Source organism: Neovison vison, chromosome 12, assembly GCF_020171115.1.
Source record: "Neovison vison isolate M4711 chromosome 12, ASM_NN_V1, whole genome shotgun sequence".
NCBI lineage: Eukaryota > Metazoa > Chordata > Mammalia > Carnivora > Mustelidae > Neogale > Neogale vison.
Genome location: NC_058102.1, coordinates 142,244,671 through 142,388,849, shown reverse-complemented (window position 1 = coordinate 142,388,849; position 144,179 = coordinate 142,244,671).

Genomic DNA, 144,179 nt, shown 5'->3' with positions numbered 1-144,179 from the left:
ACGTACCCCCACAGTTACCACAGAAAATGAGGTAAACAGCATGAGGAGGGCCAGAGGCACAGCTCCATCCTAAACAAACCACCACAGTCAACACCACACTGACAGCCCTCCTGATCTATGTTCCTCCAGGAGGAGAAGAGAGCCCACTGTGGACAGCCAGACCCCCCGGCATTGCAGGATGCTTTTGGGGAGTCCCACTAAGGTCTGCCTCCCAGGGATCACCCATCAGCAAGGCTAAATGACCAGCAATCACTTCTTTCTTTCTTTCTTTTTTTTTTTTTTAAGATTTTATTTAATTATTTGAGAGAGAGAGAGCACGAGTGGGGTTGAGGTATGGGGAGAAGCAGAGGAGAAGGACAAGCAGACTCCCCACTGAGCAGGGAGCCCAATCCAGGGCTCAATCCCAGGACCCTAAGATCATGACTTGAGCTGAAGGCAGACACTTAACCCACTGAGCCGCCCAAGTGCCCCCACTTCCTTCTATGCATGTATAAGTATATAGATACATACACGTTACTGCAGGAAAAAAGAAACATATCTTAGACAGCCTCTGCTTGTGTTCAAATTATAAGAAAATAAGATGCTAACAAACAAAGGACGAAGGATGAGAAGAAAATCGAACCGATTAAAAAATGACAATTTTGGATGCATGCTTTTGGGTGAGAAGCAGAGGGTTTTTAAGTATTATGACTGAAAATACAACAACAGAGCCGAAATCTGCTCCAGAGGTGGGGAGCAGCAGAGCAGAAGAATCACAATCTATCAGGGGCCCCGAAAGCTCGTCAACAGCTCTCAGAAACTGCGAAGGAAGGGAGAAGAGACTCCTCAGTGAGCGAGCACACCAGCCGCGTAGGGGAGAGAAGAAGGCAACACTCGAGCCTCAGCACAGTTTCCCACAGGAAAAATGGAGCAGGAATAAAATTGCTCATGCAAAAAATACTTGATATGCACCACAAAAGAACCTTCCTCAAAGTGAGAAATGGGGCATCAACTGAATTTGGGCTTCTGAAGAGTTCACTGTGAAATAGAACTATAAAAACAAACTCTTCACTTAGAGAGAGTCTGACAACAATTTTATATCTTGAGGATTAAGAAAGAAAACCCAGAAAAACAGCTAGTAGAAACAACTCTGAACCCTCTTAGTTTACTCGTCACGTTCAAAACTCCCTTGCTGGTGTCAACATCAGCTTTCGACCAGCCTTTATTCCTGTAGCATTTGCCTTCTAGAGCACAGCACTCTTCCGTCTCAGGACCCCTGGTCCTTCCTGTTTCTTGCCCCTTCCTGTTTCCTGCCCCTTCCTTTCCCTTCCTTTCCCTGCCCTTCCCTTCCCTTCCCTGCCCTGCCCTGCCCTCTTCACCACCTTCCTCTTCGCTCATCTCCTCTCTCTGTTTCTGTCTCTCTGTCTCCTCTCCCTCTTCCCCCTTCTCATCATAAAACATCTTGCAGCTGGCCTGGCAATGGTCAGACTCTCCTATTGGAGAAAATAAGCCATTCAAGAGAATTCTCTTCAGGGTGTGGTGAAAGGGGAAGGACTAAAGAGACAATAAAATATCCTGAAGACTACCATATTAATGAATTTTATCCCTATCATGCTTATCAATTCAATTCTACAAACATTGGTGTGCCAATTACATAAATACATACATATAAAAATACAAAAATTCATCCAGTCATTTTTTCGACAGCAATTTGTAACGACGTTATGACATGCCGATCCTGCTGAGGGTCCAAAGTGGAGCAAAACAGACAAGCCCATTGACCTCAAGGAGTCACACCACACAGACGTCATTACAGTGTAACTAGAAAGTTAGGTTGATTCTTTATGAAATAAGGGATCTCTGAGTACCTACTGGGGACACCCTTTTACCTCTAAACCAGTTAGATCTTTTCTAGAGCTGCACTTGGTCCAGAAAAGGAGAGCTATTCAGGAGTTTTGCATAAAATAAGGGGGAGTTGAAGAGGATCCACTAAAGAAGGGGGCCAGGGTTGACTTGCTGGTTGTGGCCTCCGGGACAAGGTGTCGTCAGCTCCTTGGGAGGCTCAGTCAGTATTCAACTCTGATGGGTCAGCATCTCCTAAAGAAGCTGTGTACCTAGAGGTCAGCATTTTGAGCACCTGGGAAAGATTGAGAAAGAGAGTGGAAACAAAATCTAGACTTCCCTGAGGTTTTTCTGGGCTTCTCAGTGGCGATTTCATTGTTTTATTGGTTTAGTACTTCATCTTTTTTTTTTTTTTTAAAGATTTTATTTATTTATTTGCCAGAGACAGAGGGAGAGAGAGCGTGAGCGAGCACAGGCAGACAAAGAGGCAGGCAGAGGCAGAGGGAGAAGCAGGCTCCCCGCTGAGCAAGGAGCCCAATGTGGGACTCGATCCCAGGACCCTGGGATCATGACCTGAGCCGAAGGCAGCTGCTTAACCAACTGAGCCACCCAGGCGTCCCAATTGGTTTAGTACTTTATCTTGAAGTAATTATGGATTCACAGTAATTTACAAAATAGTACAAGGATCCCCTGTACCCTTCGCCACCTTCCCCCAAAGCTGACATCTTGCACTTACATAACTAGACCATGACACAGAAGCAGAAGACTGGCCTTGATAGAGTCCACAGACTTCATTCAAATTTCAAGAAGACATAGGTCCTTGTGTATATGTGTGTGTGTGTGTGTGCGTGTGTGCGTGTGTGTGTGTTCCCATGCAATGTTATCATATGAACAGATTCTTGTAACCACCACCACAATCAAGATACAGAAGAGTTCAATCACCACAAACCTCCCCACAACCCTGTTCCCCATCTCTAACCCCTGGCAAGCTCATGTGTTCCTTAGCTGTACGATTTCGCCATTTTGAGAATATCCTATAATGGAATCATTGGCTTTTGAACTCAGTATCATTTCCTTGCGATTCATCCAATTTGTTGTGTGTATCAAGTGCATTTCTAAAGCATATATTAAATGCTGGGAATAGTGTCATCAACGCACACTGTTAGAGGCATCACTGTAATTAGATACGGGAGAGTGGGCTACAGTCAATGAGTCTCAACAGACCAGGATAATTGACCATTACAGGTAACCAATAGCTTCTGCTTTCCTGAGACAAAAGCGTTTTTCCAGAACCAACAAGTAGACAAATACTTCACTGAAAGGGCATGGTGTTCTTTAAAATGTCCAGACCAAAACAGTTTTCCCCCAAGTCTCTTATGTAGAGTTTAGGAGATTCAACTCAGTACTCATCGGGGTTTGGGGGTCAATTTAACAAAGTTTGGCTCAGAAGCAAGCTTCCTTCTATGTAGCCCACTGCTTAATGGAGATGGAGCAGCCCCCATTTGGAAAATCACAGAAATCACCAGCTTTCAGATTTCATGGCTTCATGTGTGGTCATGACTTTTTGATCATCAGAGGTCTGGTGCCTGTGGCTCACCTTTCATACTAAGAGAGAATCTCTGCTCTTGGGTAATCATATGAGTGTTAAATCTCCCACTGCTGTTTAACCCCCGTCAAAAACATGGTTGAGATCGATGCTTTTGAGAGGCTGTCGAAGGAACCAGTCGGCATCCACCACAGATAATGCATGCCACGCAGAACATTAGAATGCAAACAGCTTAGTTTATTTTAATTCAGCCCTCATAGAAATGCTTTCCCTGAACCAAGACTTGTGACCATGCTCTTGGCTTTCATCAAGAGTTAGTATAAAAAATGCCTTCACAGGGTGTATTTACTTATTATTGTTAGATAAGGTTTGACATTCCCTTACTTAAGTAATTCATACTCCTTGAAGACAATTTGGCAAATACAGAAAACCAAAAAGAAAAAAAAGAGGTTGGAGAGCTCCATTCCCCAAACGGAGTGGGCTCGTTCCTGTTCTTCCTTTCTGTGTTCTATGAGATTATTTTTCGAATGTTATGTCAAGATAATAAACATTATTTGCAAAGTATATTTTTCTAGAAAAATAGTTCTGATGACATTTTTTATGTTATTTATGTCCTTAGTATAAGAATCTGCACAACATCCTCACAGAATATAAAATGAGGGGAAAGATGGTCTCTTCGGACAAGTCAGAGTGGTTTCTTTGATCAAAGCAAACCATGTGTAGTATTTCTCTTCTTTCTCTTGTACTCAGATAGATGGATTTACTGTAGTGTGTTTAACCAATACTCAGTTGCTAAATGTGTAAATTATTTCTAAGGTTTGGCTAGTTTAAGTCTTGTTAGGATAAGCAGCTTTGCATGTAAGTGTCATGGTATCTATCCACAAATATTGCCCTAAGATCAATTCCCATAAATAGAATCAGCAAGCAAAAAGCACGAAACAATTCTAAGTCTTTGCATATTTCTGTATTTGAAATATTGAATCTGCCCCTTGACCAGTGGGAGGATATGAAAATATTTAGGAGGAAAGGCAAAGAGGAAATAGGATGGGCTCCCAATTCCATGGTTTATCACGTATACACCATACCTAAGATCTAAATAATCCTGACGAGGAAAACCTGATAGAATTACAAAAGGATTGTACTGGGTTACACAGAAGGCCTAGCACTGCGTAATGTCAAACATGAGAGGATGAACCCTGATCGGGGACTCCTGTACTAAAGGACCGGTATCAGGCGGACAGAGTTTTGCAGAAAAATGCAAAAGGCATCAACACCCACAAAAGCAGTTTACAAATCTGATTCGTTTGGGAAGCAGAGCAAGGGTAAGATAGGCTTTTTCTTTGCAAATATCATAAAATACTTAAATGCAACAGGGAAAAAGCACATTACTCATGTCTCTTCTTTCTGTTTTTCCAGTATGGCCATCAAAAGGGTGAGGATACTGCAAGCGGTATTTCAGATAAGCTTTTGTCTTTAAGCTCAGCTACTCTTTCCTAGAATAGTAGAAAAACTCAGAGATGGGAATGAATGAATACCATCACCAGCCTTTTGAGTAACAACGTACACAGCAGACACACTGGAGTTCTTGAAAGGGATCTGTTTCAAATAAATATTCAAAGAAGGTGGGGAGACAGTGTGGAAATCAAACTGTAGACATGGAACCTTGCTATGGCTCCAGGGAAAATATTCAGGTGGATCATGAAAAAAGATGATTCTGGAACATTCTTTACCAAAACAAGTCATGGCTAAGATCATAAGGAATGGGTCAGACTCCCAGAAACACCCCACGTGGCACATCAGCATACATCAGGTAGTTTCCCTTCTGAGCCCACACCTGACGCGCATGATGTAAGTTGGAAAAATGTTTTTCCTTTTGGCAGAAGCATTCCACCATTGCCGTCCCGGTTGGACCTTAGCCCCCACTGACCACTTTGGGCCAGATGCCCTTGCTCTGAGCTGAGACTCAGTAACGCTGACCCCGAATGGGGTGGCATCCTGGAATAAGGCCTGTGGAGTCAGACAGGCTTGGATTAACTCCAGATCCATCCTAGTTTCCTGACCTCCCAGAGACATCCTCTGTGCTATAAAATGGTTATAAGAATATCTTCTTCACCTTTCTTGTTGGAGAAAAAAAGGAGCTGGTCCCCTAAGGGGAAAAGCTCCCATAAAAAAAAAAATTATTTCAATGTAAGGAAAACTTTCTCCAGAAAGAATCAGCTTAGAAACACAGAATGGGCTGCACCCCAAGCTGAGCCCCTGTCATGGTCTGGTTGAGACCGACAAGGCTACAGACCCCTCTTGTCTGAACGTCTTTTCTCTTCCGTGGGTTGACCTAACTCTTGAGAGTGTAGGAAAACATGACTTGCACTTTTTTTTTTTAAAGATTTTATTTATTTACTTGACAGAGAGAGATCACAAGCATGCAGAGAAGCAGGCAGAAAGAGAGAGGAGGAAGCAGGCTCCATGCCAAGCAGAGAGCCCTGGGATCATGACCCGAGCCGAAGGCAGAGGCTTTAACCCACTGAGCCACCCAGGCGCCCCACATGACTTACACTTTTAAAAGGTGTATGAACATGGGGGGCTGATGTGACCAATGGCTGGATTACAGGAGAAACCCCAGAAAAAAAGGGGAAAGTTAAAAACAAGCCAACCGCTGACTCGGACACCACCAGCAAGCTTGCCCTGGGCCACATTTTGCTATAAATACATGGAATTCCTTAAGGGTTGCATTGATGAAAGATACTTTACAATCACCAGCAGGGAAGCGAAGTGATTTGAACATTCGAGTCACCTGTGCTCATTGTGTTGTATCACGTGTCTCTACGAGCAGCACATTTTATTAGTTTTTCACAGGGAATTCGTTTAACTTTGTTTGCTCTTTCATGCAGTCTCAAAACATTTCAAACACCTTACTTTAAATAACAAATATTTTTAAGGGGCTATAGAGCTGAAAATCTCAATCTAGAAACTGCTTGTTATTGAAGAAATATTCTGGGCAGGAATTACTTGTAAAAAGTGACTGTGGGGACGCCTGGGTGGCTCAGTTGGTTAAGCAGCTGCCTTCGGCTCAGGTCATGATCCCAGCGTCCTGGGATCGAGTCCCACATCGGGCTCCTTGCTCGACAGGGAGCCTGCTTCTCCCTCTGCCTCTGCCTGCCTCTCTGTCTGCCTGTGCTTGCTCTCTCTCCCTCTCTCTCTGACAAATAAATAAATAAAATCTTAAAAAAAAAAAAAAAGTGACTGTGTGTGGAAAAGTGGGTAACTAATTCACTAAGTGAATTAGCAGTCCCTGAAACCTAGCTATGCTATAGTTTTGCACATCAGTTTTCCTCGAGGTGTATAAAGCTAACGGTAAGTAAGCTAAATTCTAAACATCTAAAAACTCTTTAACGTGCTTTAGCTTACGTTTTGCGCAGCTGAGAGTTTGGGAAAGTAGGTCCCTTTGACAGAACAGAAGCACGTACACAATTACGAAATCCTGAAAGCGTGAACTTGGCCAAGTTTAATGGGGTCCCATTTTTCTTACTTTCATAAATGAAGAAATCAGGTCAGATGAGCTAATCAATTTGAACAACCTTTGTCGTTTAATAAGCTTTTTTAAAATTTTAGACTACTTCTTGATTTACCATAAAAGTTGCACAGCTAATACAGAGAGTTTCCTCTCCCCTCTCCCCATTTCCTCCATTGTTAACATCTTCCACCACTAGGGCACAGTTGCCACAACGCAGAAGCCAATGGTAGCACACCACTATTAATTAACTTCTACACTTTTCTCTGGATTTTACCAGTTTCTCCTCAGTGCCATTTCTCTGCTCCAGAATCCCATCCATGGCATCCCATTTCATTTAGTTGCCATGTGTCCTTTGTCCCCTCAGTCAGTGCTATGTTTTCAGACTTCCCATGTTTCCAGCGACCTTGGCAATTTTGAGCAGTACTGGCCAAGTGTTTTGTAGAATATCCTTCCATTTGGATTTGTCTAATGTTTTCCTTATGATTCAACTGAGGTTATGGGTTTGAGGAGGAAGACCACAGTGGTGAAGTACCATTCTCATCACATCACATCAAGGATATGACATATTACGATGACTTATCACTGATAGGTTTGACCTTAGTCACCCGGCCCTGGTGGTGTTTTCAGTTTCTTTCACTGTAAGGTTACTTTCCTCTCATCCATACTCTGCTTTTTGGGAGCAAGTCAACTAGAGTAGCCCACTCTCAAGTAGGAGAGGAGGAGGGATTCCAGTTCCCGTCCTTTAGGGAGGAATATCTACATAAATTATTGGAAACTCTGTGAGGATTTGTCTCTCCTCTTCTTTTTTAGTAATATATTCATATAAACATGGATTCGTGGATTTTGAAATTTTTTTGGCCGCTTTAAAATGCGTGTCCTAGTATCTTATTGTTGTTTTACACTAAAAAAAAAAAAAAAAAAAAAAAAAAATTACTTGCCCACAATCACATTGTAAGCCTAGAAATACTGATGTGTTGTAGCATACACCCCAAACAATGGCCATTTCCACGCCTGCTCCCAGTCCCATCTAGATCCCAGGTGAGTATGAATAACTTAAAGGAGAGACTTCTGTTTTATCTTGAGGTCCCTGTGCAAGTCTGAGTACAATATACAATATAGCTTGTACAATATACATTGTATACATTGGAAACCACTTAGCCCTACAGATTCACAGCAAGGGCTGCTGAGACGGGAACCTAGGGCTTCATGCCAGTTTGTGAAAGTGTTTATGATTCATTCCAGACTTCCTCTTTACACCAGCTCAGTGGGCCAGCAGATACGTACTATTGGTCTTTGGTTTAAAAGATCTGCAAAACAAAGATAGTTAAGCCCAATGCAGATTACCCAAGGAAGGTCTCACAGGGAGAAGGAAGGAGGGGAGAAGTCTTAAAATATAAGCCACACTGGAAATGTCACAGTAGAACTACCAGGGTCAACCTTATATATACCTTATATGATAAGGTTCCTATATGATAAATCATTTTCATAATCCCATAAACATACATAGGTTGGTTCCTATGAAGGTATATTAATCTAGCTTGGGCTGCCTTGGGGCACTCAGCCCATCCATATACCCTCATCTAAGCCTAATTGCTTCCCAGAACCACACCTCCAAACACCATCACATTGGGGGTTAGGTTTGCAACATGTGAATCTGGGAGAGGGGGACACAAACAGTCAACAAGGTAGCATACTTTTCCAGATGAAACAACATCAAGAGGGGACGGATGACACCCTCGAAACCAGAACTTTTCAAACTCTGGGTGCCCTGCGTGATATTTTGTTACACATGTGACAGAAATGTGTCAAGTTCCCAGGCGATGCTGCTGCTGCTGGTCCATGGCCCCCACTTTGAGAACCACTGCTGTAAATTGTGGGAATCATTAAAGGCACAGATAATGATTTAACCCCATTATCCTGATCTAGGTCATCAGAACCTTTCTTTACTTGAAACTCAACCATAGGGAGTCATCATGGACTTTCCTTCTGGCAATCAAACAAGAAGTTTATGACTTTCAGTTACCAACGATCTGAGGCATATGTGACTGGGAAATGATTCAAGTGGGGGAAGGGAGATGACACTAAGGGGATTTTTCTAACCTCCCCTTTCCAAAGTTAGGTCCTTTCCACTTAAAGATATTTGACATACACGTGTAACTAAGAAGACAAAGAAGGTATCACGGCTTGGAATGTCAACACCCCATGACAAGACCTACCCAAGTCGCTGTGTGTCTGCACTCCACTGGGAAGTCACCGCTGCAGACTACATCTTCTACGCATAACATCAGATGTCAGACAAAGTGATTGGAAAGGTGTTTCTAGCCAGAACGTTCTGTGTCCCATTCCTTCATTTATTCAGCAGCTGTTTGTTTCTGAGCCAGGCTCTGTGCCAGGCAGGGGAATGAAGCTGGGGACAAGAGCCCCTGGAGTACGTTAATTAGGGGAAACACAGCATGCGCATTGAGTCAGGAAAATGGGGTTTCCCCTTACCATGACTGCAGCATAACTAGCCTCCCGTGTCCTTTTCGAATCCCTTTTCCCTGCAACAAAATCACATTACAACCACCTTCCAACCCCCGTGTCTGCCCATTTCCATCACTGCAAACATGAGGCCTGACCACCAATGGGAGCAGGACCATGACCATACACTGTTCTCTTTCCCCAAAATATAAAAATGAGAGTGATCTCTTTCATATCCTAACGGAATCAAACGTTCTATTGCCATTTTCCTATCTAAAATGCTTCTCTTTTTTTCCTGAAAGAGTCCACCATCATTGGAAAAGTGAGCCACAGCAGCCTAGAGCAATCTATTAATACTGTAGCCCCAAATCCAGAAATGTCATTTGTACCAAACTGTATTAAGAACAGTGCGTGGTTTTCACAACCCGGTGGATGATGACGCTTGCCTTATGAGCCCCAGACCTCAACACTCATCATTCATCATTTGTAAAGCCTCCAGAACAACTGAAAACGCTCGGCTTTTACTTAGACCATTGATGAGTTATATACTATTATGAGTTTTGTTATTTATGTTATTTATGGTGGTCTGTGTATTTTATACTGCCTCCTACACAAAGTCTACCTTCTCCTCTGTAGGAACAGCATTGCACACTTCTGATTCAAAGTTCAAATCAAAGTTTAATTTTTATTGACAGTGGAACTCAAGGAGGATTGTAGGCACTTACGAAGTACCCCTCACTTAAAACAAGATATTCAGCCAAATTCAGCCAAATAACTGTCTCAGAAGGAAATATTTTTCTTTTCTGATATTCTCTACCACTGGTCTGTTTGGTAGTGGATGTTGTTTTGTATCATGTACCTGTGAAGGATGCCCATGAAAATAATATTAAAATATAAAATATAAAAATAACATTATATCTGTTCTCATCCTCAGGAAATGGAGTCCTGTAGAGTCAAGGAAATTCAGATAATGTGTTCATCATTATTATCATTTGCTTTTGGGTTTTTTTTTTAACTTCTTTAAAATTCTTAAATATCACAAAAGTAGGGAAAAAATGGCAGCAACGAATAAAATGAAGTTTAAAACAAAACAAAACAAAACAAAACAAAAATATATATATATATAAAATAAAGTGGTTCACTCCTCTCCCTCCTCAAATTCCATCTCCAGAGTGGTGTTAACTGTTTACCCAATGTCCTTCCAGACGCCCTTCCACGCGCGGCGCTGCTCGTGTGAACACGGAGGCCACGTCCTCCCTCTACTCCCTCCCTTCCTGCCTCCTTGCCTTCCCATCTTTCTTCCCCCCTCCCTCCTCTCTTCCCCCCCTTCAATCTTATGTTTCTTTCCTTCTCTTTCATCATTTTCAACATAATTGGGACATATCATGTGCCACTTATTATGAAACTTCCTGATTTTTTACTTAAAAGAAAACCTCCTTTTCAGTCAATACTGCCCTTTCAAGCAGGTACACTCTACCCTAAAGTAAAAACACTGTCATTTAATCAACCTGTCAACTATCAATGAACATGTGTGTTCACTTTGTTCTCCCTTTCTTTTCTTTATCTTTCTTTTTTGGAGGGGAGAGGGCTATCGCAACAATTTTGTTGCAGTAAATTCCTTAGTGTATATTGCTATATAAGCTAGATCTCCAAATGAGATTTTGATTATTATTTTGAAAAAAGGAGGATACCTTTAGAATTCTGGTAGGAGAGGACAGACCTAGCATCTTTGTGTTAGACTATCTCTAGATTGGAGACAAGGGTGCACTCTGTGTTAATATGCATATGGTGGCTATTATTTGAGCAGCAGGATATCTACAGTACGATATAATGAGACCCTTCAAGGATTTTACTATGTTATTATCATTATTACTTGCCTCTTGAAACCTAACCTTATCATATTTTTATATTAGGGGTAAATGTGAGGTGGGCAGTGATAAAATCAATTTAGTAATAACTGTAGTTATTAATGGTAACTATTATTCATTGTTCATTATAATCACTCATGATTTTATTATTCAGATAAATCCAATATCATGCAGATTTTAGTGCTGTGCATATTATGTGGAGATTAAAAAAATGGGTCTCTTAAATTCCAGGTGGCAAGGTGCCCTGGTTTCTGAATTGTCAGTGAATTCTGAGAGGCGGTCTGGTCTGTTCCATTACGGTGACTTGTCCCAAGCAAGCCTGGAAAGGGAAGTTGTGTCACTAAGAAGATCTGGAAAACTCAGTCTTATTTACAACATATGTCTAACATCCATGCTTATTTCCTTTTTGCTGTGTAATGATCTGTGAATTTTAAAATTTATGTAGTGAATCGGGGTTTGTAAATCAGATGCTATCCTGAAATCAGCAGTTATGGGCAAGTATGCCTTGAGTACTTTTGTAAAGAAAACTTTGGAACATGAATGCCCATTTATAAAACGGCATGTTTTAAGAATATGGCGTGTCTTTCAAATCACATCGCTTAGCGGATTACAAACACAGTTGGAAATTTTAAACCTGCTTAAGCGAGAAGCCACATCCCTGGTAAGAAGAGAACGTATCTCTTCGCTGAGAACGGACTCTTACCTCCTCCCATTTGCCAAGTAAGCAGATGCACAAGCTCAATGGCGATTGGCCCTCCCAGTAGCCCCTCAACAGGGCTTTCTGGTCTACTGATTTCCCCTCCATGTGCGTTCAGAACAGATGAACTGTGGAAGGGGCTGTCCTAACTGAGCTCCCGGCAAGATTAAAGAGCCGAGGTCTCACGCAGGCCAAAACACTCAGCGAAAATGGAGGCAGGGACTGTCCCTCTGGTCCAGACGCTCTTCTGCTCTGATTCTTATCAGAATTGCAAATGGCTCCGTTGGCACAGCTGAGTGTGTTTAATGATGGGGTGAAATCCTGGAGTTCAAACAGTGCACAGAAAAAATTTGTATTTTCCTGGGATTGTACTGCTTGCGACAGGCCCCACATGATGGGATTTGGTAATTGTCAGTATTGTCAAAATGCCATTTCTGTCTGCTTTTACCAATACTAGTGCATCTATGCAATTTGTCATATGAGCTATCAAACAGTGCTTCAGTGGAAGTGGAAAAACCAACAAAAGCACATCCGCACTCTTTGTATCCACATCTCCATCACCCGTTATTAAATTAATTATTAAAGCTCCGTTTAGAGTAGGTTTCTCCGGGTGGATTCCTTCTTTTATCATCTGGCAACCGTCACCTGGGGCTTCTTTAACTCTTTGCTGGTTAAACATTTCTAGCTCCCTTACGAGAGAAAATACATACCAATGAGATAAGATAAAGAAAAACAGAATAAAAGAAGCAAAAATAAAATCTAAGTGATGTCTGATACCTGACACAGAAGAAATGTTTGACTAGTTGCCTTAAAATACATGGTGTAAATATGCAATGGTCCCTGGCTTCACCAGCACAAATAAAATATGAAGGCCCGTTAAAAATAGTACTGATTTATTCTCTCTCTCTACCAGGCAAAATTCCTCCATGGCTAAATTACTGGTTGCTATTGAAAAAGCTCTCCTCTCTTAATGCAATTTAGCCCATTCAATAACACTTATTCAACAAAAATTCCTTTAAAGGAGAACTTACCAGAAAGGCAATATTGCATATTACCTTGGAAAATGGGTTGTGAAATCACATTATTTGAGTCAAAACTATATTCTTTCTTCTTTCTTTTTCACTTGGGGAGACAAGGTACATAAACCTCTCCTTTTTCTCCTCTGTGAACTGGAGATGGGAACTGCATCTCTCTGTAGGGTCGAGGTAAAGATTAAATACCCTAATATAGGGTGCCTGGGTGGCTCAGTGGGTTAAGCCATTGCCTTCGGCTCAGGTCATGATCTCAGGGTCCTGGGATCAAGTCCTGCATTGGGCTCCCTGATCAGCAAGGAGCCTGCTTCCTTCTTTCTCTCTCTCTGCCTGCCTCTTTGCCTACTTGTGATCTCTCTTTGTCAAATAAATAAATAAAATCTTTAAAAAAAATACCCTAATATAGGTAGAGTGCCCAGAACGATGCCTTACACATAGAGGATATTCAATAAATCTTGGCCAATATTATTACAAGCCAGAAACAGGACAAGGTGCTGGCAGGGGTCAAGGCAGGATAGTTTGTGAATTCTCAATTGTTAAGAAAACCTGAATTAAGAGTAAAAATATGATAAACACATGACTAGTAATGAGACAGAATGTGTTGGGTCAGAATAGAAGAGCAAAATTCTATGTCAGGGTATTATCCAAAGATGGCGGCCATGATCCTCTTGCCTTCCCACAATGAGACTTAAGCTTAAAATGTTCAGCAAGGGTGGTTTTGATTAACTGCATGGGAGAGATTGTGACTTTCAGCATGTTGGTTGGAAGATGATTTCAGATTTTTGCTTTCTTCAGCTAAAGGAGTTAAAGTAGTTAGGAACTGAGCATTATAAGTCAATGAAAAGAATCCTCCCACATTTCTAAGGATGTAAACTTGGAAAGATGGATCCATGAGCAATGGATCCCTTGCTTTCGATAACAGAGAAAAGATAAAAGGTCCATCAAATGGCTGAGCCATTGGTCTTTCTGTGTTCTTCTGCCTGAGGAATGCCCTCAGACCCACTGCCCTCATCACACCTCTCAGAAGGACATGTGGCTCAGACACCCCAAAGCTGGGTAAGCTGTCACTCGTCACCTATCAACCAGCCATATCCATTTTGGAAATTGTATCCACTGAGAGAACAGGCCACCAAGGGACTCAGGTCGCAGGAAAAGGGGTGGCGCTTCCTGCTTCCTTCTCTGGATGTGGCTCCAAGTTCACAGGCTTCTGTGTGGCCTGCTGGCTCCATTTCTTTTAGTCTTCAAACTCTGGAATTAGGAAGGGGGAGCAAAATGAGTTGTTCCAAGAGGACTCTGAGATGCCAAGGTCACACTGACATATTGTTTGTAGTAGACTCCAGAAATCTCTACAATCCTAGTTGGCAGGTAAAATTCACTGGGTGGGAAATGGATGTAGGAAAGGATGTCACACTGTCCAATACACGGATTGCCTCTTCTTTTTTTAATTTTTTTTTTTAAGTAAGCTTTATGCCCAAGGTGGGGACTCATCACCCCAATATCAAGAGTCACATGCCCCATGACTAAGCCTACCAGGAGCCTCTGACTTCCTCTACTGAGTTACAGACCACCTGTGAAGAATTAGCCTATCCCTCCTCCAAGATCCTGATATAATTATGCATCCTTTGATCACAGGACAGGTTTTCCGATTCTCTGGCTTTATCATTAATGATTCTTCCTCTGGGAAGGTTCTAAGCTGGAAAAAAAATGTCCCGTACAATACTTTGTGTACACACACACACACACACACACCCATGGGACCTCATAACCCAGTTCATTTCTTCATCAGGAATCTGTGACACCTTCCACCAGGAATGACCAGGGGAATGTCCCTGGCCTGTTTCTCTCCTCTAGGCTGACCACTCCCCTCCTCACCTTCATCCTACCTGCCCGACGGGCTCAGGGCCAGGGCATACGTAAATGGTCACTTCATGTGTTTGGGCTGTTAAATAGATACTTTCCAGTTTCTCTGATAACTGTTATTCAGTTGTTTTAAGTACAGAGTTACGTTTAACTGTGATTTCACCGCAAAAACAAATTTGCCAATGTAATGACATCCGCACACCCTTCCCCTTCCCCAGATCTTCCCATGAGTTCCCTGCTCACTTGGCTTGCAGCTGAGAGGTTGTGGGGCTGCTTGGCTTCAATACCTTCATAAGCATGTTCCTATAATCAATCTCTCTCTTGTCTCCGTCTGTCCCTCTGTCTCTCCATCTATGTATATATATATTGGCTTTATTTCTCTGGAGAGCACTAAGTAACACACCACTCAAATGTCACTTCCTTTATGAAACAGAAATTCACTCTCCTCCCCCTCAGTTCCACGAAGGTCTTCACAGCACTTGCCAACACCTGACCTTGTTTAATTGTTGCTTCTCTCTCTCTCCCGGAGAACATATCCTCAGACAAAGCATTGCTGATTGGTACCATATTTTCTAATCTGAGCATATGCTCAGGGACCCTCAGGTTAGCTGAACTTACATTTTGACCTACAATGAGCTAGTATTTCCTGGAGAAAGATGTTCAGAATACTGGTTTCTGTGACCTAAATATGTCTGGAAAAATCCCTCACAGAATAAACGCTTCCCGAACACAGACTCCCTTTCCAGGGTGATACGCCCAGCATTGACAGTTACGTCTTGGTGTGCAGTAGGCGCTCACTAAATATTGGTTGAATGAATACATCTAGGAAAGCTTTTCATCCTTGTGTATCTCCCTATTAAAGGTCTTAAAATTCAATAAAAGAGACTTGCTTCACTGTGTTCAATTCGGTCTCCACCTGTTGTTTCTAGGGAACCTGCTTTGGGAAGCCCTTCTAGAAGAGGATCTTCCCCTCTGACTCCCAAGCAGGAAGGAAAACTTCGCCCATTCAAAGGTTCAGATGGAGGAGGAGCCGATCGCAGCACTGTTGAGAGTGGGCTTTGTTTCCTGTCTTAACGATGTTGAAAAGCACGGATCAGGGTATGAGGAGGCACTCAGGGATTTTTCCTGGACAGCAAACAGTTCTTACAAAACAACAATTTGATGAGCTCAGTGCAAATGAATCAGAAACATATGGATTCAATTTCCCTTGAAGCGCACATGGTTTTAACAATTAAACACCGCAGCGATTAGTCGGGAAAAGAATACACAACAGGGATTTGACAGAGTCCAAACATTTGAAAACACGTCTGACGTCTTCTGTGAGCCCCAGATGGGGTCATTCCCACAAAACACACCTGCTATGGACACAACATCCTTTTCCAACCGCAACCTGTCGGGGACGTGAGCAGTGACCCTCCCCGCAGCAGTGGGGAGGAGAAATGGCTTTTTTCTTTAAAGATGATGGGTTGGGGTAGAATTATGATTTTGTTTGTTTGTTTTGTTTTTTTGTTATACTTGCTTATCCATGAGACTGGTAAGGTCCAGGAACAGACTGCATATATGAGTTTGTGTGTGTGTGTGTGTGTGTGTGTTCTATGGGAATACTCTCCAAGGAACTCAAATCTCTCCAAAGACATTATCTCATTCATTTGTATTATTTGCCCCCAAGAGACAGCTGTGATTGTTCTGTTTCTACCTATAGGGACGGAACCTGAAGAAGGGTGTGGCCAAAACCACAGAGTCAGTTCATGGACCGCCAGACGAGAGCCAAGCTCTCCAGCCCACAGCCTGCCGATTTCTGTCCCCAGAACCACCTGCCCTAGATTAATAAGGCCATGTACAGCATTACTATATATTAACTTAAAATTAGGTTTCCTAAGGGGAATTCTGGCTTTGTCCGATGAAGCTATAGCTGCGAGCGACTGGGGAGGGGAATGCAATTAATTCCTCCCTCATGAGCGAAATCATTCCATAAACTACCTCAGCACCCCCGGAGCCAGATACAAGACACGGAATTACATGTCCCCGAAGCCGAGCCTTCCATCAGCAGCTCGGAGCCAAAATGAAAACCCAAAAGGCCCTATTATGGTGCATCACTGTCTTCCCTGAATGGGTGTGGGGGTTTCCTAGTCGGCTCTGACAGGCCCCCTCCCACTGAATTTCAAAAGTAGGGCAAATATGTTCTTTTTGCACTAAGAAGGATTTGTCCATGGGATCTCGTATGTCGAAATTTTCTGTATCAGATTCATCTTTCTCAAATACTTCTTCCCTGCAGGATTTCCCAGTGTTTATTTAGGAAAAGATTTTAAGGCTTGAGAAAAATTCACAGGTGAAAACTACACCCCTGTAGTTTTCAGTTCTGGGTGAACATTAAACCCCTGGGATGGGCTTTCATGAAAACACACACACACACACACACACACACACACACCCCAAGAGGCTCCATAGTGCCTGCTTTGAGAAGGAGCCCAGAAACCTGCAGTTTCTTCAAGGTCTCAGGGGACACCCGTGGGCATCCGAGAGCAAGTACCCGGATCCCACCTTGTTGCCCAGAAGGGGAAGCGGCTTTGCCAAAATCATAGTCATTGCCCTTTGTGGTTCCATGGAGCCCCTTCATTCCAAAAATGGATTCGTTTGGGCACTTGTTTTAAAATATCCCTGGGATCTGTTTCCATCAGATAGCTTAAGACATACGCGTATGGAAGTTACTCCCAGGAAGGAGGAAGTTTATGGTCACAGATCCCTAAACACAGAAGGGTCAGCACACCACAGGCTCCCTCACCTCCCACCCCAACCCCTGGGAAGCACCAGAGCCAGCCTAGAGGCAGAGGGAGTGGGGGGAGGGCATGGGCAAATGCCTTTATGTCAGAGGAAGGACTGGGCGAGGCTAAGTTAAGAAGACAAGAGGGTTTAGGATTGGATCATTTGAGTAATTGCCACAGGCTCTGGGGTATAGGTAGGGGTGGCCTGACTTACTCAGGGCCTGCATTTAGGGCAGAAGAATTGTGTCCTCAGCTGTAGCAGCCTGAGGAAAGGGGACAGGTAGGGGTTTAGACCTGCATTCCTTGGTTTGCATATCAAACATACCCTCCCAGAGACAAGTCAGCCGCCCTCCAGGAGCTGGCAAGACGAGGGAGGGGCAGTCCCTCCCCAGTCCCCAGAGCCCCGAGATGCTAAAGCATCCTAAAATACAGAAAAAATTCTAAAACATAACGAACACAGCACGACACTAGCCATCAGACTGGAGAAACGCAAATCAGGAGGATGAAAGACTGATAACAAGGGTTTGAAATGACTGTGTGTTTTCAGTGTACACACGGTTCTCAGATCGTCATTTCTCTTTTTACCTTCCTGAAAAATCGGTTAAGTCCATAATAATATCATCCTTCCTAGAGACAGACATCAAGGCTGACAGAGGGAAGGTGACACTGTTTCCTGGCCACGGAGATAGGATAGGAGAGCGCTGGTCTGTCCTCGAAGAGCTGCAGTGCCCAGAAGCTGGGGGTCGGGGTCCCCCAGGCTGGCCGGTGAAGCCAGCCAGCGCTAGGATCTGCCGGCAGACAGCAGTGGGCACTCCGCTGTCCAGAGCCAGAGAACATGCCCCAGTGTTATGGGTCAGGGGTGTGTTTTCTTCTTGGAGTTTATCACCTACACAATACCGATGGGCCAGCCCCAGAGAACGTTGTGGGTTTTGACAGACAAGACGGGGTGCTTCCGCAGCAGACAAGCAAGGGGTCACGGCATTGCCCATGATGTGTGTGCACTTGGACGGGGACAGATGTATCTGCAGCTCTGGGTCCTTTCTTACCGTCCTTCTGTAGCTATAAGGACATCAACCAATCATTGAGTCAGAGGCCCCTTTACCCGGCTCCTCCGGCAGTGAATCAAGTCAGAAAGTGATTCCACCTCCTTCTCAAGGTGCAAGGGAAAGGAAGAAAAACGGTTTCTTTAGATTGCATCCTCGCCGCAGGGCCGTTTGTCTGTCTCCGCAGAGTCTGCATCAGTCCCGTCTGGACCACTCGCTGAAGAATGCCCGGTGCGGGTGGAAGCCGGTGGGTGTCCCTGCTCTCTGCGCGGCCCCTGTCCTCGAGGCAGTGGCAGGTCTCTGTGGGGGCGTCACGGGCAGGAGGCATCAAGCTCTCTGGGCTCCCGAGCTTCCGAGGGCTACTTTCTCATCAGCTGCTGGTTCCGTTTAAATAACTGTTGACAGGGGGTGGATTCCGGGAGATCCGGTTGGGGTCCTCACGAAACGATTAATGCACAAACACACGCAAACTTCGCTCAGCACGTCGGTGCAATTAAATCTGAGACGTGCACATCACGAGTGTTACCTGGATGCGCCAAACTCAGTGGTTTGGATTGGCTGCGTGCTTGATTCCACAGATGTGGGGGGATGACTTAGGGGTGGGGAAGGACCCTTGTGTGTGTCTGTTTCTCCAGCTGGAGAGTTGTAGACGTTGTGTCTTTTGTGGGGTTCGCTCATCTTTGTCCCAAAACAAATTCCTTTTCATGTTGTGAAGCCAGTCATGAAAGTGCTAAACACCACCAGACACTTGACTGCAAACCAGTGCTACCCACAGAAGAGACGTCTTTTGATTCGCTAATGGCTTCCTTCCTGTCAATGAAAGTCTTACCAGGCAGTGTTCTGCTGTAGAGACCGAGCTGCCTTTTGAGCAAGCACAGAACAATTTCAGGGACGGGCCTGAGGACTTTTCTATTTCTGCTGACGCTCATTGAGAAGGGGAAAAGTGTGCAGACACTTTGGGGAATCCCATATCCCTTAGGGTGTCTCTTCCTTATGAATAGATTTCGGATCAGAAAGAATAGGATGCTGACCCACCCAGCCCAGACACATCCGTAGAGCTCGAACAGGGGGCCCCTGGGTGGCTCAGTGGGTTAAGTAAGCCTCTGCCTTCGGCTCAGCTCATGATCCCAGAGTCCTAGGATTGCTCCGCATAGGGCTCTCTGCTCATCAGGGAGCCTGCTTCCTCCTCTCTCTCTCCACCTGCCTTGCCTCTCTGCCTACTTGTGATCTCTGTCAAACAAACAAATAAATAAATAAATAAAATCTTAAAAAAGAAAAAAAAAAAGCTCGACGGATTTGTTGAATCACGGTCACTAAGGAGCTTTGCCTGTCTCTCTCTGTGGACGGGGGCAGGGTTCTCTCTATGCCGCATTCCAACTGCCCCACTCCTTCCCGCATGGCCCGCTCTGCCCCAGGACTCTGCTCCTCATCTATGTTCAAGCTGATTCCAGATTTTGCATTTCTTTGGACGTCATATGACTCCTTTTTCTTTCCGCTCACTGTTTTCCCGTCATGCATGCATCAGAGAATACATATGGCTTGTAATGAATGCCGTAAGCAATCTTTGACTGCCAACGGCCCCCTTTTCCTCTATGAATGGAAAAGAACACCCATTATCTCCTGTACCACTTGTCCCTTTCAGCCTAGTGGAGAAAAAAAAATCAAACAAACAAACATGGGATTCCAAGTTCGTCCTTTCTGGGAAACATTCACAGGTCGTAAACAGGGGACAAAAATCTATGTTAGATTTTTCTAGAACCATTACAGCTAAGTAAAGAAGAAAAACCCATGGAACCCTTGCACACTTTGGTGTGACTGCAGAATGACACAGCCACTGTGAAAAACAATATGGAATTTTCCCAAAACATTAAAAATATTACCCTATGAGCCAGCCTTTCCACTTCTAGGTATTCATCTAAAATGATTGAAATCAAGGTCTCAAAGAGATGCCAACACTCCTGTGTTCATTCGACCTTCAAAAAGAAGGAAATTCTGTAATATGCCACAACACGGATGGACCTTGAGGATATTATGCTAAGCAAAATAAGCCAGTCACGGAAAGACCTATAGTACATGACTCCACAGTCTATGAAGTCTCTAAAATAGTCACACTCACAGAATTACAGCGGGAGCTGGTGGTTGCCAGGGACAGGGACGGGGAGGAGGGAGATGTCAGGAGTTACCCTCAAGGGGTGTGAAGTCCTACAAGGTGAAGAGGCTCTAGAGAGCCACTGTTCAAGCTTGTACCCGTAGTAAACATGAACGGACCCGTACACATGTGTTAAAGGGGTCCATATCATGGGAAGGGCTCTTTTCACAATAAAATAAAACAAGAAAAACATGAACTCTAAACTGCCCTTAATCTTTTATCCATTCGCTCCTGTTGACTCCAGCCCACCACCCCTCCACAGGATTCTCACAAAGTCCTGTTTCCCTGATCTTATTAAATATTGAAAAGCATGATGGTTCTCAGATGGGGACAAGGCTTGGAAGTCAAGACACACAACATTCTCCTCCTGCTTTTGCCACCCAGAGTTAAACACTTGAGTATTACTTGTCTCAGATTCTCTCCATGGGAAGCATTCGCCCCAAGGCAGTCTTGCTGAGGCAGCTAAGGAGCTAGAAGTCTCTGTGAGGAGAAAGCCAACAGCCAATGGAAGACCTTCCGCTCCCAGGGCCGCACAGCCATTTCCAATCATCAGACACACATTGCCTATTTCTCGAAACACTTTGAGATGTGCGTGCCATTGTGTTTTCACATCATGTTTGTAGAATGTGATGTTTATCCATTAGCGTTTCTGTCAGTCTGTTGTAAAATGACAGGCTTGTGTTAATTTCCTCTGAAAATTTCAGGAGCCTCTGAGATGGGTACTAAGTCATTTAGAACTGCGACGGTCTCCGCCAAGGCCTTATTAAGAGCTATTATTGGACCTAGAGTTTATTGCACATGAAAGACCTTCAATGTGGGACATTTGTAAGCCTTGCCTATTACCGATTAATACTTCATCACCATTGTTCTGGTGATACTGCCAAAATAGAAGTTGGTCCAAAGCTACTTGCAATTTTAACAGGCTTCGGAGGAATTCTGAGCAAAGCGCGGTGATGCAACAGGAGTTGCTCCAGGGTCCTGTGGCTCCTTCTAGGGCAGGAATCAGTGTGCACAGCAGGCTCTCACCACTGACATTTCCAACTGCCTTCTCCAAACTCAGCCATTCCTTAAAGGAAGCCTCGTTACCGTCGAAAGCTCTTGTGCTCCACGTAACCGCTGAGGCTAAGGCTTATTTGTGGATATCTTTATTCTTTCTTCCTTTAACATTCTAAGCTAGCAACGTTAGGCTTTGCTGCTTCTCTTTTGGTCTTGCGCTTTGATTCATTCAACAAATAATCACTGAGTACTTTCTCTGTGCCAGATGCTAAACTTGGCTCTGGGGATACTGTTGAACCGTCTAGAACTCATTTGTGAATTGCCCTTGGCAATAATTCCTTTGAAAAGGAATTTATTACAATACTAGCAGAATTCATCATACCCGACACCATTGCAGCAGAGCTAATCATTATTAATGAAATACTAGCATTTCTATATTATTCATTTTGTTCATTCGTTATAAACACAATTCACAATATCATCTTTCCTGGATAAAATACTTGTAGAAGTCCAGTGGCTGAACTGTTCAAAGGATGTATAGATGTCTATAACATGCCATATCTTTTGGGAGACGTCAGAAAATTGTGTCAAACGTCTGTCCCTGAAAGTTGCTGATAATTTTTCCAAAAGACTTCCATTTCTTTTCAGCAAACTGCTTTCTTTTGAACAGGAGGAAAAAAACCAAACCCATATTTGAATCAGATGGAATGAGAGACATGTACAGTAGATGAATAATTCCCAGCTTCATAGCGGGGCACAGTTTTGAGTTCTAGCTCTTACGGGTTGCTGTTGCATTTGGATTACAGCTTACTGACTGGGTGTACCTAAAACATTCACATGATTTGCTCTCATGCCCGATTATCTTTCTCTTTCTTCTACATTCCCTGTTCTTCATCATCATCATATCTCACATTGTTCTAGTAACCTGTGATCTTTGCTCAAATATTTTATTAGCATTTCCTCTGTAATTTCTCAGGGTTCGTGTACCAGCTGGGTTTTGCACATCTGAAATCCTGGTCACTTGCACGGAGACCTGCAGGCATCCTGTAAAAGTCACTACGAACCGGTCATCGGTTCATATCAGCGATCTGCAAGAAATGTGGTGGGATTTTCATATTCTCCCTGGATGTTTGCCATCACTGGACATGTGAAATTATATAACCACATGAAAATGGTACCTAGCTCGACCTGAGGGAAACATATATCACTGTTTTATAGGAAAAGATATTGTAAACCCATAATTGTGTCCAAGGAAGTGACATATAGAATACTAACGGGATTAGCACTTTCTGGTAAATGCATCATTTCTGGAATTGCAGAATATATTAGTTAAATGAAGTATTCTTTGCTCAAGATACAAAGAGAAGGAGAGAAGGAAGCCTGGTGAGGTGGAGAAGGGTGGGCTCTGGAGACAGATGGGTGTAGATATAAATTTGTATTGTTTCTTCCTGGCATTAACACTTGACTCACTCAACTTTAACTTCTTTACCTGTAAAATGAAAGTAACAATAAAACAAATATCAAAAGATATCACGTGAGTGCTGAGTGCTGGTTTCTTTCTTTTTCTTCCTCTGAAGGGGAAAAGAAACCCCAATGTGGGTGTAAACCATTCACCACTTGACGTGAGAAGACAGGAAACATTTCAAGTCCCAAACCTGAGACTGATAGATCAGGGGATGGAGATTATTAAATTTTCTTGTTCAGAGCAAACACAATTAACATGATTAGTTTGGATTTTTTTCATGCCAGACTCATTTCCTAGTCCTAAAATAATGTGCAAATCACTGGCAAGTTGTTTCATGTTCATGCTTAATAAAGAGGAAAAAAATCTTTTTCTTATACTTAAATGCGTATTTAGTTCCGTTTGGGTCATTTCCTTTGAATCAAATGCAAATGAGGGAGGGTCGCAGCCATTTTATAATCTTCCTTTAATCAAATCACTTCAAAGCATCAGCCCACTGGGCGACGGGTGGCATAAATCATATTAACTCAATGCTGTGTTTCATTAAAGGATTTGGTACTTTTATGAACCAGACTATCTGGGTCAACGCCATGGAAACTTCGATCAAATTGCATGTCTTAAGGTTTCAGTGACCTGGAGATCATTGGACGGGATGAAGATGAAGTGTCTACTTCCATCATTCTGGCCTCATGAATACACAGTTACTTTTTGAGAGTCCAGGTGTGTGCGGAACGAGCAGTTGGGTCCTCGCCCCGGAACGCTGGGGAGAAATCCAGATCTCATCACTGTGCTGAACACGTAAGAATCTCACAATTCCTTTTCCCCCCACACTTGAAATACTTCAGTGATTTCTCTATTTGCCTGTTTCCACAATAATCCAAAAAAAATCCAACTTTACGAAGTTGGCAGTAAAAAAAAAAAAAATCCACTGAACAATATTGCCTAAATATTCCTTTTTACTTAATACTGCTTACCATGGGAGATTTGTCTTTAATTTTTTATTCCTATAAGATTTATAAACTGTGACAACCCAAGCCTGGAAAATTTTTTTGTATTTCTATACTTCAGGCACTTCTGTATAATATCTAAATATTTATATTTCCTTTTTCAATGGCAGACCCAAGATATTCATGAGAACACAGAAATGGTCAAGAGAAGACTCTTTGCCTCCTGAAGAAGGAAAATGAGCAAAGCTGGGGAAAAAGATTAGGCACAAAGTTTCCAAAGGTTTCAAGCATGCAGGTGATTATTACCCCAGATGGAAGACTTTCCACCGGGATTTGCAGTTTATAATCATACCAGGTGGTTCTTTCTCTTCTTTCTTGCTATTGGTGGTTTGGAAACAATGGATCTCTTTCCTTTGTCAGTCTCCACTCTTGATTTTCTCATAAAATGTATTCAATTATAAACCACAGAGCTGTAGAATAAGATATTTTAGGCTACTTAAAAAGCCGTTAGGCTGGGGTGCCTAGGTGGCTCAGTGGGTTAAGCCACTGCCTTCGGCTCAGGTCATGATCCCAGGGTCCTGGGATCGAGCCCCACGTCGGGCTCTCTGCTCAGTGGGGAGCCTGCTTCCTCCTCTCTCTCTGCCTGCCTCTCTGCCTACTTGTGATTTCTCTGTCAAAAAAAAAAAAAAAAAAAAAAAGCCGTTAGGTCAACTCTTAATTCCGTAATGGGAAAATGGAAGCCTTGAATGGGGAGAAGACTCGCCTAGGATGCCAGGCCAGAGCTGCATAGAAAGCTTGAAGAGAGGAGCGCCCGGGTGGCTCAGTGGGTTAAGCCTCTGCCTTCAGCTCAAGTCATGATCTCAGGGTCCTGGAATCGAGCCCCATATCAGGCTCTCTGCTCAGCGGGGAGCCTGCTTTCCCCCTTTCTCTCTCTGTCTTCCTCTCTGCCTACTTGTGATCTCTCTGTCAAATAAATTTTTTAAAAAATCTTTAAAAAAAAAGCTTGAGGAGACGTCAAGTCAGCAGACAACATTCAGGTCCTTTCTGATCCTTCTTAAGTTTTCAGCAGCATTTATACAAATATCTCTTTAAATGTTAAGTTAAAAATAAGATTAGGCTGATATTTTGCTTGCTTTGTGTTGACTCTGCTTAATTTCTCCAAATCTCCAACATTTCATTTTTTATATCTTATTTTCTCTTTGACAACAATTTTTTAATTGAAACTCATATACAACCATTCACTGTGAGTTTTCCTTTCTTCCCTCTTCTTTTGTAACCTGCCAGAGCCAAAATATCAATGGGGGCTAGATCAGATATCTTCCTACCAGGTCAGAAAAATAAATGCATTTTGCTCCTCTGGATTAACTTTAAAGAAACTAATTTTATATATAAATATATAATTAAACCTTAAATATATGTATCCAACCATCCTAACGGTTGAGTACAGGGATAATAATAGTTTGTGCGATTCCTCAGTGAGCCCTACTTCATAGCCCCGTCATGTAAATCGCTGTATGTGTATTTAATGAATCAACTCAATTCTTAGCTAATGCTCAAGTCAGTGATTGGCACTTTTTGAGTCCAAATACCCAATGCTAATTCCACAACTTATTGCACTCCAGCTTAGGGAAAGTCATTTAGGAATTCCGAGCTTTCATTTGCTCAATGACAAAATAATAATGACAACAGGAATAGCTTCTTTGCCTGTCTCCCAAAGTTTCAGTGACATAACTTGGGCTTTCCATGCCTACATGGATAGTTACTCCATTCTGTGACAGACACCTTGTCCATCACTATCACTCCCACTGCCAAAATGTGCACCCATTAACTACAAAACAAGAAAAAGACCCTCGGGGTCTACGCAAGTCACATACTGGTTTGAAGGAAAATATTTTTTGCCACTTTTGTATATTTCCATTTTGAAGCAAACAATGAACCTGAGAAGGGAAAGGTGACAAGATGTCAACAGTGCTTTTTGTTCTATGTTTGAGACGTAATGGGATTGTAATTGTGCAGGGAGGGAACCTCCCCTGAAGGAGACAGTGACTTGGCTCTCACCCTGTCATGGCAGAAAACCATCACATTGGCTCGACCACAAATGATAAAGAATGAGCTCGAGGAAGAAAAATCTGACCCGAAAAGCTAATCAACCTAGAAATGCAGAAGCTAAAAGGCCTGGGGGAGGGATTAATGCTGCAGCCAAACCTCTTCTTAATTTTGTTAATCAGACATTTGTCAGCACAGGGCACTTTTGGCAAGTGTCGAAAAAAACATCGGAGCTCGTGAAGAGGGCCTGGGACACATCTTATTACTTTCATTATCACTGGGGAGTATTTCTCAAGTTGACTTCCTAAAAGGCATTTGGGCTTCTGTCTCCTGTATAAAGATAATTATTTCTGTCATGATGAATAATTTAACCACCATTCCCAACTCCCACCTGCAGACCACTCATGGCTTTCAATAAAAGGAGACACACTGCCCTATAACGTAACAGCTTCTCTGTTTCATGGACCTGGCAGAAATCATAATGAAAGCAAAAATGTTCCCAAACCTCCCAGCCCCAAATTATTATTGGTTGGTATCACTTGCTTTTTCCAACATACACTCACAGAACATTGACCCTGAAGGAGTCCTTAGATGACTCCAGAAGAAGAAAAAAAGAAACTTAGAATAGTTCCTCACTGTGGTTACGGCTACCATGTAGACTGGAGTCTTAGACCTGGGTTTATGTCCTCATGAAATGAATGATTCACTTGGTTCTCACACCTACTGAGGTCTAGTGCAAATGTTACTGCTCACTGCAAGGCTCCTGGTTTGGAGTTACCACACAACTGGCTTGGTTGCCTCAAGCATCTCAGGGCTTGTTTCTTCATCTGGGAAATGGATCTGAAAACTTAGAAAACTTTTATTTTGGAATGATTTCAGACTTAGAGGAGAGTTGTCACCCCAACACCAAGAACTTCTCTCTTCCCTGAGCCATTTGAGAGAAAGTTGTCACCATGGCGCAAAATACGGTTGGAACGCCATCAACCCAAACACTTCAGTGTGTATTTCCCACAAACGGGGGCAAAACCTGCAATACAACCATCTCAATCGGATACCGTTGGTTTCACTCATTCTTTCAAAAACATCCTTTTGAGCACAAGGAATCAGTTCCGAGTTACGCGTTGCTTAGAGTTGTCATGTCATTCGTTGCCTTCAATGAGGAACCGTTTCAAAGTCCTCTTTTGATTTTCAGGACCTGGACATCTTTGATGATCATAGGCTGCTCATTTTACAGAACAGCCCCCTTTGGGTTTTCCTGATGTTTCCCCAGGATTAGATAAAGGTCTGTGACAACACTGTCACAGGGGTGGGGCTGCGTTCTTCCTGCTGCATCCAGTCACAGGTGTAGAATTTCTGTTATCCCACTAGGGATGTTGTTAACAGTCACAATGGCTAAGGTGGTGTCTCTTCTTTAATGGCATTTTCCCTTCATGATGATTAGGTATTTTGTGGAGAAATATTTGGAAACTATGTAAATATCCTGTTCTTATGAAACTTCTGATTTATTCATCTATTCATATGGGTATGAACTCGAGGCTTCCTATTTTATTCAATGGGATAGAATTCTTTAAAATCATTCTTGAGGGGCACCTGGGTGGCTCAGTGGGTTAAAGCCTCTGCCTTCAGCTCAGGTCATGTTCTCAGGGTCCTGGGATCGAGTCCCGCATCAGGCTCTCTGCTCAGCGGGGAGCCTGCTTCCCCCCCTCTCTGCTGCTCCCCCTGCTTGTAATCTCTCTCTCTGTGTCAAATAAATAAATAAAATCTTTTAAAAAAGTAAATAAAATCATTCTTGATTTTGATATTCCAGTTGCTCCTGATCTAACCATGTGGGAGCCCCGGCGGCAGGCTATACACTGAGTCTTTTTGATACGTGCCTGTTATTCTGTGAATACTTCATTACTTTTTGTACAACAAAATATTCTAGACTCTTCTTGGACTGTCACACTTCTGAATCTGAATCTGCTGTTTCTCCAAGGAACCCTGGACCCTGTTAGAAGTTAACAGTATTTAGAAACAATCTCTGGGGACTAGGCAGGCTCATTGCACACCCACCACATGGATATCTATATTTATTTCTATAGTTATCTCTAGACAGTATATTGAAAATCATATATGTTCACACCAATTCCTACAAATTTAACCTATATCACAGGAGTAATTATCACTTTTAAAAATGCTTTTGTCCATATTTACAACTCCCTTCCCTGGAAAGGAGAAAGCTGGTTTTCACTATCAGTACTCTGTTTATTCATTTGACCAGTACCCCAACATATTAACAGGTTCCCCCATGCTTCTGGCTCCACCGCATACAGATGCCTTCGTCACTCCATGTGAGTCCCCCACAGGCTCCCTGGGCCTCCCACCTCCATGGATGACCTCCTCAGTCAACACCAGCTCTGATACTTGCAGACATCATCCTTATTTAGGTCAGATTCCAATCCTCCCTGTGAACTATACTTCTGTGTGGACACCCCCATCACCCCCTTTGAGTTTCAACCCTCTGATTTGGACCACCACACGTCTCTACACCCTACAAAGATGGCTTGGTCCACCAAGACTGTGACAGACTTTGTCTAATACCTTTTTGGTCTTGACTCTCTCCTACAATGGCTGTTAAGTATTTGATGAAACACAGAGTTTCATCAGTGGACACTTTGTAAGCTATGAGAAGTTTAATGTCCTGGCTGGAGAACTTCCTTTGAGCTATCAAGCTTGTTAAGCACACATGGCTGTCTTGACATGGGAGCATCAGGGCATACCCTCCCTTGCTGGCCTCAGGGCTCTGCTCTTCACTCCTCCAGCCACCAGCTCTGGAACTATCTCAGACCTGTGCCTACAGCTGCTCTCCCAACCTTGGCCCGGGTCCACTCTCATACCAAATTCCCTACTCTACTCTCTTTCCCCTTTTCACACTGTCCTTCAATACAATACCCATAAGACTAACATGGGCTTCTTTGTGGGGGAGATCAGGACAAAACCACATGTGAGATGTTGACAGGGACACTCAATGTACTCTTCCTATCCATTAGTTAAGACAAAGCTGGTTTTTCTAGCAAAAACCCAAATTATATAGTAGATCACAGAAAGCAGGATATTTCTTTCTCTCTTCTGTGAATTCCCAAATGGCGTGTTAGGTGTTAGGTGAGCAGCTATTACTCAATATTAGAGCTGCAGGAACTGAGGACCAGAAACTGGTGACTTCAACAACAGAAGTTTATTATCTCCCTGTTAAGGATCCTAGAAGCCCACACTGAGGTGTCAGTAAGTTTGGCTCCTTCTGAGGGCTACAGGGAGGGATCTGTCCCAGGCTTTTCTCCTGGGCTTGTGGATGGCTGTCTTCTCCCATGTTTTCACATGGTCTTCCCTCTGTGACTGTGTCCAGTTTCCCCTTTTCATAAGGACAGTAGTCATAGGCGGTTAGGGCCAGTCCTAATGACTTCTCTTTAACCTCACTGCCTATATAAAATCTTTATCTCCAAACAAGGTCACGTTCTGAGAAATTGGGAGTTATAATTTCAATAAATGAGTTTGGGGGGAACACAATTCAGCCCCTAACAGTGGCTCTTCTGCAAGTATTGATTCAGAGACCTGGACTTCTTCGATCCTGTGGCTGGATCGTCTTCAGCAAGACTTCCAAGCTGTGGTTGGCTCAGGCTGGTGAAAGGGGAAAGAGCAGAGAATATAAAACATCGGCAGGCTTTATGGGTCCAGCCCAGAAATGGAGCATATCACTTGCTTTCCATCGGCCAGAACTCAGTTACAGAGCAGAAAAAAAGGGTTGTGTGGACTGAACGAGTGTCCTGAAAGAATTAGTTCTTTCTATATTCTTTATTACCCAAGAAAGACAATATAATTGGGAAGTAATGATGAGATCTTGGCTGCAAGATCTTCGAGAGAAGAAAAATAAGACATAGCATCTCTCTGCACGTCTTAGGACAGTCTCAACGTCTTCATGACCAATGCGTGCTCTGTTGAAACATGATATTGAAGAAAAGAAAGGTGAGTGTTTGTCCAGCATAGCCTGCATGTTTTAACACTTAAGGGATTCTGCTCTGGAGTGAAAACCCATGTCATATTCTGACCCTGGCACGCTGATGCTCCCTTTTGTTTACCTGAATAGATCATTCAGACACGGATAAGAAACTCAAGCATTCTCCTGAGAGGTCATTCTTCTTTCCCTGGGGCTCCTATTATCTTTATTTTATAATATTAATGATAACTGTAGCCATCAGTTGGGTAGTGCTAAAAAGAGCATTATCTTACAAAACTGAAATTCACTGCCGGGAATTTTTCCTAAACACCGTTATGCATAACAATATTTTTAATGGGGTGATTCCTACCAACTGGTTCACAAAACTCTTATTTTAGAGCAGAATTAAATAATACCAGGCAGCAGAGTGTGTAAGGCATAAATTACAGATGGCAGGAGGGCAAAGACATTGTGTGGTGAATAAATTAAAGTCCTCAATTATGAGGCTGGTGAGAGAAGTATCAGGAAAGAAAGCTGTGGCCACTGGAGAGACATGTTTTTAGATGACACTGAAATCATGTCGCCCTTTCAGGAGGCACGAAGACCCAAGGACTAAGTCTACCTAAAAGAGATCTTTCCTACAGAAGAGAAGGATTTTCTTGGGCACAGAACATTACCATAAAAACATAAACATGTAAAATGTTTTTCCACTAGATTATGAAGTCCTCAAGGGGCAGGTGTGCGTCTGGTCATGTTTACATACGATGACCAAGCCTTGGAAGTCGTTATATATCTTATGGGTGGTAATGAAACACACAGAGCTTCACAAGCCATGGCCCCAAGGAAGTCTGAGCTTGTCTCAACCGCAACTTCAAATTGAAATGAGGTCCTTCTTGAAGCTTAGAGATTAGAGGGACAAGGGAAAATCCTTGATTTCTTTGTCGGGATTTAAGTACTGCTTATTCAGCCTCAGAAAGATCTCTCAAAACTGGGCCTTTCTCACCACTTGTATAGATTTGAATCTTCAGCATCACTTTTTTTTTTAATTGAAGTTTTTTGTTTTGTTTTGTTTTGTTTTAAAGACATACTTATTTATTTGAGGGGAGGAGGGGCAGAAAGAGAGAGAAACCCAAACAGACCTCACACTGAGCCTGGAGCCCAAGGCAGGGCTCAGTCCCATGACCCTGAGATCAGACGCGAGCTGGAACCAAGAATTGGACACTCAACCAACTGTACCACCCGGGTGCCCCCGATTGAGGTTTTTCAAATAAATGGTTTTTTGTTATCTCCACAATTGGAATCTTAGCTACTTATTATATTGATAATATAAATTGTAATTTAGCAAAAACTTGTTTTGCTTTGCCTTATTTTGTTTTGCTTTAAGAGCTGGCCCAGGGATTATGCTGGGTGTTCTTACCTTCTCTTAGTCTACCTCCAAATGATATGACGTCACTTCCTGTAAAGGTGAGAGCCTTACAACATTTTACTTACGTTTCCCTATAGTTTATCCCTGTTCATATTTATCCTGTTAACAGAATGGGAGGGAAGGGGAGGATTATATCACCATCCCAAAAGATGTATTTAAAAATAGAAGACAAAATATTAATACCTAGGTATGATAAAACCTTGTAGAAAACTAGGAATAAAGGATACTTTCTTAATCTGATAAGGGGCATCTGTGAGAAAAACCTGTAGGGACGCCTGGGTGACATTTGCCTTTGGCTCAGGTCATGAGCCCATGAGCAGTGTCGGGATCCCTGCTCAGTGGGGCGTTTGCTTCTCCCTCGCCCTCTGCCCCTTCCTCCCACTGGTGTTCTCTCTCTCATTCTCTCACAAATGAATAAATTAATAAATAAAATCTTTAAAAAAAGATTTTATTAATTTATTTGACAGAGAGAGACACAGTGAGAGAGGGAACACAAGCAGGGGGAGTGGAGGGGGAGAAGCAGGCTTCCCGCTGAGCAGGGAGCTCAATGCGGGGCTCGATCCCAGGACCCTAAGATCAGGACCTGAGCCAAATGCAGACACTTAATGACTGAGCCACCCAGGTGCCTCAATAATAAAACACTTAAAAAGACGAAAAGACAAAAAGAAAAATCTACAACTCACATGGTGAAAGCCTAAATGCTTCTTCCAAGATCGGGAATAAAGAAAGGATGTCTTCTCTTCTAATTTCTATTTAACACTCTCCTGGGTATGGGGGTGTTCTTGCCCAATAAGGTACAAAAAAGAAGTAAAAGAAAACAGATTAGAAAAGAGGAAGTCAAACTGTCTTTATTTGCAGGATTATGTAAATTGCTAATCCTAAGGGATGTATGGAAATACTTAAGGAAATATAATAAGCTATTGAGAAAGCTTACAAAATTTAAGGTCAATACGTAAAAATCAATTGTATTTCTACATACCAGTAATGAACAATTGGGAAAAGAATTTTTAAAATAATACTACTTGGCATCAAAAAATAAAATAATTGATATGGTTTCACTTATTTGTGGAGCATAACAAATAACACAGAGGACATGGGGAGATGGAGAGGAGAAGGGAGTTGAGGGAAATTGGAAGGGGAGGTGAACCATGAGAGACTATGGACTCTGAAAAACAACCTGAGGGTTTTGAAGGGGTGGGGGGTGGGAGGTTGAGGGAGCCAGGTGGTGGGTATTAAGGAGGGCATTTATTGCATGGAACACTGGGTGTGGTGCAAAAACAATGAATACTGTTACGCTAAAAAGAAATAAAAATAAAATAAAATAATTGAATTGAATTATTTCTATTTCCTAAAGAGGTAGGAAATATACTAAGTTACTATCAGAAGTTTTACCCAGTTGATAAGATTGTAAGACCTGAAACCACAAAACATTCCCGAGAGAAATTAAAGAGATAAACCATTTTCATGGATTGGAAGACTCAAAATTATTAAGATATCAACTATCTCTAAATTTATCCATTTATTCAAAGCCATCCTAATGTAATCCTTACAAGTTTCCCTGTAAAAATTGACAAACTAATTCTAAAATGGGTATGGGGAATACAGAGAATGTAGGATACTCAAAATGATCTTGAAAAAGGAGGACTCCTGTTATTACCCAAAAAACCCCTCTAGTAATCAACCAAGTGTGGCATTAGCATTAGAATAGTCGTGTAGGTCAATGGAACTGAACAGAGTCCAGAAGTAGAAACACACGTGACAGGTTAATTGATTTTTTTGACCAAGGGGCCTAGTAATATGATGGGGGAAAGATAACCATTCACAAATGGTCCCGAAGCAAACGGAAGCCTCAGTCCTTACCGCACATCGTTCACAAAACTATCTCTAAATGGATCACAGACCTAAATATACTTGTTCATACTGGAAATCTTCAGAAAAGAAACATAACTGATAAATTTTATGACTTTGTTGTAGGCAAAGATTTCTTAAGTGAAATAAAAAGCATGAACCATAAGGGCAAAAAAAAAAATGATTGGCATTTTGGACTCCAATCAAAAATGAAAACTTTCTGCTCTTTGGAATATACCATTAAGAAATAAAAATGAAAACCACAGGCTAGGAGAAAATATAGTACATATATATGTATAAATATATATGAGACTCACATTTTTATTCACTGTATATAATGGACTTTACCAACTCAATAATAACCCAGTCAAGAAGTAGGCAACATTTAAACAGACACTTACTTCATAAAAGAAAATATATGAGTGGTCACAAGCTCACAAAGAGATGCCAAGTGTCACTAGCCATCGGCAAAAGCAAATAGAAACCACAATGATGTATTACTACATGCCCATTGGAACAGCCAAAATTTAAAAGGCTGATAGCGTTAACTGTCGACAAAGATGGGGAGCAACTGGAACTCTCATACGTTGTTTTGGTTGGCGTAAAACAGTACAACAAGGTCGGAAAACCACTTGACATTTTCTGATAAAGTTAAACACACATTGGCTATGTGACTCAGTGATTTCATACCTAGGTACGGACCCGAGAGAAATGAAAACATACATCTACAAAAAGACTTGCATCCAGATGTCTGTTGAAACTTACTCACGATAGCCAAAACTCAAAAAAACAATGTCTAAGGTCATTCCCAGATAAATGGTAAACAAACCGTACAAATGATGTACTCCATAATGCAGTGCTACCCAGGAGAAAATTAAAAGGAAAGAGTTCAACGTGCTCAACGACATGAATGGGTCTCAGAAATGTTATGCCAAGTAAATGAAGTCAGAATCTAGAGCATAGATCGCAAGATTCCATAGATAAGAAATTATAGAATAAGCAAAAAGAATCTGTAGTGATAGCACACAGATCAGTGATTATCTGGACTAGGCATGAAAAAGGGTATGAGGGAACTTTCTGGAATGATGGAAATGTTCTATATCTCATTGGGATTGTGCTGACATGTTAAAACCTCCAAAACTGTACATGTACAGTGAGGGTGTTTTATTATGCTATATTTAATTTATACTTTAGTAAGTCGATTTTAAGAAGCAAAAATGATTTTTTATTTTTAGACTTTTACCCTGCCCCCAAATGTAAGAATTTCCCAGAGTTGATGAGGACATGAATAAAGGAAACTGTTATACCCAGCTAGTCAGAAGAATGAATGGACGAAACCCTTCCATAGGGTAATGCTGTAGTTTCGAGCCAAAGCCTTAATGATGTGTACTATACTGTTCTCTTCTCATTTCTTTCTAGACTTGATGCTAAATAAACTGAATGTACAAAGGTTTAGCCATAAGGCTGATCACCTAAGTATTGTTTGTCACAGTGAATATTGAAAACAAACTATCCAACAGCAGGATGAAGGTTAAGTAAATTATATTCGTATGATAAAGAGTCATTCAGCCACTTAAAAAAATGGGAAATTTTATTTCAATATCGAAATACATTCATGGGATATTATAAATTAAAAATTCTTACATAACTGCATCATACGATCTTACTCTTGTGCCAATGCTCACAATAAAGGGATAGAAAATATAATAATATAATAAGTTGCCATCCGTAGTTTTACCTGGATGATGAGATTGTGATGCTCTTTTTTTCTTCTCCCTTTTTAGTTAATCAACATTTTCTCACTCATTTCAAATAGACATGCAATGTTTCTGTAATGAGAAAGATACGAGTTTATGATGCTAATGTATTTGCTGGGTTCTTAATAAGTAAAATAAAGAGAAGCATGAGGGGGCCACGGGCTACGCAGAACAGTACTGAGGTAAGCACTGGTTGACGTGACAGTAGCCACACTTTGGGGGTCTGTACCTGTGGACAGAAGCCAAATCCAAGTGGGACACCATTCCTGGGTTCCCCCTCCAGACTCCCCACATCACCATCAGACCTCTCCTCCTTCAGGTCCTCCTGATACGAATAATTTAATATTCGTATATTGGTAACACTGGCAATAATTTCCAATTCCTTCAACCAATGGACTCTTCTTAATAAATCCATTTTGAAAGAAAACCGCCTTAGGGAGAGCCCCTACATCAGTGATGACAGTATAGTAAATTCGGGCTGAAATGACTTCATGTCGATGTTATCGTCTTCCACAATGTTTCAGCTCCGTGAAGAGGAGAGCTGTTGACCGAAAAACATAAGAGCCCAGTGACCTCACGTGGTGAGAGGGTACCCAGTAGATCTCAGAAGCTAGTGGATAATATGGCTTTATAAAGTCAACATAATAGAACACCCTTAGTTGGAACGCCTTGAGACCTTTCAGATGTCTCCTGGCCAAACATCTAATAAGCATCCTTAGAGGAACTTAAGCACCAGAACAGAATTGCTGTGTAAATAAAGCATGACAGCTCTGTGAAGCCTTACCAGGGAAGGTTCAAAGAATTGAGCTAATTATCTTGGTAAGAAGAAAGTCGAAGAGAAATTTAGTAACTATCTGCAGGAATCTGAAAGGTTATTGTAACTAGACTGTACCCATCGGTTCTCAGTATCCACGCAGAGCAAAACTTTTGATGCAGCAAGAAGGCTCTGAGTAAGACATGCTTCAGGACTTCCCGAGCCCACACTGCAGTAGGTTACCAGGGGATGAAATACACCTTCCTGGAAACCTTTCAGAATAGGATAGACAAGCCACTGTTTGCTTACCTGGGTCTAGTCCTGGATCAAAGAATTAAACAAATGCCCCTGTGTGTCCTTTCAGCACGAGGGATTTGAAGGTTTATTTTTAACAAGCAAGGCTGTGTATCGGAAATAAGAAACTCATTGAAATGGCCACAAAGTGCTTAGTGTCAATTTTCCTAAATACCTGTATTATGTGTAAGAATGAGATGAATTAAATTTAGAGCTCTATACATTGCAAAAGCTGTGCATTTTGAAGACTTAAAAAAAATGCAGCCAAACCAAACACTTCTTGATGCAAAGAAATTTAAAACTAACACAGACACTTGACGTGCTGGCAAAATTTCAAAGCCTGCCATCATGGGCACCAACCACGCAAATATCTACTTTCGTCAACTGTCAAGCAATAAATCAGGCGAGTTTGGGTGTCCTTCAGTAGAAACACCAAACACCGCCTTCTCCAGTTCTAGCCATGAACAACCAGAAAGCTAAGGAAATTCGTTTATTTCCCAAACTATTTGAAAATGTCACGCTTTTTTTTTGCAACTGTTGCAAGACCTAACGTGCAGCTTAGTCCGAGTAGTCAAAACATTCAAGGACACAACCAAAGAATGAGGTATTAACCATACCCTGGTGGAATTCCTCTTGGAAGCAGGCTAGTAGTGCGTTCAATTAAAACAACTGCGGTTTATTTAAGACTCAGCCCGTGAAAACATTCCCCAAAGCTTCAGCTTTGAATAGTTTTCTTGTGCAGCTCTCCAAACCTTAGCCTGGGGGCCCAAGCATTCCGCATAAAGCACCAGAGCTTGGACGTGAGACTCAAGGGTCTGGACGGCTTTTTTGGTTTTTGCTTTTTTGTTTTTGTTTTTGTTTTTGTTTTTTTCTTCTCCTGCAAAGCCATTAGGAAAGCAAGTGCTAGCAAACTTTTGTGCCCCAGTCAGATTCCAGGGTCCGAGAGCAGTAATTAACCATTAGCACTGGCACCAAAATAAAGCGCCAACATCTTCTGGCAAAGAGGCAAACACAAAATGGGAGGCATTTAGCATTCATTAATGAGCAATTATTAATTAATCAACTCTGAAATAAATAGCCATCTTAGGGTTTGCCAGTGACTGTTTCCTTCCAAATGATTCCCTCATTACCAGTCCAACCGACTTAGGGGCTGTATTACGGCATCAGTGTTATTAATGCCGCATTGGGAAGGCTATTGTAACAATAAAATGGCATACAGCTGTTAAAAGAATTTTTCTTACATATTCATAACGTGTTTATGATAGATTTTAATACTCTGTGTCTCAGGCGGTAGCTCTTGATATATAGAATTTGCAAAACGATGAGCCGATAATGAATCCATCATACTTACCTGTTCCCATAATAAAGACTTAGCATCTTCCTGCATTTAGCAAAGACATTAACACATCTCAGCCCCTGCAGCAAAATCTTATTTTAGGCAAACTTATTAATTATTATCTGTAAAACGGCTCACGAAGTTTAGTCCGACGCTTCTGTGTGATGTACAGATCTCTTTGTAAAGGAGATAGAACAACCCCTTTCTGTTCTTCCCGGTTTGGGTCTGGGGGAAAGGTGAGCCGTGAGCAGCCTCAGCCGTAGTGGTTCCTGTTAATTAAGGACGCAATTGGGCAGACTCTCTAAATATTTTTGTTTTAGTGGTGAAAAGAAACTACTCTAGGAAACCCGTGTTTGGTTACCAGAAAATCAGAACAGGGATGGCAATTACTAGATCCGTTGCATATTTGTAAAATCAACATGCAAAAGTCTAAATATACAGGAAAGATAAATTTAAAGGGACAGTGTTTATACGGAAAAAGAACTCGGCCAGAAATCCTTAAAATAACAAACTCCCCCTGGTGCTGTCAAGTGTGTATTTAACTATTGATACGCAGTTAACTTGGCCGAAATGTGCTTCTTGTGGAAGAGAGTGACAGAGGGGATCCTGCCTGGACGAGCGGGCAGCCGTCTCTGTCATCTAAAGAGCCCTCAGTTCCAATCCCAGTTCTGTGAGTTTGGGGAATTCATTTCTGTGAACCCCACTCCTCATCTCTAAAATGGGTTCATAGGCTACCTTGGCACAGTTACTCTGACAATTAAATGATATAGAACATATAGAAGGCAAAGTTGATGGAAAGCGGGCACCGGGTATTCCCAGTGTACCTGGAAATAGACTCCAGGGTCTCGCCGTGTGGGGAAACTGAGAAGGAAACATCTCCTGGAGCTGCCCCTTGAGCAACTCCAGTACCCTCAGACCATCCACTCCGAGTGTCTCCAAATCCCTCTTTTTCTCACAGAGGCTTCCATGGGACGCTACTGGGTGGTGACTTGGTTGTCTTTACCTTGTGGGTGAAAAGGAGGAAAGATGGAAAGAAAGAGTTCTCTTCAAAGGAGAAATGATGGTATTATTTAAGGAGAGCAGGATGGGATGCGTCTAGGAGAAACACGCCACCACTGTGGAAATGAAGGGAATATTTGTAAGCAGAAGTCCAAGCATGAGAAGGTGATTTTCATGTTTCTTAAGCAAAACAAGAGAACGTTCCCCTGGGATCTTCTCAGCAAAGGGATGGACGGGAGCAAAGGATGCGACAGGAACCAAAGCGACGGCTTCTCGCTTTACCCGACAAACCTACAACTCACTTGAATGTTCCCTCTGGCTACACAGATTCTTGCCTGCGTCCCCTAAATGCTGTTCTTCCCTCCCTTCCCCACCCCAAGCCCCAGGCCATGGCTTTCTTTGCTTTCTTCCCTCCCAGTTCCAATGCCTCCTTTCCTTGGCTTCTTCTCCTTCACTTCCAGGCACCCTTGAATATCTTACATCTGGAAATCTCTTCCCCCACCCCTTGTTTTCCCTCTTTCTCACTCCCTGTAGACCTCTGTCCCGTAATTGCTCTTGTCCTTCCTTGGCGCAGATCTTGAAAGGACAGTCTCTCTCACCCCCTCTCCCCTTTCAGTCTGGGTCCCTAAGACATTCTGTTGGCACTGCTGGAATAGAGACAGTTTTGCAGAAGAACTTAGAAGAATGATAGAACCAGATGTTTTCCTTTGTCATATGACAAAAATTATCATCATTGTTACATAATTATTACTCTTTTAATCTTGGCTATTAGGGAGATGTGAACAAACTTATTGCTCAAATGCAAAAGCAAGTGATAGTAGCTACTGTTTGTTGGTTGTCTAGCATCCATTTTTGCTTCTAAGAGAATCCCAAATTTCTTGAGGCGTTCTTCAGAGGAAGGTGACCCCTAGCACAGCTGTGTTCTTCACAGGAAGGTGACCAAAGATTCTCTCACCTCCCACCTGCCACATAGCCCTGCTACTCTATCTGTTTCTGTAGGTGACCCTAATCAATTCAGATGAATAGCCCACCTAAGTAGATCCCATCAGACCAAGGGGGAGAAATGGTTCCATGATTGGTGATGAGCTCTCACTGTCCCTCTTCCTTGACACAAGAGCATAACAATCCAGCCAGCTGGCGACCACAGCAAGACCCAGCCACAGGACAAAACTCCTACACGGAGAATGAGAGTATGGAGACCGAAACCTAGTGCTTCAGGGCATTGTCGATCCCTTGCCTCATCAGTCTGGGAGCTTGTGCTCCCTCCCTCCGTTCTTCTTGCTTGATGAGTTAATCAAGTCCTCCTAGAGCAGGGATGGACACACTTTTCCAGTAAAGGGACAGAGAGCAAATATTGTAGGTTTCCAGGCCATGTAATCTCAGACCAGCTCTGCCTTCCTAGTGGGAGAGCAGCAACTGACAATATGTAAAAGAACAGGTGTGTCCGCCTTCCAAGAAAATTTCATTTACAAAATCAGATGCTGGGCTGGATTCACAGGTTTTGTTGCTTTCAGTCATCCTGGTATCAAGTTTAAGTATTTGATATATTATATATATAATATAATTTATAATATAAATATATAATATTTATATATTATAATATTTATATGTTATATATAAATATAAATATGATATATAATATATATTATATATATAATATGAATCACAATTGCTTTTTGTTTTGTTGTTTTACTTTCAGATATTGGAAGGTATTAAGAATTGTTTTCCTAAAATATGAAAGGTGCAGATTCTTTAAGAACACAGCTAAATTGATACCTTACACTATTTTCCCTTCCTTCCGAGTATGTGTGTGTTCCCACTCTTTCCCATCAATATTTGTACATACTCAAGAATCTTTGACCTTCAGATACTCTTTATCTTCTCACTTGTTTAGCTACTGTCATACTTTTCTCCAACTTTGTAAAAACACGTTGCCACCTAATGACTTCTAGTTCAGCCCCAAATTTCCCCTGAGCTCCAGATTTGTGTATCCAACAGTACAGTTAGCATTTCTGTTCATCAGGTGCCAAAAGCATCCCAAAATGAACTTAACGTATGGTCCTGCCAACCATCCAATCACTCTGGTCAAAACTAGGAATTATCAGTGATACCATCCTTTTCGTCAGCTCCCTACCCCTCTGATTCATAAACATGTCCTCTTGATTTTTACTACAAATTACTTCTGTTTCCTCCACTCCAACTCCGGTCCCAGCGAAGGCACGTCTTGCCTAGACTGCTACAGCAGTTCAACAATTTTCTCTCACCTTCTTTTACTTGGGTCCCGCCCAGCCTTTCTCAAGAGCAGCAAGAACAGTCTTTTCAAAATACAAATCTGATCATGAAATTTCCTTCCTTAAACATTGTGTTAGCTTTATTGCTCTAATGATAAAGACGAAAGTCCTTACCATGACCTCAGGGACAGCCCGGCCGTGTCCTGCTGGTCTCCCAGCCCGCTGCCCACCCTGACTCCTTGTATTTCTGCCTCTTGGCTCCCATCGGTCCTTGCATGTCCCCTGCTCCTCCATCACAGGCCTGCAATTGCCTCACAGTTAGGTCCTCACAGAGTATAGGTAGGCATTTTTGTAAAAAAGGACGACATTGGTAACTCCTCTGCCTTCAACTCCACAGAGCACGTACTGTGAATAGCAGTAGTGAGTAGGAATAATAATTCTAATAAAGGTAATATTTGAGTATTTATTCTATGCCAAGCACTGTGCTGCGTCCATGGGCTAATCTAGCCCTCATAACAACACTACCATGTTAAAATTACTGTTACAGTCTCACAGATAAAATAACTGAAGCTAACATTTTCTCAAGGTTCCACAACTGGCGAGTGTCTGAAACATGGTATGAACCCCTTCAATCCGACAGCAGCGTGGACACTCTTGGTCGCCCCCATTGGTCTTCTAAGCTTCATCATACGCATCTTGGGGGAAATAGAAAAGTAAATCAAAACCCAGGGGATGGGCCAGAGAAAGAAAGTCTCTCTGTAAAGAGAGATCTCAGAGGAGGACCACCCTAGGCAGATCTAGGGGAAAGGCAGACATCTCTTGGGTTAAGGTATCTATTGCTAAGGTAGTCTGACAAAAACTGCAGACACCTTGTTTATCTCTTGTTGCTTTCAAAGTTGAGACAACTGGGAAAACAAGGAAGCCCCCTTCGCCTCTAACCCAGTACCACAAAGGAATGCTCTGTATCAATGATACACTCTACAACCAGAATGGTCTTTGACCTATTCAGAGCAACATTCACTCTTTAGTATAATACAGTGATTGTGCTTTTATCCGAGCACTGTGGGAGCTAGGTGATTGTGATCCTGGACTCGTCCTTCACCTGGTGAAGTGAAAGGCACATTTTCCCTTATCTGGACTGTCACTGACCCAACCCTTTGCCCTAATCTCCCTTCACCTGCTCCAAGGGAAGAACCCATTGGATTTATCACTGAGAGGATGGATGAGGAAGAGCCAGTGACCTCTTCTTGTCAAAAGGGTGCTTGAAATCATCAGGCAGGAGGGTCAGTGCCTGTGTGAGAGACAGCAGTAATTCTTTGCAGAAAGGAGGTGAAATGATTAAAAAGACAGGTCAAGGGATAAAATGGAGTAAGTAGATGAGTGGAGATTTGTGGGTCAAACATCAAGCCAATGTTTCCACTTTCCCACCACTGCTGTCAGGAAGCAATTGCCTCTTTGCTCATTTAAATGACAGGCTTTTAAGGGGCAGACATCCGCCATTAATTTCAAACAAAAGCCTCTCTGGTTTGTCCCTGGTGGATCAAGTGGCTTCCATGAAATGGCAATAAATTGAACTGGTTTCCCTTGGAGTAGAGGATTGTCTCTCCCTGTGCTCTGGAGGGAAAAAAAAAATTAGGAGAAAAAGAGGCTGATGAATCACACTTCTGCAGTCTTCAAAAAAGTTTAATAAGGAATGATGTGGAATCTTAAATATTTATTTTCAGTTCCTTATTTTTATTTTTCCTTCTGATTCCATCTGAATGCCTAGCTGCTGCCCCCTTCACACAAACCCACACACACAAATACACACACACACACACAATCTCTTTTCAATCCTTATCACAGTTCCATTTATGCTGGGGGACCCAGTCAATATCCTTTTCTAGATTGTCTGGGTTCTCAAGGGGTCCATTTCTAGGTTCATTCTCTCTCCTTTGAAGGCATAATCTAACTATTTCCAGGGGTCCCCAGGGAGACAAAGGGAAGCCAATTAATATCTTGTGTCTAGGAGTCCCTTTTTTCTGGCTGATGTTATCTGGCTCTAGACTTTATCTCTTCCTTTTAAGGAAGAGGTCTGGGATTATGAACCTGAATGGGGACTCACTGAAACCAGGGGTTCTCAGCTGGGTTTTGTGCCAACAGCAGAGGTGAACCTGGACCTTGTTGTCCCAAGTAGGTCAGAAAGGAAGATGTCATGTCTCCGGAGCACTGGGTGAGTCCTTCAATACCAGGCACCACCCAGAGCAAACCAGTGACCAGTAGCAAAGGGAGTCCCAATCTTATGAAGGGAATGGCTCCCAGAATGGTTCTGAAATCTTCTAATGGTCTAAAAAAACAACACTTTTTTTTTTTTTTTCCCAGTTACAGCTGATCAGATTAGGCAAACCTAGAAAGTTAGCATTCAAGGACAAGATGCTCACACCTGTAGTCTTTGGAAAATCTAACAAATGACAGTGTGGAGCTCTTAAATATTTATATGAGAAGGTGAGAACCTGCCAGTTTCCTCAGCAAGAGGCAGCATAGTTTATGCCAAAGATGAATCATCCTGTAGTGTTCTTTCTCAGAGAGATGATACGATGAGTCATAAATCAGTACACTGAAAGTGATCCAGACACTTTTATCTGTTTATAATCTTTTTTTCCCCTGTAGTTGTTGCAAAATCATTTTCATTTTATATGCAAGAAGTTCTACTTGGTTCAACACAGCTGTATCTCCCCTTTAGCCTCTCAAGCTTTCTTAAGTAAAAAAAAAAAAAGAAAAAGAAAAAAAAGAAAAATTAGTCTTCTCAGATCAATACCATGGGGGGAAAAATGAATATATTAGTACTGTATATTAAAGATCAATATAGCACAATGGCTAGCAACCTAGGCTCAGTTGTCGAATTCAGCTACATTTTAGGTCCCACTCTGTCATTTACTAACTGTCTCGGTAAAGAAATTACACTCCAATCTTCAATCCCTCCCACCCTGTAAAGTGGGGATAATAGAAAGGAATACATGGAGGTAGTCTTTTTTTAAAGTTGGCTAGTATTATGATTACATCAAGAAACCCACCCATTTATAAAGCCAGCTCCCCAGATTCAATGCCCTTGGAAACGATGTTTGTGTCAAACGAGAAGACAAATACCAAGCTGACTTTGGCTTAAACTAAGCAGAGCAAAAACAAAACTAAACTAAATTCATCCTTCTTTGGAGTTATTTAAGTTCTGAGGATGTAGAGAGAGAGAGAAAAAGCTCCTATGCAGCAAGGAACATCAACAAAATGAAAAGGCAACCTACTAAATTGGAGAAAGCATTTGAAAATCCTGTTAACAGAGAAAATATATGAAAAACTCCTACGACTCAGTAGCAGAAACAAAATCTGATTTAAAAATGGGCAGAGTGGAATTGACATTCTTCCAAAGAAGGATTGCAGATGGCCAGAAGATACATGGGAAGATGCCCGACATCACTGATCTTCAGGGAAACATAGACCAAATCCCAACCACATATCACTTCCCTCCTGTGAGAATGGCTGGAAGGGAAAAGACAAGAACTAAGAACTGCAGGTAAGGATGTGGAGTAAAGGGAACCTCATGCACTTTTGGTGGGAATGTAAGTTGGAGAAACCACAGTGGAAAAGAGTGTGGAGGGTCCTCAAAAAATTAAAAATAGAATTACTGTATGATCCAGGAATTTCACTTGTATCCACTTGTATGTATCCAAAAACAAAAAAATAAAAATAAAAATTTGAAGAAATATATGCACTCCTCTGTTTGCTGTAGCATTATCTATAATCACCAAGATATGGAAGCAGCCCCAGTGCCCACTGATGAGTAAATGGATAAAGAGATGTATATGTGTATCTATACACACACACACACACACACACACACACACATTTATATACACACACACACATAGACACATATATATGTATATCTATGCACACACACACTGGAATATTACTCAGCCATAAAAAAGAATGAACTGTTGCTCTTTGCAACAGCCAGATGGACCTTGAAGGAATTATTCAGGTGCAATAAGCTCCCAGAGAAACACAAATATTGTAAAATCTCACTTGTATGTAGAATCTGGAAATCATAAAAATACAACCACCCAATCCAGCTCATAGATAGAGAGAACAGATCGGTGGTTGGGGAAGGGGACTGGATGAAGGGGGTCAAAAGGTAGAGACTTGCAGTTATAAAAAAATATAAGTCATGGGGATGTATTGTATAGCACGGTGACTATAGTTAACAATATTGTGTATTGCATATTTGAAAGTTGTTAAGAAAGCAAATCTTAAAAGTTCTCATCACAAGAAAGAGATCTTTTTGTAACAGATGAATATGAATTCAGACTTATTGTGATGATCATTTTGCAATAGATAAAAATATCAAATGATTATGTCATACATCTAAAATTAATACATCATATATCCATTATACCTCAGTAAAAAGCAGTGGGGGGGGGAGTGAAAGATGGAGGGGAAGTGACTTTGCTTTGAAGGATTTGTTTACTTTACTTAACTCAAGTGAAAGTCAGCAGCAGAGTAAGTTTCTAGGCATGGGTAGATCAGGTTTTTTCCAATCTTGGCACTGCTGATATTGGGGGCCCAATAATTCTTTGTTGTGGCTGCTCTCCACACATTATGGGGAGTGTTGTAAAATCCAGATAAAAATCCAGACTCGTAGCACATGTCGATCCTGAAAAACTCAGACAACCGAAAATGTCTCCAAATGGATCTTGCCAAGATCCCTGGAGACAAAATTGAGCCTTGTAGAGAAACTGGATCCAGCAGGCAATGGCGCTGGCCTTGAGCAAGGCCTTGACTGCAGGTGAGGAGGACATAATCGGGACTCCAAGGAGTCTGTAAGGCCCATGTGAGTTGAGGGGTGGTGCACTCAGGAGGGAAAGGCCACCCTGCACTGGCTGAATGAGAAAAGAAGAGTGCATACATTCATCAGCTGCAGACATCAGAGCAGACACCAACAGATTACCCCAAATGGGATGTGGCTAGCTCAGAAGGCAAAGCCCAGTATGCACTCAAAGATCATGCTAGGTCAAGGCTCTCTTCCCTCCACCAGCTTCTCTCAAGGCCCACATACTGTCTTAGGGCCAACCAAAGTTAGGGATAATACAAAATGACCTAGAAAGTATTCCCAAACAACTAAATTCAACAACCTGAAGATGTTGTTGAAATCACAGAATCGTACCAAGTGAAAGAAAGGAACATCTCCTAAGTGCAGCTTCCCAGAATAAAGAACCTACATTTTCTCAGTACATACGAGGGCTGTGATTTTTGTAACCCTGTTCCATTTCTAGCAGCTTTATCTGCCAGATTCCTGGAGCCATCTTGCAAGGCCGCCATCTTGAGAATGCAGGCCGCGGCACCCAACCGTCCACCCAAGACGGAAAAAACAAGTTCAGAAGTCTGAGTCAGAGTCTGTGACTGGACTTGCACGCCCCCTTACTCGATCTGAGAAACTCAGCAGGATCACTTAACTTGTCTCACCTTCCACCTCCCTACCTGTGAAATGGGCCTGGTAATCTTTCTCCTCCTTCCACGAGAGTCATTTGAGAGGATCCCATGAGATCAAACAACACAAAAGTGCTTTTTAAACCATACAGGATTATAAACATTAGCATCATTATGATGAATGTCTGGCATATTCTGGATTCTAAATAAACATTCAGCAGTAAATACAGTTATTCAGGCTTTCAAGTCTGTGGGTTATCACAAAGCATAGTTTCTCCTCTAAATAAAATGTAGATAGATTTAAGAGAAAGGAGAAGACACTGTTACCACATTTTAATATCTGAAGCCTTATTTACAATAATAAAGCTTTATATATTAGAGATGGAAAGACCCGTGAGATGAGTTCATTTTCAAGGTCAAGACACAATGGCTCAGTGACGTTTGAAGGTCAGCACTGTGCACAAGGTCTCTTGGTCCAGTGACCCATCAACCATACCACAAGGTCATTTTTTAAATGCTCTATCATGGGTAAAAGTAACAACAGCTAACCATTTATATTTGGTCTTTATATTACATTCCAAAATGCATTTTCAGGTATTATTTCATTTGCTCGGTAACAACATGGAGGAGAGATGTCATGACCCACACTTGGTCACCAGCAAGGAAATCAAGTTTGATTATCAAGATAATGTGTTCACAAAATGACAAACCCTGTTTCGAGGGTCTTTTCCCAGTGCTCAGAGTACACACAAAAGATCTGCAATTTTTGCTGGGAGAGCAGAAGAAAATAGTCGCCTCATAGCACGCACTAATGGCCAGACATCAAAATGAGACCATTAAGCAAAATTTCTGGGTCAGGAAAAAAAAAAACAAAAAAACAAATGAGACTTTCTTGGTTTCTAAAGGAACAAATCTGAAGACAAGCAGAGCCACAAGTGAGTGCTGACTTCAGTGAGAAGCACTGATGTTTTATCATTTCATTTAAAGAATAAACATGGCTTGGATCACCAACAAACTGCTCTAGCCATGTGATTAGATTTGGAATTTATTGTCCCTTGGAGTGAAATGTTACTAAATAGACTGTGCTCTGTGATTTCACCCTAATTTAACTGGAAGGACTATTTAAAGGTAAATTGTCTTTTGTAGTGGGACATGATATCCACGGCACAAAACAGGAGGGTTCTGGCAAATTGAAGGTCATGGGAAGAGCTCAGTGAAAGGCAGAGTTCACTGGGGACCCAATGCTAGATTCTACTTCCTCTCCTTCATACTTCTGGGGGATATGGAAAAGGAATGCTTCAGGGGCGCCTGCGTGGCTCAGTGGGTTAAAGCCTCTGCCTTCGGCTCAGGTCATGATCACAGGATTCTGGGATCGAGCCCCGCATCCGGCTGTCTGCTCAGCAGGGAGCCTGCTTCCTCCTTCCCTCTCTCTGCCTGCCTCTCAGCCTACTTGTGATCTCTGCCTGTCAAATAAATAAATAAAATTAAAAAAAAAAAAAGAAAGAAAAGGAATGCTTCAGTGCCTTTCAATACCTTTTCAGCTGGAGTCATTTGTGTCCATTCAATGAGTATTTATTGAGCATCTATTTTCTTTTATGAAATGATTGAAAAATAATTGGGCTTATGGTCCAGTAGGGGGTGGGTGAGGGTACAAGTAAATAAGTAAAAACAAAACAAAATTATTTCAGAAAGTAAAAAGTAAAGGAACTAAATAAGATAATCTGCTCAATGACAGTAGGTAGTCGGAAAGGGTTTCTCTGTGGAATGATAATGGAACTGAAATCTGGCCAGCCATGGGAAGAGATGGGACCAGAGTGTTCTCAGTCCAGGGAACAGAAGGTCCAAGACCACAGGGCAGGAGAGCGGAGCCTGTCTGAAGAATATCAGGAGGCAGCTGTGGTTGGAGTAGTGCTGAGGAGGCAGCAAGAGGTCCAAAGTGAATTTGGAAAGACGGGCAAACCCAGCATCCTGATATGGTCAGGACATAGGTTTTATCCTAAATATGATGGGAAATTACTAGAACAGGGTAGGAAGGTCTAACACTGGTGGCTATGTCAAGTTGAGTTGGAGACCCAAGCTGAGTGACCCCGTAGGCTGCGCCAGCATGCATTCACGTGCGGGAGGAGCGGGGTTGGTATGAAGACGTTGGTCCAGAGTTTATGGAGCAAGGTCTGTATTGGGGATTATTTTTTAAGATGAGGGGAAGGCAAGACTTAAGATGAAGGATGGCACATAAAATTTTGGCTTAAGCGGCTGAGACAATGGTGATGCTGGGTTGAGAGAAGGAAGGCTGGACTGGGGACAGAGGGAGGGAGGAGGGACAGAACCAAGAGCCCTGCTGTGCACATGCTGGATGGAAGTCAGGCAGTTATCTAGAGAGTAGACAGTTGAACCTACAAATCTGGAGCACTGAGGTGAGTTTAGGGTCGGAAATTGAGCCTGAGAGTCAACATTGGGAAACATTTCCAGCCAAGAGGCTGGATGAGCACACCAGGCGTTGAGGGTATAGGTAGAGAAAAGAAGATGGCGGAATCAGAGCCCGGCTGCTTTCCAGCATCTGTGTCTGCGACGTGAGGAACACCCAGTGAAGAGAACAGAGAGGATCGTTAATATGGCAGAGGAAAACCAGCTGATGACTCGGTGTCCTATGAGGAAGGAGCCACTGTATCATGCGGTTCTGAAATTTTGAACATAATTGGATTTGTTAACATGAAGGACATTGCAAAATATTGCTTTTATGTAAAATGTGTGGTACCCCAAACGAGCTGTTGACTATGTTCCATGAATGTTGCTAAGTGAATAGACACACAGAAGGATGGATTGATGGATAGATGACTCCAAGCAAGGCACAGATTCTGAAGCCAACTCTTGGTTCTGCCGGTGACTCACGCTTGGGTCTGGTTTCACTGAAGATAGGAGCTCCTTGTTGGTGAAGGTTCTCTGATATAGCATATTAGTCTGGTTCCTCCAGAAAAACAGAAGAGCTAGGGATGGAGGTTTATGGTAAGGAATGGGCTCCCATAATTATGGAATCTGGCAAGACTCAAAATCTGTAGGGTGATTCCGCGGCTGGAGACTCAGGAGAGCTAATAGTATGAATCAGGGTTCCAATCCCAGCAGATTCAAGACCCAGCAGAGCCAATGTTTCTGTTTGAATCTGAAAGCAGAAAAAAGCCAGTATCACAGTTAGAAAGCCATTAGGCAGCAAAGAGACTCTTTTACTTGGGTTAGGACCAGCCTTTTTGTCCAGTTCAGGCCTTCACCTGATTGAACGAGTCCCACCCATATTATTACTCACTGCACAGACTCAAATGTTAATCTCTTCCACAAACACCCTCACAAAAACACCCAGAGTAATGTGACACCAAATACGTGAGCCATCCGTGACCCGGTCAACCTGACCCATAAAGTTAACTACCACATTTAGGTGTGGATAACTCCCTGTCCGGTATTTTCGCAGGACGGATTGTGGGTAAAGCGTCAATTGGATTGCTTGAGAAAGTCCCCTCCACCTAATGGAGTTCCTGACTCTAGGAGGGCTAAGGTAACATGTGAAACAACGTATTTTTAAAAACTCACAGAAAAATAGTGAGTTTTCTGTTGCAACAGCTTAAATATGAATACAGCACAGACAGAGGCTGGCTGATGAGCCCAGGGCAGCGGCCCAGTGTTCCCTTGGTAAAGTCAGAGTTGTCATGGCCCAAGGATTCTAACCGATGGGTGAGACTGTTCTCTTTTGTTCTGTTTTGTCTTTTTCCTTTCTCTGGCATGGGTCTGCTGAAGTGGATTACTTTGTTTTGCTGAAAGTAATGGGGGCTCTAAGCATTCTAAACAAGGGGGCCAGGAAAAGCAAGGACAAGGGTAGGAAAGGGCTGTCTTGCAGGCAGAGACGATGTCTGTTACTGCTCTGGCTTTGGCCCTTGACTTGGAGGGCTTATCTCTCCCGCCTCTCCATTTCCTCTGTTCTCTCCGGGTTTTCTGAGGCATCACACAAGCGCAGAAGCACACGGACACCTATAGGTGGCAGCAACCTTCTGAGACAGCGGAGGATCTAAGGCGGATTTCGCCCTCCCTCCTACAGGTTCTTAGCAGCCCCGGACTGGTGTGGATCCTGGGGTGGGTGCCTTTTCCCCTGGAAAGCAAGCGAGTGGCGTTGTCCACGCATGTGTCAAAATATTTGTCATTCTAAATGAAACTAATGTTCAGGGTGGAGGGAAGGACAGGAGCCACTCTCAATCTTTATAACTTCTGGTTCACAGATATTAAGAGCAAGTTGTAGCCCTCGTCTGTGAGGTCAAGCTCCCGCCGTTTTCCGGAAGCTGAAAGCACCAGAACAAAATGAAGCGGTCCACCAGGGCCCCTCATCGGTGAAGGCAGGTGTCCCAGCAGCTGTATCTTCCCTACATCAGAAGGAAAGATCACTGATGCCCGGGAAATGGAACAGTGAGTCCATTTGCCCCAATACAGATGGCTTCACCTGATGGAAATGTGTCACAGTGGGCATTACATGTGAACGTTCAGTGACATCACACCAAAATAAAGTCCGTCACAAGAAAAACAGCTGATACCAATGCTCTCGAGCTTGCCTTTCCACATTCAAAGCTGCAGACTCTGGAGAGCCCTGCGGGGCGGCAGGAGCAAACGAACATGGAGGAAAACTGGGTTCACCCTTTGGGGACAGCCATGACCATCCCAGAGATTCGTTCAAGCCCGTCACTGATGAGCGAGCCAGAAAATCAGAGCGAATGTGTTTCCCTGCAAGCCAGCTTCCGTGGTGTCTCGGGGGAAGGACCCTCAGCCCGCCCTCACCCTGCCACCCTCATGGGTCTCGGGAAGGGATTCTCAGATCTGAGGCTCGGCTCGGTGACCCAGAAACTAGCTCAGGCTGACACGCACTGTTCTCTGAGCGATTTGGTAGGTATTTCTCCCCAGTGGTTTAGATTTATTTTTGAATAGGTAGTTCAAACCCACAGTTTAAAAAATTTAAAAATGTATCAAAAGGAACAGAGCGTTCCTGCTACCTGTCTACAGGTTACCATGGTCATGAATTTTTGATTCTCCCAAAGCAGGAATGCCTAAAAACACATGCATACAAAGAAAGGGATGCATGCACATAAAGGATATAATAATATACCCTTATTTTCTCCCCCTTTGACACCCAGAGGGAAACCCTATAGCTTGGAGATCTTCCCCCGTTGTTATCTAGAAGGTTCCCTTATTCTGGTTTCCAGCGGCAGAAAGCCTCGGATTCACGTACATCAAAGTACACCCCATGTTTTATTAACCACTCTGCTGTTATTAGGTGTTGTGGTTATTGCCCATCTTCCATGATTACCGACAAAGCTGTAGGTAAAAGTCTTGTGACACAACCTTTCAGCATCTGCTAGGACATCTGAGGGATAAAGGGGAGGGTAAGTGCCAGGTCTAAGAGCTGATGCCTTCTTCCACATCCTCGGTCTATGCTGATGTTTGCGTCCTCTCAGATTTCTTATTTTAAACATACCAACCCCCCAGGCGACGCATTTGGAGATGAGACCTTTGGAAGGTGGTCAGGTCAGGAGGGCAGAGCCCCCATGTATGGGCCAGTGCCTCTAGGAGACCCAGAGAGCTCACGTGTCCCTTCCTCATGCACAGTAAGAAAATGGCCCTCTGTGAATCAGAAGGGGAGTTCTCACCAGACACGGAGTATGCGGGTGTCTTGGTCTTGAACTTCTAGCCTCCAGACCCTGAGAAATAAATTCCTGTTGACAAGCCATCTAGTCCGTGGTATTCTATTACAGCAGCTCGAATGGACAAAGACAGTCCTTTATTCGTGTTGCAAGGTTTTTTTCATTGTATCTTGCCCATTTAGGGTTCAAGTAATTCCTATTTAATCCTTGGGTTGCTATTGTACAAGGGGTCTTTGCTTTCATTATATCTGCTCACTAGCCATTGTTATTAACACAGATGAAAGCCAGTGATTTCTAGATAATGATTTTGTACTTTATTTTAGTAAGTCTCTTCTAATTTTTATAAAATTGATTAATTGTTTCACTCTCGTTTGCCAAATAATTCAGTTTTATTGTCTTCTGCATATAATGATGGTTTTACATCATCTTCTCTATTTTTATTTTTATTTTTTTAAAGATTTTATTTATTTATTTGACAGACAGAGATCACAAGTAGGCAGAGAGGCAGGCAGAGAGGAAGGGGGAAGCAGGCTCCCTGCTGAGCAGAGAGCCCAGGCAGGGCTCGATCCCAGGACCCTGAGATCGTGACCTGAGCCAAAGGCAGAGGCTTAACCCACTGAGCCACCCAGGCGCCCCCATCTTCTCCATTTTTAAATCTAAATTTTTTTAAATCAAAGTTCTTATTTAATTCTACAGTGAAATATTAAATAACAATATTAGTGGGCATCCTTAATTTGATTTGGATATTTAGTGAAAATGCTTCTAACACTGGCTTTTGAACTGAGACACACACATTTCGCATGTTAAAGTAGTGTCCCTGCATTCCAACTTTATTATTTTCATCAAGAATGGTTATTAAATTTTTTAAATGCCTTTTGTGAAACTAGGTAGATAATCACATGAATTTTTGATTAACATGATATATTATGTCAGATTTACTACTACTGAATCACCACTGGATTTCTAGCCAACTGTGATTATAATTCTTTAAATGTGTTGCTGAATTCCATTTGTTGATATTTTATTTATGGTTTTGGAATTACTACTCATCAATAAGGTCTGTAAATGTTCTTTTTAATTTCATCATAGTTTGGTATTAATATTATATTTGTTTTAAAAAAATAACTGGGGGAGTTTTTTAATAGTCTGGAAGCATTTCTATAACCTTGAAATTACCTTCTCTTTAATTTTGGTAGAATTTCCCCGTGAAGGTGTCTGGCTTTTTGTCATGTCTCTGATTATTCCATGGAAATAAGCCATTTTAAATTTTTTCTCAATTTTGTCTGGTGTCAGCTTTGGCAGGTTACGTTTTCCTGGAAAATTACCCATTTCCTCTAAGTATTCAAGTAATTTCCAGAGTTGAGCCAAGTGGTCTCATATTATTATTCTAATTTTCTCTGTTCCTTTGTTCCCTCTTTTCTTACTTTTTACATTGAATTTTTGCCCTTTGTAAAGCCAAGGGTAGTTTTTCCTTGGAGTTAGACCCAGCAGTTTATTAGTTTTTCTTAAAAAATTGTTTTTGAATTTACTTACTACTGCCACGGTTTTTCTAACTCATTAAATTCTTTATAAGTCTTTAATATGCTTTGTCTTTACTAAAGCTTAGAGTTTAGGACCCTTTCTACTTTTTTGAGGAAGATAGCATTTCTTTTTTTTTTTTTTAAAGGAAATCTTTTTTTTTTTTTTAAAGATTTTATTTATTTATTTGACAGAGAGAGATCACAGTAGGCAGAGAGGCAGGCAGAGAGAGGGGAAGGGAAGCAGGCCCCCTGCTGAGCAGAGAGCCCGACGTGGGACTCGATCCCAGGACCCTGAGATCATGACCCGAGCTGAAGGCAGCGGCTCAACCCACTGAGCCACCCAGGCGCCCTGGAAGATAGCATTTCTTGTAGTGGGCAGTGCAGATACATTACGTTCTGTTGGATAGCACTGGTCTGAGCTAGAACTGTAACAAAACACCACCTAGGACAACGTAGGGAGTGTAGCTAACGCACGCGATAAAATCTCCATAACATGAAAAACCATGTCAATAATAATGGAAGACAAACACTTTGTACCTTCCTCGATGAGAAAAACACAGATCTATGGCCACATTCATAAGAAAACCTCTTCCGAGAATCTCTGGTTCCATTATCTTCTCTTCTTCCGTCACCCATTGTTTTCACTCCTCCGTGCACAGCTTTTTCACACATTCGACGATCATGGAGAAGCTCTTCTGCCTCACTGGCGTGGACACGCCTATGTACCTCGTCCCTCCGAAAACCACGTCTCGCTGTCACTTTTCCACATTAATTTATTTTCCAGCTTGAAAAATTTTTCCCCATGTCCTTCCTTAGTTTATCTACACATTTAGAAATACGTAATATAGAGAATGTACATTAACTAAATTATTTTTGTTTCTATTGTCTGCAATCACGATCTGATACGGACATCAGTTCACGGCTTACTTCCTAACACACAGTCTTGAAACAGTGTTAAGTGCGCACGGGTAAGCCCCTTGATTTCAAGGAAGTTTATGATCTGTTGAAACCACCTGCTTCTTTCCGTCATCAATGAATTAAATTCAAATAGTGAAATGAAAAATAATAATAGGCAGCCAGGAAGGCTGGATAAACACAATGCACCAGCCAGTAGCTATTTTTATCAAAAGAGCCAAGAAGACAGCAAGCCCCTTCAACTCATTCCTGTGTGTATCAAGTGAGTTGTCTGTCCTGACTCCCTGCCACCCCCTCTTCTGTAAAAGGAGGGGGGTTGGTGTTTTGCAATTCCAATGCTTAGGCAGCTAGCACAAACTTGAGGCTTACCAACCAGCACAGCAGAGAAGCTCCACCTCCATCCTCTACCCACAGGCCAGCTGCCTTCCCCGGCTCCTGTCTCCATTAGCTGGCGCCTCCTCCCACACCTACTGGGGTAGATCACATCTTCACCCCTGCAATTAATGTTGCATTAAGACCACCCGTCTGTTTCCAGTGTGACTTCACTCCAGGCCTTATGGTCTGGATTTTGTGTGAGTCCACACGCTGCAGCTACCCTAAAACCACTCTCCTAGGAAGCCCCAAGTCCCAGAACAGGAGTCCAGGTAAGCACTCGGCTCTCCCACGTTTTCCTGCTTACGCCAGTTCTGAGTCTGTAAATCTACAAGAACGTTCATTCTCAGTGTCTTAGTATCTCACTAGTGGTGCCGATGCTATTTCCAGGGATGCCGATTTTGTTTTTCTTCTGATTTGAACTCATTCTTACTTAAGGAATGCTTTTGAGACAAATCGATTTTTCTTCTTGAGTCTTGTGTTTGTTTAATCTATAGACTGGCACCTCAAACAGCTTCTAGAAAAGCCTCTGTCTCGGTCTCTCTCTCTCTCTCTCTCTCTCTCACACACACACACACACACACAACGTACACAACTCCCAGGAAACGGAAACTCGCCTCCATTCAGGATGCTGAAACCAAGCTCTGAGATTTAAATAGTTTCTGCTACTCAGATTTTCTACACCAGGAAATGAGTATGCTATCTATGCCACCCACATTTTTTTTTTTTTCAAAAACAGATTGGAACAAGTGAACTCAATCCTCGTTGAATATAATTCTTGGAAGTTAGAAATCTCAATCATGGCTGTTCCCCCGTGAAAGGTTTTGTGGTGGTAGGTAAGTAGTTTATCTCCGTGGCAACCAGAGGAGCTGGGTTTGTTTTTCCTGATTTTTTTCCCCTTTTTTTATATACCTTTTTTATAGACCTCACGTATAAAAGAATCAAAGTTAAAGGGAAGCATCTCGACACCCCACAACCAGTCACTTACTGTATTAGTATTAGAACAGGGGCTCCCCTCTTTGGGGGGGGTTGGTTGGCTTTTGCAGGGTGGTCCATCAGAGCTTTAAGAGGGTGCTGACTTTGGTTCAAACTCAGCTTCTCACTGGTTAGTCATTAACCAGTGCAGAACCCTCACAACACATTCATTTCTGAACTCTCCTGTATTTGAGTTTCCTCACAGGTGAAAATTTAAGACAATGCTACCTCAGGAAAAGCCAAGAGGATACATCACATAAGGTGGGAGAAATTGCCTCCCGGTGCGGAACATGTAGGAAGCACTCCAGATACTAGTATCTTTTCCTGTTTGTTTGTTTGTTTGTTTTTTCCTCAGTAGAGTTTCTGACTGTAGCTGGTAGTTGCTGTTCCTACCTGTTGGTTCCCAAAGAGGAGGCATGCCCCATTCTCTTGGTGAGGGCTCTGTGGCACTGCTGGTGGCAGAGCCCTAGAACAGAGTCAGAGATGGGCTCCCAGAGACATACCACGTCTCTGGGACATGAAACACCATGTTCTCTCAGAGAAGCAACTGCTGCTGTGTGCTGCTCTCACAAAAGAGAAATGCCTTCTCTCCCCACGTGGTTCCCAGCATAATGAAGAAAACCTGGAGAATAATTGGGATGGTTACTGGGTCTCACTTAATATGTGTGGGAAAATGTGTGGAACAGACAGTCTTGAAAGAGGAGTATCCACCTCTGTGTCTGGGACGGGTCTTGAGCCTAGCCAGCCAAACATGGAGAGTCAAAGCAGTTGGAGTGACGGTCACTTAAATCTATGGGTGGGCCCCGAATTCCAGGCAAAACACCAAATGAGTTGAAAACCGAACTCTCTGCTTGAGGATCCACCTCTCTCTCTCTCTGCCCAATCAACGCGGCAGTCCTCATCAGAACGTCAACAATCGGAAGAGAACCATGTAAATATCAGTGGCTCAGTTTTAGGGTATTACTGGGTTCATCTGTTTCTTCTTCAAATGCTTCTTGTATTCTCTTTAAAATGGGAGCACTTTCGTGGCTTTATTTAGTTATAAAAGTAATCAATACTCATGGCAAAATAAATATTCACTGCAAAAAAGCAACTAGATGTAACAAAAAAAATAGGGGGACAAAAGGATGGAGGGAGTGTGGAGGGAGAGAGAAAAGAAAGAAGAATGGAGGAAGAGGAAAGAACTGGAAGGAAAAGGAAAACAGAAATACTTACTGGTAATCTTGTCACCTAAGTTAAGATTATTGGGTGGCTTCTGAGTACAGAGCACATTGATTTTATATTCTCCAGATAAACTGGCACATTTACTCAGCGAGTATTTATTGAACCCCTGCCATATACCAGGTCCTTTTCCTGCAGCTCCCACCAAGGGCCACTCATCTACGAGTGTGACTGACAAACCCCCAAATGCAATACGCATGAGAAGTTCTCTCAAGAGAGTAGCTGAGATGACGAGAGACAGCACTACCCAGGACAGGCCTTTACCTCAGCCTTGACAGGACAGGGCTGGGAGGATTCCCAGAGAAGAGAGCTGCTGTTTGAGTTCTGAAAGGCCAAGATGAGTTAGTGAGGTACGTGAGAGAAGGGGAAGGGGGGCGTACAGGAGGGCATTGAGGAACAAGGTCGAGAAGCGTGCTCCCATCAAGAAGCATGGTCATCCCTTCACAGAACAGCCTTTCAGTAGGGCTCTTATTTAGGGTAAAGGGGCGAATTGTTAATAGAAGTGAAGCTAAATAGAAGTACAGGAACAAGATCATAAAAGAATTTGTCATCCCAGAAGTTTTCATTTTTTTTTCCTCATCTAGTAGACGACACATCATGTACCAGAATTAGAAGGTTCTAGAATGTTTAGTGCTCGCTACAGCAGCACATATACTAGCTTATTCTTGGATGTTTAGAGTTTAGATTGCTTTGGAGTCATCAACCCCATTCTCTACAGACATGCAAGGCATATACGCATACGTGAGTCTAAATATTTTCTCACTGTCACTGCAGTGGGTGAAAGTTTCCAGTAAGTTCCAATTCTTTCACTTGGGTCACTGTTGCACAGACCCATCCATTAATATTCTCATGAAAATACTACCAATGTGGTAGAACAGAATCTACTGTATTGAGAAGAGGGAGTAGAGAATCGTGACTAGTGACTGGACTCTGGTGCCAGATGGCCCACATTCATACCCGCTAGGCCGGGTGACCCTGAGGTGATGACGTAGCCTCTTCATGTGTCAGTCTTGCCAACTGTAAAACAGAGGGCAGAGCCTTCCTTCCCCGTGGGTCCTCACCAAATGGTGGCCGGACACACAGGCCTTCACGAGTGAACGTGTGCATGAGAGGTCATCACAGATCAGTAGTGGAATCTTCAGAACCCTCTCTGGGTAGCGATTTGGGGAAGCATTAACTGCTATCTCAGAGAAACACCAAAGCTTTATCTGTAGATGGTTCTAGTAGTCGGAGCTCCTAATCAACACAAAGAGTTTGGGATTTCCAGTTCCTTCCATGATGTAATTCCACACGTCCTGCTCTCATCCCGGAGGATGATTATAAGGGAACACAAACGGGACCTCCACACCATACCCTCCAAACCATACGTTGCCCTCTGGGACTAGACTCTGGTTGAAACTAGCACCATTGCCTTAAATGACAGACGTGGACCCTGAAGTCTCATTTCAATCAGATCCTTCCCTCTTCCCAGGAAGCTTCTCGCTTCCTGTGGTAGGTTCTCCCCAGGCTTTCCTCCCGGCACAGAGAGGCAGGCAGTAAACGAGGAAACACGTGTGAAATATTTCACATGATAACCAATGTGTTGGGGAAACTGAGGTCAGGAGAGCTCTGATTGGTAAGGTGACACGTAGACAAAGAACGGAAGGAACGGGAAGAAGGAACCCAAGGAAATACCTAACTCGAAGAAGGATGCAGACTGTATAGCATCACATAGGGAATGATAATCATGTAGTTATGTGCCCTGAGAGGAACATGACTAACTCCGAAAGCTCACTAAAGTAGCGTCCACATGAAGGCTTTGGGTCAGGGTTCCTTTCACTCTTGGGGCCTGTTCAGTTTTGTCTGTGGCATGTTGGACCATGTTCAGTCTTATCGTGATGAGGATGATGAGAATGGTGATGATGTAGAAGGTGGTTCAAGCTTTGAGCCAGGGTGCTCTTGCCCTGGAAGGGTGCCTGGGGGCCCCAAGCAATGCCAGGCTTCATAAATCCCAGGCAGGACCAGGACGGCTAGTCCCAAGTCGTGCCAGGACCACCCTTGCCACTCTGCCTTCTCTCTCAGAAGACCAAAAAGGGGTTAATTCCACTTCCTCTCCCTTTGGGTTTCTATCCTGTAGACTGTTGAGGGAGGCTCTAGAGGAGGAGACAGGATTCAGCCTGTAGGAATCACGCCTTGCTGCACGTTAGGACGTCCTGGGATCCTCTGCAAACTTCAGTGCCTGCTTGGTCCCCATACTAATTAAGGCAGAACCCCTGAGGGCTGAGACCCAGATAGCTGTATTTTTAAGTCTCTTCAGGAGAATCGAGAGCCAAGCCATAGCAGTGTGCCAGAGCCAACGCCCACCAGCTCCCAAGAGTATATCACACGGATATCTTTCTGTGACCAAGGAAGGAATATAACTGGCGTTTGTCCCCAGGTCCTGGCACCGAGCTCCACAACCCTTGGAATTTTTTGAGTAGTAGGAGTATCTCTATGACTCACCATAAGCCCCTTGAAAACTTACCTGAATTTGTACCAATGAGATGACCCATGATGAATCCTTTAATCACTTCAAGGGAAGGTCTGACCACACTGGAAAGACCAGACATGTCAACAGAGGGTTGGAACTTTCAGCCAATCCTCTGACCTCTGGAAGAAGAGAGGGACTGGAGACTGAGTTCGTCACATGGCCAGTGGTTTAATCAATCATGCCTATATAACGAATCTCCATATAAAAGTCTGGACCCTGAGGCTCATGAGAGCTTCCTCGCTGGGGACCATTTCACAGAGAGGAGACCCCTTTACAGGAAAAGAGGCTCCCACCCTTGAGACCATATGAGACCTTGCCCTATGTACCTGGTCATTCGACTACTCGTATATATCCTTTATAATAAAATGGTAATCATTTCCTCAGTGGTCTCCTGTGTTCAGTGTGCTGTTCTGACAAATTACTGAACCTGGGGCGACTGTGGGAAGCCTCACATTTGTAGTCAGCTAAGCAGAAGGGCAGGTGGCTGGCAGATACCCGAATCTGGTGGCTGGTGTCTGAAGTCGGGACAGCCTTGCGAAGGGGTTTGCCCTTAACCTGCAGGGTCTGTGCTAACTCTGGTTCATTAGCGTCAGAATTGAATGCACTCTTAGGAGTCCCCAACAGGTGTCGGAATGTACCTCCCAACCTGATCTTCAGTGATTCCATGTTGGCAGCTGGAAGTCAGCTATGGAGAGAATATTTAGAGCATGGAAACCACAAATCAGGGTTATCCTCCCTCTGCCTGAGAGAACTGGTTTTTAAGCCTTCCCAGCACTCCAATGCTTCAGGATCCGTAGCCTCCATCATTAGGTGCTTCTTATGAAAAGCTGGAAAGGGCTTAGGAGCGCACAGACTTAACTACTGGGACTTCCCAGTTCACAAGCACCCATGTGAGGCCAACCCTATCTTCTATGAGTGAGGGGCAACCCTTCCTTTCTCCATCCCCGGGGCACTCACGACTCCATGTGTGCCCTGCCTAACCTGCTTATTACGCTGACCTTCAGCCACTGGGCAAACTTCTACTGAAGAGGACAAGCCTGCCTTGCAATAAATCGGGGAGAAGCTGTAACCACTCCTTGGTGCTCACTCCCCCTGTGTCTCCCTTTTTCCTCTTGAATGGTTTAATTTATTGTAGATCTTTAGAAGTGGATGGGTCCTGTTCACATCTTGGCTTCGGCTTGGCTCGGTTCTTTCTGGGAACTCAGAGAGGTGCTCTCTCCCTTCAGACTTTAGGAACTTCACTCAAATGGTATGTGTTTTCTGAGATAATTAATCCACCAGTGCCATTCCCACCTGGACTTCTCCCTCTCCCCTCTGCCCACTCCTCTTCACATTTTGTTCTCATTTGCTTCGTATTTCTTCCTCACTGACCCATAATTCATGTAAGATCATGAACACACATATATTGTCCGGGAAACCACTGCTTGGGAAAACTCTGACCCTTTTCATATCCAGCTTCTCACTGTTCATCTAAAACAGAGGTTCTGGGGACGCCTGGGTGGCTCAGTTTGTTAAGCAGCTGCCTTTGGCTCAGGTCATGATCCCAGTGTCCTGGGATTGAGTCCCACATAGGGCTCCTTGCTCAGCGGGGAGCCTGATTCTCCCTCTGCCTCTGCTGCCACTCTGCCTGCCTGTGCTCGCTCTCTCTCTTTCTCTCTCTCTCTGGCAAATAAATAAAAAATCTTAAAAAAAAATAAAACAGAGGTTCTGTTGTTCTCTCACCATTAGAATGTAGGATTTAGTCGCATTCTTAAGGGAGGTTGAAATTTTTACCATATATTGCAGGAATTGGCCCACCTAAAACAATGAATCACACAAGACTTAAATAGGAATAGGGAAGGTGGGGAACGAGAAACAGGAGCTAGAAGACCTGAGGGTTAGACATTTGGCTCCAGGTGAAATGTGACTTCATAAAGGGATGGCACTCTTGCACACGGACACGCACACACACACACCACCTCTTTTTGAAACTACTCATGGTCAGGCTAAAACAAACCTATTCCATAATTCTCCCAGTTTAAGTCTTCAAAATTTACTCAATATTCACTGTGGCCCCAGAGTCTGTATCTCCTCTCTCTGTGGTGTACTGGGAGATCACACCAGGGTTAGTCTCACCACTGATGGATGCGGCTTTCTGTGGTGACAGAACAACATCCCGTGTTGTCCAATACAGCAATCGCTGGCACGTATGGGAAATAATATGCCCTGTGCAACTGTATTTTAATTTTACTTATTTAACTTATATAGACATATGTAGCTAATGGCTACCATATTGGGCAGCTCAGACGTAGAGACACAATCACAAACCGGGATCTGGGGGACAACGTGTGGGAAGCGTGCCATTTCAGCTTGCCGGGGCTGTCATAACCAAATGCCACACCCTGGATGGTTTAAACAATAGCAACTTACCTTCTCACAGCTCCGAGGTCTAGAAGTTGGAGATTAAGGTGTGGTCAGGTTGGTTTCCTTCCAAGGGCCACACGGGAAGTTTCTGTTTCAAGCGTCTCTTTAGCTTGTAGATGGCCGAGGTCTCCGAGGTCTCGGTGTGTCTTCACCCTGCCTTCCCTTTGTTCACGTCTGTGTGTCGGGGACCGCCTCCAGGCCGGGAAAGTCCCCGCCATTACAAGATGGCGCTTGGCTCACTGCCAGCAAAATACGCTGAAAGTAAAGAACGAACGTTCTGGTGAAGCCCGCCTAAAGGAGGACATAGTCATTGGCTGTTTCAAATTTAATCGCATAGTAACAGGACTCTCATTGGCTCTCCCCATTGCTTGGCCCCTTATTGGTCACCCTGCTCGCTGATTGGTCATGTAAACATATGTAAGCGTGTAGACTTGCGGAAATAAAGAGAGAGAAGATGCATCCGAACCCGGGCTTCTTGTCGTCCTTGCGGTCGAGGGCGACATCTATGTCCGGAAGAATCGTCTTACGAGGAAACCAGTCATGAAATAAGCCAGACAGAGAAAGACAAATAATGGAAGGCAACGCCTATAGGAGGACTCTTTTAAAAATTACATAAATTAAATAAATAAATAAATCAAACTCACAGAAACAAAGAATAGCAAAGTGCCTGCCGGGGAGGCTGGAAGTTGGGGAAAGGGGGCGATGTCAGTTAGGAAGTCAGTGAAGTCTGAGGACCTAATGTATAACCTGGTGGTGACAGCCGATGACACTGTATCGTACCACTGAAATGTGCCAAGGGCAGAATGTGAATGTTCCCACACACACACATACACACATATACACACAAGCACGTATGTGATGTAATGCCCTTGTTAATGAACTTGACGGTGAGAATCCTTCCATAAAGTACCCTTATGTCAAATCATCATATTGTATGCTTTATTTTTTTTTTAAGATTTTAGTTATTTATGTGACAGACAGAGATCACAAGCAGGCAGAGAGGCAGGCAGAGAAGAGAGAGGGAAGCAGGTTCCCTGCGGAGCAGAGAGCCCGATGCGGGGCTCGATTCCAGGACCCTGAGATCATGACCTGAGCCGAAGGCAGAGGCTTAACCCACTGAGTCACCCAGGTGCCCCTATACGCTTTAAATATATTATAATTTTATCAATTACATCTCAACAGAACTAACAGATGGAAAGACCTGTGGAGAGAGGTCCCCTTCACACAGATTACCAAGCGTTTGCCGAGTCTCTGTCACCCTACCACCTAGTATTTCCTCTTTCAAGTACTTTTTCTCAGAGCATCCTTTCCCTTTCTCATCTTTTCATCAGCCGGGGGGCGGGGGAGGGAGGGATGACACCTTTGTAGCTAAGAGCTAGGTCTGGAGACGCGATCCTCATGGGACAATGCGGGCTGACTGACGCTGGGCGAGACCACCGTATTTCACCCATCTTCCCAAATGGTGGGATTCAGCCCCAAAGTTTAAAGTTCATTTGTGCTTTAAAGCCTACTCGGCTTGATTCTTGGGTTTCCCCTGCTCTGTTAAATTTCCATCAGCCATGCTGAAATCGCTTCATAGAAAGACTAAAATTAAATTAATTAGATGGGAGAGGACCAATCATGTAATTGTATGATACTGACTCTAGAATCAGACATACACCCACTCGGTCACTTCCCTGCAAATTATGAAACCCTTTGTATCTGATACTTTATCTACAAAAGGGATAAGAAAAGAGGCTTGGCTTGCATCCGCTGAGAGGAAGCATGTAAATGACTTAGCCCAGTACGGGGCACATAGAAGACGATTTTCGTGTTAGCTACAATGGGTATTCGTCTTAAAAATCTTAATGTAAAATACATGGGGGGAGGAAGGGAGCATAACAGAGTCCGACTCCTTCAAAGAATCAAAAAGAGATCAACTGCAAGCTCTTTGCTAATTGTCAAGACCTATAATGCATGTTGTTTTGTCGTTGTTTTTTTAAAAAAAGATGGAATCACTTCATCATTGTCTGGATTTTGACAGAATAACAGCATTGAAAAACATGGCCTATTTGAAGAATCGGAATTCCCGAAGCACTTTTAATTTCCAAGTACACGTGTTTTCAAGGGGAACTCTCAAAGCACCTGCGGTATTAGGCATTTCTCTTTCAAGACAGTGGTATGGTTTCTTTCAGGCATATCCTTTTGCATCACGCATCACCACGGTGACTTTTTTCCTGATCCCAACATGTGTTCTTACATCGTGTTTAATTTAGGGAGATTATAACCCACGATCAGCCTTGGTTCCCACCTGGATTCCTCATCATCCGCGCTCTCGTATGAAGCTTTTGATGCTTTTGTACTTTAGGTTTTAGCAAGTACTTCTGATTATCATTTGTGGCCTGCAAAAGCCAAGGATCACCCACTTTTCATATTTTTTCTCCCTTCATAAATTGTCCCTAATGTCCCATGAAATTACTTTTTCAATTTCTGCCTCTCTGATAGACATAAGATCTAGGAAGGCCAGTTCTGAGTGTGTATCTTTTACCGCTGTACCTCAGCTCACACAATGCCTAGCTCAGAGCAGGGACTTGCTCATTATTTGTTAAATTGTTTTGAGCTGTTTCATTTTGTTTTCCCTACTTGGATGAGTAGAAGGAGTGCTGTAAGATGTGGGAAAAAGAATTAACAAAGACTCTGAGCTGCCCAGCCGGACCGTCTCCGCCGTATTTTGCATCCTGACGGACATTACTTGTAAACACTGCTGATTTTGTTCACACCCCCCAGGGACTATAGGGAACTCATTAAGCATCCTCAAAGAAAGCAGCTATTGTCTTAGCTTTTAGGCTGAGAGGGAAGGAATTCCTAGTTGAAGAAACTAGGACGTAGGATGATTGTCTTCCTCATGAGACTCCGCCCCTGGTCACCTCCTCGGGGTCCCAGCTACCCACTGGAGAACAGAGAACAGAAAAGAAAGAAGCAAGGAGTCAAGCAGGACTGCAAGCCTTCTACCCACTTAAAAAAATGGAATAAAATCCTGTAGGGGAAGAAAGAGAAACCTTCTTCTGCATAAAGTTCTGCCTTATCCTCTAACCTATAGATAAAGCAGCAGATGGATGAGTGCAACCATTACCTCTGAGAACCTATTCATTGCTTGGATTGCCGCCCTTGTGGGAGGAAAGCCTTGTGGGGGAGAGAGAGCCAGAAGCAGTGTCCTGCCGCAGATGGGGCTCATTTCTCCCCATCTCTGCATCCCTACAGCCAGAAAACTGCCCTAACCCTAACCCTAACTTCAGGAGCCGTGTTTCATTTTATTATTTAGATGAAGAGAATACTTGGCTTTCCCCTAAAGGGAAAGTCACAGAAACCTATTATTTTAATACTTCTTAATGTTCTGGGACTTGCAGGTTTCAGAAAAATTTGATGGCAAGAACTTTCAGAACTCTACTGGGGTCACCAATTCTATCTGAAGGAATGACTATGAGTGGACAGATCAAGACAGCCAAAAATAACAGAAAGATAAGCTCTTTTCAAAAGGATGAATTAATCTCCCACTCCCAGTATCTATCCAGAGAAGGACCCTGAATTGGGAACATCAAATGAAGGCATCAGAATCCTCATGTGCCAGAGGAAGATGTGGGAGCTAGGAGACTAATCAGTCGCATATTGAGAAATTCAAACATGGTGTACTCTTCCTGATTTCACATGGGAGCATTGGGGAACTTGGGTTTGCCCAGCGCCAACAGCTCTAGAGACAGGGTCATATGGGGAAGTAGTTTCCATTGTTTCTCTGTTGTCTGTCTTTTAAATAGACACAACTGGGATGCCTGGGTGGCTCAGTGGGTTAAGCTTCTGCCTTCAGCGCAGGTCAGGATCTCAGGGTCCTGGGATCGAGCCCCGCATCGGGCTCTCTGCTCAGCGGGGAGCCTGCTTCCCCCTCTCTCTCTGCCTGCTGCTCTGCCTACTTCTGATCTCTCTCTGTCAAATAAATAAGATCTTTAAAAAAATAAAAATAAATAAATAAGTAGACAAAACAATAACATTATTAACTCCAAACAACCAGTTCCTCCTAAAGTCTAAGAAAATGTAACATCCCCTCTGTTCACTACAGAGATTTGCAACAGTATGAAACCAGATTCCCCGGAAAATAGAGTTTTTACCTTGTGAATAGCAATTCATACCTCAACGAGTGGCATTTCTCTTTCTTCAAGATTTAGATAAACACGAGGACAACGGAAGCTTCGGTAGCATTACACAGAGGTGACAGTGCTCAGGGATGAGCCCCCGGATGTGGATATCCTAGACCAAGCTTGCCCACCATACTTTAGCAATCTTGGAAAAGTAACCTCAACTCCCACGCCACTTGCCCACCAGCCTCATCTCCTTCATTGTGAAACGAAGACTTTGAGGTGGGAGTTTGAGACTGCTCCATAAGGACCGGCAAATCTCTCCCCAGATTTGAATAAAGGAAAAGAAAGAGTCAAGGTGCCCTTCTTCTGCATGTAATATGACCTGGCATTTTCAGGTCAATCTGTATTGGAGCACAGGATGTCTCCCTTTTGACAAGTTTGAAAACCACTAACTCAGCTGGTCTCTGAATGGCATCATTCAAGGGAGACACTTTATCAGAAACAAGACATTCCTATGTGAACACTGTTTCTTCACTTTCTAGTGGTGTAACTTCTTGGCATGAAATGGATGATATTGTTAAGTAAGGACAATTGCGGAAGGACGGGTCAACCAAACGAACAGTTGGAGGACCATCCTAACTTTACAGATCCATGATTCTGTGGTTCTTGGTTCTTTTTAGAATGGTCAAGATGTCCAGCCCCTAGTCATCTTTAGGCCATCATGCAAATAAAAGGCTTGCTGTCAGCCACAGAGCTGTGCCCAGAGACCAGACAGACAAATACACCTGTGGCGCTATTGTCTAGGATCTGAAAAGAACGTTTAAATGCTCTTTTCTGCTCAAAAAATAAAGAATGGAATTACTCTATGATCCAGAAGTTCCCCTTTTGTATGTGCATCCAAACTAACGGGAAGCAGGGTATAGATGTACCCATGTCCATAGTGGCAACATTTGCAAAAACCTAAAGATGGAAATAGCCCAAGTGTCCCCAGATAGATGAATGGATTAAAAATCCTGTATATACAGACGTTGAACTATGACTCAGCCTTAAAAAAGGAAGAAAACTCTGACACAGGCACAATGTGGATGAACCTTGAGGACATTATGTTAACTAAAATAAGCCAGTCACGAAAATTCGATGACTGTATGATTCCAGTGCTATGAGGTCCCTAGAAGAATCAGGTTCAGAGACAGAAAGAATGGCTGTTTCCCGGGGCTGGGCAGGGGGAAAGAGGAGTTATTATTTAACAGGTAATGAGGTTCAGTTTGACAAGATGAGGCGTGTTCTGCCTATGGTTAGTGGCAATGATAGCAAAGAGTATGAATGTGTCTCATGTCCCCCAGCTGTTGACTTACATGTGATTAAGATGGTATATTTTATGTTACGTGTGTTCTATCATGACTGTTAACAATGCTCTTTCCAGTTGTTCCCATTTATAAAGTGCCTCACCTCCTCTCGTCTCAGGAGCATCATCAAGCATGGTTGGTCACATGCCAACGCTCCTCGGCAATGCGGACTACAAGCTCTTGTTCACTTGAGGAAATCTACCCAGATTTGAGGTCACCAGGCCAGTTATATGGCTGTGATAGTCAGTGTGGGCTACTATAACAAAATAATACAGACTGGCTGGTTTAAATCACAGGGGTGTCTCTTCTCATAGCTCTGAAGCCTGGGAAGTCCAAGATCAAGATGGCAGAAGATTCACATCCTTGGTGACAAGTCTGTTCCTGGCTTGCCAAGAGGAACCTCCTCCCTGTGTCTTCATAGGGTAGAGAGAGAAGAAGTCCTGGTCTTGCTTCCTTTTCTTCTAAGAACACTAAACCTGTCATGAGGACCCCACCCTCATGACTTTGTCTGAACCTAATTGGCTCCCAATGGTCCCACCTCCCCGACCGTCACATTGGGGGTTAGGGTTTCAACACGTGACTCTGGCGGCGGGTGAGGGTGAACACAAGCATGCGGTTCATAACATTGGCTAAATTTGCAATTTAGGTTATAGAGGAAGTGATATTCGATAGAGCTTGCAAAGAAAATTTGCCAGAGAACTCCAATGTCTGAAGTCAAGTTTACCCTTCAAGTCCAAAGTAAACCACCATAGTCATGGGAAACACATTAAGGTAGTAAACATGATGAATGATGTCAACAACATTTGATCTGGATTATTAAAAGAAATGACTCAACTAACCACTGGTTTTTGTCCAAAATTCCCTAACAAATCTTTACTTCCTCGCTTTAAGTTTCAAGCCCTAAGAAACTGGAAATACCCTGGGATGGGGGTAGGGGGGTCTCTAAATGATAATTAGTCATTGACATTTCTTTGTGTTCAGATCCCTTCTCCTCCCTTCTACTGTTAGGCTTCAAGAGGGAATGAGTAGAAAAAAGCGGAGAGGAGAACATTCATGTCTGAGAGGCCCGGAGGCAGGGACCCATCCTGTAGGCAAGGGACCCCACTCAGATAAACATGTCTGAGACACGACAAACTAGTGTCTGATTTCACACATTAAATCAGGATTGGCTCAGGCATAAATTCCTTTTAGATCTCCCTTCCAACAATAAGATGATCTCAGAATCAATACAGTTGAAATTTATTTCACTAAGCATTGGAGAAGTTCTTTAAATCTTGAAGCTCCAAATGAATCCCTACGAGTAAGTGAGAAGTATCCAGAATTTTAAATCACTTTCCATGGCATTAAATTACCTTCTGTGCCCTTATCATACCCTCGGTGTCCTTTATACACATGTATGTACACACACACACACGCATACACGCAGAGCCAATTTTGTTGTCAGAGCATTTGCTTGCTGAGTTCCCTGTATTTTCCTGATATCATATGGAGCTATGTAGGAACATAGTAAAATAAAGATTAAGTGGAAACCATAACGCTTGAAGGGTGAACATGTTTCTATGAGGACAGGCAGATCTTACAACAAAAGCGTGACCTGTGCCTGGTGAGAGCTTGACCTGCAGAAAAAGACCAAATAACCCTTTTATCCAAGAACCCAGTGTCTGGAAGTCGAGGCACCATCAGAAAGCCAAGTTTTAGCAGGGTCACATTATCTGCAATAAAACTTTTAAATTGCATGTGGCTATTTCTAGAGTTCCCCCGCTTGGCATCTGCACTTGCCTTTTATGGAGATTCTCTGCAGCTGTTAGACGAGAGAAAAAGCAATAAGCATCCCGTATCACATCTCAGTACTGGACACAGTTCTGATGAGGCCCAGGCTTTGGGACTGAGCTTTCGTGTCACTTTGATTGCTTCTGGGAGCACAGCACAAATATAATTTCAACTATTAGAAGAAGACAGCTTACAAAATTGTGCGAAACAACAGGTGCCGGAGGAAAAGCTGGAGGCCCTAAGGAGGCACTTGGCCACTCGCTCTGGAACAAGAAGAGACACGATTCGTGCACTTTGCATTTCTCTTCAGACCCAAATCAATCAGAGCCTTCAAGCCAGATTATCTCAGCGTGCTACCACGAACGGTTTTCATCTAAAGTTATTGATGATCTTGCTTTTAGCCAAGAAAAAAAAAAAAAAAAGATGAAATGGAGAAAATTTGTGTGCAGGGCCAAGATGTAGACTGGGCGGGAATATAAGAAGCCGTTTAAAGGAAAAACCAGTAATCGGAATGTATTTGGCAACACTTCATTTGCCATCTCGGGAAACAAAGCGCCACACATAATGGGATTTTCCAGGTAAGAGAAGCTCACCCATGTAACACACAAACTTTTAAAAAACAAACCATATTTGACAGAAGGGTAAGCATAAACATAATATCTACTTTTCTCTTTGCCCACAAAAATTAAAGCACCCAGAAAACCTATAAGGTTTTCTTAATTGCATACGTATGTATATTACGCAGCGTATCATGACCATTGATTTAAATACTGCTTTGCATTCCCCATCATATGTGTCTTCATTAAACAGGATGGTCTATTCTTCTGTGGGTAGGAGAGCTAGTTTGCTAAGCATTTACTGAGTGACAGTCAATGGCTCTGTGTGTATAATTTTGGTGGGGGAGGGGTTGTGTGGAACTATCTGGAAATATCTACGTGCCACTACATGTGAGACCATGGACACCTATTCTCTGCCTGGAATCAGGCTAGAAGCAGAGAAAGCTCTGATGTTTTCTCTGAACAGCCGGGAAGGGGAGATGAGAGGTCTCCCTGTCCTAAACTTGGCCTAGGAGGCCAAATTTCTGGGACAGGCCTGGCATGGTTTGTGGAACCTTGGCCAGAATACCACAACCTGGAGTCCAGTGGGATTGTACTGGAAATCGTTGGGATCGGCCATGATGAATTACTTTGGGTGTATGAGGGCACTTCCAATAACAGCGATGAAAGCAAGCAAAATTACTTCTTTAAATCCTCACCCTCGGCTTCAACGACTTTTCTCTGTCCTCCCAGAGGCCCTGAAACTGAAGAAAGCAATGTTTCCACTTCCCCTTCCCACCCACCCCCCATTTCCCCTCATCCCGAAAGAGCCTTGGCTCTGCTCACCATCCCCAGGCAAACCTAAGTTAGCAGGAGGCACCTCCTCTGTCTGCTAGAAGCCAAAACCCTCTCCTGTACCCACACAGGGACCAGGTGCCTGCACTCTCCAACCTGGAGATGAGCCTTCAAGGTCCCACTCTGCAAGTCTAGAGTCTAGAAGGTAAGGCGCCCTCTTCCTTCCTCAGTACATGCAAGTTCTTCTCCCTAGGACTCAGGTTGACCAGGAGAACAGCTGTCTACAGATTATTTCCAAGTAAAGACCTTCTTATATCCACAGCTGCCCACATGCTTTGTCCCAATGCTCTGCCCAACGCCCTTCCCTCCCTCTCAGCGCCAACTCTCTCTGCCCACGTCTGGAGCCAAGTTAGGTCTTGCCTCACTACTCCTCCTGGACTTCTCCAGAATGGGCCACTGTGTCTCAGGCCCGAGCTCCAAGTGGTCCATGCATGGGTCTGAGAACGTGCCCCTCACTGGGATGGAGTTCTTTCTGACGTCTTCATACCCTGCCACGTCTACCCCTCACCCCCAACCATGGAGGACCCCCTGGCGAACACACTGGGCTTCCCTCCCGACTCCCGAGTCAGGAACAGGAGAGGCCGTTCATGTTATGCTGCTTTTCCATGGCTTTTGTCTAGCCCACCTGCCTGGCACCATGTTCGTCATGGGTCCCAGCACAGCAGGAGGCTGGTTCCCATTCCTGGGTCGTCCCAAGACCTTTGAGCTCTTCGCGTCATGTCACAGATTTCATCGGTCTCCCCCAAAACCAACAACATCACTAGAGAGCTTTATTTTTTTTTCCTTTTTTATTTATATTGACTGAAATCTGGAGAACTTTCCTGGGGCTTGCTAGGTATTTCGCTGAAAGGAAATCATAGACAACTTGTTACCTTTTTTGATGTCCATTAAAAAAAAAAAGTGCTTGTTTTGGAACATTTAGGGCTATATTCTGTTCAATGACCACGAGGCCAGGCCAGCTCCTATAGAAGAGGAGAAGAAATGAAAGGCACAGACATGGGGGGTGGGGGCGGGGGGAAGAGAGCAAACATGGGTTGCTGCTGCCACCACGAAAATGTCGATGGTTTCTTGACATGGAGGATCATAACAATATGAAGTTCACATTTTGGAACCCATCCTGCAAGAAAGGTTTCTGTTGGGCTCCAGTATTTAGGAATGTGATCAATTAATGATCAACATTAATATTACAAACCCCATCTTGGTGAAGGCGGACTGACGAAAATAGAGGCAGAGGTAGAAGCGATAAAAGAGAAGCCATAAGAAGAAGGAAGGAGAGTAAGGAAATAAAGCAGCAAACGAAAAGAGGAGAGAAAGACGTTTACGCTAATAACAAAGAAATAGGAATTTATAAGCAGAAGGCACTGTGGCTGGAGAGCTGAGATGTCAGGAGAAAACCCGTCTATGTGGGAGGCTTACGGAAGTAGAACGGAGAGTAACCCGGACGTTGAATCAGTCAGGCCAAGACAAGAGCCAGGATCTGCTTATTTCAAAAGCAGAAGCAATCCGAAAGGATCTGCTGTCTGGTGGCAGTAAGCTAATCCCCGGGGAGAAAGGGCACGTCCAGTGTCCATGCAGAAAACCCCACATGACTGAATCTATCGCTACTGGCATGGGCGAGACTCCATGTCCTCTCTTTCTGGAAGCATCTCCCCTCGCGGTAGTAAAGATGCGACTCCATACCCAGCACAGACTCAAAGAGGAGGCTGCAGGGCAAACGCTGACGTGGTCACTTCCCCAGCAAACGTGCAGGTGACTTGACGTCAGCGGGGGTGAGCAGGTGTGTACCATTAACAGTCACTTCTTAAAAATCCGAGAACTTGTATTTCTGCTCTTTAATTCTTTTTTTGTCAAAATCTTTATATGACATAGCCAAAGGGGCCTATACGGTTTCTAATAAAATGAAATAAATCCCTTGCTGTATCCTATTTTCTGTCCTAGTTTCTGTTTGCCAGAAGCTAACACTTGTAGTCTCTTAGCAATTCATCTCGGTATTTGAGCTACTTCTGCATGCTAAGGTATTTAAGATTTAGATGTTGCCTTTCTATTCTGGATACTAAGACCCTGTCCACCTAAGCACCATGCCCTGTCTACCAAGTGTGCGTGTGCGCGCACACACACACACACACACACACACACACAGGCACATATACACACTCCACTGTCATTATTCTCCATAGAGACATCATGGTTCGGGGGCAGATAAAGAAGTATGATGAACGTGTAAGCATTATTCAGAGTTGACCACTTAGGTCATTATGAAGGCAACCTATTCCTTAAAAAACCCTTTAGCTTTGCTCAAGTTAGTAACTATCTCAGGGTTTCAACGTACTTGGCCTCTTGTGTAATTCTCATTAATTCATTTGCAGAACTCTATACACCTAAAGTGGAAACCCAAGCTCTCTGAGAGCCTGTATGTGGGAGATAATGATTCAAGGCCTTGAATTGCTATAAAGTTGTGTTTTGTCTTATCTTTTTTACTTTTACACTTGACAGATATTTTACTTTTACACTTGGAAAATATGTCATTTTCTTTCAGAATATTTTTAATTTTTAAGGGTTTTATTTGTTCATTTGAGAAAGAGAATGGGAGAGAGAGCACAAGTCCGGGGAGGGGCGGTGGGAGAGGGAGAAGCAGACTCCCCACTGAGCAGGGAGCCCGACGCGGGACTTGATTCTAGGACACTAGGAACATGACCTGAGCAGAAGGCGCGACGCCCGACTGAGCCACCCAGTCACCCCTTCCCTCAGAGTGTTGCAGGCTTTTCTGAATCGTTGCCCTCAAATCCATTTCGTTGACCAGGTGTTTCTTTATGACCTCCCTCCCCGACCTGGAGACACAGGCCATCGTCTTAGCAGCCCCTTCCCAGATGGGAACACTCACGTCTTCCAGTTCTGAAGTTTATCTCTTGAAAGGTCTTCTACCCTCTGTTCTATTCCTGCAAGGATTACATACAGGATTTTACCTGCCAGACTCATCCCCTAATTTTCTCACCTTGTTTCCATATTTTCTATTTCCACCCCTTCTCCTTTGGACCCTAGACCCTTCCTAATGTTATTTTTCAAGCACTTTGTTTAAATTTTATTTCTGCTTTCTTATTTCTAATTTGCAACATCTGCTTTTGCTGTCTGAATGTTCCACTGACCTATCTCTGTCTTCTCCGAGCGCTTTTTTTGGTGTCTTCTGTGTTCAGTATTTTCATGAAATGCTGATTCACAGGTGCCCATTCATACTTAAGAGTGTGACACCAAAATCTTCATTAGGAAGCCATGAACGTAGGTATGCCTGTCGATGGACAGGCAATGTCTCATTGTGGGTAATTTCAGTGGATCCCTGTGAAGAGACTGTCATCTATCAGTTACTTCTTTTAGCTGAATTTTCCAGATGGAGTCTGCCAATCTCTTGTCTTGTGGGGAGGGGGATATAACTCTGATAAAATTCTGGACAAGGAATGGGAAAGAATGCTCAGAGAGAGTGGTTTCAACCCTCAGTGTTTAGACTTTCACTTAACCCTCCTGTGTTCAGTGCAGTGTCTGGTGTCCTCAAGACCAAAGTCATTCTGGGCCACCCTTACCCCCAGCGGGTTGCTAATGTCAGCACGGTGGAAGGGCGGTCACTCAACCGGCCATGCAGGGCAGATGGCCTGAAGTATCTAACTTCTTCTTCTTTTTTTTTTTTTTAAAGCAAATTCCTAAGTTTTTTTTTTTTTTAAGATTTTATTTATTTATTTGAAAGAGATCTGAAGTAGGCAGAGAGGCAGGCAGAGACAGAGGGGGAAGCAGGCTCCCCACTGAGCAGAGAGCCCGATGCGGGGCTCAATCCCAGGACTCTGGGACCATGACCTAAGCCAAAGGCAGAGGCTTAACCCACTGAGCCACCAAGGTGCCGCTGAAATGTCTAACTTCTCATTCAGAATTCCACTTAATCCTTCTGTCCTAAGCCCCACCGACTTCAGATGCCTCCAGATTCCGAGTTTTTGTGTGATTCCAGGACATAAATAAGCTGGTTTAGAACCTCTCCCAGCTGCCTGCTTGAGTTTAAGCTTTTATTTTTCCTTTTGCTAAGACAGGTACTTTTCCTCAACTGCTTTCTGAAATTTTGTTGCTGTCTTCTTCTGTCCTGTTTCATGCATTCATGTGTGTGTGTGTGTGAGTGTGTGTGTGTGTGTGTGTGATGATGTGAGATATCACATCATCACAGTGAAGTATCGGGAGGTTGGGAGGGAGCAAATGAACTTGTGTGTTTCCGCTGCGGTGGCAACCAGAAGTTGTGTGTTTTATAAGCTTCTTCCCAAATACTTGCTCTGGTGATATCAAAGGATTTTGATCTGCCCTAAACTCTGGCTTATTAAACACACACACACACACACACACACAGAGACCAAAAAACATTGGCCTACATGATAGCCTTCAATCTCTTTTAGATGTTGAACCTACTGCTCAAATAAAACCTGATCTGAAAAATTCCATAGATCAAGCCCTTTGGCTGAAAGACTCTGAGCCAGGACCTCTGCAATAGATCTGTTTGTGTCAGTGGTTCTGTCTGGGAGGAAGCAAGGTCAGGGACGAAAAGTTGGCTCCATCTCCATCGTGTTTTCTGGATGACATGGTAAGAGAAAATACTAACCCTCATGCTTGTTCCATAGTTTTAGTTTAAAGAGATAGATCTTATGGAGAATACAAATTCTGCATTAACTTAGGAAGTTAAAAAGCTTCAAAGCGCCTTGTTTATATGGGATATCTTTGCACAGTGTCCTCACACCCCTGTGGTATGTTCCCACTGGTATCTGAATCCTGGGGTAATCTGGAGTACACATCTGAGAAACGTCACTCCAGGGGAACAATGCAGGACTGAAAAACTGGCAGTTTCACGTAGGAGATGTAAGTAGAAAATCTTCTAGAGAAAAAAATATCAACTTTTTTCCTTCTTCCTTTCCTCCTTCCCTTCCTCCATATTGCCTTTTTTTTTCTTTCTCAAATAATTACTGAGTCACTATTAAAGGCCACAGAAAATGTAAAGGAGAAATCTATCTATAAGACTTGGATGACGCTTATAACTCATTTGTGTCTCTTTCTCCGTCTTAAAACTATAGGTTTAGACACGCAATCTCTAGGGAAGATTCCAGGTCACAAATTAGTGACGCTAATGGCTCAGCCCTCCTTGTGCATTTGTAACATAATCTGTGAAGTAGATTACACAAAGAACTTCAATTGTCGAAAGAAGTGGTCTGAAGACAAAGACCATCAGAAGCAGCTCCCATAAAAGCCATCATGGAGCCATCATGGCTCCGGAATCTGGGCAGGCTTCCCAGAGGAGGTGAACCATGTATCAGGTCATGCATGGGGGTAAATAACAACACAGAGGAAGATGGCGCTCCATCCGCAAAGGCCTGGTGATGGAAGGAAGTGCAGAACTCCGAGCAAAACCAAGCAGAGGAGAGCTGACACATCGTATGGAAGGGGGGTGATAGCCAGCATGGAAACAGGGACCGCAATCTTACCACCACGAGGAACTGGTTTCTGCCACAACTACCCACGCTGGGTGGAAGACTCTAGCTTCCAGGTGAGAGCTCCTCGGGGCCACCACCCTGATTTCAACCTTGTGAGATCGGCATCAGAGAACCCAGGTGAGCGGTGCGGGACCCGTGGCTGGAGACCCGAGGCCTAGCACACTGTGCTGCTGGGAGCCGCTACGTTTGTGATAAGGTAGCATGTAGTATAGAAAACTGATACGGGACACCCTCGTAGCTCCATCGGTTAAGCATCTGACTTCTGCTCAGGTCATGAGCCCAGGGTCCTGGGATCGAGTCCCATGTCCCTTCTCCGCCTGCCTCTCCCCCAACTCGTTCTCTCAATCTCTCACTCAGTGTCTCTCTCAAATAAATAAAAAAAAAAAAGAAAGAAAACTAATAACCTCCCATAAGGTTTCCTAATTTGAAGCATTTAGACCCTGGAAACCCAGGGCTGAATCTGTCTAGATCGTGGGGAGACTGCAGGAAGCCAACAGGCCTGCCCAGCCTAGGTCGTCTTTCTTAGCGCCGGATTCATGGTTGTGTTTGTTCGCTCACGCCTCCATTTACTCGTTCAACAGATACGTTTTGGGAGCCGGCCATGTGCCAAGCCCATGCTCTGCTCTGGACCTACAAAGGTGGGCATCCTAACATCATACCCCATCATCCCGTCTTACCAGGCCGCCCAGCCGATGAATCACAGAAGGCCATTACATTTGTAGAGAAGTAAATTCTTCTATTTCCTATCATTCTAATAAAACCCCAGTACTGCAAATCTAGAAGCAGCCCCACTGAACTTGTAAAGAGTCACACTTATCGTAATTGAAATTAAATATGCTTCTCACGTGGAGAAGGGCACACATTTTCAGAATTATAAGTTCCCCAAACATATCTTAGATTTGGTGACATTCTGCTCAAGGTGCCTGTTTTATGCTTCTCCTCTCCCCATCTAGGAGAAGCCAGAATGGCCCACAGTGCTTTCTGTCTAATTTGAAACCATCCACCTATGAAGTACATAGTTCACACACACAACTTCATTACTAAGCAGTGGAAATTTCTGGACTGAGCTCATATCTCCATTGTTTAAAGAAGCTTTGAGGGAAGAATGGTTTTATAGCAACAGTCCTTAAAGTGACTCATCCTCCAAGCTCTGGTTCTAGTAAATTCCACCACAAAGTTCAATGTTTATCTTGTCTTGCTGACACCTATCTCAGATGTGATCCGCTTTTCGGTCAAAAATCTGTGTTTCCAAACAACGCTGCAAACGGCCTGGGATCTGAGACTCTACACACTTCCTCCCCGCTCTGCACCTCAATCTCCTAAAACAAGTGGCTCAGCCAGAATTCGGCTGGCAGATCGGAGGGATGATTCATGAAATAGAACGGGACTCAACTTGGCTTTTCCACCAGCCACACTGAGCCAAAAAGGAACCCAAATGTGTTTGTTTCCACAAAACAAGCAGCTTTCACCAAGTGACACATGGGGGAGCGGCCGTGAGGAGGAAGGCAGTCTGATACTTTCTCTGAGGCATGGCCTGCTCACACGATAGATATCTGTTCTCTGGGCTGGATCTGGGCACCGCGCAAGACCAAGAAAGTTCCTCACGGAGGCCGGGAACCTCTGACAGAGTTCTTCAGCTGCTCGCATACAAGAGCTGAGGAGTCTGTCAGGGGCCTTTGGAGAGTCCTCGGAGACAACTCTGTGAGGAAACTGGTCTCCCGTCACAGAATTGGTCTCTAGGAAAGGAGCACCCAGTCCTGCCCGTGGTTGGGATAGAAGTGCCTCAGAGACCGTGATTTCTTTACACAGAACCCTGAGAAAGGACAGAATTGCACGGGCCTGTCCACATCACGCACTCCCCTGGAAACGGGGTGCCAACCTGCCCTGAGGGACAGCAGCCACCCAAGCTAACTCCGCAGCCTAGACCAGGCCCTTGTTACACTCACAGATGGATCATGCCTTCCACAGCAATGTCTGTCCTTAATCGCTGTGGACAGTACCTGGTCCTTTCCCATGACGCCTCTCAAGAAAAAAACTTCTCCTTCAGGCTTTCCCTTTTGCAGATTAAGGAGTCCCGGCAGGGTGAATCCCTCCCATTTGTACAGCTTCTCCTCCCTCTCTAGACCACAGGCTGGTCTTAGTCATTGCTATAACCCTACGTCCAGTCCACAGGGCTCTATCTGTGTCTGGCACACAGTAGTCACTCAATAAATGCTTGCTGGATTGAATATTTTCAATTTTCTGATTATTGTTCGGTTTTTTGTTTCATTTTTCCTGGTCTCACTGGTCGTTTTTTCTTGTTGCATCATCAGAGTTAAATGCCAATACAGCTGTGACGGCGGTTCAGATATTGAAACACTCTCCAGTCTTCACCGTGCACTCTTCCCAGACATTCTGGTCACCCTGGCTTTGCACCCATGACTCTCTGGACCTTCTAAAACTTTCCATAGCTCAGCAACTAATGCTGCAGCACGGAACTTCCGGGACCCTGCCATTGCTGTATCCCCAGCGCACCGCAATGAACAAGGTTTACAGTATGTTAAATACATGCCTGGGTCCAATGATAGGAAAATCATTACATGATCAAGAATCACCCTCCAAGAGAGGTAAATTTAAATAGTAAGCCACTGGGTCATCAGAAGCTCCTACCTTTCATTCATCACATTGGAACTTGATGTGGCCAAAGGTGGTCCTTCAGGACCAACGCTTAGAACATCAGGGCCTGTTAAGACCAAGAAGCCACATCTGGGGCAACATGGGGAAGGGGCTTTAAAGCCAAGACCGTCTTTCCCACGAGGGGCACCTGGAGAACATCGCCAAACTTATAAAACCTCTGTCCACTGCCGCCTTGATAGAAATAAAATTTTACCACCTCCTCGAAACATAGGGAACATACCCACTTGCTGAATAATTCATGAAGTTTTGGGTGGTTTTTTTGTATTGCTTTTTTTTTTTTAGCTCTGAGTTTACCGGAGTGTCTTTATTATGTTTTGTTTTATTTATATTTTTAATTTATGTTGTGGGATAGCGGGAAGGGCACAGGACAAAGAGCGGGAGCTGAGCAAGCAAACACGTTCATAACAATCGCCTCCTGGTTTTTTCTCTCCGTGGAAGCACATAGAAAAACAAGTGCTTTGCACATTATAGTCACCTAGAGAGATGTTTATTTTGCAGTTGGCAAAGGAAATTTTCTGAATTATTGCTTAAGAGATGGATTTCTAGCAATAACCCTAACCACGGCCTCAGAACTAGAGGTGTGAAGCAAGTGTTTTTTGGCAAGGCCAGTGGTGGGGAAACGGGCCTATATCCCATTACCTGACTTAGAAAATTCAAATAAAGGACAAGAAACAACAAAAAGGCATCTTCCCATTTCAGTGCATGTGTCAATCTTTTTTAATACTGCGCGGCAATCCAATTTATGTAATACGACTAATTTAACTAATCTTTAATTGATGAACATTTGGGTTATTTTCAATATCTTTGTCTTACAGTCAATGGGTCAATGGATCGTAATGGATCGTTTTGCTTTTCTATTTGCATAGAGTGTTTATTGATGAGTCAAAAGCTATGTGCATGTTTTTAATGAAAAACACAAGTTGTAGAAAACTAACTGTACCATAAGTACATTTGTGTTTTATCTACAAATATATGCATATATTTATCTACGTGTATGTGTAAAAGGGTAGTAATTTCTGGAGGGTCACACAGGACATTGTTAATGGAATGGAAAAGAAGGAAGCAGATGTGTTTTCCCTTTTACACTTGTTGGACATTTGTATCATGAATTGATTACTTGTACAATAGTCGTTAATGAAATTATGCCCAAGTCATACCAAGACGAAAGCCCCAAATCAGGTGCATTTTGGACCAAGAAGTATTTTTGGTATGTTATTAGTGTGTTTCAAAAGAAACTGTGTATTTCATAGGGGAAAAATCCAAAAATTAAGAAAAAAAAATCAGGATTACCATGAATTAGGACTTAAATCTGCACATATAGATCTCTTTCTTCCAGCTCAGTTTGAAAAGTTCAGGTTTGCAATAAAGTGAAGCCCCGAGACGAAGCGTCCAGGCCTCGTCCGTCGGATCCGGCCCTTCGCTTCGCAGGCCTGGAGGTGTCTAATACGCTCCTGCGCCTTTCTTGTCCTCACTCCCTCCAGAGAAGATGAGAAAGCAAGTACAGCACTTGTCCCCTCATTAAGTAATTGTGAGGGTTAAAGACTTAATATACGTAGCACTTAGCACAGGGCCTGAGGGATATGCTCAATTAATGTCAATTATGTTTATATTACTATCAGCATTTTATTTAAAAAGCAGCAAATCCACAACAACAAATAGCCTGGTGTTGATTGCAACTCAGGTAAACGCCATAGACAAATAAAATGCCTTCGTGGGAGAAACGAACAAGTATTAATTGTTGTACAAACATCCGGGTTCCCTGAGATGACATCACCCATGAGGCCAGTGCACCTTGTTCGAGCTTAGTCTTAGTTATCACAACAAAATACCGGAGCAGATCAACGCCAGGGGGTCAAGGAGCTGCACTTCGGTGCTATGCACCAAAGTCTCGCAAATAAGGCACCGCTGATTTGCACTCAAGGAGATACCTGGTTAACGTTTTGGCTCTTCCAAAGAAAACATGAGAATCTACCGTATGTGGGTTGGACTCTGTGGGCTCCCCCCACCTTTCTTCACTGCTTCTGCCTCCTGTTTGGTCTGCCGTGATGCTGGCTGTACAGACTCCCCTGGGTGCATTCAGTACTGCGCAGGGTCCCGGGGCCCCCCAGCTCCCACGGACCTGGACTTGACACACTGGCCCTTCCCGGCTGCCTCACACCCCCATCTCCCTCAGTTGCCTGGAGTCATCACTTGGTGGCTGTTTTGCTTTTGCTTCAGCTACCCTGTCCTGTTCCGGTATCCCCTTCTCAGGAAAGGGATCTTGAACTCTTTGGGGGTTGAGATCTTGAACCCAAAATATCAAAAGAGAGGGAGAGAGAAAAGCGTTCTTGGTGCCAAATGCACAATGCAGAGGAATATCAGATGAGAAAGCAAAGATGTCCCCCCCTGAGTTAGCCATTGTTAACATCTGGTGTCCCCCCTTCAGCTGACTTCACGAATATTTACTGAGCACTTGCTGTAAAACACAGCTCCCCTGGGACACACACTGAGTGGGTGTGTTGGGGGTGGGGGAGACAGATGATAAAGGAGAAAGCAAATACATAAAGGAAACAATTCTTCGTGGCAGGAGGTGGTGGGAAAGGCCTCCCAGAGGAGGTGTGACCTCAGTTAGCCCGCGCGTGGGGGGCTTGGCCAGTGAGGAACTCAAGGGGAACGCTCCCGGGGAGGGAAGAGCTGGTGTAGAAGCCAGAAGTGGGAAAAGTCTGTGGTGTTCGAGTGTCAGAAAAGCCACGGGGTGGCTTGGAGCCGTGGGACCGAGGACAGGTTATAGGACTAATGAGATGGAGAGGGAGGCAGTGCCCAGAACGGTTGGAGTTGGGAGGCCGTCAAGGAAAGTGGGCACAATTCCAGGAGGTACAGAAAACTGCTAGAGGAAGGAGCATGGATAGATTTCCATTTTTAAGACGCTACTCTGGCTGCTTCTGCCCAGAATGGACTCTGGAAAGACAAAAGGGTCATGGGAAGCCCAGGGAAGAAATTTCCCTGGTCCGGGCTGAAAAGGATGGCGTCCCTAGAGAAAGGCATGCGGGTCCCCCGCTAGAGACTCTGCTGTTGGGGATCAGACCGCGAGTCGCTAGTGGCGGCACACGGTTGAAACGCATCGTTGGAACTGCATACTGGAGAACCTTTTCAATATTCACAGCGAGCGATTCTTGGGGGATAATGTAATAACCTGGTTTAAAGCATTTACCTTGTCTTGGCTGTAAACGTGTGCAATCACTTTCATAACCAAGGACTTGCTTTCTGCAGCCCCAGGGCGCACATCTGTCACCAAGTAACAAGGCTCGGGTTAACACACAAGGTCCCCAAGGATGGGTCCCCCTGGCAGAAGCGATTCCAGGGCTGCCCCCCTGAGCAGATCTGGAAGAGAGGACCCCACCGCCTCCTGCTCCAGCCAGGTGAGGTTGGCGCATGTCTTCATCACTTTACTGGCACAAGGAGCACCTGTCCCGCCCTACCAGGAGCAACCATGCGCCCCTCCCCCTCCCTGCTTGCCTCCTCCCCGGCGCTGCTGGAGATGTTGCCCAGCGCGCTCCTGGGACAGCTGGCTCAGACCCACCGCCAGGTCCTCGCTGAAATTCCTGGGCTCTAGAGGGCGCCGGCGAGCCCTCCGGGTTCAGGTTCAGGAGACGCGCACCCCCACATCTTTGGAGATGCAGAGCGGAAGATGGACGGAGTCAATACGGGTAGACTTTGTAATTACTCCCCATGCCCACCCCGTACATACAAATTGCATGTCGTCCGTGCTCGCCGTACCTTTTCTTTTGAAAATGCAAATTGGAAAATGCCAAGTGCGGTGGAACTGAGATACTAGAGAATGGTCTTAAATTAACACAAATTTCCTGCTTTCTCAAACACGATTTCATCTGTAAAAGCACGTGCGTACGCAGCTGAGCCAAGCAGCGGGGCTGGGGTGGGCGGTGGGGAGTCGACCACACACAAGGACCTCCAAGGACAGCCAAGGGCACCAGGGCAGCCTCGGCCCATCTCCGGAAACCCCTCTTCCTGCGCAAGGGAGAGGGGCTACAACCCCTCCACGGGCAAGCTTCGGGGCTCTTCCAGGGAAAGGACCGCATTTATTATAGTATTTCTGTGTTTCTTACCTCTGTCCCTGTGCAGCCCTGCTACCTTTTGTCTGAGTTTCCGTCTTTGTCGGCAGCGCGTCCCTGATAAACTGCTCCCCTGTTGGCCTCAACCTGTTCCTTCCTGGAGCCCTGTGGGCCTGGCACTGCCCAGCCCCGCGATTTCGAGGTGGGCGCACGCAGGACCCCTTAGGCAAGAAAGGGCGCGTATTCCCCGCACGGAACTTCGTCCGACCCACATGAAATGATACTACGTGCTCGTTTGGCAGCTTGCTGTTGGCAGATATTGGTGTGCCAACAAGACATGCCAACTCCAAAATAGGGTGCCTGGGTATATGGAGTGTTTTAGGTTGAAGGAGTTTGAGAAAACAGCAGAAACAGGAGCGGACTCTGACTTCTCCCCTCCTTCTCCTCTGAAGGGGTCCGAAGACCCTCATGTGAGGGTCTGGTGGCCTTTCCCTTCAAGACACAGGGGTGCTGGAATAGGAACGAAGACCTTGCTGTGTTTCCTTGTTCGCTAAGCGCATTGCGCTCTTGGTCCTGGTCTATCCTGTCTTTCCGCTCCTGTCCACTCTGCCTGAAAACACTCGGAGTCTACGGTTCCGTGTGGTCTTCATTTCCTTAGGAGAGCTCCGTGTCATGTAAACTTGTGTATTAAATACACCTGTATGCTTTGCTTCCATTCAGCTGTCTTTGTCAGTTCAATGATCTGACGCTAAGGGACCCTAAGAGGGTCAGGAGAAGCTTTTGTTTTCACCCCTGATGGTGTCTTCATTTAACAATGGGTGTAGCTACATTCTGTAGCTACATTGAGCTTGGAACTCACATTTATATATTTTGTGGATCTACACATAGAATCATCTGTAAGACTGTATCCATACGCTGTGACCAACATTTAGAGGTTTTTGCTTTTTGTTGTTGAGGGGAACTTGCCTCACTTGGGTCAGTCCAGGTGTAAGAGAAATCCCTACAAGAGGAATCTCTCCAAGGAATGTATATCCATGAACAATCACCATCGTAAATCACAGTCTCTATTCCACTGACATTGGAGATTAAGTTTTTTAAAGTTTATGAATCATACAAATCAAAATGTATATATATTCTGAATAAACAATGGGCTTTGGTCAATAATGACTTATCACCATTGGTTCAGTTGTTGTAACAAATGCACTACACTGTTGTACTATGCTAATTATAGAGGAACCTAGAGATAGGATATATGAGAACTATCCTCTCAATTTTCTATAAAACTGTCAGAAAATTGTAAAGTCTATTTAAAAATACTCCTAGATATTATCTTCTGTTTTTGTGTATCTTTACTAATGAAGCTGAAGCTATTTTCACAGATATATAAATCATTTGTCTTTTCATTTCTTTTCAGTTCTTTTTCACATCCCATATCTAGCTATCAATGAGACGATCTTTTTCTCCAAAATTTCTAAGTTTCTAAATATTTTGGAGTATTTGATTTTTCACTGTCTGTGAAATGTGGTCAAATCTGCCCAGTTTTATAGGCTTTGGGATTTTATAGCTTTTTTAGAAAAGACCTACTCAACCCACCATTGCATTTAGGAGAATATTTATTCACAATTAGCCTAAAATATTTCTTTATCAATTAATTGATGAACTAATTATATTACTCTACTTGGACTCCTACAGCAACATACCACGGATGTAGGGGCCGGGTCAGGGAGGTGGTGGAGAGGTGGGGTCTTAAACAGCAGACATTTATGTCTCCCAGTTCTGGAAGCCGCAAGTCTGAGAAAGGAGGCCAGCAGGGTTGGTGTCTGATGAGACGTCTCTGGTTGGCTTGTAGACAGCTGCCTTCTTGTCTGCTGTGTCCTCACATGGCCTCTTCTCTGTGCAAAGAGAGAGACATCTCTGGAGTTTCTTCCTCTTCTTATAAGGACACTAATCCCCTTGAATCAGGGCTTCTCCCTGTGACATCATTTAGTCTTGATTGCCGCTCTGAAAAAGCCATGGCTCCACATACGGTCACATGAGGGTCAGGACACCAACATATGAATTAGGGATGGCAAGATGGGGACACACAGCTCAGCTCCTAAGTACCAATCAACAGATTTATGGATAAAGGATTAAATATTTTACACCATGCTCGCTGATAGAGAGGACATGGTCTCTGATACCTGACAGTTTCTATCTAATTTCTAATCTAGGCTTATGGATATGGAATGCCATTTACAAGAGCCGGAAATCTGCAGATTTGAGAGCTTCCCCCCAGGAAAGAGAACGTTCTGTGGTGTCTACATAGCAAAGCTTCTGCTGTACCTCCCAGGACACAGGGCGGTGGCTTGAAGTTGAATATGTCAGTGCAGTCCTCAGTCTCTAATCAAAGGAGACGCATAAGGTGGATATGAAGGTGAGCTCGTAAGATATGGCAGTGAAGGGGGAGAAAGACACTGAAGATTCTAGAAAATATTGGTGTGCCAACAGGAAACAGATGTTAGGGATCTGAGACTTGCCAGAAGGGACACCCCTCCCCCCCCCGGAACAGAAGGATCATCTTCATTTATATTGTACATACTTTCCCCCTGAAATACTCAAAACATTTTTAAAATATTTGATAGCCTCTCATAATCACACTGATGTAGAAAAGAAATACCTATCTTTGGGCTTTAAAAAAAAAAATTCCAGTGGTGATAGACATATACAGGGATTCACTATCATTCATTCATTTAATAAATATTATGCTGAATACCTCGTTTGCATAAAAGAGCATCAGATCCGTGAGAAAGTAACAACTAGCAGGCAGAGAACTCACCTGGAAAATATTAGGTCTTTGAGCTGGAAGGCAATGAAACTCGTCAGCTTGGAGAAAGAGTCACACTCCGCTGTGGCAGCCATGGAAAACAGGGGCCACCGGGGTCCCCAGAAGGATCCGCAGGACCCTTCCTACAGTGCACCCCGAGGAACCACCATTCCCAGTGCCAGGCTGGTGCACCCACCGGCCTCTGTCCCTCACTCTGGTGTGTGTTTCTTCCTCTGATTCTTCCACTGACCACAAGCAGCCTGAAAGCTCATGTCATCCCAGTGCTGGTTTGTTGGGTTGTCTTTGAGCCTTCTTTTTTATTACCAGTGTTGTGAGAATAACGCCCGTAGCTGTGCAGCTGCAACATCGTTGTTATGGCTCCAAAACAAGGAATTTTTCCAAGCATCAGAAACTCTGCATCTATAGCATGCGGATCTTAGGCCTTGTCAACCTCTGGAACTGTTAGTAGAGAGATAGATAAGAGAGAGATGATAAAGGATAGATAGGTAGACAGATAGAGATACACAGACATACATCTCCTATCAGCTTTGTTGCTCTGGGGAACCCAGACTAATACTGTGGATATCCAGAAAGGGGCTTTAAGAAAACGCACCGAACAAACAGACAACCCACATTAGCGGGTGTGGCCTGTGTATGCCTAACTCTCCTTGTTGAGGCCGGAGAGACTGAAGTAAAAACAAACACTGGTCACGCTGTGATTACAGGAAACGGTGAGTGTGACGAGACATCTCCAGGGGCGCTGACGGCTACAGCACCGGAGTAACGTCCGCGTGGACAACCGCCATGAACTTGACTTCATGCAACACCGCCTGTTTATACCCGGAGTATCGGTCATGCTTCAGAATGGCGACGCGGCTCTTAGCCTTGACCAAGGTAAGGATTCCTCAGTGCAGGTGGAAGGCAGGAGGCTGGGAGCCCAGGGAATAGTGTTTCCCAGAGAACCCTCCCACAGCAACACTTTCTCTGTTCTGATGGGCGTCCACGGAGAGTGACTCTGGAAAGCGTTCTACTTGCGGGCTCCCTTCGGTGCGGGAGGCTACATTGGGTAATGGTGAGGATTATCCTTGTCATTATGATCAAGCCATTCATTTTATCGTGATTATTTCATTTTCCCCATCCAGAATTATGCTGGGCCTCTTGTAATAAATAATTATTTCCAACAATTATCTTAGCAGCTCTGTGAGGTGGTTCGTGCTGTTTCCGTTTTGTAAGTGAGGAGTTTGAGGTCCTGGGCGGGTCCAGGAATTCCCAGGAGGTGACAGAGTCAGTGCGATTCAGAGTCTGCTTGACGAGTGGGTCTCTTCCCCTTTGCCACCAGAATGTTCTAGCTTCATGCTCATTCCAAGGAGGGCGTAGGAGACTGAGGGACCTACGTCTACAGCAAAGATGGACAAACTTTATCTGGAAACGGCGAGAGTACATATTTTAGACTTGATGGGCTGGTCAACGTGAAGCTGTTTAACTCCTGACTATAGCATGAAAGCAGCCTGAGGCGGTACAGAAACCAATGAGCATGGCTCTGTTCCAATAAAGCTTTATTGGTAAAAACAGATGGAGAGCAGATTTGACCTTGGGCAGTGGTTAGTCCATCCCCATCTGCAGGAATGGTTGCAAGTTGGAAGAATGTAGCAATGACAAATTAAAGACCCCATCTTTACCCTCAAAATCTTTAAAATCTAGCAAGGAATATCAGATAAGTCTAGAAAAAAGGGAAAAACAAAAGCCCAGGGATTCAGAGAGAGAAAACTTAGAAAAATGTAAAAGGAATGTAATGCAAATTATAAACTAGCCAGGCATAATTAAACAAACCAAGTGTCTCAGACCAAGTAGGTGCAGGGCTGAGTTTGAGGCAAAGTAGGGGGTGAAGAGGAAGAGAAAAGGACTTAGATTTCTGAAATTTGCATGACTGAAGACACCAGAGCAGGACCACAAAAGGACAGGTAAATAAGCAAAGGCATTTGTGGGCTTAAAAAAAAAAGAAAAGAAAAGAAAAAGGAAAAAACACACCATAAGTAAAATTTCATACTCCGCCTCCAAGAGAGTGCCTATTAAAATAAATGTCATCTGCCCGGACTCACAAACAGGCAAATCTGAATTATTGATCACCCTGTGAAAGTCTCCGTTTAGAATGTTCCTAGGGTTAATGCAATAATCCAGCCCATTTCCCCAGCCTGTCCTCTGCTCTTCCGTCTCAGCTGCAGGGTCTGTTGGCTTGAAAATGTAAACAAGGACACGGTTTTATGCGGAGCCTCCCTCTCTCTCAACATAACCCCGGGCTCTATCCAATCCTCCCAAGCCACGGCCTGAAAGCCTCAGGAATCCGCTGGCAAAAAGGAGAACAGGCTCGGTGCCATTTTCCTGCGAAGTCATTTTCAAGTGGAAACTGGACGCCGTTGCCTGACGGGGCTTTCCTTCTCTGTGTGGAGCACTGGACTTAGCAGGCTCCAAATCCCCAGCTCCGCACAGGGCAAATACTTTGGTGCTGGGAACGGCAAATCCCTGTGGTGAGAATACTGGGAATTGGGGTTCGGAAAGGTGTGCAGAACTACGGGGGTGTCAGATGATCCCCATCCCCAGCTCAAAGATGATCAGGTTGGGAGAACCAGACTAATACTGAAGAGACCCCTCTTCCCTTCCCCCTACTTGGACAATCCTCCCTTATCTCAGCACAGCCCTGGAGCTAGGAGGGGCAACGGCATGTTGCGGGGGAGATTGGTACGCTTGCCGCGCGCGGCTTGTAACGCGCAGATAGTCACGTGGGCAAGGGGGGTCGCCTAAGTATGTGGACCTAGTCACGTAGGCAGGATGTTTCTCTGCTAAGTAATAAGGTCCACTCCCCCTCCTCACTCCCCCTCCCCACCTTTCTCTTCGCGCGCCGGGGTCCTTCAAAGCCAATCTACAAACACGGAGTATGCCTTACATTCAAACCAGCCAATAAGAACCTTGTAACTATGTTTCTGCTTCTGTACGTATGCTTTCGCTTCCCCAAACCCCATAAAAAGGCCCTGAACAAAGGGCTGGCGCGCGAGTCTTCCTAAGACTTGATCGCCCGCAGGTACCTGTGTCAACTCAATAAACCTCGTGCTGTTTGCATCTGATCAGTGGACTCGGCTTGGTTTTTGGGTCCGGGGGTCTCCTCCTGAGAAGGGGTCCATTCCGGGGTGCTTGGAGCCCCGGGGGGATCTTTCAATACCTTGGTGAAGAGGGCCAAGCAGGTGACAAAAATTGCCACCCAGGAAAGAGCACCATCTCCCCCAAAGAAAACAGGATGGGTTGAGCCGTCAAGTCCATGAGGCAGAAGTGGTCGGTCACCCCAGGTTTACTGTTCTCTTCTCATGTTCAGACCCATCCTGCGTTCCCTGACCTTGGCCCTGAGCTTTAGCTGAAGCTCTCCTCGTAGTAGCAACTTGCTCTTAAATCACATTGACTTTCTTGGGCAAACTTGACCTTCGAATCTTAACGTCCTTCCCTTTAAAGCCGTGTATCTAATGGTACCAAAGCCAAGTTTCCCGATCGTTGTCCTAGCACCGGAGCCCCCATTTCTGACTGTCTCGGAGACACAAGGATGGCTGTCACTTCATTCAGACCCCGTCGCTGTGACACCGAATGGGTCCTGCCTGTCCCGGCAGCCGCAGGCTGGGAGAGGGTTCCGAGCCCCTGAAGCGTGCCCCACTGAGCTGTGGTGTGCGTGAGTAAAACACACACCAGACAGAATGTCAAAGAAGGTCACTATCTCGTTCGTGTGCCTGGATTGCATACTGAAAAGATAATATTTAGGGTATACTGGTTTACATAGACTGTTTACAGGAAGTTTACTGATTTCCTTTAACTTTTTTTTTTTTAATTTTTAAAAAGATTTTATTGATTTGTTCATCAGAAGGAGAGAGCACGAGCAGGGGGAGAGAGAGAAGCAGGCTCCCTGCTGAGCAGGGAGCCCGATGCAGGACTTGACCTCAGGACCCTGGGATCATGACCTGAGCTGAAGGCAGACGCTTAACCAACTGAGCCCCTTCCTTTAACTTTTTAAATGTGGCTCCTGGAACACTCAAAATTACATTTGTGACTCATATTCTATTTCTTTGGGGACTGCTGACCGGGCGTTCCAAGGTGCATCAGCAGGTGGCAAAGAGAAGTAAGCTCCGATGTATGGAATCATGGCAAAACTCCACACGTGTTCTGAGGGAGACATGAATTCACAGAAGGCAAGGAAATCTCACAGGTCGTTGTAAAAATTGCCTTCCTTTCTGTCCGGGGTAAAAATGGAATTATTTTTAAAGTTCGCTCTTTAACATGTGCTATCTCTGGGGGCACCTGGGTGGCTCAGTGGGTTAAAGCCTCTGCCTTCGGCTCGGGTCCTGGTCCCAGGGTCCTGGGATCGAGCCCCGCATCGGGCTCTCTGCTCAGCAGGGAGCCTGCTTCCCTTTCTCTCTCTCTGCCTGTCTCTCTGCCTACTTGTGATCTCGCTCTGTCAAATAAATAAATAAAATCTTAAAAAAACAAACAAACAAACAAAAAAACAAAACATGTGCTGTCTCTGATTTATGAAGTGGCTTTGCCGCTCCTGTCTTGAAAGGAGGCCCTTGTTAGGAGAGTCAGGCCCCCTCTAGGTTGGGGAAGCCTCACAGAAGGGTCTTGGGGAGGGAGGGCTTTCTCCCTGAACTCACTGCTCCTCAGTGCCCGGCCCTGAGGACTTCTGAACAGATACTCATTACGTGTTCAATGTTAAGTGTTTAGTGAATTGAAGTTTGCTGTGTTGGGTGCCCACCGATGACTCTGGTCATAGCTTTGAAACCAGATCATCATTTTTCCACACTTGAGAATACCCCCAATAAAATGTTATCCTAGATGAACTTTTTAAAAAAAAAGTCAAGTGTTTTTTAGGACAATGATTCTTACAGTGGGGTAGGAACGAGATGGGACTTTCCCAAACAAAACGGGCTGCCCTAGGGATCTCTGTTCCTTGTCATTGATGGGATTGTTTTATGGCCTCAGGTATGACGAGTTGAACCAAAGATTAAGAATCAGTATCTGAGTGCAAGTCACTAAGTCACTACAAAGTCACTACAAAGTCACGAAGCACTTCTCAGTTTGTCCGAGGCCGTCTTCGGTCCGTCCATTCTCAGGCTGGACCAACCTCATGGGGGCCACGGGACAGGGATCGGCTGTCCCTGTCTCAGCATTCTTACGAACATCTTTGAACTGGTGTTTCGTAACTGAGGTCTGAGGGGACAAGGGAGCAGGTACGCAAGCAGAAAACTGTCACCCCGCAGGCGTGTCTGCCGTTCTGCCCTGACATACAGCATCTGGGGAGCTCCCTGAGCACAGAATTCCAGCTCACCATGATCTGTGGAGTCCAGGGAATGCCAGTCCAAGTGAATGCCAGACCAGTGCATTCCATCCGTGATGCAGTAAGAAGCCCCGACAGTCTGTCCTTTCCATGTGGAAAAGAACTTGGCTTCTGACGCAAGAAGGAAAGCAACGGCCCCCAGAGACTTGGGAGCACCCGCGGAATCCTACCGTATCCTTCCCTACACATTAGTTCCCTGGACGGGCCACCACGCGCACCAGCAGGGATGCCGAGGAGAGGACGGAGGCACGGAGAGGATCCCGGGGCTCCCTTTCCTTTCATGCTCTCTCCCCATCCTAGGCTCAAGGTGGGTAGTGTTGCGGGACGTGTACACATTGAGAAGCCAAGTAAAAGTACAGTTGGCGGCGGTGGAGTGGGGGGTTGTGGTGGTGTTGCTGAACGCCTCCCGGGAACACACCAGCGGCTTTAACAAGGGGGGTTCACTATGCGTCACAGCAAGGAATTCCCATTGCCAGTGGGGCTCGGGGCAGGCTGACCCAGAGGGCATGAGGACCCGCTGCGGGACTGGGGCTTTGGTTGGGTGACCTGGGGGAGGATCTAAGGAAGCGGAGGTGTGTTCTAGATGGGATGCTGTCACAAAACAGGGGCAACTGAGTGAGTGGGTGTCTTAAGAAATTTATTTATCGGAGCGGCAGGGTCGAATGAGCCTACAGCTAAAATAGCTGCAGACCTAGTGTCCCTCATTCAGCTGAAGAGGGCTGTGGTGGGTGTTTTGTGAGCTGCGCGGTGACCTGGTTGGAGGAGTCATTCTGTGAGATTATGTCCAACAGGAGAACACGCGGCTTGAGTGTAGTGTCCGATCTGTTGGCAGGCTCACGGAGATCAAGCTGTGAATGCCAAATCCGGGTCCCAGACGTCCAAGAAGGCTTCTCCCTGCATGAAACATGAATCTTACCGATTCTGCATGGGAATTACGTGTAACCATATTTGCTATTTAAAACCGGCACGCACAGGATAAAGCTGAGCACTGTAACTCATGCTAACAATTTAAATGTTTAATTTTTCTTTACGTAGATCAACATTAAACAACAAATAATAATAATTTTAAAAACTCAAGAGAGGTTGAGAGAGACCATGGAGGAAAAGAAACAGCTTTACATTTTCGTGGCTTGAATGACACTTTTTTCTGCTTCTTGAACAAGGGGCTCTGCGTTTTCATTTTGCACTGGGTACCACGCATCACGTAGCTGGCGCTGTGCCCAGCTCTTTAGTCCTTTAATCCTTGGCAGTGCCCTAAGGGGAAAGTCTTAAACCTCCAGGCTTTCTTTTGTCCTTTAGAGATCACCAGCCACAATGTGTACCCCCAGGTCAGCGAATGTCACAGGATTTCCTGCGTGTTCCTTTGTAGGGAGCACCTCAGTGGGTAGGGGACAGTCCGCTGGCTTCCTCTCCTCTCTCCGGGTCCTAGTCCCCGAGCCCTTCTTTTTATGGGGTGCAAAGCAGGAAGGTATGGAAGGGGGTCCCCCAACTCGGGGTACCCCATCTGTGGGTCTGATTCCACTGCTGAGAGCTTGCCCTGCCATTACCCTGCCTTTCTGTTGAGAGATTGCCTTTTCTGTTTCCCAGGCCGATACCCAAGTTGCTACTCCCCCTTCTGATCAATATCTTATTTATAAACAATTTTCCACTGCTTACCTCCTGGTGCCCTATGAAACCTCTAGTCCCAACCTCTGATGACATTGATCTTTGATCCAGATTTAGAGTGAATCCGTTTCTTAGAAAGGCCTTCCTTTATCCCTTACACAAAATACAGCTTGGCAAAATAATTTAGAGATAGATATTTGAGCAGAGATTTAAAGCGACTTCATGCCACACCAGATGAGACCAAACAGATAAGGCACACTAGAAAATTCAGAGCTTTGGACGCACCCTCCCTTTCTTTTTCTTAACAAGAACACCTGCCACTCTTACAGTGCGGTATTTGGAGGGCTCTGCTCCGTGCACAAAGGGAAGACTGAATAAGGCCAATGTTGGGGTTCTGTATCTGCAAAGAGTTCTGACGTGTCATTCCGGGTCAGTGTAATTAGCAGGTGAGACGTCAGGCACTGACCACAGAGTCAGCAGTCACCATCTCCGCATCTAGACAATGAACATCATGAGGGCACTGGCTCTGAGGGACGATCATAGTGTCCGGCGCGGAGTGGGGTTCAGGGTCCCTGCTCAGTGATCCTCACTTACTCAGGCCCTGTACGGGGTTGGGGTTTCCGTGATGATATATTTCCAAATCAACAAGGCCAAGCTTTCTCTGAAATTCCCTTGGGGGCCCAGCCTTTTTTTTTTATACCAATCTTTAACTATGAAAGTATGTGTCTCCCGGAGAAACAAATAGGTGTCATGAAATCGCTCGTCTCCTACTGCCCCACTCCCTCTTCGGCACATATTCTTTGAAACTTTTCAGTCTGGGAGCACACACGCGTGCGCACGCACACACACACACGCACACGCACTCATAAGAGCAAATACACGCGCCCACAAACAGCATCGTTTTTAGTCAAGTGTGTACATTTTCTTGTTTCTTTACTTGCGGTAGAGATGGTTCCTTGGAAACCACTTATTTTTTCCATGCCTTGATGTCATACATGAGGACTCAGATGCCCGAGAAGGTCCAGTGACTTACCGGGGGAAACACGCTACTCAGTTTTGACAGTATTTTCCACTGTGAATCTTTACAAACGGGTTTCTTGGGACAGCACCAGCCCCTCCCTAGGGTGGCCTAGCGGAGGACTGATATCCTGTGGTTTCATCAGATCTCCCATACCAGCTGATGACAAGACACACAATCATTTTATGCAGTACTCAGAAGAAAAATAACACACACACAGAAATTGCTAACATTTCTTCCCACTCAGGAAATGATGGTTTGTATTACATCATAGCTCCGTCACCGATGGACAGCCTTTCCAGGACGCTGTCATCTAGGTATTAGAAGCATCAATAATGAGCTTTTAAAAAAAAAAAACCTAAAAGTTCTCTCACTGTTGTCTGGGATTAGTTTTCAGACTCCCTTGCCCGGCTGGGAAGACAGTCAGTCCTGCGCCCTGTCTCGGGGCGGAGCCCTGCACCCCCCCGGCACGTAGGTGACCTCCTGGAGGTCCCAGAAAGCCCCTGGGTGGGGCTTGGCAGGCACATGAGGAATCCCAGCCGATCCTTTCATGACCAATAACTGTGTTCCTGTTCCCAAATTTGTGCCTCCTTCTGTCTTTCTCTGCACTTGCGAACGTGTCCTTCGGATGCCGGATCGCCGGGCAATCCTTCTCAGAGACATTTCAAGCGCCCATGAAACCACTGAACACATATGGTGGCAGCGACTCACGGGACACGTTGAAGAGGCCGCAACGAGAGGAGACGCGGGCACTCTGATGGGAGCAACGGCAGTGCTGGCTTCCCCGGGACGGCTGCCAGGTCCCCCCGGGGCAGCCCCCACCGTGCTCATCGGAAGACCCAGCCTGCTTCCTGCTATGGTAGAAGGGGGGCGGGGGAGGAGGGGAGAGCCATCCACACCCTAGAAGTGACAAAGCACGAAATACCTCCAGTCTGGGTCAGGGTTTCTCCCGGGGAAGCCTGCTGTTCCAGCTCCTTAAGCTGGGATCTGATGTTCCCCGTTAAACGAGAAAAGGACCTAAAACACCTCCCGAAGGAGAGGTAGTCAAGGCAGGTTTCAGGTGTCCGTCGGTACCAGCAGCTCTCAACCCTGGCTGCTCACTGGACTCCACTGAGGAATTTCAAAAGAACACAAACCATCAGGGAAAAAAAAAAAAAAAAAAAGCTAACCCCAAATGCATTCGATCGGAATGTCTAGCCGTGGGGCCAGGGCAGCAGACGGTTTCGGAAAGCTCTCTAGGAAGTGCCAGTGTGCAGGCAGGGGAGGAAACCCCCAAGGAGAACATAAGAACATGGGCTACCTCTTAGATTTCCAGAAAGCGCATCCTACGCTCAAAGAAGAGCACGCATCTTCCTCGGAAAGGTGTGGATGCGGCTGCAGGCGGGTCTAGGGTTTATTTCCTGCGGACGTCCCTGGTGGGGGCCCCTCGCCCCCTTTCCTTTCTTGCTTCCTTCTCTTCTCTTCTCTGTCCCTCTCTCTAATGCCAGGCTGGCAATCTTGCCGCACAGATCTATTTTAGGACAGCTACACACTGAGCTTTTAAACCTTTCAAACTGTGTTAAACCATGAACGCCCCATCATGCATGGAAAATAGACTTTCGAGGGTTCTCTGAACGCAAATCCCAGCTGCAGGTGTTTGGACATCCTCCCCGCCCCTCCCTCCGCCGGCGAGCCGGTTCCGCTCTGCGTCCCACTGCTGCTTGGGGATGTCTCCCCAGCCCGCCTGGTTCTGACGGGGAGGGACGGGAGCAGCAGCCCCGATTCTGCGGGATTCCAGAGGCTCAGCCCGACCGCTTGTTAGCGGCAGACGACACACGGCTGATCCCAAGGAGGGGACCCGGGCGCGGCGCCAGGGACCACGGCTCGAGAAACACGTCTGGCACTTCCTGGGCTGTGTTCCCTCTCATGGTGCCGGGATTGTCCTTTGTCTACCAAGGGCTTGGGGTCTTCCATCGTAAAAGGAGAGCTCTTTTTCTTAAAAAGGAGATCTTTTTATAAAGATCCCTCACCCTCCTTATCCCCACCCTTTCGCTACGACCCTTTTGTTTTTGGTTCTTTGGTTGGTTGGTTTTCTGAGCTCGCAGACCCTGCATGATTATGAAAGAGAAAGCAGCCTGACTCAGAGGGATTCAGCTGGAGAGGGAGAGAGAGAATGTCAGACCTAGAAACTGGGGGAGTTGTTTCTAATGCATTCCCCAAGCACCATCCGTGTATTCTCAAGGAAAACAGACGGTTCTGTGCTCGTTTTTTAAACTTCTCTGGAGCTTTTTACGGAGGGGACCTCATGGGCATCTGCGTATCACATTCAGATTTTGACAGTATAATTTAGATAATGATCTGTTTAAGAGAATTCGAGAATCACACCACTTGAAGTGATCCATTTCGGCCCGGCTTCCTGAGTTCTCTGATGGCCAGCGAGTTTTCTCTTCCCTTAATGGACTTAGGACACATTTCTCTTTGTGTAACTTTCCTTTCACAAGACGAAAAAAAAGTAGACATTGCTGTACCGATCAGAGACGGAAAAAAGAGAAACCTATTACCTGAAATCCCTTCTCCCTTCTCTTCTTCACACTTGGGTAGCTTTTCTTAACAAGCATGGCTCTCGTAGCAACTACAGCCCATCGGAGTGAACAGAGACATAGTGTATGAGGAAGTCTCGACAATCTGTGCGATTATGCATAACGTTCTTCAAGTTACAGGAGCCGCGGCAGAGCATTTGTGGCTACCCCGTACAGTACAATACATAGCACCGTATGACGTTGAGCCCAGCGCGTTTACCCTCATTAGGCCTCCATTTCTCTGTTTATGAAAGGAGATCTTCACGGCATCTACCTCGTAGGGTTTTGTGGGGATTAAAATGAATATCGAGGAGGAGGCTAATTGCTGGGCGTTTAGCGAAGCAGAGATAACGTGTAGTTAGACGCCATCGTCACTACTTTTGTTCTCTCAACATGCTATGGGTAAGAACAAAGTGCCCGTATTTCCCCAAACCTACAGTTTACCTTCTCAAGTTGAGTCTGGGGTCCTAAACGGAAAGACAGAATTCGCAGAGCACAGGGAACCGGACTTGGAACCTGGACCTATTCCTGATATTGGAGAGAGAGATTCCTGTCCCCTCCAGGTCCTTCTGGCTGGACCCAGGATCAAACTGACGCAAGCCAGATTCACAGGAGAAAATCCAATTAAACAGCGCACCTACCGGGGGTCCACACAGACATGGAAATTTCACAGTCAGGGAAAATGAGGCATGTAAGTCATCCTGAACTAAGGAGAAGGGGGTGGGGTTCTGGGACTTCAGAGGGAAAGAATGCAATTCGCGGGAAAATGCAAAGAGAGCAAGCGTTTGGTAAACACGTGTTTGCCGGGCCACTCGGGGAACCACTGCAAAGAGAGGACGTGGATCGAACTGGCTTCCCCAGGCTCCACCCCGTCCGCTGTACTCACCTCCTCTCCGTCGCTCTCCAAGGCCATAGCCTCTTCCTGGAGCAGGTCCTCCTCCTAAAATTTTTTTAGGCAGTTGTGGGAGAAGTAAGGAGTTTTTCCTGAATCTGCTGGGGTTGGATGGCTTTTAACTCAAAATAATCTCTATACCAAGTGGCCCTTCTTGGGGCGATCCGCCCTGGGCCCTGCACTGTCTACGGGCGGATTGGAGGCTGTAATCGGACCCAGAGGCTCCTGAGGCTCCCTTTCTGCGAGTTCACTGGCGTCCTCCTCCACATCTTAATCCCCAGAGCTCCCTAACGGCAATGCACCCTACGCCCACAGAGCCTTTCGTGGTTTTCAAGCACGCCACCTTTATAATCCCAACGATACATCCGCGCTGACCAAGAAAGAATTCACGGAGACTTTAAGCCAACAGGCATTTACCTTGGCAATTAGCTTTGAGCTTCTGGAGACACAGACTTGGGTAGAAACCCGACCCGTGTTCGAAGGAAGACAAGGGGGGAGGGTCACGTGGGCAAAAAGCTACAAAGGTAGGTCTCGCTCAGGTCCTCTGGGCCAGACGGGGACGGCAGCTGGGCTGACAGGGCTTGGGTGAGACAACAGGCAAACGGGGGATTGAAACGTCTCGAGTCTCAGGGGCTCCTTTCGAGGGAAGGAGGCTGCCCACCCAGGCGTCATGCTGAGGACGGGGTGAAGTCCAGGCTGCGGGCTTGCCGCCGGCTGGGAGGTTTTTAAAAAAGGTCATGGTTTGTTCCATGAGGATGTGCATAAACTCGTCCCCCGCTTATGGCCTTCTGACCTTATTTGGGGTGGCAGGGAGCCGTTCTTAGCTGGGCTCGCTCGGTGCATCGTGAAATCTCCTTTCACCGCAGCAATACCATTGTTAGAGAAGCAAGAGCCCCGGGAGGTGGGTGAGCGGATGCTGCCCCTCGGGGACTGAGAACCTGAGCAACGGGACTGACTGTGTCCCGCGTGCCAACTGTATCCCCCATAACAAGGTCAAAACAGCCTTATTAATATCACGGAGGCAGGCACACGGCTAAGAATCCCCAGATTATTTTTTTTATCTTGAAGTTACTGAGTGTTGCTATGGGGACACAGCCCCCTTGTCGCATCCCTTTGTCGCCTGGCTTCACCAAAAAAATAAAACGCAAGAGTATTACAATGCTCGCCTTGGGCCTTCGGCCTCGACCCTTTCCCGCTTGTCACCTGCAGATTTTCATCTGCCGGGGACTATCCACATGGACCTGATTTGGTGCTTCCCATCTCCTTTACCCACTCGATGTTTCTCGATGCTGACGATGAGCCGGGGGTACCAGAAGGCTGGAGAAGCAAGTGTGGAATGAACGGATTAGGGAGCAGAGTCAACGAATCCACTCAGAGGAGACACTGCCTCATTAGGAAGAGCTTACATCCGATGGCAAGCCAAGTCCGCGTTCTCCTGGGCAGTTAAGAGCGTGACAAGCTTCAGGAGGCGCGTCCCTTCTCTGGGGGAGATGCTGGTGGTTTCCAGCGGCCTCGTGAGTCCCCAGAACGATGACATCTGTGTTCCTATTTAAAACTCAAGGGTATAGCACCTTTTTCTATCTGAGCTGTTAGCTTTTAAAAATACTTAAAAACCAATCAGCGACTAGATTGCATCTGGAGAGCTATTTCAATTATAGAATGGAGGCAGTTCCTCAGCAACCAAAAGCATTTAAGAGCAGCAAAAATTAATGTGCATTTTAATGCTGATTTTCAGAGTATAATACACTTTGTAATTCATTTAAATGTATTCTGTGTGTTCTATCCTAGCTTCGGGCACAGCGGCAGTCCTTGAGACATCGTAAAACTACGTTTTAAAAGTTTTTTTTTTTTAATAGAAAAGTATTTAAAAATCTCAGAAAGATAAACCGAGTGAAAACATAATTGGTCAGAATCTGAATACAGATGGGTTCTCCTCCTTGAATAACGCCACTTACAAGCACTCCCGTGGAATGATATGCAGCCCTTAAAGAGACAAACTGCAGTTCGGGTCATATTAAATAAAGAAATAAAATAAAATAAAACCCCTCATCTAATTGCCTTTTCTCCTCCCCGCAGGATTTCGGACACAGTCTTTAGACTTTCTCTCTAGAAGCCACACTATTCCTCGGAAGCTACTGAGCCGGCAGATAAATCCGGTAGAATTAGTGCCTCCACGGATGGCATGTTTTAAAACCGAGTTAATCAAACCTAAACGTTTTGCCCCAGAGCAATGGTAAACAGTACATATGTCGGCAGCCTAAAGGAAGGAAAGTCAGCAAAGCAAACAGCTGTTTTTTTGTTTTTTTTTTTCCTATGGTTTCTGCTCTCTGCCAACCCCACGAGGGAATGGATGTGTCAGGGGGAGATGGGAGCCGCCGGCAGGGTGGGGGTAAGGGGCGTAGGGGCAGAGCTGCCGGGGGGATGTGCCAGCTTGGGTCCCCACTCTGCAGTCTTCGAGGAGCAATTAGGGGAAGGAGCAACGGCAAGCAGAGGACATGAGTGGCCGAAGAGCCGTGCGCCTCCCCTCCTTCCCTCGTTCCTCCTGTCACACAGCCAGGGGGCTCGCTCGCATCTGGCAGGAGACGACGCGGACAGAGCCGCCCGCAGCCCCTGGAAGCGGTATTCCTCGGCTTTGTCCCGCAGGCATCACAGGACAGCAAGAACACATCCCCGGGATAATTTCCTACTTTGCAGAGTCCCGGATTCCGTGTTCTTTGTGTCTCCTTTGCTGGAGCGGCGTTTTAGTCCGGGAAGAGCGAGGAGGGGGAGAGTCTCTGCCTGCCGCAGGACGCTCCCTCCTCAAGTCCCGGCCTCTCCTTCCCTGGCGTCCGCTTGGCTGCAAGGGGGCCAACCGACCTTGTCCCAACCCAGACGAAGCTCCTTCCCCAGCCCAGCCAGTGCACTGCCCTTTCGGAACGACACTGGTGCAGAGAAGACCAAAAAGCCACGGGGCCAGCACCGAGGGGGCACTCGGCAGGAGCGCATCCCGACGGTGGTAGGGAAGGGACGACCGGGTGAGCCACAGCTCGCTCTGTTCATCAAAGAGAACGAAGTCCCACGGGCTAGAAAGATCTGGGGACTCCTCACCCAAAAATCAACACTCCCTCCAGCTTCAGGGGAGCGGTTACGGGGTTCAGTCGAACTCAAAAGTCTCACTTGGCACCAGAGTGTGGAATACGGGATGAACATCCATCCCACTGGGATCGCCAGGCCTGTGATCTCGAGAGGGAGGAAAGCACCAGTGGGAGATGGAAAGAAACCGCAGGCTAGCTCCTGGCCGGCCTCACAGGCTGGTCCGGGAGAAGCTTTTCTGAGCTCTGGGTTCCCTGTAGTGACCTCTGCGGTCACCAAAGGCTCTACAGGGTGCACGCAGAGCCCTTCCAACACCAGAGCCCTCGGCCCGGGTTCCAAAGGGCCCCCTGTCCCCAGGCAAGCGTCCTAAGAAAGTCCTGACCACGGAGGTCACCACGGCGAGACCTCCGTTTGCAGGCTCTCTCTCCAAGGAAAGCATGGGGTCTGCTTCAGAGCTGCGCACAGGGGCGGCTCCCGCTGCAGGCCCCACTGCTCCTCCCGACGGGGCTGGGGACAGAGAGAGCTATTTATAAGCATTCTGGTGGCAATTTCCACACTGAGGAGGTGAGGCTGGTTTCTGATGCATGCCTTTCCAGCCAGCTGTCCCTTGTCATTTTACACATGCCGGCGTGACATTTCCCTCCAGCCAATTTAATCCTGAAAAGTTTTGTTTCTTTCACACGTGAATGAAAAGTAAGTCTTTGACTTGAATCATCCCTCGCCCCTCCTAAAACTGTCATTTCACGGGTTCCACCCAATTTGTACACGTGGATCTCACTCAGCGGCCGGGAGAGCACGTTAGCTTGGACGGCTCACGACGCGGAGCTTCTTTTTAGGGGGCGTTGGGGAGAAAGTCATTAAGAATTTGAGGAATCACTGGAAATGGAGTGATTTCTTTAAAAGTAAGTGTTCCTTTTCCACATATTTCTGAAAGCTAAAAATACGGCACACGCATGTACTTGCAGCTAGTTGAAAGCTAAGCAGATTGAGACGTAGACCAGGGGAGGATGACGTCCAATGATCTAAATGTCTCAAGTTGGGGCGGCATGATGCCAAGTACCCAACAATGGGAAACAGAGAGTCGCCCGGAAATGAAAACCTGAATCACGGAATGGATGGACCCACGTATGGACAAGGGCAAGACACCATCTGGACGCTCCAGAAACTTCCACTGCTGTAAATCATAACAAATCTCCAAGACTCTCCAGAGAGGCACGATGAGTCCCAGCCTCCCCCCTCCCACCCCCACGCCCTGCTCGTGGGTCCATTCCCGTGTGACTCTGCCTGCGTTCCCGCTCACACTGCCCTCTTGGTGGCCCTGGGGGTGGGGGGGTGACTTTGAGGACGTGAAATCACAGATCATGGAATGGATGAAGAGATAAATATCAAAGATACTGTAACTGTGAAATTCTTTGAGATCTTTGAAATAAACCCGCCACCCACGCCACAGAAGTAATATTTTAATTTCAGACCCGAAGGTAGGAGAGACGAGGGGCCAGCGTTAAGGAAAATGTGTCCCAGAATAGAACGGGCTTGCTACGTCTCTACCTTTTAAGTGTGTTCATCCAGTCCTCACTCAATAAATAGGCAAACGGATTAATGCGCGAGCCTTGAGCGAGGGGATAAAAATAGTATTTTGAACTTTTCGGAGAATGGAAGAATTTAAATAGGAGGCAACAGTAGCCAAGATGGCAGGGACAAAATTTCTTGATTCAAGTGCTACGAGGTCCCAGATGGTTCTCACGTTTTCTTTGTACTCTCAGTTACTGAGATGGGAGTCAGGGGCCGGTTAAGACAACAGCCGCCACAAGACGCGAACAGTCCGAAAGATTCACAAAAATCCTCGTGAAGCTCCGCGGCACCTCCAAAAACACTGTAAAATCCACTTTTTATAAAATTACAACATATTGCGAGGCCACAGAAAAGCAGAGAGAATAAATCTGTTAAATGGAACAGTTCAGCAAAGCACCAAGCTCCGGCTTTAACTCTTCCTTTCGAGAAATAACCGCATTCATGAAATTGATGTTAATCATTTCTAGGAATTTTTTTAAAACATTGAACTTACTGGCTGGTGTATGTATCCATAAATTATGCAGTGTTCTGCATCTTTCTTAGTTTTTTAGTAAATGCTACTACGTACCCTACCTATCTTCCCCTAACTTGCTTTTCATTCTTATGTTTGGGGGATTTGTCCCAGGTTGATTTATGCCGCTCAAGGTAATTTATTTTAACTGATGCAGAATATTTATTACACTTTATGAATATGCCGTGATTTACATCTCCATTTTCCTGGTGCTGTGTATTTCAGTCACTTTTCACGTATTTATTTATTCTCATGTTCCCAGACATGGCTTCCCTGAACATTTCTGTTCCTGTTTCCTTGAGCTTTCAAGCAAGAGTAACCCAGGGCAGTGGTTCTCCATTGTCCCCACACAGGAGAGAAACTTAAGAAAAATATTGCCTCCCCCCCCCACCCCCAGCCCCACATCCAAGATTCTGATTTAATTGGTCTAGGGTATTTCTGTATTTTAGTGATAGAAAAGAAAGAAAATAAAGTTATAGATGAGAAAATAGTGGGTAGTGATACAAAATATAAGGGAAATGAAACAGGGTAATCCTCTAGAGTCTGGATCCAGGAAGAGATCCCATGGAGGTGATGCTGAAGTCCAGACAAGGGACCAGGGAGTCACTGCGTGAGGACCAACGAGAAGGAGCATGTGCGCTAGCGGAGCGGATGGACGGCCGGAGTTGGGATGTCTGACACCTGCCCCTAACACCTGTGGGGCTGAGGCAGGAGCACCCCTGCAGGTGTGCATACAAATATTCAAGCCATCAATCAAGCAAACTTGGAAAGAGCTTATGTTCTATATTTCTACTTTAACAACTATACCATCATGGTGACAAAATTAAAAAGTAAGCGTAAAGTTACGGTCTCGATCTGAGTAAAGCCATTAAATACCAATGGCAACTGAATTTCATAATTATTCTTACACACGTGTGGATGTGCTGCAGAGGCACCGGCAACACTTGGAACTGTATTAAAATAGAGACATAAATAATTTATGAATGGTTTTCCATTCATTCCATCAAACTTGTCGGGTTGGCTTTATTTCATTTATGAATTGTTAAAATCAATATTTACAGAATTTGTTTTGCTGACAGCACCGATCTCAAGGATGAAAAATAAAACACTTTCTTACTTGAGATGTGTACAACTGAAACATACTTTCTTTAAAAACATAGAGTAAAATGTAAAAAATTTTACAAATCCACATTGGCTTTATATATTTTCCAAAGGGTGATTTTCCTTCTAAAGTACATGTTATGAGTAATCAGTAGCAAAATATTTATTCAAAAAAATAAAAGAGGGGCGCCTGGGTGGCTCAGTGGGTTAAGCCTCTGCCTTCGGTTTGGGTTATGATCTCAGGGTCCTGGGATCGAGTCCCACATCGGGCTCTCTGCTCAGCGAAGAGCCTGCTTCCCCCCCTCTCTCTGCCTACTTGTGATTTCTCTCTCTATGTGTCACATAAATAAATAAAATCTTTTAAAAAAATAAAAGATATGTGCTCAGAATTATTTGTTACAATGAAGTTTTGAAATTTCGACTTTAGGAAATTTAAACGAATCTTAGTAAACATTTTTACGCAAATGAAACTACTGGCAGTTCAAGACTTGGACGTACAGCTAGTTCGTAAGATATGATTTTGTAACCCCTTACATGTGAAATCTAGACCCACGTTGCTTTTAAATATGTGGTTTATTCAGGTATGCTGAGCCCATCAGATCAGGAGATAATGGCCATTGAGAGATGACTCATCAGAACCCCAGAACCCAGTATAAGGGGCACCGCATGTCACACGGGGCCATGTGGGGAAACACCAGGTCAGTCAGGATCCTGAGGGAGGAGGGGAAAAAATGTGAGCAACAGCCTTTATTTTGGTTTCCATGAAGCAGGGTAAGTTTTACCAGAGCAAATATGATTTAACAACAACAAAACGCCAAATGAAATTAAAAAAATTAAAAACTCAACTTGTTTATTTATAACTCAAATAAAATAAATAATGCTGCTCTGAGACACAACTATATAATTAAATGGGAAAAAAAAAATCTGTCCCAGCATCAAAACGTCTTCAGGTGTTGGGCTTCTAAGAGCACCTACAGACAACAGTGTCTAAGACAGGAACAAGCATTTCCAAATGTGAGTCGGACCAGAAGCACAACAAGGCTGAGCACTTGTGGGCCAAGTTGCTAGAAAATAGATTGTTTATGTTGTTTCTGCTTATAAATGATGAGAATACAGATAACATCTCCCAGTTAACAGTATTTCTTAACGTTTTCAGTTAGAATTTCAATATGGCCGAAGTTTGGCAAAAAACTTTTGGACACAGGGACTCCTGGGTGGCTCAGTCAGGGAAGCGTCTGTCTGCCTTCGGCTCAGGTCCGATCCCAGGGTCCCGGGATCGAGTCCCGCATCAGGCTCCCTGCTCAGCGGGGAGTCTGCTTCTCCCTTGCCTGCTGCTCCCCCTGCTTGCTTGTGCTATTTCTCCCACTGACAAATAAGTAAATAAAATCTTGAAAAAAAAAAAAAACAAACCTTTCGGACATAGTCCATCATGCCTATGAGAGCTACACGTATCAGGACAGGACATAATTTAGTGTGTTGAGCTAAGTTTTGAAAATATTAATGTGCACTCGTCCAAATGAGTAAGCCCGACTACAGACATGTCTTTGGGGATGGTCACAGAACTTCAATCCAAGATGGTAACAGTTTGCAAGGGCCCGGCATTTAGACTTCTGGTAACTCATTCACCAGGGAGAAGTAAAACTGCTCAGATGTAACAAGGTAACGCTCTCTGCCCCTGGCCCAAAGCCATAGACACTTCTTGGTGGCTGGACTACGCATGGCAGAGCCCCACAACGGGGAACCCAGAGGAACTGGTTTTTGTCCTGGGGACAAAGAGAGTTTTATTAATTTGGGGGAAAAACAGACATGCTAATGAGGTCCAAAGGAAAAGATCACTGCATTTCACCAGCAAGGGACCAAGACGGATGTAACCTTTCAGTGGACACTGACCCATCCCCGAAACTTTGCACTCTACAAAGTTGTTCACGTGTAACTTTGTAAGGAGTGACAGATCTCGGTGCCCTGCCCTGAAATCCATCTACTGCAATGAAAGTGAAACATTTCCAACAGTACGGATTTGAAGAATGGAATGACAAAGAAATTCTCGGGTTTAAAGTCTGAGATGACCATTGGAACCAGGCGTGCTCCGGGTCACAACTCATCGTTTGGATAAAAGCTACGAATGGACACTGTGGCAAACACATTACAAGGGAAGCAAACACAATGGTGTGAGAAGAACAGAATATCCCAAGCAGGGGCGCCTGGGTGGCTCAGCAGATTAAGTGTCTGCCTCTGCTCCGGTCAAGATCCCAGGGTCCTGAGACGGGGCTCCCTGCTCAGTGGGGAGTCTGCCTCTCCCTCTGCCCCTAACCCTCTCTTGCTCCCCCCTCTCTCTCAAGTAAATAAATCAGACTTTTAAAAAGAGGTCACAAACATCTTGAGAGTAGCTACCTTAACCAAAAAAAAAAAAAAAAAAAAAAAAAAAAAAACAACCCCGGTGCTTGAATCCATCCACATTTAGAACCCCTACATTTGTGAACAGCTGTTTTTCACTATGAAAATGAATAAAACTCAGTCACCACCTGTAAAAGGGCTTAAGGTTGAGCACAGCACGCAAGATTTGACATTGTCATCTTTGCACCAAAAAAACCCAACGAAACCTGTTCTACCCCAAAGCATAATGATTTACTAAATAAAAACACGGGATAAAATACGAATTTTAAAGTGTAATGAATGACTTACTAAATTTTTCAATTTCGTTTTGAGAATGTAATCTCTGCTTTCACACACGTTTCTACTTTGACCTTCCAACAACCCATCTGGGGAAAGAAAGACCGACCATTTCTGGCAGTTGATTTCTCTTATACTCACTCCGTCTCCCTGGTTTATGCCTCCCTTCCAGGCCCTGAGGACACCTACGTCTGTGATGTCAGCACCAGCTTGTGAGTCTCTCATGGACAGACGCTCTCGTGGCGTGACTCAAGCAGCTGGGCCCATTTATCCGTCTACGACTCATCGATGACTGAACAAATGCATCTTGGTGCGCCTTCCATCGACGTGGCAAGGCAGCTGGCTCGCGCTGTAGTTACAAAAGCAGTTAAGACCGTTCCTGCAAGGCTCTGGTTGGACACAGAGGAAATCTTCACTAAATGTTTGAATTGCCTCGATGGGCAGCCCGAGTCCCACCATAGAAACCAAGTCCTGAGTTACATGATCTATGGCCCCCCAAGATGTTAGTTGCAACGTAGAAGACAACGTAACAGCTTATAAAATCCATCCCCAAGAGAAAAATTAGTCCCGTCTGCAGGGTTTGATTTGTGAAAGCATCTGACACAATGAGCAGCATCAAGTTGTGCATGCAGGGTGACTAAAATGTAAGCCCCTGAAGCTAATTAGTAAATTAGCACAGAGGCTCATTCACCTGAACCCCCTTGCAAGGCCTTTCCTGTTTTGCTGCAAAAAGTGAGGTTCTCCCAGGAGACGCAATGGAAACATACATCTGAATAAGCACGGCTCTGTCTCCACAGACTGTGAATTTATTTCTGTCTTTGTTATCACATTTGAAATCCAAAGGATTGTGCTTCTCGTCCTGGAGCATTTAGCTCTGCCCAGTTAATGCGGGATATGGTGGTACATTTTTCCCCCCACATAAACTTTTCCTTAGGTTAATTGTCTCATAAGACACGGCTGGGCTGATATCACAGGACCTGGAACCGAGGCTCCTTGCCGAGTTAGGGCACCGGGCTAGATTTAAAGGCACAGGAGAGAATTAGAGATGGCCTCCGGGGTTCTGAGGTTGAAACAGCAGATATAGAAAATAAATGTAAAACACTCTCACAGCCCCATTTTAAGAAATATTCAATTTCTTATCTTTAATTAGCACAGAAGTAGATTCTCTCTTCCATAACTTTATAGTTATTTGATAAAATTGTCTTTCTTCCACTATGTTAATCGATGTACCCCGGATGAATTCTAATAGAATTCAGTGCTATTTTAATAGCATTTGATTGAGTGCCCACCCCATGCAAGGTCCTGTAGGCAGGCCGCTCGGGAGGCAAGAGAGCACCTCAAAAGGTTTTCCATCAAAGAAAGGCAGAATGAAGAATGAAAATAGAATTTATTGAGGAGGAAAGATGAGCTACAAAATACAGGCAATTTGATCAGCGCGTTCAAAGGAGCAAAAGAATGAAACATCACGGTGGGCAAAAGGGAAATCCAAATTGTTTGGGGCCTGGGAGAGCAGGGAAAGGGGAGGCTTAGGAGCTGGGACTTCAGTCGCCTTGGAGTCCAGTCGCCTTGCAAGGCGGGGCTTTGGAATTTTTTTTAAGTTATTTTCGGTTTAAGTTACTTTGGTGATTTGGGTTCATTAGGTGTGAAAAGGAGGCCCTTAGATCTTTACTTTTTTGAAATCCTTTCCAGGTTTCAGTTCAAGATGGCGGCACAACCTCCCCCCCACTCCGTCCTCCAACTTTGCCTTTCTTCTCCTCTTCCCCAAGCCCTGTTGAAATTACAGCAAAAAAAGACCGAGATGGATCGCCCATCACAGCGAAGAAAATAGAAAAATTGCAAAGGGGCTGGAGCGGGTAATCCAGAGCTGGAAGTTAGAGACAGAATGGAGCATAATGGACGCTAAACCCGGTGGGGGGAGCTGCGACCCTCCATCGCAGGAGAAGGCTGTTAAAAAAGCCACAATTTCTGGCAGAGTCCCAGAGAGGCTTCAAAATAGGTGCAAGCAGGAGTGGGTCATGTGTAATGTCACAAAAAAGTGAGATGATGAGGAGAGTGTCTGGGGAACCCAGCAGCCTCCACATCCAACTCGAGAAGAGTAACGGGGAGGATGCTTTTAACAATGTGTAACAGATGCATTTTGAAAAAAAGGTATTTGAGAAATCCAAGAGATGTGACTTCTAGCCTGATTTACTCCTCCCCCAACTGGGAGAGTAAGACCCTCGGGAAAGAAGCCCTCCCTAAAATTCCCCTGGGGGCTGGGAAGAAAGGCAAAGGTTGAAGCTCAACTGTCATCTCTGAAAAGAAACCTGGAAAGAATTCCAGAAAATAAAGATTTGGGGGCCCCATTTCCACACCTAAGGCTGGGGGCATCCCCCCCACCTCTCTCCCGGCACCCCTGACCCAGACCTCGCTGGGGACAGAAGGAAATGAGAGCGCTCGAGTATATGCCACAGGGTACTAATAACGCGTGGTTTTCATGGTTGTTTCTATTAACGTAGCAGGCTGGCAGGAGACCCTCAAGGTCGAGCCCCCAAACTACCCCTCCAGGTCTGAGGGTTCCCTTTTTAGACAGAGGCACCGGGACCTGAAATTTCTCTTTGAGTTACATCTCAAAGAGAAAGGAGGCATTCTCTGATAGAGTGGCAAAGAAGGACCAAGAGTGATTTTCTTTTCTTTTCTTTTTAATTTTTATTTATTCATTTGAGAGAGAGAGAGAGAGAGCGAGCACAAGCGGGGGGAGCAGCAGGCAGAGGCAGAGGGCGAAGCAGACTCTCCACGGAGCAGGGAGCCCCATGCGGGGCTCCATCCCAGGACCCTGGCTTCATGACCAGAGCTGCAAGAGGTTGCTTAGCTTAACCGACTGAACCACCCAGGCACCCTGATTTTCTCTTACTATTCTTGTTTTTTCACTGGAGAAGGGAAACAGCCAGCATCTGTCGGCTGGGCTTGGTGCGACAAGAATCCCACACTAGATCTTGCTCCCAAGGACAAGGGTGGCCAGGAGTCCACAGTTCAATGTCCTCAGGGAATCTAATCCCTGGTGGGAAATTCAGCAGCAAGGGAACCCACCCCGAGGGCAAGTTTTGGAAACGGGTGTGAAACAACCTCAGTCACTAGTGAGAAAGGGTGTCGTTCCCCCGGGAGCCACATTTCCAAGGCCACAGGCTGCTTTCAGAGCTCCCTCCTAACGGACAGAGATACACCAGCCCCGACAGGAGGACTGTAGGGACAGACAAGGACCAGGCAGAAGCCCGGCCATCTAAACTGTGTGAGGACACACGCAAGACACAGAACGGTTCAGGGACAGAGCCGCGCATCTACACACACAAGGCAGCTCGCTGTTCCTTCGGCATCGCGACCCCGGTCCCCCCCAGACCCCACTGGATTTCAGGTTCCAGTCTGGAAAACCTGGGCCTGCTTTGGACAGAGTAAGTTTAAACAATCTCACCGAACCTGCAGATTGAAGATCCTCTGGGATTTCAGGTGAGCGAGCTGAAGGGAAGAAAGAACTCTTATTCCCTAGTACTGAGAAACGAAGTCACTTTTTGAGGGCAGGGGTCTCTAATATTTTTCACATTAAAAAAAAAATTCAAGGCAATGGTGTGCAGTGTTCTTTGCTCTGCAGAGACGTTGTGTGGCTGATTTTCATGGAACAGCTCCCTGGGCCTTTCGGTTCTTTCTTCCCTACGCCCACCCAGCCGGCCTTTGGCCAACCTACGAGGGTGTTCAAACACTGGGCGGGGATGAGGCAAACCTGTGCAGAAGGGCCTGGGGGAGAGCTGAATAGTCCCTCGGCATGCATCTCTAGTGAGTTTAATTCTGGTAGGTTCTGACCTCTTCTCCAGCTTTTTGACCAGAAACACCTCCTGCTCACAAACTTGACTTTGTTTATCAATGAATGAGCCACTTTGCAGCCTACAGTCCACATGGGGAGCTGCCCGGAGCCTAGGACAGCTGGGGAGAGTACAACATTTGCACAACCTCCCCTCCCACTCCGTCCTCCACAATGGGGCCATTGAAAACGCCTCTTACCTTCCCAGCTCCCATCTTGGGCCGTCCAGTAAAAACAACTGCTTGTTTGACAGACTCCTCTTCTCTGTCTGTAAGGACATTCCACCTGGATCCCCCCCCCCTTTTTTTTCCTTTTGGTTTCCCCATTTAAATATCCATTTTCTCTCTCTGGCCTGACTCCCCGGTAGCCTTGCAACAATTGGGCCTGGATACGTCCTTCGCTTTGGAACCCGCCAGGCACACAGATGTTAGCTGTAATGTCTCTTCACAGAAGTCGGCTCTAAAATTTAAAACACAATAGAATCTCTCCGCGGGGTGAGATCACAGGTATCAAGTAGCCCTTTTAGGAACATGGGAGAAATAATGGAATCTTCGCTTCCTTTCTGAGGCGGCTACAATCGTAGTTACAGTGATGGGGTTTCTCAACGCGCTCTTAATTTGAACTTCATTTGGCTGTTTATGTCCTGTTTCCAGGAGGCACACCTAGGTATGAAGTCCGCTAGCCTCAGCAGAGCCAGACTCAACGAGTTCCTTTCTTGGCCCTAAATGCGTTTCCTGCAACTAGCTCTCCGTCTGCTTGCAGCAACAGCGCGAGCAATCAGAACTCGTGTTGGCATGAAATAAAGTGGACCCTGGCTATCTCCATGACCTCAAGCAGAGACTGATGACTCAGTTCTAGAGCTAGATGGGCACCTTCTGGAAGCGTGGGTGGGTGCCTCTGCGGAAGGGGTGCCCACACACACCTGCGGGATGCCAGGGTGCTAGCAGATCTGTACCTACGTGTTTGTCCCGCCAGATGGCCCAGGCTCCGGGCCCACATCTGTGAGGCCACAAGCTTCTGGGTAATTTCAGAAGGTTGTGTGCAATTGCTGCCAACATTGCCCCCTTCTCAGCTGTTCACCTGGTGAAAGCTCCCATGGGAGGAAATGGCACAAGAGGTACCCCTTCACCTGCTCAAAGACATTTCCATCAGAAATCACTCTTCTTAACAGGAGAAGGAGGTCGTAAAGCCAACTCAATAAAACAGGCATGCTGAACAATATCAAACCAGATAGGAAGAAAAGCCAGAAACCAGGGGTTGCCTGGTAGACTAGAAGCTGGAAGACCATATCAATGAAGACACTGATGTCAAAATGTGGGAGTATATAAGAAGCCAGCAGATACAAAAGTAAAGGGATGGCTTAAAAATTACCTGCATGTCCTTTGACACTCTTCCCACTGCAGGTGAAGTGTAATTTCCTTCTTCGTGAATACGGATCAGCCTCAGTGACTTGCTCGTGGTGAAGAAAATGCACAGAAGTGATCATTCCGTGACTTCCGTGGCTGGGTTTCTGCTGTCTCTCTTGGGGACACGTATCCTGGGAGCCCTGGGCCACCAAGTGAGATATCGACCACCATGAAGGCACCATGCTGCAGAGACCACATGGACGTAGCTATAGCTGGGAAATCCCTAGTTTCTAGAGTCTTCCCAGCCCAGGTGCCAGGCACCAGAACAAGCCTTCTTTACATGAGTCCTGCCAGGACTTCAAAAGGCTGAAACCTAAAGTTGAAACATACTATCCCCCAGCCCAGCCCCACCCAGGAGATAGTTTCCTAAGAAACATATTTTTTGTTTTTTCAAGCCACTGAGCATTGCTGTGGGAAGTCCACCGTCCCTGTACTAGACCTCCAGGGAGTGCGATTAAATCAGCAAAGGTGCAGGAAAATGTTGGGAGGACCAACCTGATTCAAGATGATTTGGTTTTTTGTAGAGGTCCTGACATACTTTCACGGCTGACGGCAAGACTGTGAAAACAGTCATGATATTGCTTGCCCCTCTTTTTATTTTCTCAGTAATTTAAATATTATTAGAACTTCAGATAGTAACATACAAAATGACCAGTGCTCCCAGCACTTGGAGCTGAGAGATCACGTTTCTTGCCCTTTTCCTGAATTTTGGCTGCCCTACTTTTATTCCCTTCCGGGGTGACCTCTTGACTCTTGGTTTTCTCCCTAGACTGTAGGGTTCCCAAACCCTGCATCTGCATTCATCTGGCCCCAGACTATGCACCAGGATGAGGACATGGGAACTTTGTTTCAAGGGCTGACCTGACAGATGTGCCTAGATGCTCCCAGCTTGGACTGGCCTCTCTACCCCAACCCTGGACCATCTCTGATGCCTCAGTGGGCGCCAGCTTCTCGAACTCCACCCTGCATCAGAACCACCTGGAAATTCTTCTTGAAAAGAGTCCTGGGACTCAGTCCCCAAAACATAGAGTCTATGGTTGTATGAGGTGGAGCCCAAGAAGTTATATTCTAGGAAGCTCCCAGGTGCTGCTGAAGCTCTTCCAAAACCTTGTTACTTCTTTCCCAGCCCAGGCTTCTCACCTGATCCTGAATTGTCCAAGACCCAGAAGTCCTTCTTCTTGGATAATTCAAATGGATCTACGTATCCAGCCATCTGCTGCAAGTTAGCTCCAATCGTGCTGAGGCTCTCATACACCAGCAATGGCATCTTCCATAGGAAGCCTCCCGCTGGCCTTGCGAGACTCTATTCTCAGTACTGTGAGTACTTGTCTGCTCCCGTGCCCACCCAAACCTGACCATACACCATCCACGCTTTCATCAAGTCATAGAGGCAAGAAAGGATATCATGCACTCTTTACTGCCTCTACGACTTGACTCACACACTCCCTTTCTGGCCATCTCTGCCAGAGAAACCGGATATGACCAATTTCCCAAGGAACAGCATGAATGTCACAAGCTCTTCCTAATCTGTGACATCCCAATGACCATCCCCTCTGGAATCATGGATCCTTCTTTGTAGGTCTCCAAAATCATTTACACAGTTGGTCATTCATTTTGGTTATAGGAAGACACTACATCCATGTTTTACGCATTTCTGAAAACACATTTGAAAGCAAAATTAGAAGGGAATGGAGTTCTCCAAAAGCTAAATAATATCAACATTTCTTAATGACACCTTGCACCACTTAGATACATCCCATCATCTGTGTTTTTCCAGAATTTTGTCTTTTTTTTTTCTTTTACTTCCCCAACATTACAGACCAAGTTGACATCATTAAGTATCTATTTGTGTCTTAAGATTAGCCACTTCAGGCACACTTCAGGATTTGTAACCTTGACTCAGCTGAGGAGATGAGAGCAGACATTCTTTTCTTGTTTCCAGAAGTTTGCACTGCCAGTTTTTGGCCTTTTGTGCATTTTTATAAAATGGTTTTTCAAAGCCTTGTAAAATCTCTTAAATGGGTGCACAAAATGGCAGTAAGTACTGGCAAGTTTCAGGAGGCTACTAAAATCACAGTTTTGGTCGCAATAGGAAAAGGAGGTCAATGTATGCTGTAGGGAGTAAGAGTCATACAGAAGTTAAATATGGAGGAGTGGCCTGTCCTCCCCCAGGACTATTCTAGGGAAGCGGAAGCAAAATCAACGGGAAATAGACTGACTGAAGTCACTCTTGATTATCAGCAAACCAAGATGGGGCGGGAAACCATGTGGCCGTGGAAGTGGCTGCTCAGACTCCCTTCCAGGAAAGACTCCCTGCGGCCTGTGGTCAGGGAGCGTCCCAGCACCCGCTCCTTCGGGGTTAGCCTCCCCTGCACTGAGTGCCTCAGCCTGAGGGCACCCCCTTCTGGGGACACCTGCATCTGATGACTGAGTGGGGACACCAGGGAAAATGGACATGCCATTCCTGCCCCACTCCACTTCCTCTGTCCCTTCCTCCTCTCCCGTCTCCCCCCGGCAAGTGCTGACCCTAACAAACATTTTGCACCCAAACTCGGTCTTAGCATCAACCCCTGGAAAAAAAATCAGTTATTTCAACAGTCACTAGCATTGCGGTAAAAAAGTTGGAATTTGCTCCACGTTCACCAACTCCAGCTGGAGATGGTGGGGTGGGAAGAGGGGTTCTGATTCTCAGGTTCCCCTTCTCTCGATCCTTTTTGTGTGCTCAATGCCCTTCTGAATCCGGTTTTTCTGGCAGCTCGCTTGAAGAGCTTAAATGGCATCCATGGTCCGCACGACAGTATTCTCCGAGTAAAACTGCCTGTTGCTCTAAATGCTCTCTAGTGGTGGCTTCATGGGTCATTTGACAATGATTCACAGCAAGAAATACATTTTACATCATGTCCCAGTAGACTCATAGGTTTACAGGTGTACGCAATGGAAACAAAAGTCTTATGTAAGAGTTCCATAAAAGCACTCTGATACTTTCTGTTTGCTTTTATTAATGCTGGTCGTGATCCACTAAACTGATTCCATAACTTTCCAGGGTCGTGTTTTGCCCACTGAAAACCCCCTCTGTTTCCTACTTACAAGGCAAAACTTGTTGCGTATTATGGAAACACACGATGGGTACTCTACCCAGTGTTTGTCAAAGTTTTCAACCACAACTTAGAGTCAAGAACACAGGAGCCTCTGTGCACAAAGCTTCATGAAACCTTAGCTCCTTTCCATATGGAGTATACTCTGATATCTTCTATTTTAGCTTATTTCATTTTTTGAGTAGTTAAAATGCAACCAACTGATGTCCTGATCCCCAAGTTGAAAAATACCATTCTAACGGGAACGGAAGGAGGCTCCCCCCGAGAGGCACACTGGTGACTGCAGATCCTCTCTGTCCTAATGAAAGTTTCTTCCATCGATCACTCTGTGGCATCCTGACCTTGGAGGGCAAACTGGGGCGATAGGAAAAGGATAAGAGCGCCCAGCCCGTGAGCACGGATGTGACAAACAACAGCGGCACGGACACATGCACACACATGGAGCCCGGCGTCTGCTCCGCGGGCGAGCGTGTGCTGTCCATGTGGTCACGTCGAGATGTGATTGCTCGATCTGACTTCTGCCATCTGTCCCTCCTGCAGACCCCATACCCGTCCACACATGAGAGGGTTTTACACAAGGCACCAGGTCTGCGTTGCTCTTAAAACATTTGTGAGTAACTTCACAAATGTGTGAGTAACTGCACCTGCCAATCTTGCTCCAGGGCAGCAAGACCCCAGCCTTTTTATAAATAGTGATCCCTACACTCCTGACTTAGACCAGATCTGCCTTCCCCAATGGTCTCAAAAGCAAAATGTTCTGGGGTACTTGGGTGGCCCAGCTGGTTGAGCATCAGAGTCTTGATTTTGGCTCAGGTCCTGATCTCAGGGCTGTGGGATCAAGCCCCTCATCGGGCTACACACTCAGCAAGGGAGTCTGCTTGAGATTCCCTCTCTCCCTGCCCCTCCCCCACTTGCCCTCTAAATAAATAAATAAATGAAATCTTCTTAAAAAGAAGATTAAAAAGGTAAAATGTTTTGGCTTTCTTTCTGATCCATTGCCAGAATCCACTGATCTACTATTTATTTTTAAATGAATCTTTTTCTCAAAAATGTATGATTTTCACCTGGACACACCAGCCATATTCCTCTATGTGCCCTATTATTCCCTGAGCTCTAATAGTGAGTAAAAATCCGATATAAGTTCAACAACAAAGACTAGTCACCAGAGTTTGGATTCTCTATTTTTTTTTTAAAGAGTTATTTATTTTTATTATGAGAGAGAGAGAGAGAGAGAGAGAGAGAACACATCCATGAGCAGAGGAGGAGCAGAGGAAGAGGGAGAGAGAATTCCAAGCAAATTTGTGCTGAGCACAGAGCCTGATGCGGGGCTCGATCTCAAGATCCTGAGATCATGACCTGAGCTGAAATCAAGAGTCCGATTGGACTCAATCAATCGACCGAGCCACCCACGCACCCAATTTTTTAAAACGATTTATTTACTTTTATTTTGAGTGAAAGAGAGAGAGAACAGGGAAGGGGAAGAGGAAAGAGTTTGAACTTTCAAAGGCTCATGAGAGTCAGTGTCCTGTAGCTGAGATGAAAGTTGGTATTTACAACACCCTCCGCTTTCCAGAGGGGATGCAGCACAAGGAACACACTGTTGACTAAACGAGGCGGCAAGTATGAGGCTGTGAGCAGGAGAAGCAGAGGCAGCTAAATTATTCTACTAAGAAAGGGAATAAGGGAACGTGTGATCCAAGAGGGAGTTAGAGCTTTAACAGCTCCTAAAAAAGGTTGCTTGAGAGAGGACTTGTGGAAGAAAAGATTCTAAGCCAAGAAAAGGCAAAGAAGTTCTTTAGGTAATTTTAGGAAGCTTCTTGTGTGATGTATTCTTGGGTTCCAGTTTCTTGAAAGCATTAGTAAAGTCAGCACTGCTTGTCCATGCTCACAGGACCTGATTTGGGGCTTGGCTGGGATGCGGAGAAACCCTGAGTCCAATCTCAGTGCGGGCACCGAGGGCAGGGGACTTGGGTTCCACAAAGATGAGATCGTAAATGGCCAATGAAAATCTGAAGAAGGAAATACGACAGAATTCCGGTCCATCAGGAGCATGGAAAGGAGAAACTGGAGCAGGATGTGGATGCAGGTATGTTTTTTTTTTTTTTTCTTTTTTTCCCCTGGGATCATGGGTGAACTGGTTGTGAATAAATGTTCAGCGGTCACAGCCCCACTGTAGGAGCGGCATTCGAAGCCCTTTGCTCCCGGCTCCAACATGCAAATGACTTTAGGAGGCTTGCTGGAGAGACGAAGGGAAGGGGGGCAGAGAATGTCAATGAAATTTATTCTCTTAGCTTGCATTTTGGTGAGACTATGTACATTCATGCCACATCTGCTGAGAAAAATCCGCCAGAGACTTTCGGTGATTCAAAGTGATGATAGGACTCATGTTTCCATTTCCTCCCAGCTGCAGGGAAGGGGCCCTGCCACGAGGAGAAAAATCAGTGACCTCCCTTGGCTGCCGGGTGACCTAGCTCTAGTTTACTAAGAGCTCAGGATAAAATCCACACCTCCAGGCACCGTGCCTTGGAGCAACGCCTGTGTGCTAGCAGCCTCCGAAGGCAAGTTAGAGAGGTCAGCTCAGCTCCCTCTGCGACCACCGACTGACTCTACGTCCCCCACGAAATCACTTCCTCTCCTGCTGGCTCCAGTCTCTGACCTTAACACCAAGACAATAATCTCTCGCCCTCCCTCCTTCCTTGGAGGAAAAACGGTCAGCCTCTTCTCCAGGTTAGCTCTTCCACAGTGTCCCTGAACACCTTCGTCAAACTCTTGGCCCTGGAGTTTCTCAGGTGCCGTCCTCTAGAACGCTGGCATCATGTGATGCTCCAACGCACGGTCCGCGTGATCTCCAGCCACCCAGCCTCCTGTTTCTCCACCGGCTCCCCTACCCGGCGGCCTGTTTGCTTTGCTGGCTCCTCTTCCTCAGCCTGACCACAGACTTTGGGAAGTCCTAAATACTCTGTGCTGGATGTCTCCTTTCCTTTTCCTGGGTTCTGACTTCCTCTAACTGGAAAGCCCTCAAGTTCTCCAGGCCGGAGCGAAGACGGCATCGTCATCAGCTGTGAAGGGGAGTTCTGTCGTTCTGTGGTCACCATGAACTTAGTATGCTTCCCGCGTGACCATGAGTACCCCGGACTGCAAACAGATCACTCCTCCCCTCTCCATCCCCACCAAGGACATCTTCCCGTTCAAGTCGCTGGTGGCCAGAGGTCACCAAATCCATCACATTCTTTGTTTAACTTACGCCCCCGCCCCAACCCCAGGCATGCCTGTTTTCTCTTTTGATTGCTACCTGGGCCCTCTGCTTCACCTGTTAGGTCATTCATCCTAAAGCTCTCTTGCTTTAAACATCATGGCGTAAGGACCCCTGGATGAAGCCGGGGGGCTCCTAACAGTAATACTCAGTGCACCATACCCTGAAAGGAGAGAAGGAAGCGGGCTAAGTCCTTCTGCTTGGGACAAAATAGATAAAGATACAAAGATAATCAATCACCCAGACCCAGGGTTTTCCATCACTAACCCATCCCATGCCTTTTCTAGAAAGTACTCTTTGAGTCTATGACGGTTGTGTCCGTGCTTGAGACCATGAGTCAGCTCTCATCTCCCTTCCCGGGTTCTTCCCCTGCTACGTCACACCCCGTCTGAGCTCCAGCACTTTCTTGACATGATCAAATACGGCCTGACTTTAACGCGGATTATTTCAGCGGAGCGTGTCTCTGATCACTGCAGGCGGAGAGGAAAGCTTTCCTCCACTGGGTCCCAGGAAAGTGTAAGGTGGCACAACCAAATTTTAAATGATTGGGAGCAGGACTCATATCTTATAATGCCCTCGTAGTTCCGCAGTCCTAATAAAGAGCCACGCAAACAATAGGTAAGTAAAGGTATTTAATCGATAAGTACTTCTTAAGCAGCTTTGTCCTGGATACATTCTAGGAAATGGGATATAACTTAGCAAAGCAGACCAACTCCCTGTCTTCGTGGGGTTCGTGTTTCAGCGGGGGCTGGGGCAGGGAACGAAAGGGGAGCCGCAGAAATAGATCAGAATATACTGTAAAATGCTATATTATTATCGTCCATATTTAAGTGTGTATTTATTTTTATTATAACAGTAAAGGCAAACAGAATACGCACAGAATTAATTACGTGGTATGCGCGAGGTCGATCAATGTTGCAGAGAAAGGGAAAGCCTGGAAGGAAGAGAGAAAATACTAGTTGCAGGGGGTGGTTCACGGGAGCGGAAACCGCACCTGCTCACTCTGGCCACTGTCCCATCAGAACGTGTGGCGGTGAGGGGTCAAGCATGGAGACTAGTCACGAGACACAGTGGTCTGAGGGGAGGGGGAAACTGGCTTCCCCCAGGCTGGTTGTAGAGATGAAGAGATCAGGTCAAATTCTCGGCACATTTTGAAAGGTGAGGCCAGTGTATCTTGTTTATGGCCTGACCGTGGACTAGGAGAAAAACAGATCCAAGGCTGCCTCCAGGGTGTTTGACCCGGACTAATGGAGGAACAGGATTGCTCTTAACAGGGTCAGTGAAGACTACAGGTATCTCAGGAGAAAGACTGTGTATTAATCAGCGTTCTCCAGAGAAACAGAGCCCCCCCAAAAAATGCACGCGCACACACGCACATACACGAAGAGTTATCTTAAGGAATTGGCTCGCAGGATTACGGGAGATGGAGAAGTCCAGGATCTGCAGAGAGGGTCGGCAGGCTGGAGACCCAGGTCACTAGTCTGGAGACCCAGTGTGAAGGCTGTTTGGTGTGGATTCCCTCCCGCTCAAGGGTGGTCATTTTCTACTCTTTCCAGGCCTTCCACTGACTGAGCCCCACCCACGCTATGGAGGGCTACCTGCTTTACTCAAAGTCCACTGAGCTAAATGTCAGTCTCGCCCAAAGACACCGCCCCAGAAGCACCCAGAATAATGTTTAACCATACATCTTGGCACCAAGGCCCAGCCAAATTGATATTTTAAATTAACCACCACATTTGCAGCTCCGGCTTTGGAAATGTGAAGTCTGGGATGTGTTGAATGTAATAAAGCGGAGATGGTGGGTGGTGAGTTGGGTCATCGAGAGCGTTGACGGCCAGAGAGGCTCAGGCTGGAGGCACAGGCGGGTGAGTCATCCGTAAAGGGGCTTTCAAGCCAACCCGGAGGAGACCACCGGAAGCACGGGTGACGGAGAAGAAGCCCCGCGGTGAGCTTGGGGTGTTTCAACGTGAAGAGCTTGGGAAGATGAGTAGCAGCCGGCAGAGGAGATTGAAAGACGCACCCAAGGAGCTCCAAGGAATAAATAGAGGGGAGAACGCCCACATGGCGTCCTGAGTCCCGTGCAAGTGTCAGATACATTGACTGCCTCGGCAAGGTCGAACTCAACTCTGTGTTTAATAGATAGCGTCTCATTTAATCATGACATCACGAAAGAGGAGAATCCATTTTAAAAAAAGAACGGTCGTGGTATTATGCGAAAGGCAGGGATCCAAGGGCAGCGGTACACATTTCACAACTTGTAGAGAGAAATATCACTTGCCCTTTAGAAAATAAAACTATAAAAAGTTCAGGCCCCTAACCTGGAAAAGCAAGTAGAATTAACTCATTTCAGTGAGCTTTATTTCCCTAGCACAATCAACTCGCTTCTTAAAGAACCTCTAAATGTCATTTTTCTCCCCAGACAAATGTGTCTTTAGATCCCCATTTCCGCTTGCTGCCGGAGCCCTTTCCGAGATCAAGCATCTGCAGTGAGATGCTGCGTTCCAAATCTAACACCTCCTGCGCTAAGCTTCCCTCCTTTCTTTGGCACCCATAAAGGGTAATAAAGCTCTGGGAATACGCTCTCTAAAGCAACCCGCCGCATCGCTCCCTCCTCGGTGGGTGATAAGGAAATACCTTCTCCTGTCCATAATTCTGAGAGCACAGACCTGATCTCAGCAAACATTTTCTGCAGAAGGTCAGATTGTAAATACCCGGGCCTCAAGGGCCGGTCGGCCTCGCCGCAGCCAGAATGACTCAGCTCTGGTGTTTGAGGTGACCTCAGCTACGCACAAGGGGCGAACGGGCAGGTGCAGCCGAGGTCCCACAGACCCTTCCTTCCAAATGCAGCCTGGGGTTCCGATTTGGCTCCGGCCCACGGTTGGCTCACCTGCTTTTATCCGAGAGGCGCACTTCCAATCCCATAAAATCCCATGGGCAGGGGCACCTGGGTGGCTCCCTGGGTTAGGTCTCTGCCTTTGGCTCAGGTCATGATCTCAGGGTGCTGGGATCGAGCCCCGCATCGGGCTCTCTGCTCAGTATGGGGGCCTGCATCCCCCTCCCACCCTCCCCTGCCTGCCTCTTTGCGTACTTGTGATCTCTGACAAATAAATAAAATCTTTAAAAAGAAAAGGAAAAAAAAAAAAAAACCCATGGGCAGAATGAGCTCCGTACAATGGAGGAAAAGCCAAATGAACATTTGTTGTTTCTACTGCTGGTTTCATCTCCGACGGTTTCCCAACTCAGAACAGCCGCATTTAAATGTTACCCAAAGCAGCTGCACCAGGAAAGGTCCGAGGAACCAGAACATCCCTCCATCTCCCCACCCCACCCCACCCCCGCCGGGAAAATGAGGAATCCCATCGCGCGTTATGGAATCTTGCTCAAATACACGGGCTTCTCTTTGGCACACGGTCTATTTCTTGGCATTCATCTGAGAGAGCTGGAGGAAAAAAGAAATCTGAATTTTAATGCGATATCCTCTCTGCTTTTGTCATTAAGTTTCTGAGATCGGACGCCTCTAAGGTGCGCTCTGTTTAATGCAGTCACAGATTAACCTCGCCTTTCTCTCCAGCAGCACCTGTGCTGGATTTCACGTATTCCTTTCAAAGTCTCTTTCAAGACGAAGATTCAAAGACAGATCTTCTGTCGGTGGTAGTTTTGATATAAAGAACCCATTAGCAAACTTGAAATGTGTAAATTACACAGAAGGTTCTAAGATGCGGCTTAAATCGTCGGAGCAGCGGACCTCCTCCCCGAAGTTAATGCAGCGAGCGGGCACTTGTTTCAACAATAGGTTGAAAATAATACCCAGGAAATCACCTTCCTGATCAAAAGATGAATTGCTTTTCACTGCGGATGTGTATTATGGTGTGAATGACTCCAGAACAGTTTTATTCTTCCTGCGTGGCATTTCCCTCTGCAAACATAGAATTAAAATTCAGTTCTGCATATATCCTGCCGAACATGCCTTGGAGCTCCCCAAGCCGGTGGCTTTAACCCTGGGCAGATGTGGTAGCAATCCTCTCTTCTGCCTGGGGGACGTTTTATCAATATTTCATAATAAAATCATCATCTTATGTTACCTGCGTTCTGCACTGTGTAGAAAAACGGGACCAGGGATTCACAAATAAAATGGAGACAATGGCTCAATCGAAAACACCATGTTGGACTGCAGTTTTCCTTTTTTTTTCTCCATTAAAAACAAATAAACAAACAATAGTCAACCACAATGATACCAGTGTCGTAGACGCTGTTACTGTGAAATCCTCTGCTACCCTGATTCTTCATACTTGTCAAGTGTCCATACGAATGTTGCTAAAGGTTTTTGTTTTTGTTTTTCCCTAGGGATATGACAGCAATCTGCACTCCCTGCCTTGGGTCAAGACAGCTCCACTAATTTATGGAATTCAACCTCATAATGTGTGGCCTGTTTTAGAAAATCAGCAAGTGGCCTCTCCAGGTTGATCCCCAGTCTAAGGCAAGGGAAGTGCTTGATTCAAAGACTCTCTGAGGACTTGAACTACATGTAAGGGGCTGAGCCAGACTTGACAATGGGGAAAAGGAGGGGTCAGAGAGGGGCCATCTGACAAAGTGGGGGTCCTGCGTGCCAGGTCCTGAAACCATCAGCCCTCTGCAGTAGATGTCCCACGTCACAGAGGGGAGTGAGCGGTCTCAGAACGGCGCACTTGTCCATGGTCACACACGTGTAAGTGGAGATGTGAGCCCGAGTTTCTGCAGTCTGAAACGATGTGGGCTAAGTTAGGTACATCACGCTAACATTTAGAAAAAAATAATCACGTTTGACACCATCAAGCTACAAGGAAAACATTCTTCAAGATTTTAAAAAAGAAAACACACACATGTACACACACGTGAATGCTTTAGCTGGGCACAGGTTGTTTGTTTGTTTGTTTGTTTTCTCCTCAGAATAGAATCCTTAAGCACTGAACGGCGAGCTTCAAAATGAACCGAGGATGATGGTGTTGTTCTTCTTCCTCCTTCTTGGCCCCGGGTTTGGTTACCCATATCTCGGGCTGAACTGATAGAAAGTTGAAGGATGAGTTTCCTTCTCTCTTTTTTCCTTCCTTTCTTTTCCTTCTTCCCTCCCTCCCTTCCTTCATAAAGTTTTATCTAAGCAATCTCCACACACAAGGTGGGGCTCAAACTCACGACCCCGAAGTCACCCACTGCGCACTCCACGGACTGAGGGGCCAGGCGCCCGGAAGGGTGGCTTTCTTCGGCCGGGCGTGAGGCTCTAGGACAACCCAGCTCGCTCACTGTCCATCCGCTCCTGGAACCTGGCATTACGGACCCGCGGCCCTGAAGATAACATCCTATTCTCCACCTCCACGGCTGTGGGCCCCGCCGAGCCAGGCGCTGCTGGCTACCGTTCTCAGATCGACCTTGGGATTTGTCACCCTTGATTCAGACTTGAAGTACGGTCGCGTCCCCTCTGTTGGACACGGGTTAGGTCCTCAGTGAAGGCTCACCACCTGTGCCGCGCCGGGCACCCTAACTCCCGTGACAGCTGCCGCATGCCGCGCGCTTCCCACGCGGGGACACCGTCCTGCAGTCCGTCACGGAGCCTCACAGCAGCCCCCTAGCCAACCCACTTTGCAGCTGGTGAAACTGAGGTCCAGAGAGTGTGGGCAAGCCACGTGTGGTCAATAAGGAGGACGGCGGGGACCAGGGTTTGAACGTGGGTCTCTCTCTCCAGAACCGGAGCTCCTAGAACCCACCGGACTTCCTGTCGGTGGACTGCGGGGGTGGAGAGGACCCTTACCGCCCCTCCTGGTGTCTTGTTTTGCAGACAGGGACCGTGCATAAAGCTAACACCTCTCCCTGTCCCTTACGTCCCTCCGAAGAGCTGAAGGGCACATCTGTTTGATCCGAGTCTGGGAGCGGGCCCTGGCCGGCTGGCTCAGCTCTCCCCACTTCTGAGGGGTCCCACGGTCTGCAGGGAGCAAGTCCTCTTTGGCCACTCTGTGCTCGGCGGGGGGCCTCGCTGTCCCCTCGCAGGGGGGCCAAGCTCAGCTACCCAGCAAAAGGTGACGTTCTTCCCTTGGCTTCTGTCAGTCATGAAGGAGACATTTTATTCTCCATCTGTGTGACTCCTATGACCCTTCTAGGACAATCTCCCGTGAGTAAGGGGTGGATACCACATGTCCTTTACTGAGCCTCTCTAAACCCCCACCTCTAGGCGTCTGTAATGTCAGGGAAGAAGCTGTGGGTTACCTCACCTCCCTGACCCCCACCAGACTCCAAGGCTCCCAGAGGATCGAGAGCCAGAACATTGCCCCATATGGCTCCTTCCTTCTCCAGCTTCCTTATCTGAGCCTTTCACACTTTACCGGCTAACATTTCTGTCCCAAGTAGGATTTGACGTTGGTGTCTTATTGTTTTGTTTTAGGTAAGATTAAGAAACGATGGAGAATTCAACTTTGGAAAAGGTTTTTCAGAGTTTATTTCAGGGAGCACACTTTTTAAAAATCCGTCTCTAAATTAACCATGAATAGCGCCAGGCTGCCTACTGAGACAGCGTGGTTCTCTCTCTGGCTCACTCTCTCACTCTCCCCCCCACCATCTGACTAGGATGATTTCAGCACAGAGAGTAAAATAAGTAGTCTCAGCACTGTGAGAGGCAAAGCCTCTGATTTGGAGCACTGGCCAATTTCCATGGTGTAAATTCTCCACTACGGCTGCTTTCTAGTGACCAACAAGATGTCCCTGAACAAGGACTGGAGAAGAGGGGGGCACGACCAGCCCCCAAGGGCCAGGACAGAGTGGCTACAGCCCATACTGGGCCAGACGCTCTCTTACGACAATAAAGAGCCCCTGAGGGCCTCCTCAGCAGTCCCATTAACCCAGAAAAGTCTGCTCTTCTTACGAAGCTGTCTGACGGCAGGCGTCACAAGTCATGTAAACTTCTGGTTTCAGGGACAACCACTATTCTGACGAACAAGAAACTGAAACATGTTTCTCATCCTCCACTCTTCAGAAACTCTGTGTAATAAAGAATCCATAAACCTTGGTTATATGGAACCTGACTTCTATTTCTCTCTGGAGACTCTGTCTTCTTATCAACGAGATGCTTTATTTCTTTTCATAGCCGAGACTCCCCTGAGGGGACCACTAGACTATAATATTACTTAATATCTTTGGGACTCCCTTTAGCCTACTTCTCCAACTCATGAGGTGGAGGCCTTCCAGGAGAGTTCTTCAGGCTTTATGCAAGTAGGAGAATAAAACATGTCCTACTCATAACCACACACCTACGTTTTGAGGTGCTCTTTAGAAAAAAGAGATATCATGGATGTTAGAGATGGTCAGTTAATTACATCGTGTTCTTAGGTTGAATTTTTTCTGGCCAGAAGCAATACTAGATCTCCTTCGTGTGCGGGAAATCTGGGCAATGTCTGTGGTTTTACTACTAACTGGCTGTGTGATCTTTGGTAAGTTGCTGACGGTCTCTGGGTTGTGGTTATAGTATCTGAAGGCTCAAGGAGTTGGGACGTGAATACTGACAGTCGACATTCTGGGTAGACTTAGCATGCGCCTGGTACCAAGTGATACGCTCTCTACCCACTAACCCATGTCATCATTGTCATGAACCCCTAGAGTGGCTTCTCTTACCAGCTGCATTTGTTGACACAGGGAACCCGAGGTAGAGTTTAAGTACCATGTTCTCAGCTGTACTGGTAGCGGTCCGCAGAGGCGAGACTTGCAAGCAGACCATCTCATCTCAAAATATATTTCTTCTACGGTGATGCCTCCCCACTATACATGGCCTCACAGGTCCCATCTGTTCTCAAACTCCATTGCACAGGGCCATTTGCAGACTTAGGTAACATTCCAGAACATGGGTACTTGTAGCTATCCAAAGAACGGGAACTTGAAATACTGGGGTTTTGATGTTTTCAGACGACACCTGAGGTCGGGCAATGACAGGCAGCACCTCTCTGCACAACGTCGCCGGGAAGTAAATGGTGTGTCTTTTCAAAGCAAGCGTTTGGGGAAATTATTTTCTTATTTGTCTGATACCTTCCACAAATTCCAGCTTAAAAAACAAAGCAAAACAAAGCAAAACAAAACAAAACAAAACAAAAACAAAAAACGAAAACAAGAACAGAGGGCACCTGGGTGGCTCAGTCGGTTAAGTGTCTGCCTTTGGCTTAGGTCATGATCCTGGGGTCCTGGTATCCAGCCCCGCAGAGGGCTCCCGGCTCAGTGAGGAGCCTGCTTCTCCCTCTGCCTCTGCCCTTCCCCATTCTCATGCACTCTCTCTTTCTCTCTCTCTCTCCGTCTCTCTCAAATAAATAAACAAAATCTTTTTAAAAATCTGGATGTCCCAGACCTGCATTGGGCATGCATAAAACCATTTAGAATTCACAGTCCCCGTTTTACAGATAAATGATGTATAAAGATTTTAAGGTGCTGTAAGTCCTGCTATGAAGTCACGGCACAAACCTGAAACTCGCTCATCCCATTCCAGAACCCCACCTCTAATCACTGTATGCTGTGTCACACCGTCCTGTAGTTACTTACATGTATAGAGGTTTATTAAATTTTTTGAAGTTTATGAAATGAATGAAAGTACCGGGCAAAGAGGCAACCTAGTGGAGGGAGCCAAAATTCAGAGGGTTCAATTCTACCTCCCGGTTTTCCCACTAGCTTACTGAATGACCTTGAGAAGGTCACCTACACCATGGGTCTCAGCTTCCATTCACAGTGTAACTGACCTCTGAAACTTACTCCAGCTTTGGATAGTCACTGTGCTGGGGTTTAACTTCTCGCTGGGATACCCTATATCCACTCTAGGAAAGATAAAGTGTAACGATGATCTAGTCCATGAGACCATTCTGCCAAGACTTTGGGCAACAGAATTATGTTACCTTCAGGGACTTGGCACACTCTACAGTTTTGGGGTGCCCAATGGTCACCCTTGCTCTGTCCCCTACTACGGGAGACAGCAGGAAAGAGGACAGGCCTTTCTGCAACAACCCCCCATGAAGGGATAACCGTCCCGTTGAATTTTTGCTCTTTTCTGCATCAGTGAGTCAAGCCACGGGGAAGCCAGGCACAGAAGCTATGATTTTATATTGTTTGCTGATCTAACATACACTGAAACTAATTTCTCTTCTTAATCTTGTAAAGCATATTACATAAGGTACACGAACAGTGCACGTCTTAGGATCCTAACACACACAATATGGTCGTATTTAGATACTGGCCTTTTCTTCTCACCCCCCAGAGGGACTCGTAAATTGCTGGTGGCAGTTTGAGATTGTGCGGGAGAAACTTTTGGTGAATGAACAAATTAAGGAAGGAAGAGATTAAGGGCAACAGAGCCGTGAAACCATGGCTGCACCCACAGATAATGTCGCTGTTAAAACCTACATGACGGTATTAGTATCACTGTTATTTTAAGACAACCAGAAGTAATCACACATTTCGGGAGCTAATTACTTGTGACCGAGAGGAAATTGCTCAGAAGTTGCGTGAACTGACCCCAAGCAGAGATGAGCAGGAGGGGACACTTGGAATATGAAATACGGGCAACGGCGTATGGGTTTTTTTCCAACACAAGCTCTGTTTTTTCCTTAACATTTGGGCTCCCCTGGTAAAGATTTTTGGGAGATGTCCCTAAGGACAAGAGTTCCCACCGTCCTGTACTTCAGGGGAAAATCTGCAGGTGAAGACGCAAGAAGAAGTTTCCTGACGGAGGCATTTGGATGCGGGAAGTGTCAGCCCCTCCCCAGATTACAGGCCTTTTTACACAACATCACACGATGGCCTGTGCCCAACGGGCTGAAGCTGAGAGCCGACATCCAAACCCACGTTGAACAGGCCCCTGGAACTGTCCGTTGCATTACGTGCCGGGGATATCTTCTCCATTTTATATACGGGGTGGAGGGGGGAATTGAAAGTCCGTGAACTCAAAAGACTTTGTCTATTTCCGCAGCTCCCCGGGCATTTGTAGGATACACATCCCCCAGGGACAGAGCAGAGAACAGACCCAGGGACTCAGCAACACCCTGAGACATGCTCAGGGCACCTGCTCAATTGATCCCTTAGCAACCAGGGCAAGGCAAGAAGTACAGGACAAGGACAGTGTCCCTCTCTGGGAAGAACCCCAACCACCCGCCCTGTGAGACACCCGGGAACACCCTTCTCCTCCGGGGCCTGCTGGGCTCGCCACCCTTTCCTGGACATCATGACAAGCACTGAAGGAAAGTTAGGAAAATGACTGAGCTCAGGAACGCCCATCAAGGAGAAGCCACTGGTGGCCGGGAGAGTCCCGGCGCTTCCTCACTGCACACGCGCCCTGGGCCAACACCCTCTTGGGATGCCCACGCGGTAACTGCCCCTTTCAGGAGATAGGAGGAGACAAACCATCGAGTTCACGGTCACCAACAAGTACACCTGAATCCCACACCCGCCTTCCGTCTCAGAGTCTTGCGGCTCCGTTGAGTGGCTCACGTGAAGATCAGGCGCTTACGGTGCTGAGCAGTGATCTAAGCTCTGGTGCCCATCAACGGATTCGATCCTGAAAGCACCGCCACGGGGCAGGCAGTTCTGTCTCCTCTTTACAGACGAGGCAACGGGAGGCCCAGAAAGGCTGAGGTTTTTCCTCGGGGTCCCAGAGCCAGCAAGGGTCAGAGCTGGGATCTGAACTCAGGCCGTCTGCCTCCACACCCACTCACCAGGCGCCCTGGGGGGCCTGTTGCCAGCCATCTTCATGCTGGCTTCCCAGGGGCTTGACCAGTGAGGATGCAGAGTCCTGTTTTACCCTTGTCTTGTTTTTAAAAGAAAGCTTAATGGGAAAGAATGTGTCTTCTGTTGTGAAATTTCCAACAAAATATGTGTTTTGGGGGTGAAAAGTGTGTCCTGAGTGACCAAGGCACCAGGAAACACTGATGGAAATGTTACATCCATACACACATCGCTTTGGGACAGTCGGAATGGGTTTTACTTCTCAGTCAACAGGTCTTTGATCATTCGCCACCCGACAAAATTGGAATAGCCGAAAATCGTGTGGCATGTATGCAATTATCAGAATTATATTACCCAAGAGACTAGTGTGTGGCAAAATTTATCTTGAATTCTCCATAATAATTTCACAGTTTGGAGTCTGAAATCCCACAAAAGTGCTCTAAGCCCCGAGTACATTACTGACAACTTATTACTTAAATGATCTCCTTCGTTGTGTAGGTTTTCCTCTATCTAGGTTATTCTTTCCGGATAACAATCGGTACACAGCTTATCTCGTCTTGATTTTACTAATCTAAATGTCAGCCTTGGTGCTCAAAAAGGTAGGGCTAGAGGCCTGCAGGAAAAGGACATCTAAGAACCTGGGATTGAACCCTCGAGCCACTAAAAAGGGCCAAATTAGTCATGGTGAAGGAAAGGGAGGTCTTCCTGATTTCTGCCAATGGGAGCTTTTTAAGTTGAGTGGGTCTTGGAGGACCTGTGGAGAATGGGGCTATTTCTTCGTGGGAGGCCAGCACCTGTCACGGAGGAGGGCCAGGAGCTTCAGCCCATGGCCTGGTTCTCATTAGGGGCATTAGGGCACATGTCTGGCATTCTGCAGAGACCAGACCTGAGCACTGTAGCTGTGTAGACCACACTCACCTGTTGTGGAGGTGGTGACCAGAGGAAGGAATGGGATGGGCCTCACGGCACATACTGTTTGCAGCTAGGGATTGACTTTGATGGGTGTAAATCCAGCCCCTGGAAGCCCCAGTTCTGATATCTTAACAGGGATGGACTAGAGAGACACAGATGCATGAATGTGGGTTAAAAAGGTGTTAAAACATTTGGAGGACATGTTTACCAGCAAAATGTGACCAACCATCACAGCTACTCCTTCATGATAAATTTTTATTTCCTTATACCCGAACTACACGTGAACTTTCTGGGATGTACACAGTCTGCTTTGGCGATCACTGGTCTATCTGAACAAATAGTCATGGCCACTGAACATACTGAAAACACAACTGACAGCTTCTTGCACGATGCAAAAACCAAGCTTCCCAAAACAGACACACATGACATTCCACTGTCCGCATCTCTGTCCAGATGCTTCAGAGATGGCTCAGTGTGACCACAGGGGTTTCTCCTCCTCTGCTGCCTCCCCAAGGAAAAGCACATAATTCAGAAAACGTTGACTGAAAGCATAAAGACCAACGATGATATCCAGTAGTATTTGATGAGATCAGATTCTTGTTCATGAAAGGTAATATGAACCAAGAATAACCACGCAGTGTGAAGCCAAAAGAAAGCTAGAGAGCACCTTTCCTGCCCCAGAGCGGAAGATGATGTCGGTAGCAAGAATGACCATGATTGCCCCGGCACCACGTAACCTGGGTGGTCAGAGACATAACAGCAGACGTAAAGGTCTCGGGGAAGAAATCTTCATCTCTGATCACGACTCTGCTATTGGCTACTCGTGTATTGTTTTACTTCACTCAGCTTTCCATTTTTGTCTGTGAAATGTAACAGCTATGAAAGGGCTTTAGAAATGCAACGCAGTGGAGGAGAAGTTCAAAGGTTGGAGACAACAGCCTTAGCGTAGGGACCGAGTGTAGCCATCGGCCGAGTCTCCGGCCGTACTTTCCACGTTGGAAGGGCTCGCTGTTTACTGAACTCTTTACTGGACGGAACACAAAGGTCTTTCCACGCGGGCAGGGCCACACAGAACACCTCCATGTGAGTGTGGCATACCTGTCGCGTACAAAGCACAAAGGAGCTGATTGAGCTCGTGGAAAGCCATCCCGGAGAAGTGCATGTGTGGCGGAAGGCGTTTGTGTAGAGGGAAGCGGAAAGCAGACAGAAGATAAGGTCACAGCTAACAGGACTCAGGCAAACAGAATCCCAGCTTGAGTCAGGGCCCCTCCCCAATGCTGTGGCTGCCTCTGGGTCAGGCCATGTGTGCCCAGGGACCCATGCATGCAGGTGGACAGTCAGGGGCTCCCACAAGAAACAGTTCTCTATCGAGACGGAAGAGGACACTTTTCCAAACTCATTCCATACCCCTTATCCCCAACTGACTCTTGAACTGGTCCCATTTTGCCTTCAGGGTAACCACTCATACCCACTTAAAACCTATCTGACCGGGGTGCCTGGGTGGTTCAGTGGGTTAAAGCCTCTGCCTTCGGCTCTGGTCAGAACCTCAGGGTCTTGAGATGGAGCCCCGCATCGGGCTCTCTGCTCAGTGGGGAGCCTGCTTCCTCCTCGCTCTCTCTCTGTACCTGCCTCTCTGCCTACTTGTGATCTCTGTCTGTCAAATAAATAAATAAAAATCTTTAAAACCCATCTGACCCATGCAAAATGTTCATGGCTTTCAGAAGGCATTGACCCTATTCGATTTGTATCTGGCCCTGCTTCCCTCTGATGCTACACCGTTGCCTTCTTCACTGCAGGAAAATGATGCTCATTGTTGCTTCCGTTTCATGCCTTTGCTTGGCATAGATCGGTCCCTCCTTTAGCAAAAAGACAGTCACATATATAGCTAAGAATTTGGGGAAGAGAGTTTCCTATGTTCCAGAGTGGTCAATCTGGGGGACATGAGGGGAAGATTAACTGTTCTTTATTATGTTATATGACAGCCCTGGGGATAAAGAAAAGATTGGTACATCTGAGTGCATTAAAGAGAAGAAAGTCCATTCATCAAAAGACATTAAGAGTGTTAAAAGGCATACCACAGAGTCAGAAATGTTATTTGTAACACATATATTCAACTGAAGCCTTGTATCTAGAAAATACAAAGTAAATCCTACAAATAAATACGTAAGACAGTCATCACAGTTTTTTAAAAGGGGGGCAAAAGACTAGAATAGATACTCAGTAAGTGTATTAAAAATGTCAGGTCATCAACATAGTTCTCTGCAAGGAAATGCAAATGAAACCCACAGGGAAGTACACATTCACTAGAATTGCTAATTTAACATGACAAAGCAACAGAACCATTCTGGACACATGCAGAGCGGCTAGGACTTTGAGAGTGGAAAAGGATACAGGCACATTGGAAACCTGTCAGTCATTATTTAGAAAGCTCTGCATAGGCTGAGATCCAGCAACCCCTCTCCTAGGGATACAAATGTCTATTTGTGCCCCAAAGACCTGCCGGAGAAGGTTCTTGGAAACAAAATTCACAGTAGCCCCAAACTAGAAACAACCTACATGCCGTCAACAGCAGAGGGAAATAAATGGTAGGACAGTCATCAAAGGGACTACAGAAAAATGCACTAAGTCAGGTAAATGCAACAAATCAGGGGAAAAAAATCTCAAAAATACAAAGTTGAGAGAAAGAAGACAGAGAAGAACACACACTTTTTGAATCCATCTACAAAACATTTAAAATTCAGCCAAACTGTTTGCTCATGGTAAGGGTCAGGAGGCCTTTTTTTTTTTTTTTCCCCCAAAATAGGCAGCAGGAGTGCACGTCACTGGGGAGGACAGAGGGGACTCTGGCGTGCAGTCACTACTCTATCCCCCGGAGCTGTTGACTTTGTGGAAATTCATCAAACTGCCCATTCACGATTTAGGCATTTTTCTGTATGCTATTTCAATAAAAAGCTTGTTTTAAAAACCGACGGAAAGCTAATTTGATAAATTAATTTGATTAAGCCCTTTGATACATGCCTCCTGCTGGTTGCTCTGTGATATTCGGAAACTAGCATATTCTTCTGTCTTCCCCCAAAACAACTGAAGATAATCAGAAATTCTCAGAAGCTAGAGTCCGTGATGCTTAAATGTTCGCTGACACAGGAAACTCACTCGCAAAATGACCTGTAATCAGGGCGCCTGGGTGGCTCAGTGGGTTAAGTGTCTGCCTTCAGCTCAGGTCGTGATCTCGGGGTCCTGGGATCGAGCCCCACTTTAGGCTTCCTGCTCAACAGGGAGTCTGCTTCTCCCTCTCCCTCTGCCCCTCCCCCTGCTCATACATGCGCGCGTGCTCTCTCTCTCAAATAAATAAACAAATAAAATCTTTTTAAAAATAAAAAATAAATAAAATTATGTATAATCCTAAAGGTGAAAGGACAGGATGCCTCCGTGACGTGAAAACAAATGCAGAGAGAAAGAGACAGAGAGAGAAGCCCGAGTAGGGGGTAATTAGTTAGTTTGGAGCTAGAAAAAGCATCTTTACCTCCAGTTCATGCAAAGAGCAGCTGTATTATGGACTGGATTTAGGAAAGAATGGTTCAAGACCCCAGTCCTCGTCTTTTGGGATCCTGGAAGAATTATCTGAATATGATGAGTCCCAAAGGGCTAGTGACCTTGTGTGCCGGCATCACGCCCCATATCAGCTATCACAAAAACACACCAACTCACCATCAGCATTGGAAGCTCAAAATCCACATACACACCACACACACACACACACACACACACACACACACACAGAGCCCATTTCTCCCATCAGAGCCTTTACTAGAGTCATTTCCCAGGGCTGTTTCCCCCTGTGCAAACTACAAACCAATTTCCTTGGTCTCTCATTTAAGATGATTCATCCCCATTTTCAATCCATTGTCCCATTTCTTCCTGAAGACCTTAGCTCTCCGGCAGGAAGGTCCAGTTCCCTGTGCACGCACGCCTCTCATTTTCTCCTGGGCTCCTTCTATTTTCTTTCCAGGCTTTCCGAGGGGACCAAATTGTCTGAGATCTGTGGATGAATCACGTGTTCTCTTTGCGTCCTTCCCCCAAGGCCATGGCACACAGCACACTGGCGAGCACACTGCCTGCTCGTGGGGCCACGCTGATTTAAGAGACCCCCCGGATTCTGAAGTTCAAGGAGGTGCTCCGGGAGAGGAGTTCTGCGTTTGGTGGCAGTGCCAAGAGGGGACGGGGACAGAGAGGGACTCAGCCGTCTCTGCCATGCTTCCCACGCTTTGATGGGGACGGGTGACAATCACTGAGTCACGTCTAAAGTACAATGCACGGGTACTTCCACGTTCCCTGTGGCTGTCGCCATCCTTTGTGACATCCTTTCTATAGGAGCTCCGGGTTCTGCCCTACTCCTAGTTCAACCACGGATTCCTCTCGGTCTGCCCTGCACATCCATGATAGGAGCGTTAAAGCTCTAAGCCCGCACATGATTCTGGAACGGGTGAGTGTTTCCTGTAGAAGCTCCCAGCTTCTCCGTACTTTCTCCCTTCATACTATCTGTTCTGTCCCGTGTCCCAATAAACCCACACTGAAGTGTCTATCTTACTGCATCTGAACTTAACAAGCTACATCTGCAAAGACCCTATTTCCAGCTAAGGTCACGTTCTGAGGCTTCGTGTAGACATGAATCTGGGGGGATGTTGTCCAGTCTGCCAAAGAGAAAGTCCCTTTTAATTGTGTGAATCAGACGAACATTGGGTCTGAAGGAGGTGAGTCATCTACGTGCTCTTAGAAATTGTCTCAAGGACCCCCAGCTGAACCCCGAGTGCTTGGCTCACCTCTGCCATGCGCTTCCTGTTCTAAATACACAGTTAGGACGATAAATGCAGTGGACCATGCCCTCACCGGCTGCCTTCTTTTTCTGTAGAGCTGAAGGAACCCTTGGTCCAGGCAGACCAAGGACGGAGGTCAGGACAGAGACAGGAGACCCCTTTCTAAACATGGCTGTTGGGCTTCCGTGCTGAGGGGTGCACAGCCGGCGAATTCCCTGAGGGACCAAAGGCCAGGGACAGAGAGGAGGAAGCTGGACCACTTCTCTGTCTCTCATAGGTGCAGCTGGACATTTCACCGCCTGAAGCTGGCCTTATCTTCCAAACCCAGATACCAAGTTTCTTCCACAGAAATGCACGTCCATGAGAATTCTAAATGTGGGCTTCAGGAAATGGAGCAAGCCCGTTCCATCTCGTCTTCCCGACCAGGCCTGTTATCCCCACCGACCCTCCCTTCTCGGAGATTGCTCGGGGAGGATTTCCAGCCACCAGAGAACCGCGGGCTCAGCTGCAACCACCAGAACTAGAAGAGCTGTAGCGCGGGCCCACTCAGCCTAGAGTCCAGCCCCCCGGAGTCCTCCCCAGAGGGCTGTGCTCCCTCGGGGCTGCACCCGGCCACCCTGGCAGGGGCCAACACTGGTGTCGGCAGGCCTGTGTTCAGGGCCCTCGCCCCCTTCCCTCCACTTCCAAAAATCGTCTACTGACCCCATCCCAGAAACCAAAAGTAATCAGATGTGTGTTTTCTGTCTCTGCAAGGCCCTGACTGTGTGTGTGTGTGTGTGTGTGTGTGTGTGCGCGCACACACTCTGTAGGGTTTGCTTCTCCGCTGTCTTAGCACCGTTCCTCCAACGGTTCTCAGACCTGTCCCGCGGAAGATTCTCAGCTCCTTCCTGCCAGCTTTCATCCTAACGAGATTGCCATTCCAGCAGCCTGGGCAGCAGGTGAGTGGAGAGTCTAGGGGTGAGTGAGCTTTCCTACAGAGCGGATTGTTTAAAATCTTCTTAAGAACTCAGGGGCGCCTGGACGGCTCAGTCGGTTAAGCGGCTAAGCGCCCGACTCTTGGTTTTAGCTCAGGTCATGATCTCAGGGTCCTGGGATCGAGCCCCGCCTCAGGCTCCCTGCTCAGTCGGGAGTCTGCTTCCTCCTCTCTCTCCACGTCTCTTCCCAGCTTCTACTCACTCTCTCTCTCAGATAAACAAAACCTTAAAAAAAAAGAAAGAAAGCAAGAAGAGAACTTAATCGCAGCCTGCTGAGACACGCGGAGCTGAGAGCTGGGGAGACCCGGCTGAGGAAGCCCTCCTCACCGATCCTGAGCTGCGTCATCTTGGGCTGGGGAAACTCTTGAGCTCCCCGTCCCCCATCTACAGACTGGCAAGAGCACTGCCTACCTCAGGTCATAGCTGTGGGAGCTTGAGAGCTCACCGGAAGCAGATGTGCAGAGCAAGCCAGTGGCTGTCGGGGAGATAAAAGGTGGCATGAGTTTCGCGAGGGTCCGGGTGGACGGGTCGCCTCAGCGCCCCCGGAAGGAGCAGTCCACCATGAACCCGCAGAGAATTCACTCCGCAAGTGATGCTTCCCAACGGGCTCCTCCCACGGCTCCCACGGCAGCGTCCCAGACCCGGAGTTCAGCCTGCTGGCCCTTTCCCTTGGGCCATTTCTAGGAGCGTCCCCGAGTGGAGGACATCACGGTGCCACTGTTCACAGAACTCACTCACCCCTTGATCTGAGTGTAAACTGAATGCCTCCAACACACACACGTACCCCAGGGGGCAGGGAGTTCAAGTCCGCCTTGTTCTCTGATACGCAGAACAGTGTCTGACATGAACCAAGGCATCAACACCAACAGCCATAATGATGGCTATTAGGGTTGCTAGGAGCTGAATGTTTACGTTCAGATGTTGAAGCCCACGTGATGGTGTTGGAGGTGGGGCTCTGGGAGGTGAGGAGTCCAGTCAGGTTTAGAGGAGGTTATGCGGGTGGGGATCAATGGCCTGATAAGAAGAGAGCAGAGCCATCCGTCCCTCTGCTGAGGACGACACCATCCCCGAAGCCCGAAGTGAGCCCTCCCCAGGACCAGAATCTGCTGGCGCCTTGACCTTGACCTTGGCCTCCCAGCCCCCAAACCCATGAAAGGCAGTTGCTGGAGCCGCCAGGTGTGCGGTCCCTGGCGACAGCAGCCGGGGCTTGTGTGTGTGGCCCGTGCTGCTGACCCCGTGTGCGCCCGGAACTCAGACTCCGGGCGCGTGATCCTGCTCGGTCACCACCACTGGTGGTGACCAGGACACGGACACACACGGAGAAAAGTCACTTGCTCCTGCCGAGTTCTGTACTGTTGGTGGCCCCCGGAGGCCCCGCACTTCCCAGGAAGGGACGAGGAGGGATGCCCCTCAAGGACAGAGGGGCGGGGGGGACAGAGACACAGCGTCTGGGAAACCAGACAGGCAGAGAAAGGCGAGAAGACGCTTGGTCAACATCCCCAAGGAGCATTTCCGTGGACCCCATGGCTGGCAGCCCCCGCATAAGGAAAGGAGCATGTGCTACAGCCCCTGCACGGTGCACCCCGGGGAGCCCTGCGGTCTTGGGAGCACGGTGGTCGGTAAGCAGGGACTGTCCACCTGAATTCACAACACACACCCTTCCCGTAAACCGCCGCAGGCACAGCGCCTAGCCCAGCAAGTCCTACCTGCTGGCTTCTAAAGAACCACAACACACTGTGTGGGCAACACAGTTCTGGAAAACCCACTGTAGAAATTCCAAGGGTGGAAGGAGAAGGCGCAAACACGACGAACAGGTGTCTGCACATGGTCAGAACCTTGTAGAAATCACCCCCTGGCCTCACACGCGGTCTCCAGAGGACCCGGGGACTTGCCCTCGCCTTAGTCTCCAGCGTCCTTCCTGGCAGACATCTTGTCGTCACCTCAGTCTTGGGTTGTGTTTTGTCTTCTTCTCAATGGACGCGGGCTCTGTTCTGTAGGGACTCGTTAGGTCGCTTAAGAATCAAGGGAAGTGCTGGGCGTTTTCCCCCAGAGTAACAAGTGCAACAGTTTGCACATCAGTTCATGAAGTTCACAGGCCCTCTGACACCGTTCCGTATATGCTCCTGGGGTCTTTGGCCCGGAGAAACAATTCTGTAGCTGACCTTGTACAAATAAAATATCAACAACGCACACAGGCACAACGGGATTGTGCTGCGGACATCACGCAACTCACCCTCCTACCTTGGTCGAAAGACCACAGCTTCCATCTACCGATATTCGACTTTGCAGATTCAAATAATCCGGAATATCTATTTACTAATGAGGCTTTTGAGGGAAGCTTTCCATGAATTGACTCTAGATAACTGAGAAGTACATTACGGTTTTTTCTCAATTTCCAAAGTTAGCGGATTTCCGTTGCTGGAGGGAGTGCTTTTTCCCAGTCCTTCCCCATTCCTCGCAGAAGGGCACCATTCAAGCAGTGCTCTGGCCCCGAGCTCACCCCTCACTCATTCCTGGAGAAGCTGCGTAACCAGCGACGCATCCTAGAGCTGAGTGGTTCGCACACTTGGGTGTAGACCTTGGGTGTGGTTTTCACCAGACCCTCTTCCAATTCAGGAACTCAGTTCTTGTCCTTTCACTCATTCCTAATCTGTATAAAACCAGTGCAGGTATCTCGGCCCCCTCCCCCCTCCACCTATCTCCTCTCTCAAGTTGATATACCCCCCCTTTCTGGCTTCTGTTTACTAAAGAAAACCTATGCCATCTCCCCACTGCTTTCCAAGACCTACCAACCTCTGCAAATTGTTCTCATTATATTCTGGTCTTCATGTGTGAAGTACTTTTGTAGCTTGGTGGGTCCCCTGACGCTCACCTTCTTCTTGGCCTACTTTCCAGTGCCCCATCTGCCAACGGTCTCCGGAAATCCTCCCCTCGTCTTACCGAAGCAATCCCACTTCATTCCACTTCCCCTGGGGCCTCCATCCTTAGACAAAAAATGGGAATACAATGAAGTACACTACATGAGCGTATTAACAAAAGGAAAGCTATAAATTCACGCGTTTTCCCATCTCCCTCCCCTCATGGCTCCACTCCTCCTGGAGACTCATGCTGACCCGCGTGTAGCCAGTTTCCACGTTGGGCTCATGGAGTCAACGCCGTCACCAGGCGGTCTGGCCTCTGCTTTTTATGTTATTGTGTTTGGGTCAAATGACGTTGGTAATGGCGCTCATCTCCCGTGACGCCTCTGGCGATGACAGAGAACGGAAGGGCTCGGACTGATCGGTGGGTTGGCTGGTTAACCGGACGGTTGACTGTAGCTACTAAGCCATGAAAGTTATCCTGCCGATGCTGCCGATTCTGCTACCAATCGGTAGTGTTCATTTGGAGGCGCTTGCTGGGGTTGGGGATCACGACACAGAGGTGGTCAGACCAGTGGGGTCCCATTTCCCTCCCACACAATTCCCAAACGAAGTCCACCAGGGGACACACGGGTCCGTTCTTAACTCCCTCTTTTCACTGAAGTCAAAGAATTTAAAATCCGCCTTTAGCTGCGTAAGTAAAATCGCGGTCTCATCCCGAACCCCGTATTGACACAGGCGTGGCACCGTCCTCACGTTTAAGAATAAGGAGCCAGCCGGGACCAGCAGCTTCAAGGCGCTCCGCGGTGAGCGGGATTTACGCAGCCACCAGCCGTACCGACCGGCGCGGCATTTTCCTTGCTCACAGCCTGAATTCTAAATCCAATACTTCCTGTACTTCTCGACACCTGGTTTCTAAGGTGAAGTATTTTCTCCAAATTCAGCTGCCGCTGCTGAGGAGAATCCAGTCCTCAGATTTGTTTCAGGAGCTCGGCTGCGTCCTCAGGGGCAGGCGTATTTCCTAAGGTGTATTTTCTGCTTGCTCCATGGGAGACAGCAGCCACTGTGCCTGGTGCTGGCCACCTGTTAGCTAGGACACAACCGGCAGCAAATCATTTGTTTGTCTGGTCTTCCCTTCGCCTGCACATTTGCACACCGGGTCAAATGAAATGCATCTTATACTCAGGTGTTTCGTGATGTCCGACGGACGGATGTGGAGTACAATGAAGCTATGTGAGTACCCTAGCCTGGGATGTCCCTATTCCCCCTGCTCCAACAGGACCAAACTAGCAATGGCTCCCCACCACCCCCAGAAAGATTAACCTGCATGACGGCTCCTTATGTCACCAGGGACAGACGAAAGGAGCCAAGTTACTGCGTTAAAATTAGAATCCTCTGCTTGGAGACGTTTCAGGTGCTTCCGAGAGCAGAACTGTTAAGTAGGCAGCACCTCGTTGCTTCCCGATGGTAACGGGCGGGGTTGGAGCCCACAAGGAGGGAGGCAGGGAGGCAGGCCAGTCCGTAAGCACCCCAGACAGAACGTATCATCAAGGATGACAGTTTGCATGTTAGTCTTTGTGACCAGGAATGAACTTTCACGGTAGCGATCAGATTGGCAGAAGCTGGAGTCATTGTGGTCTGAACACAGATGAGTGCAAAGGACGAATAAAATGGGGGAAGTTGTACAAACACAGCAGATTGTCTGAAAGGCTGACACCAAGGACCATCTGGGTTTCCCAGGTTTTATGAAGCCAATTCGGAGAACCACTGAACTCACAGTGCCTGACTCCAAATTCAGACTTTTTCAGACTCCCCAGATGTTGCCCTGAGCAGGCAGGGTTTTCTGGTTGTTGTTCCTTAACAACACCAGCTCTTGCCATATCGGGAAAGCTGACAAGGTATTTGCAAATCCTCGAAATCCGTGTGGAGTAAGAGATTCTCCTCCAGCCAGGAGAACAAGACCAGAGCTGCTCACAGGTCAAGAACATTTCACTTATTTGTGGAGCATAACAAATAGCATGGAGGACAAGGAGCGTTAGAGAGGAGTAGGGAATTTGGGTAAATTGGAAGGGGAGGTGAACCATGAGAGACTATGGACTCTGAAAAACAGTCTGAGGGGTTTGAAGTGGCGGGGGGGGTGGGAGGTTGGGGTACCAGGTGGTGGGTATTATAGAGGGCACAGCTTGCATGGAGCACTGGGTGTGGTGAAAAAATAATGAATACTGTTTTTCTGAAAATAAATAAATTGGAAAAAAAAACAAAAAGAACATTCTCACTCTGTGGTTTGTTCTAGCATTCAGCTGAAGTCTCAGCCTGTTTCTATACCTTTCCATAGGCGTGACACCCAAGATTTCCTTTATTGGGCTAAATCAGGTCATGTGCAGTCATTTAAAATAGGACCGACCCCCTGTGGCCCCGCATAAATAAAGATTATTGTCTGTATGTTTAAACTTTCATCTAGACATTCTAGTATCAAAGTGGATTAAACCCAGCTTAACTAAGGACTTCCACAAAAAATCCTGAAGTCCGCTGGGTGAAAATAATCTTTAACCACAAGGAAGTTTGTCTAAACAATGAGGTTAGCTATCAATTCTACCTTGTAAAGAACAAGGAATATGTTGTACGTATTTTTCAAGAGGCTTGAGAATACTTTTCTCCACCCCCTCTGAGGGTTTTTTTTTTTTTCAAACACACACAGAACAGAGCAAATAGTCATTCCAGAATAGGTTCCTACTGTTTCATAAATACCACAGTGAGTATTAACAGCTTGTCAAAAAGTTCTTAATGAAAATTTGAACACTGTTTTATGAACACAGTTCAGTTTGACAAGCCTTTCATAGTGAAAGCCAGTCTGAAAAAAAAAAAATGAGCCATTCTTAACCCACTATTTTTATTTTTCTCACTTACGATTTTTGGAGGTGGTAGGTGGCCCAGGTGGCCCACAGCTGGACGGATGAATGAGAGCGATGGAAGGTATCGCGCTTTACAAACGTCTGAGGGTTGGTACGGTTCTTGGTACCAACATACAAGAAAAGATCTGAGACCCCCAGACTCTACTGAAAGGCACCTGAAAAACGCCTGTGAATCTCAACTCTGGCTCATGTGAGAATTATCTGGAGAGCTGTAAAAATACTGATGCCTAGGCCTCACCCCAGACTAGTTAAGTCAGATTTTGTCACTGATATGTTAGCCCCGAGTGGCCATTTGAGACAATTACAGAATCAATGCTCAAAGCCTTTATTATCACCTAGAACTTTCCATCTGGGGCTGTAGGGGGTCGAACAGTGTCCCCCTCCCCCAAATTCATATCCACACAGAATTTCAGAATGTGACCTTATTGGAAAATAGGATCTTTGTATATCCAGTTAGTTAAGGATGGATATGAGCTCATATGGACAAGCTGGTCCTAAATACAATGACTTGTGTCCTTATAAGAAGAGCAGAGGGACAGAGAGACACACAGACACCCACAGAGAAGAAGGACATTGAGATCAGAGGCAAGGATGGGAGGGAAGCAACCACAACCTAGGAATGCTTGCGGCTTCCTGAGCTGGAGGAGACAAGACAGCTTCTCCCTCTGGAGGGAGCGTGGCCTTGCAGATACCTTGAGGCGGGCTGACAGCCTCCAGAACTGCGGAAGAGTAAGTTTCTGTTGGGTTCAGTGGCACCCCGCCCCCCATTTCATGACCTCTGTCACAGCAGCCTCAGGACCCTAAATAGCAAACCTCTCCTCATTCTTGGGTTCCAGAAAATACTACTGGGGAAGGCACTTTCTTAACTCCAGTGGACATTTAAGTCCACAAACATGGGCTGGATCCTTCCTGAATACGGACTTACTCTGTGATCTCATGGTCGCTGGGAACCAAAATTAGGGTAGGCGCTGAACCCCTGACCTTTCACCTTCCGTATGGTCCTCACTCCCCTCGCCGAGACTGGAGGCTGGAATGGCTATACTACGTCTCCCAGGGCTACTTCAGGTTCCCTTCCAGGTGAGCCAGGAAGAAGCAAATGTTGACAATGTCAGGATTCCCCAAGATTGGAACAAAGCGTGCCATGGTTGGGCCCTCTTGATGCGTCCTCTTTAAAACTTCATCAACTAGTGATGTCTTGGAAGAATAACTTGTTTACTTTTGGAATTCCAAGGAAGCCTGGGTGGCTCAGTTGGTCAAGTGTCTGTTTTCGGCTCAGGTCATGATCCCAAGGTCCTGGGATCGAGCCCCATGTCAGGCTCTCCACTCATTAGGGAGTCTGCTTCTCCCTCTGCCTCTGCCTCTCCTCCCCCTCATGCACTCTCTCTCTCTCTCTCAAATAAATAAATAAATAAATAAAATCTTTAAAAAAAAATACCGATATCAAGCGCCTCAGGGTAAGGGTCAGTACCCTTTCGTCATGCCAGAAGATTGAACTACGGTATCAGTTGTCAAGATGGGATGTAGAAAAGCAGGAGCAGAGGGACTGGACGAACATTCCCTAGATTTTACTCTTTCTTTAGCCCAGGACACTTCTCTATGTGACTGAAGCAGTATTTTCAGCGGGGAGAAAAAATACCTCTAGTATTTGCGAGGCACTCTGATGTTTTATACTCTCTCTTTTGAATCTGTCATTGAGGCACTAAATGGATTTCATGACCCACCAACGAGTCATTGCTCTCAGTTTAAAAGATGCCTACCTGGGGAATTTGGCCATGGGATGGGCATTAGATCATGCCCTGAATTATGGTGCTCTGGGTTGCTGTTATAATGGTGTCGTGGTTCTCCAAGAAAATGCCAAGTGAGAAGCAGGTCCGGACTACTCATTTCCTTCCCCGGGCCGGCACCCGACTGGCCTGGCTGGGTGAGCGAGCCGCTCCTTGGAAGACAGCCGGGCCTCAGGGTGATGTGGGCACCTGTGGGGCTTCTGGCCCCGCGAGCTCTCCAGCATTATCCCCGGGCCTGGGGTCTTCTTGATGTATTTCTCAATATGTAGAGAAACTAGGTGTCCCCACCTCTTCCTCCAGCCATCGGACCATAGGAATGAACTTTCTGCATGTCCAGACGGGTCCCTTCTGCTCAGTTTTGGCCATGGCGGGCACAGAGCATGGGTGTCTGGCTTATGTCGCAGAATTCGGGAGCAGGGAATTCGCGGGGCCCCTGGTGCTTCTCCGCTGGCAAGTGTTCCCTCAAGAAAGCCTGGGACACTTCTGTGTCACGTGACACCAGGGGGTCTTCTTGCGTGACGAGGTGGGTGAGAATCAGATGGTGTGATGCCTGGGGGAGAGATTGCTTCTAAATACCTCAGCAGAGGGGAGGAGAGGGAGAGAGGCGGCAGACGGGACATAAACCTGATGACGGTGGGACCCGTCTGGTGGCTTTGTGGGGTTCATTTGCCCAATCTCTTTCATTGTGTGTGTGAACATTTTCTTAATAAAAATTCCGAAGAAGCCCCCTGCTCGCCTAGAAAATCACATGCCGCTCAGGTTGGACTTTGCATCGTGACTTTGAGACTCTTGGAGAAGGTTATCTGTGGGCCCTCAGGTGATCACTTGCCGGAGAAGCACAGAGAGAGAAGACGGAAAAATCCATGTTGTGAGGAACTTTTATCCAGAAGGCTTTATTACTCCCGCATTTACACGGTAATACAGCACAATACGGCCAACAATGCGGTCCTCTTCCGATCCTGCTTTGTATTGTTTCTTACATTTTCATCTAAATGGCTGATTTTCCCAAATTGATAGGAAACTGTGTAAGGAAAGAGATACTGACTAATGAACTTTTACAGTTCCAGGAGTCTACCTCTTGCATATCGTGTGTGCTTTTGCAAATGTTTTTAATTCACGGAGCTGAGTACTTACTTGTAGGTATTATCATTTTAATGGCTGGCACATGTTCTTGAAAAAAGAAAAGTTCAGGGGCGCCTGGGTGGCTCAGTGGGTTAAGCCTCTGCCTTCAGCTCAGGTCATGATCTCAGGGTCCTGGGATCGAGCCCCGCATCGGGCTCTCTGCTCAGCAAGGAGCCTGCTTCCTCCTCTCTCTCTGCCTGCCTCTCTGCCTACTTGTGCTCTCTGTCTGTCAAATAAATAAATAAAATCTTTAAAAAAAAAGTTCATTTGCGTCTGGTAAAAAACAAACAAACAAACAAACAAAAAACATGACAACTCACTTTCAAGCAACGTTTTCAACCAGAGTACCACGACCCTGCTTATCAGATGAGGCTTTGTTAAAACACACAGAGCATTTGTGGGTGCCAGTCCCCTGGCAAAGAGGTTTACAGGAATTAGGCCTGGAGAGCAGGTCCTCTCAGAAGGTACAGGGAGGACACCTGAAGGCCGGAGAGATGAAGTAACTTTCTCTAGGCCACAAAGCTGTTCAGAAACAGAGCCGGACTGGGATCCCAGGAGGAGGGCCAGATGCCAGAGTCCCTCCTGTCAGTGAGGGCAGACCCCTTGTGCCCAGTGCAGAGGGCCCATG